The 144,179-nt window shown below is 46.1% G+C and overlaps 1 protein-coding gene across 1 annotated transcript; it reads left to right on the forward strand.

Moving 5' to 3' along the window:
• Positions 1–62,688: 62,688 nt before the first annotated feature.
• On the forward strand, positions 62,689–100,903 carry LOC138649193 (thyrotropin-releasing hormone receptor-like). Its single transcript, XM_069739383.1, has 4 exons — positions 62,689–62,973; positions 78,415–78,938; positions 79,215–79,638; positions 98,001–100,903. The coding sequence occupies exons 2-4, from the start codon at positions 78,562–78,564 to the stop codon at positions 98,403–98,405; spliced, it is 1,206 nt and encodes a 401-aa protein (XP_069595484.1). The 5' UTR covers positions 62,689–62,973; positions 78,415–78,561; the 3' UTR covers positions 98,406–100,903.
• Positions 100,904–144,179: the final 43,276 nt, after the last annotated feature.

Below are 144,179 nucleotides of genomic sequence, written 5' to 3' on the forward strand. Positions count from 1 at the left end.
TCCACTCTGCACTCTACACTCTACACTCTCCGCTCTACACTCTACAGTCTACACTCTCCACTCTACACTCTACACTCTTCACTCTCCACTCTCCACTCTACACTCTACACTCTACACTCTACTCTCTCCACTCTCCACTCTACACTCTACATTCTACACTCTTCACTCTACTCTCCACTCTACACTCTACACTCTACTCTCTCCACTCTACACTCTACACTCTACACTCTACACTCTACACTCTACACTCTCCACTCTTCACTCTACTCTCCACTCTACACTCTTCACTCTACACTCTACACTCTCCACTCTCCACTCTCCACTCTACACTCTGCACTCTACACTCTACACTCTACACTCTACACTCTACACTCTACACTCTACACTCTCCACTCTCCACTCTACACTCTACACTCTATACCCTACACTCTCCACTCTACATTCTACACTCTCCACTCTACACTCTACACTCTATACCCTACACTCTACATTCTACACTCTACACTCTCCACTCTACACTCTATACCCTACACTCTACACTCTCCACTCTACACTCTACACTCTGTACCCTACACTCTACACTCTACATTCTACACTCTACACTCTCCACTCTACACTCTATACCCTACACTCTCCACTCTACACTCTACTCTCTCCACTCTACACTCTGCACTCTGCACTCTGCACTCTACACTCTACCCTCTACACTCTATACCTTACACTCTCCACTCTACACTCTACACTCTCCATTCTACACTCTACACTTTCCACTCTATACTCTCCACTCTACACTCTATACCTTACACTCTCCACTCTACACTCTACACTTTCCACTCTACACTCTACACTCTACACTCTACACTCTACACTCTACACTCTATACCCTACAATCTACACTCTCCACTCTATACCCCACACTCTCCACTCTACACTCTACACTCTACACTCTACACTCCACACTCTACACTCTCTACTCTCTCCACTCTACACTCTCCACTCTACTCTCTCCACTCTACACTTTCCACTCTCCACTCTACAATCTACCCTCTACACTCTATACCTTACACTCTGCACTCTCCACTCTACACTCTCCACTCTCCGCTCTCCTCTCTCCGCTCTACACTCTCTACTCTCCACTCTCCACTCTATACCCTACACTCTACACTCTATACCCCACACTCTCCACTCTACACTCTACACTCTACACTCTCTACTCTCCACTCTCCACTCTACACTCTACACTCTATACCCTACACTCTCCACTCTCCGCTCTACACTCTCTACTCTACACTCTCCACTCTACACTCTATACCCTACACTCTACACTCTCCACTCTATACCCTACACTCTCCACTCTCCGCTCTACACTCTTTACTCTCCTCTCTCCGCTCTACACTCTCTACTCTCCACTCTCCACTCTATACCCTACACTCTACACTCTACACTCTATACCCCACACTCTCCACTCTACACTCTACACTCTACACTCTACACTCTCTACTCTACACTCTCCACTCTCCACTCTACACTCTCCACTCTATACCCTACACTCTCCACTCTCCGCTCTACACTCTCTACTCTACACTCTCCACTCTACACTCTATACCCTACACTCTACACTCTCCACTCTATACCCCACACTCTCCACTCTACACTCTCCACTCTACACTCTAAACTCTCCACTCTCCACTCTACTCTCTCCACTCTACAATCTCCACTCTACAATCTCCACTCTACACTCTCCACTCTCCACTCTCCACTCTCCACTCTCCACTCTACCCTCTACACTCTACCCTCTACACTCTATACCTTACACTCTACACTCTCCACTCTACACTCTCCACTCTACACTCTGCACTCTACACTCTACTCTCTCCACTCTACACTCTGCACTCTACACTCTACTCTCTCCACTCTACACTCTCCACTCTACACTCCACACTGTACACTCTCCACTCTACTCTCTCCACTCTACAATCTCCACTCTCCACTCTACACTCTCCACTCTACTCTCTCCACTCTACTCTCTCCACTCTCCACTCTGCACTCTCCACTCTCCACTCTACACTCTACTTTCTCCACTCTACACTCTACACTCTGCACTCTACACTCTGCACTCTACACTCTACACTCTGCACTCTTCACTCTGCACTCTGCACTCTCCACTCTACACTCTACACTTTCCACTCTACACTCTCCACTCTACACTCTACACTTTCCACTCTCCACTCTCCACTCTACACTCTACCCTCTACACTCTATACCCTACACAGTCCACTCTACACTCTACACTCTATACCCTACACTCTACACTCTATACCCTCCACTCTCCACTCTACTCTCTCCACTCTCCACTCTCCACTCTACTCTCTCCACTCTCCACTCTAGACTCTATACCCTATACTCTCCACTCTCCACTCTCCACTCTACTCTCTCCACTCTACCCTCTACACTCTACCCTCTACACTCTATACCTTACACTCTACACTCTCCACTCTACACTCTCCACTCTACACTCTGCACTCTACACTCTTCTCTCTCCACTCTACACTCTGCACTCTACTCTCTACACTCTCCACTCTACACTCCACACTGTACACTCTCCACTCTACTCTCTCCACTCTACAATCTCCACTCTACACTCTACACTCTCCACTCTACTCTCTCCACTCTACTCTCTCCACTCTGCACTCTCCACTCTACACTCTACACTCTACTCTCTCCACTCTACACTCTACACTCTGCACTCTACACTCTGCACTCTACACTCTACACTCTGCACTCTGCACTCTTCACTCTGCACTCTCCACTCTACACTCTACACTTTCCACTCTACACTCTACACTCTACACTTTCCACTCTACACTCTCCACTCTACACTCTACACTCTATACCCTACACAGTCCACTCTCCACTCTACACTCTACACTCTATACCCTACACTCTACACTCTATACCCTCCACTCTCCACTCTACTCTCTCCACTCTCCACTCTACTCTCTCCACTCTAGACTCTATACCCTATACTCTCCACTCTCCACTCTACTCTCTCCACTCTCCACTCTACTCTCTCCACTCTCCACTCTTCACTCTACTCTCTCCACTCTACACTCTACACTCTACACTCTCCACTCTACTCTCTCCACTCTCCACTCTACTCTTTCCACTCTCCACTCTTCACTCTACTCTCTCCACTCTCCACTCTCCACTCTACACTCTATACCCTACACTCTACACTCTACACTCTCCACTCTATACCCCACACTCTCCACTCTACACTCTACACTCTACACTTTCCACTCTGCACTCTACACTCTTCACTCTACACTCTACCCTCTACACTCTATACCTTACACTCTCCACTCTACACTCTCCACTTTCCACTCTCCACTCTCCACTCTACACTCTCCACTCTACACTCTACACTTTACACTCTCCACTCTACACTCTACACTCTACACTTTACACTCTCCACTCTCCACTCTACACTCTACACTCTATACCCTACACTCTCCACTCTCCACTCTCTACTCTCCACTCTCCACTCTACACTTTCTACTCTACACTCTCCACTCTCCACTTTACACTCTCCACTCTACACCCTACACTCTACACTCTCCACTCTCCACTCTACACTCTCCACTCTCCACTATACACTCTCCACTCTACACTCTACACTTTCTACTCTACACTCTACACTCTCCACTCTACTCTCTCCACTCTACAATCTCCACTCTACACTCTCCACTCTACACTCTGCACTCTACACTCTCCGCTCTACACTCTACGCTCTCCATTCTACACTCTCCACTCTACACTCTCCACTCTATACCCTACACTCTCCACTCTACACTCTCCACTCTACACTCTCCACTCTACACTCTCCACTTTACACTCTCCACTCTCCACTTTACACTCTACACTCTCCACTTTACACTCTACACTCTACACTTTATACCCTACACTCTCCACTCTACAATCTACACTCTCTACTCTCCTCTCTACACTCTCCACTCTCCACTCTACTCTCTCCACCCTACAATCTCCACTCTCCACTCTACTCTCTCCACTCTCCACTCTACTCTCTCCACTCTCCACTCTCCACTCTACACTCTACACTTTCCACTCTACACTCTACCCTCTACACTCTATACCTTACACTCTACACTCTCCACTCTACTCTCTCCACTCTCCACTCTGCACTCTCCACCCTACACTCTCCACTCTACACTCTACACTCTACTCTCTCCACTCTACACTCTCCACTCTACACTCTACACTCTACACTCTCCACTCTATACCCTACACTCTCCACTCTACACCCTACACTCTCCACTCTACACTCTCCACTCTACTCTCTCCACTCTACAATCTCCACTCTACACTCTCCACTCTACTCTCTCCACTCTCCACTCTCCACTCTATACTCTACACTCTCCACTCTCCACTTTACACTCTCCACTCTCCACTTTACACTCTCCACTCTACACTTTACACTCTACACTTTACACTCTACTCTTTATACCCTACACTCTCCACTCTACACTCTACACTCTCTACTCTCCTCTCTCCACTCTCCACTCTCCACTCTCCTCTCTCCACTCTACAATCTCCACTCTACACTCTATACTGTACACTCTACACTCTTCACTCTACATTCTACACTTTCCACTCTACACTCTACCCTCTACACACTACCCTCTACACTCTCCACTCTACACTCTCCACTCTCCACTCTGCACTTTCCACTCCCCACTCTACACTCTCCACTCTACACTCTACACTCTCCACTCTCCACTGTACACTCTACACTCTATACTCTCCACTCTGCACTCTGCACTCTACACTCTCCAATCTACACTCTACACTCTCCACACTACACTCTCCAGTCTCCACTCTACTCTCTCCACTCTACAATCTCCACTCTACTCTCTCCACTCTCCACTCTACTCTCTCCACTCTACTCTCTCCACTCTACACTCTACACTCTACACTCTCCACCCTACACTCTTCACTCTCCACTCTACTCTCTCCACTCTACAATCTCCACTCTACACTCTCCACTCTACTCTCTCCACTCTCCACTCAACTCTCTCCACTCTACACTCTACACTCTCCACTCTAAACTTTCCACTCCACACTCTCCACTCTCCACTCTACCCTCTACACTCTATACCTTACACTCTACACTCTGCACTTTCTACCCTACACTCTACACTCTACACTCTACATTCTACACTCTCCACTCTACACTTTCCACTCTGCACTCTCCACCCTACACTCTACACTCTCCACTCTACACTCTCCACTTTCCACTCTACACTCTCCAGTCTACTCTCTCCACTCTACACTCTCCACTCTTCACTCTACACTCTACTCTCTCCACTCTCCACTGTACACTCTCCACTCTGCACTCTCCACACTGCACTCTCCACTCTCCACTGTCCACTCTATACCCTACACTCTCCACTCTATACTCTCCACTCTACTCTCTCCACTCTACAATCTCCACTCTACTCTCTCCACTCTCCACTCTACTCTCTCCACTCTACACTCTACACTCTCCACTCTACACTCTAAACTTTCCACTCTACACTCTATACCTTACACTCTCCACTCTCCACTCTACTCTCTCCACTTTCCACTCTACACCCTACACTCTACACTCTACACTCACCACTCTACACTCTCCACTTTACTCTCTCCACTCTCCACTCTACACTCTACACTCTCCATTCTACTCTCCACTCTCCACTGTACACTCTCCACTCTGCACTCTGCACTCTCAACTCTACACTCTACTCTCTCCACTCTACACTCTACTCTCTCCACTCTACACTCTACACCCTATACCCTACACTCTCCACTCTCCACTCTATACCCCCCACTCTCCACTCTACCCTCTACACTCTATACCTTACACTCTCCACTCTACTCTCTCCACTCCCCACTCTACTCTCTCCACTCTACACTCTACACTCTACATTCTACACTGTCCACTCTCCACTCTACACTCTCTACTCTACACTCTCCACTCTACACTCTCCACTCTACACTCTCCACTCTCCACTCTGCACTCTCCACTCTACACTCTCCACTCTACACTCTGCACTCTACACTCTCCACTCTACACTCTACACTCTATACCCCACACTCTCCACTCTACACTCTACTCTCTACACTCTCCACTCTATACCCCACACTCTCCACTCTACACTCTCTACTCTCCACTCTACACTCTCCACTCTACTCTCTCCACTCTACTCTCTCCACTCTACACTCTACACTTTCCACTCTATACTCTCCACTCTACACTCTACACTCTATACCTTACACTCTCCACTCTCCACTCTCCACTCTACACTCTACACTCTACACTCTCCACTCTACACTCTACCCTACACTCTACACTCTCCACTCTATACCCCACACTCTCCACTCTCCACTCTACACTCTCCGCACTACACTCTCCAGTCTCCACTCTACTCTCTCCACTCTACAATCTCCACTCTACTCTCTCCACTCTCCACTCTACTCTCTCCACTCTACACTCTCCACCCTACACTCTCCACTCTTCACTCTCCACTCTACTCTCTCCACTCTACAATCTCCACTCTACACTCTCCACTCTACTCTCTCCACTCTCCACTCAACTCTCTCCACTCTCCACTCTCCACTCTAAACTTTCCACTCCACACTCTCCACTCTACACTCTACCCTCTACACTCTATACCTTACACTCTACACTCTGCACTTTCTACCCTACACTCTACACTCTCCACTCTACACTCTCCACTCTACACTCTACACTCTACATTCTACACTCTACACTCTCCACTTTCCACTCTCCACTCTGCACTCTCCACCCTACACTCTACACTCTACACTCTCCACTTTCCACTCTACACTCTCCAGTCTACTCTCTCCACTCTACACTCTTCACTCTCCACTCTACACTCTACTCTCTCCACTCTCCACTGTACACTCTCCACTCTGCACTCTCCACACTGCACTCTCCACTCTGCACTCTCCACTCTCCACTGTCCACTCTATACCCTACACTCTCCACTCTATACTCTCCACTCTACACTCTCCACTGTCCACTCTATACCCTACACTCTCCACTCTACTCTCTCCACTCTACTCTTTCCACTCTACAATCTCCACTCTACTCTCTCCACTCTCCACTCTACTCTCTCCACTCTACACTCTACACTCTAAACTTTCCACTCTACACTCTACACTCTATACCTTACACTCTCCACTCTCCACTCTCCACTCTACTCTCTCCACTTTCCACTCTCCACTCTACACCCTACACTCTCCACTCACCACTCTCCACTCTACACTCTCCACTCTACACTCTCCACTTTACTCTCTCCACTCTACACTCTACACTCTCCATTCTACTCTCCACTCTCCACTGTACACTCTCCACTCTGCACTCTCCACTCTACACTCTACTCTCTCCACTCTACACTCTACTCTCTCCACTCTCCACTCTACACTCTACACCCTATACCCTACACTCTACACTCTCCACTCTATACCCCACACTCTCCACTCTACCCTCTACACTCTATACCTTACACTCTCCACTCTACTCTCTCCACTCCCCACTCTACTCTCTCCACTCTACACTCTACATTCTACACTGTCCATTCTCCACTCTCCACTCTCTACTCTACACTCTCCACTCTACACTCTCCACTCTACACTCTCCACTCTCCACTCTCCACTCTCCACTCTCCACTCTACACTCTGCACTCTACACTCTACACTCTACACTCTCCACTCTACACTCTATACCCCACACTCTCCACTCTACACTCTACACTCTACTCTCTACACTCTCCACTCTATACCCCACACTCTACACTCTACACTCTACTCTCTCCACTCTACAATCTCCACTCTACTCTCTCCACTCTCCACTCTACTCTCTCCACTCTCCACTCTCCACTCTACTCTCTCCACTCTACTCTCTCCACTCTCCATTCTACACTCTACACTTTCCACTCTATACTCTACACTCTACACTCTACACTCTATACCTTACACTCTCCACTCTACACTCTACACTTTCCACTCTACACTCTACACTCTCCACTCTCCACTCTCCACTCTACACTCTCCACTCTACACTCTCCACTCTACACTCTATACCCTACAATCCACACTCTCCACTCTATACCCCACACTATCCACTCTACACTCTACACTCTCTCCACTCTACACTCTACACTCTACACTCCACACTCTACACTCTATTCTCTCTCCACTCTACACTCTCCACTCTACTCTCTCCACTCTCCACTCTCCACTTTCCACTCTCCACTCTACAATCTACCCTCTACACTCTATACCTTACACTCTGCACTCTCCACTCTACACTCTCCACTCTCCGCTCTCCTCTCTCCGCTCTACACTCTCTACTCTCCACTCTCCACTCTATACCCTACACTCTACACTCTACACTCTATACCCCACACTCTCCACTCTACACTCTACACACTACACTCTCTACTCTACACTCTACTCTCTACACTCTACACTCTACACTCTCCACTCTATACCCTACACTCTCCACTCTCCGCTCTACACTCTCTACTCTACACTCTCCACTCTACACTCTATACCCTACACTCTACACTCTACACTCTATACCCCACACTCTCCACTCTACACTCTCCACTCTACACTCTCCACTCTACACTCTCCACTCTCCACTCTAAACTCTACACTCTCCACTCTACTCTCTCCACTCTACAATCTCCACTCTACAATCTCCACTCTACACTCTCCACTCTACACTCTACTCTCTCCACTCTACACTGTACACTCTCCACTCTCCACTCTACCCTCTACACTCTACCCTCTACACTCTATACCTTACACTCTACACTCTCCACTCTACACTCTGCACTCTACACTCTACTCTCTCCACTCTACACTCTGCACTCTACACTCTACTCTCTACACTCTACACTCTACACTCCACACTGTACACTCTCCACTCTACTCTCTCCACTCTCCACTCTCCACTCTCCACTCTCCACTCTGCACTCTCCACTCTACACTCTACACTCTGCTCTCTCCAGTCTACACTCTCCACTCTCCAGTCTCCACTCTCCACTCTACACTCTCCACTTTACACTCTCCACTCTGCACTCTACACTCTACACTCTACATTCTACACTCTACACTCCACACTCTCCACTCTCTACTCTCCACTCTACACTCTACACTCTACACTTTACACTCTCCACTCTCCACTCTTCACTCTACACTCTACACTCTATACCCTACACTCTCCACTCTCCACTCTCTACTCTACACTCTACACTCTACACTTTCTACTCTCCACTTTACACTCTCCACTCTACACTCTACACCCTACACTCTACACTCTCCACTCTCCACTCTACACTCTCCACTCTCCACTCTACACTCTCCACTTTACACTCTACACTCTACACTCTACACTCTCCACTCCACACTCTCCAATCTCTACTCTCCACTCTCCACTCTCTACTCTACACTCTACACTCTACACTTTACACTCTCAACTCTACACTCTACACTTTACACTCTCCACTCTCCACTCTACACTCTACACTCTACACTTTACACTCTCCACTCTTCACTCTACACTCTACACTCTATACCCTACACTCTCCACTCTCTACTCTCCACTCTCCACTCTACACTCTACACTTTCTACTCTACACTCTACACTCTCCACTTTACACTCTCCACTCTACACTCTACACTCTAGACTCTACACTCTACACTCTACTCTCTCCACTCTACACTCTACACTCTCCACTCTGCACTCTACACTCTACACTCTACACTCTACACTCTCCATTCTACACTCTCTACTCTCCACTCTACTCTCTCCACTCTACACTCTACACTCTACCCTCTACACTCTATACCTTACACTTTCCACTCTACACTCTCCACTCTACACTCTCCACTCTACACTCTACACTCTACTCTCTCCACTCTCCACTCTCCACTCTGCACTCTACACTCTGCACTCTACACTCTCCACTCTACACTCTACACTCTACTCTCTCCACTCTACACTCTACCCTCTACACTCTATACCTTACACTCTCCACTCTCCACTCTCCACTCTCCACTCTCCTCTCTCCACTCTACACTCTACACTCTACTCTCTCCACTCTACACTCTACACTCTGCACTCTACACTCTGCACTCTCCACTCTCCGCTCTACACTCTCTACTCTACACTCTCCACTCTACACTCTACACTCTCCACTCTACCCTCTGCACTCTACACTCTACGCTCTGCACTCTACACTCTGCACTCTCCGCTCTACACTCTCTACTCTACACTCTCCACTCTACACTCTACACTCTACCCTCTACACTCTATACCTTACACTCTCCACTCTACACTCTCCACTCTACACTCTACACTCTACTATCTCCACTCTACACTCTACACTCTGCACTCTACACTCTGCACTCTACGCTCTACACTCTACACTCTCCGCTCTACGCTCTACACTCTCCACTCTCCACTCTACACTCTACACTCTCCACTCTACACTCTACACTCTACTCTCTCCACTCTACACTCTCCACTCTACACTCTACACTCTACACTCTCCACTCTACTCTACACTCTACACTCTACACTCTTCACTCTACACTCTCCACTCTACACTCTCCACTCTGCACTCTTCACTCTACACTCTACACTCTCCACTCTACACTCTACACTCTACACTCTATACCCTACACTCTCCACTCTACATTCTACACTCTACACTCTACACTCTATACCCTACACTCTCCACTCTACACTCTATACCCTACACTCTACACTCTACATTCTACACTCTACACTCTCCACTCTACACTCTATACCCTACACTCTCCACTCTACACTCTACACTCTACACTCTACACTCTATTCTCTCCACTCTCCACTCTCCACTCTGCACTCTACACTCTGCACTCTACACTCTACACTCTACCCTCTACACTCTATACCTTACACTCTCCACTCTCCACTCTACACTCTCCACTCTCCACTCTCCACTCTCCTCTCTCCACTCTACACTCTACACTCTACTCTCTCCACTCTACACTCTGCACTCTACACTCTGCACTCTCCACTCTCCGCTCTACACTCTCTACTCTACACTCTCCACTCTACACTCTACACTCTACACTCTACACTCTCCACTCTCCACTCTACTCTATCCACTCTACACTCTCCACTCTACCCTCTACACTCTATACCTTACACTCTCCACTCTACACCACACACTCTACACTCTCCACTCTACACTCTACTATCTCCACTCTACACTCTACACTCTGCACTCTACACTCTGCACTCTACACTCTACACTCTACACTCTACACTCTACACTCCACACTCTACACTCTCTACTCTCTCCACTCTCCACTCTACTCTCTCCACTCTCTACTCTACACTCTACACTTTCCACTCTCCACTCTACAATCTACCCTCTACACTCTATACCTTACACTCTGCACTCTCCACTCTCCACTCTCCGCTCTCCTCTCTCCTCTCTCCGCTCTACACTCTCTACTCTCCACTCTATACCCTACACTCTACACTCTATACCCCACACTCTCCACTCTCCACTCTACACTCTACACTCTACACTCTCTACTCTACACTCTACACTCTACACTCTCCACTCTATACCCTACACTCTCCACTCTCCGCTCTACACTCTCTACTCTACACTCTCCACTCTACACTCTATACCCTACACTCTAAACTCTCCACTCTATACCCCACACTCTACACTCTACACTCTACACTCTACTCTCTCCACTCTCCACTCTACCCTCTACCCTCTACACTCTATACCTTACACTCTACACTCTCCACTCTACACTCTCCACTCTACACTCTGCACTCTACACTCTACTCTCTCCACTCTACACTCTGCACTCTACACTCTACTCTCTCCACTCTACACTCTCCACTCTACACTCCACACTGTACACTCTCCACTCTACTCTCTCCACTCTACAATCTCCACTCTCCACTCTCCACTCTGCACTCTACACTCTCCACTCTACTCTCTCCACTCTACTCTCTCCACTCTACTCTCTCCACTCTCCACTCTGCACTCTCCACTCTCCACTCTACTCTCTACACTCTACACTCTGCACTCTACACTCTGCACTCTACACTCTACACTCTGCACTCTTCACTCTGCACTCTGCACTCTACACTCTACACTCTACACTCTACACTTTCCACTCCACACTCTCCACTCTACACTCTACACTTTCCACTCTACACTCTCCACTCTACACTCTACCCTCTACACTCTATACCCTACACAGTCCACTCTCCACTCTACACTCTCCACTCTATACCCTACACTCTACACTCTATACCCTCCACTCTCCACTCTACTCTCTCCACTCTACTCTCTCCACTCTCCACTCTAGACTCTATACCCTATACTCTCCACTCTCCACTCTACTCTCTCCACTCTACCCTCTACACTCTACCCTCTACACTCTATACCTTACACTCTACACTCTACACTCTACACTCTCCACTCTACACTCTGCACTCTGCACTCTACTCTCTCCACTCTACACTCTGCACTCTACACTCTACTCTCTCCACTCTACACTCTCCACTCTACACTCCACACTGTACACTCTCCACTCTACTCTCTCCACTCTACAATCTCCACTCTGCACTCTACACTCTCCACTCTACTCTCTCCACTCTACTCTCTCCACTCTACTCTCTCCACTCTGCACTCTACACTCTGCACTCTACACTCTGCACTCTTCACTCTGCACTCTCCACTCTACACTTTCCACTCTCCACTCTACACTTTCCACTCTACACTCTCCACTCTACACTCTACCCTCTACACTCTATACCCTACACAGTCCACTCTACACTCTATACTCTATACCCTCCACTCTATACCCTCCACTCTCCTCTCTCCACTCTCCACTCTACTCTCTCCACTCTCCACTCTAGACTCTATACCCTATACTCTCCACTCTACACTCTCCACTCTCCACTCTACTCTCTCCACTCTCCACTCTACTCTCTCCACTCTTCACGCTACTCTCTCCACTCTACACTCTACACTCTCCACTCTACACTCTCCACTCTACTCTCTCCACTCTCCACTCTACTCTTTCCACTCTCCACTCTTCACTCTACTCTCTCCACTCTCCACTCTACACTCTATACCCTACACTCTACACTCTCCACTCTATACCCCACACTCTCCACTCTACACTCTACACTCTACACTTTCCACTCTGCACTCTACACTCTCCACTCTACCCTCTACACTCTATACCTTACACTCTCCACTCTACACTCTACACTCTCCACTTTCCACTCTACACTCTCCACTCTACACTCTACACTTTACACTCTCCACTCTACACTCTACACTTTACACTCTCCACTCTTCACTCTACACTCTACACTCTATACCCTACACTCTCCACTCTCCACTCTCTACTCTCCACTCTCCACTCTACACTTTCTACTCTACACTCTCCACTCTCCACTTTACACTCTCCACTCTACACCCTACACTCTACACTCTCCACTCTACACTCTACACTCTCCACTATACACTTTCCACTCTACACTCTACACTCTACACTTTCTACTCTACACTCTACACTCTACACTCTCCACTCTACTCTCTCCACTCTACAATCTCCACTCTACACTCTCCACTCTACACTCTGCACTCTACACTCTCCGCTCTACACTCTACGCTCTCCATTCTACACTCTACACTCTACACTCTCCACTCTATACCCTACACTCTCCACTCTACACTCTCCACTCTACACTCTCCACTCTCCACTCTCCACTTTACACTCTCCACTCTCCACTTTACACTCTACACTCTCCACTTTACACTCTACACTCTACACTTTATACCCTACACTCTCCACTCTACAATCTACACTCTCTACTCTCCTCTCTACACTCTACACTCTCCACTCTCCACTCTACTCTCTCCACTCTACAATCTCCACTCTCCACTCTCCACTCTACTCTCTCCACTCTCCACTCTACTCTCTCCACTCTACTCTCTCCACTCTCCACTCTACACTTTCCACTCTACACTCTACCCTCTACACTCTATACCTTACACTCTCCACTCTACACTCTCCACTCTACTCTCTCCACTCTCCACTCTGCACTCTCCACCCTACACTCTCCACTCTACACTCTACACTCTACACTCTACTCTCTCCACTCTACACTCTACACTCTCCACTCTCCACTCTCCACTCTATACCCTACACTCTCCACTCTACACCCTACACTCTACACTCTCCACTCTCCACTCTACTCTCTCCACTCTACAATCTCCACTCTACACTCTCCACTCTACTCTCTCCACTCTCCACTCTATACCCTACACTCTCCACTCTACACTCTCCACTCTCCACTTTACACTCTCCACTCTCCACTTTACACTCTCCACTCTACACTTTACACTCTACACTTTACACTCTACTCTTTATACCCTACACTCTCCACTCTACACTCTCTACTCTCCTCTCTCCACTCTCCACTCTACAATCTCCACTCTACACTCTCCACTCTACTCTCTCCACTCTCCACTCAACTCTCTCCACTCTACACTCTATACTCTACACTCTACATTCTTCACTCTACATTCTACACTTTCCACTCTACACTCTACACTCTACCCTCTACACTCTCCACTCTACACTCTACACTCTCCACTCTACACTCTGCACTCTACACTCTCCAATCTACACTCTACACTCTACACTCTCCACACTACACTCTCCACTCTCCAGTCTCCACTCTACTCTCTCCACTCTACTCTCTCCACTCTACTCTCTCCACTCTCCACTCTACTCTCTCCACTCTACACTCTACACTCTCCACCCTACACTCTCCACTCTACACTCTTCACTCTCCACTCTACTCTCTCCACTCTACAATCTCCACTCTACACTCTCCACTCTACTCTCTCCACTCTCCACTCAACTCTCTCCACTCTACAATCTACACTCTCCACTCTCCACTCTAAACTTTCCACTCCACACTCTCCACTCTACACTCTATACCTTACACTCTACACTCTGCACTTTCTACCCTACACTCTCCACTCTACACTCTACACTCTACATTCTACACTCTCCACTCTACACTCTCCACTTTCCACTCTCCACTCTGCACTCTCCACCCTACACTCTACACTCTCCACTCTCCACTTTCCACTCTGCACTCTCCAGTCTACTCTCTCCACTCTACACTCTCCACTCTACACTCTACACTCTACTCTCTCCACTGTACACTCTCCACTCTGCACTCTCCACACTGCACTCTCCACTCTGCACTCTCCACTCTCCACTGTCCACTCTATACCCTACACTCTCCACTCTATACTCTCCACTCTACACTCTCCACTCTCCACTGTCCACTCTATACCCTACACTCTCCACTCTATACTCTCCACTCTACTCTCTCCACTCTACAATCTCCACTCTACTCTCTCCACTCTCCACTCTACTCTCTCCACTCTACACTCTCCACTCTACACTCAAAACTTTCCACTCTACACTCTACACTCTATACCTTACACTCTCCACTCTACTCTCTCCACTTTCCACTCTCCACTCTCCACTCTCCACTCTACACCCTACACTCTACACTCACCACTCTACACTTTACTCTCTCCACTCTACACTCTACACTCTCCATTCTACTCTCCACTCTCCACTGTACACTCTGCACTCTCCACTCTACACTCTAGTCTCTCCACTCTACACTCTACTCTCTCCACTCTACACTCTACACCCTATACCCTACACTCTACACTCTCCACTCTATACCCCCCACTCTCCACTCTACCCTCTACACTCTATACCTTACACTCTCCACTCTACTCTCTCCACTCCCCACTCTACTCTCTCCACTCTACACTCTACACTCTACATTCTACACTGTCCACTCTCCACTCTACACTCTCTACTCTACACTCTCCACTCTACACTCTCCACTCTACACTCTCCACTTTCCACTCTACACTCTCCACTCTACACTCTCCACTCTCCACTCTACACTCTGCACTCTACACTCTACACTCTACACTCTACACTCTATACCCCACACTCTCCACTCTCCACTCTACACTCTCCACTCTACACTCTCCACTCTCCACTCTACACTCTGCACTCTACACTCTACACTCTACACTCTACACTCTATACCCCACACTCTACACTCTACACTCTCTACTCTCCACTCTACACTCTCCACTCTACTCTCTCCACTCTCCACTCTACTCTCTCCACTCTCCACTCTCCACTCTACACTTTCCACTCTATACTCTCCACTCTACACTCTACACTCTATACCTTACACTCTACACTCTACACTCTACACTTTCAACTCTACACTCTACACTCTCCACTCTACACTCTCCACTCTCCACTCTACACTCTCCACTCTATACCCTACACTCTACACTCTCCACTCTATACCCCACACTCTCCACTCTCCACTCTACACTCTCCACACTACACTCTCCACTCTCCAGTCTCCACTCTACTCTCTCCACTCTACAATCTCCACTCTACTCTCTCCACTCTCCACTCTACTCTCTACACTCTACACTCTCCACCCTACACTCTCCACTCTCCACTCTTCACTCTCCACTCTACTCTCTCCACTCTACAATCTCCACTCTACACTCTCCACTCTACTCTCTCCACTCTCCACTCAACTCTCTACACTCTCCACTCTCCACTCTAAACTTTCCACTCCACACTCTCCACTCTACACTCTACCCTCTACACTCTATACCTTACACTCTACACTCTGCACTTTATACCCTACACTCTACACTCTCCACTCTACACTCTACATTCTACACTCTCCACTCTCCACTCTCCACTTTCCACTCTCCACTCTGCACTCTCCACCCTACACTCTACACTCTCCACTCTCCACTCTCCACTTTCCACTCTACACTCTCCAGTCTACTCTCTCCACTCTCCACTCTACACTCTACTCTCTCCACTCTCCACTGTACACTCTCCACTCTGCACTCTCCACACTGCACTCTCCACTCTGCACTCTCCACTCTCCACTGTCCACTCTATACCCTACACTCTCCACTCTACTCTCTACACTCTACTCTCTCCACTCTACAATCTCCACTCTACTCTCTCCACTCTCCACTCTACTCTCTCCACTCTCCACTCTACACTCTCCACTCTACACTCTAAACTTTCCACTGTACACTCTACACTCTATACCTTACACTCTCCACTCTCCACTCTCCACTCTACTCTCTCCACTTTCCACTCTCCACTCTCCACTCTACACCCTACACTCTCCACTCACCACTCTCCACTCTCCACTCTCCACTCTACACTCTCCACTCTACACTCTCCACTTTACTCTCTCCACTCTACACTCTACACTCTCCATTCTACTCTCCACTGTACACTCTCCACTCTGCACTCTCCACTCTACACTCTACACTCTACACTCTACTCTCTCCACTCAACACTCTACACCCTACACTCTACACTCTCCACTCTATACCCCACACTCTCCACTCTCCACTCTACCCTCTACACTCTATACCTTACACTCTCCACTCTACTCTCTCCACTCCCCACTCTACTCTCTACACTCTACACTCTACACTCTACATTCTACACTGTCCATTCTCCACTCTCCACTCTCTACTCTACACTCTCCACTCTACACTCTACACTCTCCACTCTACACTCTGCACTCTACACTCTCCACTCTCCACTCTACACTCTATACCCCACACTCTCCACTCTACACTCTACTCTCTACACTCTCCACTCTATACCCCACACTCTCCACTCTACACTCTACACTCTACTCTATCCACTCTACAATCTCCACTCTACTCTCTCCACTCTCCACTCTACTCTCTCCACTCTCCACTCTACTCTCTCCACTCTCCACTCTACTCTCTCCACTGTCCATTCTACACTCTACACTTTCCACTCTATACTCTCCACTCTACACTCTACACTCTATACCTTACACTCTCCACTCTCCACTCTACACTCTACACTTTCCACTCGCCACTCTACACTCTCCAGTCTACACTCTCCACTCTACACTCTATACCCTACAATCTACACTCTCCACTCTATACCCCACACTCTCCACTCTACACTCTCTCCACTCTACACTCTACACTCTACACTCCACACTCTACACTCTCTACTCTCTCCACTCTACACTCTCCACTCTACTCTCTCCACTCTCCACTCTACACTCTACACTTTCCACTCTCCACTCTACAATCTACCCTCTACACTCTATACCTTACACTCTGCACTCTCCACTCTCCACTCTCCGCTCTCCTCTCTCCGCTCTACACTCTCTACTCTCCACTCTCCACTCTATACCCTACACTCCACACTCTACACTCTATACCCCACACTCTCCACTCTACACTCTACACTCTCTACTCTACACTCTACTCTCTACACTCTACACTCTCCACTCTACAATCTCCACTCTACACTCTCCACTCTACACTCTACTCTCTCTACTCTCCACTCTACACTCTATACCCTACACTCTACACTCTCCACTCTATACCCCACACTCTCCACTCTACACTCTCCACTCTACACTCTCCACTCTACACTCTAAACTCTACACTCTCCACTCTACTCTCTCCACTCTACTCTCTCCACTCTACAATCTCCACTCTACAATCTCCACTCTACACTCTCCACTCTACACTCTACTCTCTCCACTCTACACTGTACACTCTCCACTCTCCACTCTACCCTCTACACTCTACCCTCTACACTCTATACCTTACACTCTACACTCTCCACTCTCCACTCTACACTGTGCACTCTACACTCTACTCTCTACACTCTACACTCTACTCTCTCCACTCTACACTCTCCACTCTACACTCCACACTGTACACTCTCCACTCTACTCTCTCCACTCTACAATCTCCACTCTCCACTCTGCACTCTACACTCTCCACTCTACTCTCTCCACTCTACTCTCTCCACTCTACTCTCTCCACTCTCCACTCTGCACTCTCCACTCTCCACTCTACACTCTACTCTCTCCACTCTACACTCTACACTCTGCGCTCTACACTCTACACTCTGCACTCTGCACTCTTCACTCTGCACTCTCCACTCTCCACTCTACACTTTCCACTCTACACTCTCCACTCTACACTTTCCACTCTACACTCTACACTCTACCCTCTACACTCTATACCCTACACAGTCCACTCTCCACTCTACACTCTATACCCTACACTCTACACTCTACACTCTATACCCTCCACTCTCCACTCTACTCTCTCCACTCTCCACTCTACTCTCTCCACTCTCCACTCTAGACTCTATACCCTATACTCTCCACTCTACACTCTACACTCTCCACTCTCCACTCTACTCTCTCCACTCTCCACTCTACTCTCTCCACTCTCCTCTCTTCACTCTACTCTCTCCACTCTACACTCTACACTCTACACTCTACTCTCTCCACTCTCCACTCTACTCTCTCCACTCTCCACTCTACTCTCTCCACTCTCCACTCTACACTCTATACCCTACACTCTACACTCTACACTCTCCACTCTATACCCCACACTCTCCACTCTACACTCTACACTCTCTACTCTACACTCTACACTCTCCACTCTACTCTCTACACTCTCCACTCTACTCTCTCCACTCTCTACTCTACACTCTACACTTTCCACTCTGCACTCTACACTCTCCACTCTACACTCTACCCTCTACACTCTATACCTTACACTCTACACTCTCCACTCTCCACTCTACACTCTCCACTCTCCACTCTACACTCTCCACTTTCCACTCTCCACTCTCCACTCTTCACTCTACACTCTACACTCTACACTCTACTCTCTCCACTCTACACTCTACACTCTCCACTCTGCACTCTACACTCTACACTCTCCACTCTACACTCTACACTCTCCATTCTACACTCTCTACTCTCCACTCTACTCTCTACACTCTACACTCTACACTCTACACTCTACCCTCTACACTCTATACCTTACACTCTACACTCTACACTCTACACTCTACACTCTACTCTCTCCACTCTACACTCTACACTCTGCACTCTGCACTCTACACTCTACACTCTCCGCTCTACACTCTCTACTCTACACTCTCCACTCTCCACTCTCCACTCTACACTCTACTCTCTCCACTCTACTCTCTCCACTCTACACTCTACACTCTCCACTCTACTCTCTCCACTCTACACTCTCCACTCTACACTCTACACTCTACCCTCTACACTCTATACCTTACACTCTCCACTCTCCACTCTACACTCTCCACTCTACACTCTCCACTCTACACTCTACTCTCTCCACTCTACACTCTACACTCTACTCTCTCCACTCTACACTCTGCACTCTACACTCTGCACTCTCCACTCTCCGCTCTACACTCTCTACTCTACACTCTCCACTCTACACTCTACCCTCTACACTCTATACCTTACACTCTACACTCTACACTCTACACTCTACTCTCTCCACTCTACACTCTACACTCTACACTCTACTCTCTCCGCTCTACACTCTACACTCTCCACTCTACACTCTCCACTCTACACTCTCCACTCTACTCTCTACAATCTACACTCTACACTCTACACTCTCCACTCTACACTCTACTCTCTCCACTCTACACTCTACACTCTCCACTCTACACTCTCCACTCTGCACTCTTCACTCTACACTCTCCACTCTACACTCTCCACTCTACACTCTACACTCTACTCTCTCCACTCTACACTCTACACTCTCCACTCTACACTCTCCACTCTCCACTCTGCACTCTTCACTCTTCACTCTACACTCTACACTCTACACTCTTCACTCTACACTCTTCACTCTCCACTCTACACTCTACACTCTCCATTCTACACTCTCTACTCTCCACTCTACTCTCTCCACTCTACACTCTACACTCTACCCTCTACACTCTATACCTTACACTCTACACTCTCCACTCTCCACTCTACTCTCTCCACTCTACACTCTGCACTCTACACTCTGCACTCTCCACTCTCCACTCTCCACTCTACACTCTTCACTCTACACTCTCCACTCTACACTCTACACTCTACACTCTACACTCTCCATTCTACACTCTCTACTCTCCACTCTACTCTCTCCACTCTACACTCTACACTCTACACTCTCTCCACTCTACACTCTACACTCCACACTCTACACTCTCTACTCTCTCCACTCTACACTCTCCACTCTACTCTCTCCACTCTCCACTCTACACTCTACACTTTCCACTCTCCACTCTACAATCTACCCTCTACACTCTATACCTTACACTCTGCACTCTCCACTCTCCACTCTCCGCTCTCCTCTCTCCGCTCTACACTCTCTACTCTCCACTCTCCACTCTATACCCTACACTCTACACTCTATACCCCACACTCTCCACTCTACACTCTACACTCTACACTCTCTACTCTACACTCTACACTCTACTCTCTACACTCTACACTCTCCACTCTACAATCTCCACTCTACACTCTCCACTCTACACTCTACTCTCTCTACTCTACACTCTACACTCTACACTCTATACCCTACACTCTACACTCTCCACTCTATACCCCACACTCTCCACTCTACACTCTCCACTCTACACTCTCCACTCTACACTCTAAACTCTACACTCTCCACTCTACTCTCTCCACTCTACAATCTCCACTCTACAATCTACACTCTCCACTCTACACTCTACTCTCTCCACTCTACACTGTACACTCTCCACTCTCCACTCTACCCTCTACACTCTACCCTCTACACTCTATACCTTACACTCTACACTCTACACTCTACACTCTCCACTCTACACTCTGCACTCTACACTCTACTCTCTACACTCTGCACTCTACACTCTACTCTCTCCACTCTCCACTCTACACTCTACACTCCACACTGTACACTCTCCACTCTACTCTCTCCACTCTACAATCTCCACTCTCCACTCTGCACTCTACACTCTCCACTCTACTCTCTCCACTCTACTCTCTCCACTCTACTCTCTCCACTCTGCACTCTCCACTCTCCACTCTACACTCTACTCTCTCCACTCTACACTCTACACTCTGCGCTCTACACTCTACACTCTGCACTCTGCACTCTCCACTCTCCACTCTACACTTTCCACTCTACACTCTCCACTCTACACTCTACACTTTCCACTCTACACTCTCCACTCTACACTCTACCCTCTACACTCTATACCCTACACAGTCCACTCTCCACTCTCCACTCTACACTCTACCCTCTACACTCTATACCTTACACTCTACACTCTCCACTCTACACTCTGCACTCTACACTCTACTCTCTACACTCTGCACTCTACACTCTACTCTCTCCACTCTACACTCTCCACTCTACACTCTACTCTCTACTCTCTCCACTCTACACTCTCCACTCTACTCTCTCCACTCTCCACTCTACACTCTACACTTTCCACTCTCCACTCTACAATCTACCCTCTACACTCTATACCTTACACTCTGCACTCTCCACTCTCCGCTCTCCTCTCTCCGCTCTACACTCTCTACTCTCTACTCTCCACTCTCCACTCTATACCCTGCACTCTACACTCTATACCCCACACTCTCCACTCTACACTCTACACTCTACACTCTCTACTCTACACTCTACTCTCTACACTCTACACTCTCCACTCTACAATCTCCACTCTACACTCTCCACTCTACACTCTACTCTCTCTACTCTACACTCTACACTCTACTCTCTACACTCTACACTCTCCACTCTACACTCTCCACTCTACACTCTCCACTCTACACTCTCCACTCTACACTCTACTCTCTCCACTCTACACTCTACACTCTACTCTCTCCACTCTACACTCTACACTCTGCACTCTACACTCTGCACTCTCCACTCTCCGCTCTACACTCTCTACTCTACACTCTCCACTCTACACTCTACCCTCTACACTCTATACCTTACACTCTCCACTCTACACTCTACACTCTCCACTCTCCACTCTACACTCTACTCTCTCCACTCTACACTCTACACTCTACTCTCTCCGCTCTACACTCTACACTCTCCACTCTACACTCTCCACTCTACACTCTCCACTCTACTCTCTACAATCTACACTCTACACTCTACACTCTACACTCTCCACTCTCCACTCTACACTCTACACTCTACTCTCTCCACTCTACACTCTACACTCTACACTCTCCACTCTGCACTGTTCACTCTACACTCTCCACTCTACACTCTCCACTCTACACTCTACACTCTACTCTCTCCACTCTACACTCTACACTCTCCACTCTCCACTCTCCACTCTGCACTCTTCACTCTACACTCTACACTCTACACTCTTCACTCTACACTCTTCACTCTCCACTCTACACTCTACACTCTACACTCTCCATTCTACACTCTCTACTCTCCACTCTACTCTCTACACTCTACACTCTACACTCTACCCTCTACACTCTATACCTTACACTCTCCACTCTACACTCTCCACTCTCCACTCTCCACTCTACTCTCTCCACTCTACACTCTACACTCTGCACTCTCCACTCTGCACTCTACACTCTCCACTCTCCACTCTACACTCTACACTCTCCACTCTCCACTCTACACTCTACACTCTACTCTCTCCACTCTACACTCTACACTCTACACTCTCCACTCTGCACTGTTCACTCTACACTCTCCACTCTACACTCTCCACTCTACACTCTACACTCTACTCTCTCCACTCTACACTCTACACTCTCCACTCTCCACTCTCCACTCTGCACTCTTCACTCTACACTCTACACTCTACACTCTTCACTCTACACTCTTCACTCTCCACTCTACACTCTACACTCTACACTCTCCATTCTACACTCTCTACTCTCCACTCTACTCTCTACACTCTACACTCTACACTCTACCCTCTACACTCTATACCTTACACTCTCCACTCTACACTCTCCACTCTCCACTCTCCACTCTACTCTCTCCACTCTACACTCTGCACTCTCCACTCTGCACTCTACACTCTCCACTCTCCACTCTACACTCTACACTCTTCACTCTACACTCTCCACTCTACACTCTTCACTCTACACTCTACACTCTACACTCTCCATTCTACACTATCTACTCTCCACTCTACTCTCTCCACTCTCCACTCTACACTCTACACTCTCTCCACTCTACACTCTACACTCCACACTCTACACTCTCTACTCTCTCCACTCTACACTCTCCACTCTACTCTCTCCACTCTCCACTCTACACTCTACACTTTCCACTCTCCACTCTACAATCTACCCTCTACACTCTATACCTTACACTCTGCACTCTCCGCTCTCCTCTCTCCGCTCTACACTCTCTACTCTCTACTCTCCACTCTCCACTCTATACCCTACACTCTACACTCTATACCCCACACTCTCCACTCTACACTCTACACTCTCTACTCTACACTCTACACTCTACTCTCTACACTCTACACTCTCCACTCTACAATCTCCACTCTACACTCTCCACTCTACACTCTACTCTCTCTACTCTACACTCTCCACTCTACACTCTATACCCTACACTCTACACTCTCCACTCTATACCCCACACTCTCCACTCTACACTCTCCACTCTCCACTCTCCACTCTACACTCTAAACTCTACACTCTCCACTCTACTCTCTCCACTCTACAATCTCCACTCTACAATCTCCACTCTACACTCTCCACTCTACACTCTACTCTCTCCACTCTACACTCTCCACTCTACACTCTCCACTCTACTCTCTACAATCTACACTCTACACTCTACACTCTCCACTCTACACTCTACTCTCTCCACTCTACACTCTACACTCTCCACTCTACACTCTCCACTCTGCACTCTTCACTCTACACTCTCCACTCTACACTCTCCACTCTACACTCTACACTCTACTCTCTCCACTCTACACTCTACACTCTCCACTCTACACTCTCCACTCTCCACTCTGCACTCTTCACTCTTCACTCTACACTCTACACTCTTCACTCTACACTCTTCACTCTCCACTCTACACTCTACACTCTCCATTCTACACTCTCTACTCTCCACTCTACTCTCTCCACTCTACACTCTACACTCTACCCTCTACACTCTATACCTTACACTCTACACTCTCCACTCTCCACTCTACTCTCTCCACTCTACACTCTGCACTCTACACTCTGCACTCTCCACTCTCCACTCTCCACTCTACACTCTTCACTCTACACTCTCCACTCTACACTCTACACTCTACACTCTCCATTCTACACTCTCTACTCTCCACTCTACTCTCTCCACTCTACACTCTACACTCTACACTCTCTCCACTCTACACTCTACACTCCACACTCTACACTCTCTACTCTCTCCACTCTACACTCTCCACTCTACTCTCTCCACTCTCCACTCTACACTCTACACTTTCCACTCTCCACTCTACAATCTACCCTCTACACTCTATACCTTACACTCTGCACTCTCCACTCTCCACTCTCCGCTCTCCTCTCTCCGCTCTACACTCTCTACTCTCCACTCTCCACTCTATACCCTACACTCTACACTCTATACCCCACACTCTCCACTCTACACTCTACACTCTACACTCTCTACTCTACACTCTACACTCTACTCTCTACACTCTACACTCTCCACTCTACAATCTCCACTCTACACTCTCCACTCTACACTCTACTCTCTCTACTCTACACTCTACACTCTACACTCTATACCCTACACTCTACACTCTCCACTCTATACCCCACACTCTCCACTCTACACTCTCCACTCTACACTCTCCACTCTACACTCTAAACTCTACACTCTCCACTCTACTCTCTCCACTCTACAATCTCCACTCTACAATCTACACTCTCCACTCTACACTCTACTCTCTCCACTCTACACTGTACACTCTCCACTCTCCACTCTACCCTCTACACTCTACCCTCTACACTCTATACCTTACACTCTACACTCTACACTCTACACTCTCCACTCTACACTCTGCACTCTACACTCTACTCTCTACACTCTGCACTCTACACTCTACTCTCTCCACTCTCCACTCTACACTCTACACTCCACACTGTACACTCTCCACTCTACTCTCTCCACTCTACAATCTCCACTCTCCACTCTGCACTCTACACTCTCCACTCTACTCTCTCCACTCTACTCTCTCCACTCTACTCTCTCCACTCTGCACTCTCCACTCTCCACTCTACACTCTACTCTCTCCACTCTACACTCTACACTCTGCGCTCTACACTCTACACTCTGCACTCTGCACTCTCCACTCTCCACTCTACACTTTCCACTCTACACTCTCCACTCTACACTCTACACTTTCCACTCTACACTCTCCACTCTACACTCTACCCTCTACACTCTATACCCTACACAGTCCACTCTCCACTCTCCACTCTACACTCTACCCTCTACACTCTATACCTTACACTCTACACTCTCCACTCTACACTCTGCACTCTACACTCTACTCTCTACACTCTGCACTCTACACTCTACTCTCTCCACTCTACACTCTCCACTCTACACTCCACACTGTACACTCTCCACTCTACTCTCTCCACTCTACAATCTCCACTCTCCACTCTCCACTCTGCACTCTACACTCTCCACTCTACTCTCTCCACTCTACTCTCTCCACTCTCCACTCTGCACTCTCCACTCTACACTCTACTCTCTCCACTCTACACTCTACACTCTGCGCTCTACACTCTACACTCTGCACTCTTCACTCTGCACTCTCCACTCTCCACTCTACACTTTCCACTCTCCACTCTACACTCTACACTTTCCACTCTACACTCTCCACTCTACACTCTACCCTCTACACTCTATACCCTACACAGTCCACTCTCCACTCTACACTCTATACCCTACACTCTACACTCTACACTCTATACCCTCCACTCTCCACTCTACTCTCTCCACTCTCCACTCTACTCTCTCCACTCTAGACTCTATACCCTATACTCTCCACTCTACACTCTACACTCTCCACTCTCCACTCTACTCTCTCCACTCTCCACTCTACTCTCTCCACTCTCCTCTCTTCACTCTACTCTCTCCACTCTACACTCTACACTCTCCACTCTACACTCTCCACTCTACTCTCTCCACTCTCCACTCTACTCTCTCCACTCTCCACTCTACTCTCTCCACTCTCCACTCTACACTCTATACCCTACACTCTACACTCTACACTCTCCACTCTATACCCCACACTCTCCACTCTACACTCTACACTCTCTACTCTACACTCTACACTCTCCACTCTACTCTCTACACTCTCCACTCTACTCTCTCCACTCTCTACTCTACACTCTACACATTCCACTCTGCACTCTACACTCTCCACTCTACACTCTACCCTCTACACTCTATACCTTACACTCTACACTCTACACTCTCCACTCTCCACTCTACACTCTCCACTTTCCACTCTCCACTCTCCACTCTCCACTCTTCACTCTACACTCTACACTCTACTCTCTCCACTCTACACTCTCCACTCTGCACTCTACACTCTACACTCTACACTCTCCACTCTACACTCTACACTCTACACTCTCCATTCTACACTCTCTACTCTCCACTCTACTCTCTACACTCTACACTCTACACTCTACCCTCTACACTCTATACCTTACACTCTACACTCTACACTCTACTCTCTCCACTCTACACTCTGCACTCTACACTCTACACTCTCCGCTCTACACTCTCTACTCTACACTCTCCACTCTCCACTCTACACTCTCCACTCTACACTCTACTCTCTCCACTCTACTCTCTCCACTCTACACTCTACACTCTCCACTCTACACTCTACTCTCTCCACTCTACACTCTCCACTCTACACTCTACCCTCTACACTCTATACCTTACACTCTCCACTCTACACTCTCCACTCTACACTCTCCACTCTACACTCTACTCTCTCCACTCTACACTCTACACTCTACTCTCTCCACTCTACACTCTACACTCTGCACTCTACACTCTGCACTCTCCACTCTCCGCTCTACACTCTCTACTCTACACTCTCCACTCTACACTCTACCCTCTACACTCTATACCTTACACTCTCCACTCTACACTCTACACTCTCCACTCTCCACTCTACACTCTACTCTCTCCACTCTACACTCTACACTCTACTCTCTCCGCTCTACACTCTACACTCTCCACTCTACACTCTCCACTCTACACTCTACACTCTACTCTCTACACTCTACACTCTACACTCTACACTCTACACTCTACACTCTACTCTCTCCACTCTACACTCTACACTCTCCACTCTACACTCTCCACTCTGCACTGTTCACTCTACACTCTCCACTCTACACTCTCCACTCTACACTCTACACTCTACTCTCTCCACTCTACACTCTACACTCTCCACTCTACACTCTCCACTCTCCACTCTGCACTCTTCACTCTACACTCTACACTCTACACTCTTCACTCTACACTCTTCACTCTCCACTCTACACTCTACACTCTACACTCTCCATTCTACACTCTCTACTCTCCACTCTACTCTCTACACTCTACACTCTACCCTCTACACTCTATACCTTACACTCTCCACTCTACACTCTCCACTCTCCACTCTCCACTCTACTCTCTCCACTCTACACTCTACACTCTGCACTCTACACTCTGCACTCTACACTCTCCACTCTCCACTCTACACTCTACACTCTTCACTCTACACTCTACACTCTCCACTCTACACTCTACACTCTACACTCTACACTCTCCATTCTACACTCTCTACTCTCCACTCTACTCTCTCCACTCTACACTCTACACTCTCTCCACTCTACACTCTACACTCCACACTCTACACTCTCTACTCTCTCCACTCTACACTCTCCACTCTACTCTCTCCACTCTCCACTCTACACTCTACACTTTCCACTCTCCACTCTACAATCTACCCTCTACACTCTATACCTTACACTCTGCACTCTCCACTCTCCGCTCTCCTCTCTCCGCTCTACACTCTCTACTCTCTACTCTCCACTCTCCACTCTATACCCTGCACTCTACACTCTATACCCCACACTCTCCACTCTACACTCTACACTCTACACTCTCTACTCTACACTCTACTCTCTACACTCTACACTCTCCACTCTACAATCTCCACTCTACACTCTCCACTCTACACTCTACTCTCTCTACTCTACACTCTACACTCTACTCTCTACACTCTACACTCTCCACTCTACACTCTCCACTCTACACTCTCCACTCTACACTCTCCACTCTACACTCTACTCTCTCCACTCTACACTCTACACTCTACTCTCTCCACTCTACACTCTACACTCTGCACTCTACACTCTGCACTCTCCACTCTCCGCTCTACACTCTCTACTCTACACTCTCCACTCTACACTCTACCCTCTACACTCTATACCTTACACTCTCCACTCTACACTCTACACTCTCCACTCTCCACTCTACACTCTACTCTCTCCACTCTACACTCTACACTCTACTCTCTCCGCTCTACACTCTACACTCTCCACTCTACACTCTCCACTCTACACTCTCCACTCTACTCTCTACAATCTACACTCTACACTCTACACTCTACACTCTCCACTCTCCACTCTACACTCTACACTCTACTCTCTCCACTCTACACTCTACACTCTACACTCTCCACTCTGCACTGTTCACTCTACACTCTCCACTCTACACTCTCCACTCTACACTCTACACTCTACTCTCTCCACTCTACACTCTACACTCTCCACTCTCCACTCTCCACTCTGCACTCTTCACTCTACACTCTACACTCTACACTCTTCACTCTACACTCTTCACTCTCCACTCTACACTCTACACTCTACACTCTCCATTCTACACTCTCTACTCTCCACTCTACTCTCTACACTCTACACTCTACACTCTACCCTCTACACTCTATACCTTACACTCTCCACTCTACACTCTCCACTCTCCACTCTCCACTCTACTCTCTCCACTCTACACTCTACACTCTGCACTCTCCACTCTGCACTCTACACTCTCCACTCTCCACTCTACACTCTACACTCTCCACTCTCCACTCTACACTCTACACTCTACTCTCTCCACTCTACACTCTACACTCTACACTCTCCACTCTGCACTGTTCACTCTACACTCTCCACTCTACACTCTCCACTCTACACTCTACACTCTACTCTCTCCACTCTACACTCTACACTCTCCACTCTCCACTCTCCACTCTGCACTCTTCACTCTACACTCTACACTCTACACTCTTCACTCTACACTCTTCACTCTCCACTCTACACTCTACACTCTACACTCTCCATTCTACACTCTCTACTCTCCACTCTACTCTCTACACTCTACACTCTACACTCTACCCTCTACACTCTATACCTTACACTCTCCACTCTACACTCTCCACTCTCCACTCTCCACTCTACTCTCTCCACTCTACACTCTGCACTCTCCACTCTGCACTCTACACTCTCCACTCTCCACTCTACACTCTACACTCTTCACTCTACACTCTCCACTCTACACTCTTCACTCTACACTCTACACTCTACACTCTCCATTCTACACTATCTACTCTCCACTCTACTCTCTCCACTCTCCACTCTACACTCTACACTCTCTCCACTCTACACTCTACACTCCACACTCTACACTCTCTACTCTCTCCACTCTACACTCTCCACTCTACTCTCTCCACTCTCCACTCTACACTCTACACTTTCCACTCTCCACTCTACAATCTACCCTCTACACTCTATACCTTACACTCTGCACTCTCCGCTCTCCTCTCTCCGCTCTACACTCTCTACTCTCTACTCTCCACTCTCCACTCTATACCCTACACTCTACACTCTATACCCCACACTCTCCACTCTACACTCTACACTCTCTACTCTACACTCTACACTCTACTCTCTACACTCTACACTCTCCACTCTACAATCTCCACTCTACACTCTCCACTCTACACTCTACTCTCTCTACTCTACACTCTCCACTCTACACTCTATACCCTACACTCTACACTCTCCACTCTATACCCCACACTCTCCACTCTACACTCTCCACTCTCCACTCTCCACTCTACACTCTAAACTCTACACTCTCCACTCTACTCTCTCCACTCTACAATCTCCACTCTACAATCTCCACTCTACACTCTCCACTCTACACTCTACTCTCTCCACTCTACACTGTACACTCTCCACTCTCCACTCTCCACTCTACCCTCTACACTCTACCCTCTACACTCTATACCTTACACTCTACACTCTACACTCTCCACTCTCCACTCTGCACTCTACACTCTACTCTCTACACTCTGCACTCTACACTCTACTCTCTCCACTCTACACTCTCCACTCTACACTCCACACTGTACACTCTCCACTCTACTCTCTCCACTCTACAATCTCCACTCTCCACTCTGCACTCTACACTCTCCACTCTACTCTCTCCACTCTACTCTCTCCACTCTACTCTCTCCACTCTCCACTCTGCACTCTCCACTCTCCACTCTACACTCTACTCTCTCCACTCTACACTCTGAGCTCTACACTCTACACTCTGCACTCTGCACTCTCCACTCTACACTTTCCACTCTACACTCTCCACTCTACACTCTACACTTTCCACTCTACACTCTCCACTCTACACTCTACCCTCTACACTCTATACCCTACACAGTCCACTCTCCACTCTACACTCTACACTCTATACCCTACACTCTACACTCTATACCCTCCACTCTCCACTCTACTCTCTCCACTCTCCACTCTACTCTCTCCACTCTCCACTCTAGACTCTATACCCTATACTCTCCACTCTACACTCTACACTCTCCACTCTACTCTCTCCACTCTCCACTCTACTCTCTCCACTCTCCACTCTTCACTCTACTCTCTCCACTCTACACTCTACACTCTACACTCTACACTCTCCACTCTACTCTCTCCACTCTCCACTCTACTCTCTCCACTCTTCACTCTACTCTCTCCACTCTACACTCTACACTCTATACCCTACACTCTACACTCTCCACTCTATACCCCACACTCTCCACTCTACACTCTACACTCTACACTCTCCACTCTACTCTCTCCACTCTCCACTCTACTCTCTCCACTCTCTACTCTACACTCTACACTTTCCACTCTGCACTCTACACTCTACACTCTACACTCTACCCTCTACACTCTATACCTTACACTCTACACTCTACACTCTCCACTCTCCACTCTACACTCTCCACTTTCCACTCTCCACTCTCCACTCTTCACTCTACACTCTACACTCTACTCTCTCCACTCTACACTCTACACTCTACACTCTCCACTCTCCACTCTGCACTCTTCACTCTACACTCTCCACTCTACACTCTACACTCTCCACTCTACACTCTACACTCTCCATTCTACACTCTCTACTCTCCACTCTACTCTCTACACTCTACACTCTACACTCTACCCTCTACACTCTATACCTTACACTCTACACTCTACACTCTACACTCTACTCTCTCCACTCTACACTCTACACTCTGCACTCTACACTCTGCACTCTACACTCTACACTCTCCGCTCTACACTCTCTACTCTACACTCTACACTCTACACACTCTACTCTCTCCACTCTACTCTCTCCACTCTACACTCTACACTCTACACTCTACACTCTACACTCTATACCTTACACTCTCCACTCTACACTCTACACTCTACTCTCTCCACTCTACACTCTACACTCTACTCTCTCCACTCTACACTCTGCACTCTACACTCTGCACTCTCCACTCTCCGCTCTACACTCTCTACTCTACACTCTACACTCTACACTCTACCCTCTACACTCTATACCTTACACTCTCCACTCTACACTCTCCACTCTCCACTCTCCACTCTACACTCTACTCTCTACACTCTACACTCTACTCTCTCCGCTCTACACTCTACACTCTCCACTCTCCACTCTACACTCTACACTCTCCACTCTCCACTCTACTCTCTACAATCTACACTCTACACTCTTCACTCTACACTGTACACTCTACACTCTCCACTCTACACTCTACACTCTACACTCTACTCTCTCCACTCTACACTCTACACTCTCCACTCTCCACTCTCCACTCTCCACTCTTCACTCTACACTCTGCACTCTACACTCTACACTCTTCACTCTCCACTCTACACTCTACACTCTACACTCTACACTCTCCATTCTACACTCTACTCTCCACTCTACTCTCTACACTCTACCCTCTACACTCTATACCTTACACTCTCCACTCTACACTCTCCACTCTACACTCTACTCTCTCCACTCTACACTCTACACTCTGCACTCTACACTCTGCACTCTTCACTCTACACTCTCCACTCTCCACTCTATACTCTACACTCTTCACTCTACACTCTCCACTCTACACTCTACACTCTCCATTCTACACTCTCTACTCTCCACTCTACTCTCTCCACTCTACACTCTACACTCTACACTCTACCCTCTACACTCTATACCTTACACTCTCCACTCTCCACTCTGCACTCTACACTCTACACTCTACTCTCTCCACTCTACCCTCTACACTCTATACCTTACACTCTCCACTCTCCACTCTCCACTCTACACTCTCCACTCTCTACTCTCCACTCTGCACTCTACACTCTGCACTCTACACTCTACACTTTCCGCTCTACACTCTCTACTCTACACTCTCCACTCTACACTCTCCACTCTACACTCTACACTCTCCACTCTACACTCTACACTCTCCACTCTCCACTCTGCACTCTGCACTCTCCACTCTCCACTCTGCACTCTGCACTCTACACTCTACACTCTTCACTCTACACTCTACTCTCTCCACTCTACACTCTTCACTCTTCACTCTACACTCTACACTCTACACTCTTTACTCTGCACTCTCCACTCTACACTCTACACTCTACACTCTTCACTCTGCACTCTACACTCTACACTCTACACTCTCCATTCTACACTCTCTACTCTCCACTCTACTCTCTCCACTCTACACTCTACACTCTACCCTCTACACTCTATACCTTACACTCTCCACTCTACACTCTCCACTCTCCACTCTACACTCTACTCTCTCCACTCTCCACTCTGCACTCTTCACTCTCCACTCTACACTCTACACTCTCCATTCTACACTCTCTACTCTCCACTCTACTCTCTCCACTCTACACTCTACCCTCTACACTCTATACCTTACACTCTCCACTCTCCACTTTCCACTTTCCACTCTACACTCTCCACTCTACACTCTCTACTCTACACTCTACACTCTGCACTCTACACTCTGCACTCTACACTCTACACTCTACTCTCTCCACTCTACCCTCTACACTCTATACCTTACACTCTCCACTCTCCACTCTCCACTGTCTACTCTCCACTCTACACTCTACACTCTGCACTCTACACTCTGCACTCTACACTCTACACTCTACACTCTCCGCTCTACACTCTCTACTCTACACTCTCCACTCTACACTCTACACTCTCCACTCTACACTCTACACTCTACCCTCTACACTCTATACCTTACACTCTCCACTCTACACTCTCCACTCTCCACTCTACACTCTACTCTCTCCACTCTACACTCTACTCTCTCCGCTCTACACTCTGCACTCTACACTCTGCACTCTCCACTCTCCGCTCTACACTCTCTACTCTACACTCTCCACTCTCCACTCTACACTCTCCACTCTACACTCTACACTCTACACTCTTCACTCTACGCTCTTCACTCTACACTCTCCACTCTACACTCTACACTCTACACTCTACTCTCTCCACTCTACACTCTCCACTCTCCACTCTTCACTCTACACTCTACACTCTACACTCTACACTCTTCACTCTCCACTCTACACTCTACACTCTCCATTCTACACTCTCTACTCTCCACTCTACTCTCTCCACTCTACACTCTACCCTCTACACTCTATACCTTACACTCTCCACTCTACACTCTCCACTCTACACTCTACACTCTACTCTCTCCACTCTACACTCTCCACTCTGCACTCTACACTCTGCACTCTACACTCTACACTCTCCACTCTACACTCTACACTCTACACTCTCCACTCTACTCTCTCCACTCTACACTCTACACTCTACCCTCTACACTCTATACCTTACACTCTACACTCTCCACTCTCCACTCTACACTCTACACTCTACACTCTACTCTCTCCACTCTACACTCTACACTCTGCACTCTCCACTCTCCGCTCTACACTCTCTACTCTACACTCTCCACTCTACACTCTCCACTCTACCCTCTACACTCTGCACTCTGCACTCTACACTCTGCACTCTCCGCTCTACACTCTCCACTCTACACTCTACACTCTACTATCTCCACTCTACACTCTGCACTCTACACTCTACACTCTACACTCTCCGCTCTCCGCTCTACACTCTACACTCTACACTCTACACTCTACACTCTACTCTCTCCACTCTACACTCTACACTCTACACTCTACACTCTACACTCTTCACTCTCCACTCTTCACTCTACTCTCCACTCTACACTCTTCACTCTACACTCTCCACTCTCCACTCTACACTCTCCACTCTCCACTCTACACTCTGCACTCTTCACTTTCCACTCTACACTTTGCACTCTACACTCTACACTCTACACTCTCCACTCTACACTCTACATTCTATACCCTACACTCTCCACTCTACATTCTACACTCTACACTCTACACTCTATACCCTACACTCTACACTCTACATTCTACACTCTACACTCTACACTCTATACCCTACACTCTCCACTCTACACTCTCCACTCTACACTCTACACTCTACACTCTATACCCTACACTCTACACTCTACATTCTATACTCTACACTCTCCACTCTACACTCTATACCCTACACTCTCCACTCTCCACTCTACACTCTACACTCTACTCTCTCCACTCTCCACTCTGCACTCTACACTCTGCACTCTACACTCTACACTCTACACTCTACACTCTGCACTCTACACTCTGCACTCTACACTCTACACTCTACCCTCTACACTCTATACCTTACACTCTCCACTCTCCACTCTACACTCTACACTCTCCACTCTACACTCTCCACTCTCCACTCTACACTCTCCACTCTCCTCTCTCCACTCTCCACTCTACACTCTACTCTCTCCACTCTACACTCTACACTCTGCACTCTACACTCTGCACTCTACACTCTGCACTCTCCACTCTCCGCTCTACACTCTCTACTCTACACTCTCCACTCTACACTCTACACTCTACACTCTCCACTCTACACTCTACACTCTCCACTCTACTCTCTCCACTCTACACTCTCCACTCTACCCTCTACACTCTATACCTTACACTCTCCACTCTACACCACACACTCTACACTCTCCACTCTACACTCTACACTCTACACTCTACTATCTCCACTCTACACTCTACACTCTGCACTCTACACTCTGCACTCTACACTCTACACTCTACGCTCTCCGCTCTACACTCTACACTCTCCACTCTACACTCTACACTCTTCACTCTACACTCTACACTCTCCACTCTACACTCTACACTCTACTCTCTCCACTCTACACTCTCCACTCTACACTCTACACTCTCCACTCTTCACTCTACTCTCCACTCTACACTCTACACTCTTCACTCTACACTCTACACTCTTCACTCTCCACTCTCCACTCTACACTCTGCACTCTACACTCTACACTCTCCACTCTCCACTCTACACTCTACACTCTACACTCTACACTCTCCACTCTATACCCTACACTCTCCACTCTACATTCTACACTCTCCACTCTCCACTCTACACTCTCCACTCTACACTCTATACCCTACACTCTACATTCTACACTCTACACTCTCCACTCTACACTCTATACCCTACACTCTCCACTCTACACTCTCCACTCTACACTCTACACCCTCCACTCTACACTCTCCACTCTCCACTTTACACTCTACACTCTCCACTCTACATGACGCATAAAGCTGCATAAAGTTGCATAAAGCTCTATTATTTATGCACTTCTGCATTTAGCTATTTTTCGGCCCAGCGCAAGAAGCAGCAAAGCTTAAATATTAAATTTCCTGCTCTGTGAACCTTTGTGCCTGGAAAACAGGAGCTCGGCGCTTCTTTTATTTATAGGTGATTTCTCATAGTTTTACTCTATTTAGGGATCCACCATAAAAATAACCCGAGAGAGGAACCTGAAGAAAAGGGGCTTCCAGAAAAGTACAATCACTTCTTTCTTTGGTCTGAAAGTGACTTTGGCTTTTTTTTTATTGGAATAAGGTTCCCTGGGGGCAGTAATGTGTCACCTAACTGTACCTTCACACTAGACGATATCGTTAACGATATCGCTGCTTTTTGTGACGTAGCAACGATATCGTTAAGGATATCGTTCTGTGTGACAGCGACCAACGATCAGGCCCCTGCTGGGAGATCGTTGGTCGCTGAACAAAGGCCAGAACTTTATTTCGTCGCTGGATCTCCCGTGGACATCACTGGATCGGCGTGTGTGACACCGATCCAGCGATGTCTTCACTGGTAACCAGGGTAAACATCGGGTTACTAAGCGCAGGGCCGCGCTTAGTAACCCGATGTTTACCCTGGTTACCAGCGTAAAAGTGAAAAAAACAAACACTACATACTTACCTATCGCTGTCTGTCCCCGGCGCTGTGCTCTGCACTCCTCCTGCTCTGGCTGTGAGCGTCGGGCAGCCGGAAAGCAGAGCACTCTCTACTCTACACTCTCCACTCTTCACTCTACACTCTACACTCTACACTCTCCACTCTACTCTCTCCACTCTACACTCTACTCTCTCCACTCTCCACTCTCCACTCGACACTCGACACTCTACACTCTGCACTCTTCACTCTGCACTCTTCACTCTGCACTCTTCACTCTACACTCTACACTCTACACTCTACACTCTACACTCTATACCTTACACTCTACGCTCTCCACTCTCCACTCTACACTCTCCACTCTACACTCTCCACTCTCCACTCTACACTCTACTCTCTCCACTCTGCACTCTACACTCTGCACTCTACACTCTACACTCTACACTTTACACTCTCCATTCTACACTCTCCACTCTACACTCTACACTCTCCACTCTACACTCTCCACTCTCCACTCTACACTCTACACTCTACACTCTCCACTCTACACTCTCCACTCTACACTCTACCCTCTACACTCTATACCTTACACTCTCCACTCTACACTCTCCACTCTACACTCTACTCTCTCCACTCTACACTCTACACTCTACTCTCTCCACTCTACACTCTACACTCTGCACTCTACACTCTCCACTCTCCGCTCTACACTCTCTACTCTCCACTCTACACTCTCCACTCTCCACTCTACACTCTACACTCTCCACTCTACACTCTACCCTCTACACTCTATACCTTACACTCTCCACTCTCCACTCTACACTCTCCACTCTCCACTCTACACTCTACTCTCTCCACTCTACACTCTACACTCTGCACTCTACACTCTGCACTCTACACTCTACACTCTCCACTCTCCACTCTCCGCTCTACACTCTCTACTCTACACTCTCCACTCTATACCCTACACTCTACACTCTCCACTCTCCACTCTACACTCTCCACTCTCCACTCTACACTCTACACTCTCCACTCTACACTCTGCACTCTACACTCTGCACTCTACACTCTCCACTCTCCACTCTCCGCTCTGCAATCTCTACTCTACACTCTCCACTCTATACCCTACGCTCTACACTCTGTACCCTACACTCTCCACTCTCCAATCTACACTCTCCACTCTACACTCTCCACTCTACTCTCTCCTCTCTACACTCTACTGTCTACACTCTCCACTCTACACTCTACACTCTACACTCTTCACTCTATACTCTACACTCTACACTCTACACTCTATACTCTCCACTCTCCACTGTACACTCTCCACTCTACACTCTACACTCTCCACTCTCCACTCTATACCCTACACTGTACACTTTCCACTCTACACTCTCCACTCTCCACTCTACACTCTACACTCTATACCCTACACTCTACACTCTACACTCTCCACTCTATACCCTACACTCTACACTCTACACTCTCCACTCTACACTCTCCAATCTACACTCTCCACTCTCCACTCTACATTCTTCACTCTCCACTCTCCACTCTATACCCTACACTCTATACCCTACACTCTCCACTCTACATTCTACACTCTCCACTCTACACTTTCCACTCTGCACTCTACATTCTACACTCTCCACTCTACATTCTCCACTCTACACTCTATACCCTACACTCTCCACTCTACACTCTACACTCTCCACTCTACATTCTACACTCTACACTCTACACTCTACACTCTACACTCTACATTCTACACTCTCCACTCTACACTCTCCACTCTACACTCTCCACTCTACACTCTATACCCTACACTCTCCACTCTACACTCTACACTCTACACTCTATACCCTACACTCTCCACTCTACATTCTACACTCTCCACTCTACACTTTCCACTCTACACTTTCCACTCTCCACTCTCCACTCTCCACTCTCCACTCTCCACTCTACACTCTATACCCTACACTCTCCACTCTACATTCTACACTCTCCACTCTCCACTCTACACTCTATACCCTACACTCTACACTCTACATTCTACACTCTACACTCTCCACTCTACACTCTATACCCTACACTCTCCACTCTACACCCTCCACTCTACACTCTACACTCTCCACTTTACACTCTACACTCTCCACTCTACATGACGCATAAAGCTGCATAAAGTTGCATAAAGCTCTATTATTTATGCACTTCTGCATTTAGCTATTTCTCGGCCCAGCGCAAGAAGCAGCAAAGCTTAAATATTAAATTTCCTGCTCTGTGAACCTTTGTGCCTGGAAAACAGGAGCTCGGCGCTTCTTTTATTTATAGGTGATTTCTCATAGTTTTACTCTATTTAGGGATCCACCATAAAAATAACCCGAGAGAGGAACCTGAAGAAAAGGGGCTTCCAGAAAAGTACAATCACTTCTTACTTTGGTCTGAAAGTGACTTTGGCTTTTTTTTTATTGGAATAAGGTTCCCTGGGGGCAGTAATGTGTCACCTAACTGTACCTTCACACTAGACGATATCGTTAACGATATCGCTGCTTTTTGTGACGTAGCAACGATATCGTTAAGGATATCGTTCTGTGTGACAGCGACCAACGATAAGGCCCCTGCTGGGAGATCGTTGGTCGCTGAACAAAGGCCAGAACTTTATTTCGTCGCTGGATCTCCCGTGGACATCACTGGATCGGCGTGTGTGACACCGATCCAGCGATGTCTTCACTGGTAACCAGGGTAAACATCGGGTTACTAAGCGCAGGGCCGCGCTTAGTAACCCGATGTTTACCCTGGTTACCAGCGTAAAAGTGAAAAAAACAAACACTACATACTTACCTATCGCTGTCTGTCCCCGGCGCTGTGCTCTGCACTCCTCCTGCTCTGGCTGTGAGCGTCGGGCAGCCGGAAAGCAGAGCGGTGACGTCACCGCTCTGCTTTCCGGCCGCTGTGCTCACAGCCAGTACAGGAGGAGTGCAGAGCACAGCGCTGGGGACAGACAGCGGTAGGTAAGTATGTACTGTTTGTTTTTTTCACTTTTACGCTGGTAACCAGGGTAAACATCGGGTTACTAAGCGCGGCCCTGCACTTAGTAACCCAATGTTTACCCTGGTTACCCGGGGACCTCGGGATCGTTGGTCGCTGGAGAGCTGTCTGTGTGACAGCTCTCCAGCGACCAAACAGCGACGCTGCAGCGATCCGGATCATTGTCGGTATCGCTGCAGCGTCGCTTAATGTGAAGGGGCCTTAAGTGTGACCACTGGGGGCAATAGTCCACTGTATTACATAGTGATGACCACTGGGGGCAGTATTCAAATGTGTAACATGATGATGGCCACCACTGGGGCAGTGTTCCAATGTATAGCATGATGATGACCACTGGGGGCAGTGTTCCAATGTATAGCATGATGATGACCACTGGGGGCAGTGTTCCAATATATAGCATGATGATGACCACTGGGGGCAGTATTCCAATGTATAGCATAATGATGACCACTGGGGGCAGTGTTCCAATGTATAGCATAATGATGACCACTGGGGGCAGTATTGCAATGTACTACATAACAATGACCACTGGAGGCAGAATTCCACTGTATTACATAATGATGACCACTGGGGGCAGTATGCATAATGATGACCACTGGGGGCAGTATTCCAATGATTATGGTGAGGGGTGCGCGGTGGTCGTACCCCTCTAGTCTTCATTTCCGATGTACGAACAGCTCAGCGTTACATTGATTTGTTGGTGGAACCAGTGGTTTGTTCATTTCTGCAAAGTGTCCCGGGAGCCGTCCCAGCACAATAACCCCAGGCCGCATGTTCCTCACACTACTGCGAGCCTCCTGTGTGGCCTAAACCTGCTTCCGATGCTGCAGCGTCTCCTGAGTTGTCTCCATCCATCCAGGGACGATAACACAGGAGCTGCCAGCAGTGGATCATCAGCAGAACCTTCCATCGATGACCTTTGATAACCTCTATGACAGCAGCCAAGGCCGGAGGGGCCGAGATTTCTGCACGAGGCTCAGACTCTGAACTGGAGAATCCAAAGGTTGTGATAATGTTGTTTCCATTTTTCAATCATTTACAGATCAGTGTCGTCTCCGTCCGTTGATTTCCAGAATTCCAGAACTCAAACGATCTATGATGAGACCTAACTTAGGAATAAGTTCAGGCTTTGTCTTCCATCCAGTTGGTATTTAGTTCTGTATTTCTGGTAAAGCACAAAGCGTTGCAGCAATTATGGGAAGATGTCAGAAGCCGCAGAGCATCGCAGATTGCTGATTATGGAGCTGAGAGCTCCCTGTCCACCATTGGCTACAGTGGACCATGGAGCGATGGAAGATGGTGGCCTCGTCTGGTGCAGCACATCCTTCATTCTGCAGATGGCCGGGTGCACGTGTAAAGGGCAGAGACTGCAGCAAGATACATTAATGGAAGACAGATGGGTGAGGCAGTGTGATGGGGCAATGTCCTGCTGGCATCACCTGGGTATGACATGTCACCTACCTATACAGTCGCCCTTCATGGCAGTGGGATTGTTGTATGCCAGCGCCTCCGTCTGCAGGATAATGGTCTGAGAAAGAAGACAAAGAAATCCAGGTGTCTCCAAAATCTGATCCATGGAGGCAGCAATGAGCAACGCTCAGGACAGTAGGATGACAGATAGCACTGGGCACCTTCAGAGGTCAAGAGAAGTCATGGCATTCAGGAGCCTGGGAGAGCTGAATGGCAGACACTCTGGGAGCTGTAATGGTGGACATATGGGTTGTCACTTGCCCAGAAACTCATTGTCACTTAGTTATTGAAGACTTGTCCATGTATTTTCCTGTTCTCGTGAATCCAGTTAAAAAAAAAATCCCAGAGAGCAGAGCAGGAATTAGACTGGTATTTTTTGGCAATGAATGGGTTAACTCAGCTGCACCTTTAACACTGTGGTCATCTAGGGAATGATGCAATGCTCTGCAGAGGGTTTAGCACCATGGACAGCGGTCCGGAGGAAGGATCAGCACCATGGACAGCGCAGGAGCTCAGCCAGAACTGCAGGTCATCAAACGTAGAATGATGAGGTTATATACCAGGTAGGGCTCTCAGGGCGGAGGACGGGGTTACTGGGGCACTTCAGCTCCTTCACAAGGTGATCTGACAGTCATCCACCCCCTAGAGCAGCGTATAGAGGTTATATTCCAGGTGGGCTCTCAGGGCGGAGGACGGGGTTACTGGGGTACCTCAGCTCCTCCACAAGGTGATCTGACAGTCATCCACCCCCTAGAGCAGGGTACAGAGGTTATATTCCAGGTGGGTTTCTCAGGCAGGAGGACGGGGTTACTGGGGCACCTCAGCTCCTCCACAAGGTGATCTGACAGTCATCCACCCCTTAGAGCAGGGTATAGAGGTTATATTCCAGGTGGGCTCTCAGGGCGGAGGACGGGGTTACTGGGGTACCTCAGTGTTGTGAATTCCGCTCTTGGGCTCCCTCCGGTGGTTGTAAGTGGCACTTTTGTGAGTTCTGCTCTTGGGCTCTCTCTTGTGGTTTCAAGTGGTATGGCTGCTCCTTGGAGTTAGCTGTCTTCAGCTGCCTCCACTTATCGTCTCTTCTGCTCGACTATTTAGGCCTAACTCTTTCCTTCAGCCAGTGCCACTTGTAAATGGTTCCTGGTTGGATTCACATCTCTTTGGATTTCCCTGTTATCCTGACCAGTTCAGCAAAGCTAGGTTTTTGCTTGTGTGTTTCTGTTCACAGATTGTGGACTTATCCGTTCTGTGCTTTCTATGTTTGTCCAGCGTTATCAGTATGAATTCATTCTGTTTTGCTGGAAGCTCTGGGAAGCAGATTTACCCTCCACACCTTTAGTCAGGTGTGGAGATTTTTTGTAAACTCTGCGTGGATTTTTGTAGTGTTTTATACTGACCGCACAGTATTCCATCCTGTCCTATCTATCAAGATAGACTGGCCTCCTGTGCTCATCCTGGTTTCATTCTGTGTATGTCTTTTCCCTCTCCACTCACAGTCATTATTTGTGGGGGGCTAATCTATCCTTTGGGGATTTTCTCTGAGGCAAGATAGTTTTCCTGCTTCTGTCTTTAGGGGTAGTTAGCGCTTAGGCTGTGACGAGATGCCTAGGGAGAGTAAGGAGCATTCCACGGCTACTTCTAGTGTTGTGTTGAGTTAGGGACTGCGGTCAGTACAGTTACCACTTCCTTCAGAGCTCGTTCCATGTTGCTCCTAGACCACCGCATCATAACAGTACAAGTGGGCAAAAATGAATTAGATGCATCTCAAAAGAAGGAAAAGAAAGTTCTGAACCATTTTTTTTTTCTGTGCTCTGGTTTGTCTTTTTTTCCTCTTGATATCTGGGTGGTTCAGGATATATGCTTTGGCATGGATGTTCAGGGTTTGTTTTCTCGTGTGGATCAACTTGCTGCAAGAGTACAGAGCATCCAGGACTATGTTGTCCAGACTCCGGCTTTAGAGCCTAGAATTCCTACTCCTGATTTGTTTTTTGGGGACAGATCCAAGTTTTTGAACTTTAAAAATAACTGCAAATTGTTTTTTGCTTTGAAACCCCGTTCTTCTGGTGATCCCATTTAGCAGGTGAAAATCATCATATCCTTGCTGCGTGGTGACCCTCAAGACTAGGCTTTTTCTGTTGAAACAGGGGATCCCACATTATTGAATGTAGATGCATTTTTTCAAGCGCTCGGATTATTGTATGACGAACCTAATTCTGTGGATCATGCAGAAAAAACCCTGTTGGCCTTGTGTCAAGGTCAGGAAGCGGCAGAGTTGTACTGCCAGAAATGTAGAAAATGGTCTGTGCTCACTAAATGGAATGAAGATGCTCTGGCTGCTATTTTCAGAAAAGGTCTTTCTGAAGCCCTTAAAGATGTTATGGTAGGCTTTCCTACGCCTGCCGGTTTGAGCGAATCTATGTCTCTAGCCATTCAGATTGATCGGCGTCTGCGCGAGCGCAAAGCTGTGCACCATATGGCAGTATCCTCTGAGCAGAGTCCTGAACCTATGCAATGTGATAGGATTTTGACTAGAACAGAACGGCAGGAATTCAGACGTCAGAATAGGCTGTGTTTTTACTGTGGTGATTCTGCTCATGTTATCTCTGATTGCCCTAAGCGTACTAAGAGAGTCGCTAGGTCTGTTACCATTAGTACTATACAGCCTAAATTTCTCTTATCTGTGACCCTGATTTGCTCATTGTCGTCCTTTTCTGTCATGGCATTTGTGGATTCAGGCGCTGCCCTGAACTTAATGGACTTAGAATTCGCCAGGCGCTGTGGTTTTTCCTTGCAGCCTTTGCAGAGCCCTATTCCTTTGAGGGGTATTGATGCTACACCCTTGGCCAAGGATAAACCTCAGTACTGGACACAGATGACTATGTACATGGCTCCAGCACATCAGGAAGATTGCCGTTTTCTGGTGTTGCATAACTTGCATGATGTTGTTGTACTGGGTTTTCCATGGTTACAGGAACATAATCCGGTGCTGGATTGGAAAACTATGTCGGTGACTAGTTGGGGTTGTCAAGGGGTACATAGTGACGTTCCTTTGATGTCAATTTCCTCTTCCCCCTCTTCTGAGGTCCCTGAGTTTTTGTTGGATTTCCAGGATGTATTTGATGAACCCAAGTCCAGTTCCCTTCCTCCGCACAGAGACTGTGATTGTGCTATTAACTTGATTCCTGGTTGCAAGTTCCCTAAGGGCCGACTTTTCAATCTGTCTGTGCCAGAGCATGCCGCCATGCGGAGTTATGTTAAGGAGTCTTTGGAGAAGGGGCATATTCGGCCCTCTTCGTCACCATTAGGAGCGGGTTTCTTTTTTGTTGCTAAGAAGGATGGCTCCTTGAGACCCTGTATTGATTATCGTCTTTTTAATAAGATCACGGTCAAATTCGAATACCCCTTGCCTTTGCTTACTGATTTGTTTGCTCAGATTAAGGGGGCTAGATGGTTTACTAAGATTGACCTCCGAGGGGCATATAATCTTGTTCGTATTAAACAGGGTGATGAATGGACCGAAGGCCATTTTGAATACCTTGTGATGCCATTTGGGCTCTCTAATGCTCCATCTGTGTTCCAGTCTTTCATGCATGATATTTTCCGCAATTATCTTGATAAATTCATGGTCGGATATTTGGATGATATTTAGATTTTTTCCGATGATTGGGAGTCTCATGTGAAGCAGGTCAGGATGGTGTTCCAGATCCTTCGTGATAATGCTTTGTTTGTGAAGGTGTCTAAGTGCCTATTCGGAGTTCAGAAGGTCTCTTTTTTGGGTTTTATTTTTTCTCCCTCGTCTATAGAAATGGATCCTGTTAAGGTCCAAGCTATTCATAGTTACATAGTTACTGTTGAGTCCTCTTCCGTCCCTGGCTTCCTGGATTGAGGAATCCAAGTAAATGACACGCAGCACAAAGGTTGTGTGTTCATAAACAGGGGTAGCCCCGGAGCACGCCTGCCTCACTGGGCGCTGCCCCTTCTTTATATAGTAAGAAGTTAGGCATTTACAGACATGCGCACAAGCGCTCATATTTCATAATCACTTACAAAGCAAATCTATACTAGTGAAAAGTTACAATATCTGGTATGTGGGTGAAAGGCTACAATATCAAGGAGAAATGCGCGCGTGATTACTTCTATAAAAGGAAATGTCAAGTTTGCTGTGCAGAAGCAGATTTCATCTGGGAGACAAAATGGATCCTTTGGTTCAGTCTGGTCTCCACAATTCCCCCCTTTGACATATTCTTTTATAATTTGTCATAAATTTTTGCATGAAGCTTGTGCATTTTCTTCTTTATGCGGCAGTATACTAAAATATAAAAGAAAATTAGTACGGCAATAATAAACTTTATACTCTTGCATCTATTACACAAAATTTATTTGTGCATACTGAGATACCCTTGAGTACAATCTTGAATAACACATATGATTACAATAATCATAACTATATGTATTATGCTCTGCATAATCCCGGCAACCCACCCACCGATCCCTCTGAACCAGTTGGCTGGGTTAAGAAAAGAAAAGGTATCTGACCACCAGCTATCCTTATTTTGGTCATTGTCTTTGTCATACTGATCTCTGAGTCGTTGTACGTCCTTTAATTTAAATCTCATACTCATAGTACTATTCGGGTCTATATAATGACAGCAGGTGGGTCCAATGATTTGACACATACCCCCTTGTGAGGCAGTTAGGTAATCCAATACCAGGGTATGTTGGTTGACGACTATTATAAGCTGATTCTGTACAGCTACACTAGTGTTTAGTATATCTAATATATCCCAGATCTGATCATCTAGATAATCCGTGGCTCTAACTAATTTATCCCACATTTGTGTTAACATAGGATAAATAAAAATGGTACTAGCAATTTTGTTGGGAATTCCCATTTGTACTATATGTGGCCTCCCCGAGGGACGTGGTGAGTTATCTGCAGCTCTTTTATATAGTGTGTGCTTGGGTACGGCTTGCATATTCACTTGTTTATTTGAAATTATGAAAGTAGCTGGGGTTAGGCGTCCTAATGTACAAGTACCCTTTATACCTACGGGAAGCCATTTATATGCTCCTTCTCCGCATATCCAAAATGTACCCTCAGGCAGATCCCATAGACCTGAGTGCTGCAATACCAATCTGTGAGCCAAATCCACAAAACTAGATACATTTTGAAGCATACACCAAGAGGGTTTTTGTCCCAAGGGGCTACAGTACCCGGCTGCGGGATTCCCACACACATGCATTCCGTTGACATACTCATCAGATTCATTACAAACCAGGTTCCCCGGCTTACTTGTACAACTGTTATCATCACCTTGGGGGAACAACTCAGAATGTTCCCATTTTCTATTATGTATGTATCTTTCCAATACTACAGGTTTGAAAGCATCAGAGGGATATGAAGTCACATCAAAACTAATTTGCAAACCATATGTTGGAACTTGCCCTAAATCAGTTAGTCCAGTCTTATTCCTAGGGACCCAGGCTCCACCCTTATAGGCCAAATATTGTAGATGTGTACTACTCCCTGAGAGATTACCCTGCCACCAAGGAAATTCTACCCATCCCACAATTGGTATGGCGATTGTAGTATTCCATAGCCTAGTATTACCAGTTTGGTTGTTGGCCAGGTTGTCTGAACAATTAGGCCAAGCGAATATTTCTTCTGCTGATACGGGAACTGCTAGAAAAGGTATACTTGTGGCTGATACCGGCGAATGGGTACAGATCCAACAATCTGTCAGGGTTTGTGTATTGTTTAACAAGTCGTGCACTAATTTTCTATGATGTTGTACGAATCTATTGTTCAAAGGGGCTAAAGAATTTAGTCTTTCCCATGCCTTCGTTGTGGTTAACATTATTAACATCAATATCATGAGTTTTATACTGCTTTTTTGCAATGGCTTGCATGTATCCATGATGCCTTTCCTTCAAGCTTGACTGATGTAGGTGTTGTCAACAGGACTTGGAAGGGTCCGTCAAATCTTGGTTCAAGAGCCTTTCTGGTGTGTCTTTTTACATAGACTTGATCACCTGGTTCCAACTTGTGACTTCCTTCAGTGTTGTCAGGATCTGGAAGGGAAGCAAAAACTTGTGCATGCACCTTAGTTAATTGTTTCTGAAGATTTTGCACATAGGAAGTCAGTGATTCAATATTTAACACAAGTTGCTGTGGAAAATAACATCCTAAATTGGCAGTCCTGCCAAACAAAATTTCATATGGAGACAGTTTAGTCTTACCCCTTGGGGTATTGCGTATTGAGTAAAGGGCCAGTGGAAGGCATTCTGTCCAAGGCTTTCCTGTTTCAGCCATGGCTTTCTGTATTTTTAATTTTAAAGTTCCATTCATGCGTTCTACCTTACCAGAACTTTGAGGATGATACGGAGTGTGTAACTGACTTTCAACACCCAACATTTTTAGTACATTTTGAAATATTTCTCCAGTGAAATGAGTACCCCTATCTGACTCGATCACTTCAGGGAGACCATAACGGGGCACCAGTTCGGTAACTAGCTTTACAGCAGTGTTTTTAGCTGAAGCCTTCCGAACTGGATAGGCCTCTGGCCACCCCGAGAACATGTCCACACACACCAACACATACTCATACCCATTACTCTTTGGCAGCTGGATAAAGTCTATCTGCAACCGTTGAAACGGGTAGAGAGGTCGGACGTGGTGCTTCATAGGGGTCTTTGCTGTCTGTCCGGGATTATGTGTCAGGCATATAGCGCATGCAGCACAATAATCTCTTGCGTAGTTGCCAAAACCTGGAGCCAACCAGACTTGCTTTGCCAGTAGTGTCATTGCATTTGCAGACACATGCATAGGGTGGTGCAATCCACCAACTACAATCGGGTACCAGGCTCTAGGTAGACATATTAGTCCATCTTTCTTCCAAATTCCCTCTTGTTCTTCTGCCCCTTCCTTTTTCCACCTGTCCCTCTCCTCTTCTCCTGCATCTTCCTGTGCTTGTCTCAGTTTATCTTCAGTATTTTCTGTGAGGTTTACAGTATGGACCTGTTGTAAGGGTTTGACTGCTGCTACTTTGGCTGCTTTATCAGCCCTATCATTTCCCCTAGATTCCCTAGTGTCGAGTCTCACATGTGCAGCTACCTTGATTACTGCTACTTCTTTTGTTTCTTGTGCAGCCTCTAAGATCTGTTTGATCAGAGAAGCATGTTTTACAGGTTGTCCTGACGCTGTCATGTAACCTCTAGCTCTCCAGATTACTCCAAAATCAAACACAATACCATGTGCATACCTAGAATCAGTGTATATATTAGCTGTCTGATTCTCAGCTATTTTTAGAGCTTCAATCAATGCTGTTAGTTCTGCTTCTTGTGCAGATTGTTTCGGTGGAAGCGGTTCTGCTTTGAGAGTTTCAGATCCTGACACAACTGCATACCCTGTATGGAAGTTACCTGTGTCATCTGCAAACCTACTACCATCTATAAACAGCTCTAAATCTGGATTTTGAAGTGGTGTTTCGGATACATTGGGTAAGCCTACCGTTTCTTGTAAAATGAGCTCTGTACAATCATGTGTATCTGTAGGGAAAAAATTTGCGTGTGGATCAGTGTCCTTATTCCCCCCTTTAGACTCGAGAGGTAGCAGTGTAGCTAAATTGAGAGTCTGAAGCCTTGCAAATGTGATAGTAGAGGGTAGCAGCAAAGAACACTGTAGCCGCAAATGTCTGGCCATGGAAATGTGTTTTGGTTGGACCTGGTTTAATATCCCATAAACATCATGTGTAGTTTGAACTGTGAGTGGATGCTCTAGGACAATTTCTGATGCTTTGTCCAACAATAGTGAGACAGCAACAACTACACGTACACAGGTTGGCGCTGCTCTAGCTACGGGATCTAACCTTGCTGAAAGATATGCAATCGGTCTTTGTTTCCCTGCATGCTTCTGGGTAAGAACTCCTGTAGCATGGGAATCAACTTCTGCAGCCATAAGCTGAAATGGTTTGGTGTAGTCTGGTAGCCCTAACGCTGGAGCTGAAACAAGGGCATCTTTTAATTGTTGGAACGAAATCTGACCTTCTTTTGTCAACAAATAAGGTTCACTTTTTACACAGTCATACAGTGGTTGCATTAGTTGACTGGCATGTATAATCCATTGTCTACAATGAGACACTATTCCTAAAAATGCTCGTAGCTGTTTATGATTTCTAGGCTCATTCATCTGTCTTATTGCTTCAGTTCTTTGAGGTGTAAGATGCTTTTTACCTTGAGAAATGCAATGACCTAGAAAGACCACTTTGGTCTGACAAACTTGTAGCTTTTGTCTATTCACTTTACACCCTTCTTTTTCTAGAAAACATAGTAAACTCACAGTGGACCTTTCTGCAGTTTCTAGATCTGGGCAGCAAAGTAGTAGGTCATCCACATACTGCAAAATTACTATCTGTGGTTCGGGTTCAAACCTCTGAAGGACTGTTTGTAGGGCATTTGAATAAAGAGTAGGGGAGTGTATCATTCCCTGTGGAAGGCGTGTCCACGCCAACTGTTTGCCCTTAAATGTAAATGCAAACAAATGCCAACTGTCTTGGTGTAAAGGAACCGAGAAAAATGCATTTGAAAGATCTATTACAGTAAACACTTGAGAACTGGCTGGTATCTGTGATAGTAACGTATGAGGATTGGGTACAACTGGGGTGATTGGATCTAGAACTTTGTTTATTTCTCTTAGATCATGTACCATACGATATTTGGGCATAGAACCCTTATCAAGAGTTCTCTTCTTGACTGGATACAGAGGAGTGTTAGCAGGTGATTGTATCTCTACCAAAACCCCTTTCTCTCTATATCCCTCTATCTGTTTTGTAATCGCTAGTTCCTGCAGGGCACTCACAGGGTATTGTCTGAGCTGTGGGAGAACAGTTCCTGGTTGCACAGATAGTTTTACAGGAGAGATATGCAATAATCCCACATCAGTGTCACCCTGTGCCCACAGTGTTTCTGGGACCGTTGAGAGGTCTAGATCTGTGGTGTACTCTTTTTCTTCAGTATAATCCTCAAAAGCCTGAATTCTGACATATTGTTCTAATGTTTCCGCATCATCAGGGATAGTCAGCATGACTGTGCCATCTTCCCTAAAATTGATGTTAGCTTCTAATTTCTTCAAGACATCAGTTCCCAACAAACATGTTGGGGCACCTCTGGCATACAAAAATCTGGATGCAAAACATTTAGGTCCTAATGAGACCTCTAGGGGCACAGTATATGGTAGTGTTCGAATTACCCCATCATAACCCTCAGCAAAAGTTGTTTGTTGTGAAATATCTTCCGGGTTTGGAAGAAAATCTTGATTCAAAATTGAGGAAGTTGCACCTGTATCTATCAAGAATGGAATATCTCTCCCCCCTACATTCACCTGTATTATAGGTCTTCTAGCTGGTAGGGAAGTTTGTAACACATTGAGTCAATCTGAGTCTGGTATGGGACCATCCACTATGGATGTCTGTTGGATGTCTGAGGGCTTATTCTTTGGTACAAATTTTCCTGATTTTATGTCTGCCTGCTTCTTTCTACATTCTCTCTGGAAATGTCCTGGTTTCTTGCAGTGATGACAGGGAAAATTATGTCTTGCCCTTCCACCTGTTGTGTTTGCTTGCGCTATTCTGACAGGCTTATGATTTTCTCTTAAATCCAACTCTATCCCTACGGCTTTTTGCCTGGCCAAGTGTGGGTCTTCCAAGGTTCTCCAATCAGGAGTTGCAGCCTTAAGTTTTTCCTTTACTTTTGGAGACAATCCATCTATAAAGGTTTTTGTAATTAACCTCATCATTCCTGGAGCGGTTAGATCTATTCCTTCATCTCTAAAATTATTCTCTACCCCTAGATAATATTCATCTACCGATTGTCCAGGTCTCTGAGCCACCACTCCCGTTGTTCCTCTCTGCCTCTGTTTCTGCCTCATGAAAACTATTAAATGGTCTACAAATTGTGTTCCTGATTCTATCGTTTGTAAGGCACCTTGTCCCGCTTGTCCCTCTTGTAGCTCCTGTCCCACCTGTGGCCTGTGTCCCTGTAGATGTGTTAGCAGTTCCTGGAAGAGACCAGGAGTCATTTTCATTCTACATAATTCCTCTCCATCTGCCCAGACTCCTGCATGAGTCTGCATAATTTGCTGTATATACTGTGCGAATCTAACTGGGTACTGGGTAGGATCTGGTGCATTATGTAGAAGAGACATTCCTTCAGCGGGGGACCAAGGGAAGTATTGTCGGGTTTGGTGATATCTAGTTGCCATTGCTCCATCTACACCAGTTTCTCTGAAGGGTTTTGATACTATCCTAACAGGAGCTAACAATTGATGACCTCTGGGGGCCCCACAGGCAGAACATTCAGTTCTCCAGTCTGGATTCTGCTGGCCACAATTTTTGCACACCCATCCTTCCACCCCATTTAACCCAGGATATAAATTTGGTTTGGTTTGTCCTCCTTCAGAAGGTACAAATGGTTGAACATTCGGATCTAGGTAAGGAGGAGGAACTGAATGAGTCGTGGCACAACATTTTCCCGTACCCATACTCCATTTGGAAGTGTCTGGATCATACTTCCAATTCTCCTCTTTAGCTGTTTTTGAGACCTTTATCATACAGTGTATGATTTCTTCCCACCCATTGTCTTTGATAATTCCACCTCGTTCTTTACTCAGTCTTTCCCATTCAGTGCTAAACATAAGTGCTTCTGAAATTCCCAATTTTTCTCTTACCCTTCTGATCTGCCTTCTGACTGTCTTTCCACATCTTTCCTGTATGATATCTTTTGCTTCTACTTGTCCTAAGACGGATTTTGTCTGTTTATTTCACATTTTTCTTTTCAATAATAGCTACACTTATCCTAGGTGACGTTTGGACAATCACCTCACTAGAGTGATGTCTCGTTGTCTTCTTTCCTAGGGAGCTAAGATATTGAAGGGCTGATTTGCTCCGTTCTTTCTAATGTGCAGAATAAACTTGATTCCTATAATGCACGCAAACAGGATCAGCAACACCAAACAGATCACCAAACTCTCCGTCTCTGTTATCATACTTGTCCCAGGCTCATGGACTCGTGTCCTGGGCTCATTCTATCAAACTCTTATCCAAAAATGAAGGAACAAGTTTCTCAAAGAGAGTCAAGCATGGGCGGAGGTCTCCCCGAAAGGACGCAACCACATGACCCAGTTAGGCTGACTTCACTAATAAGACTTGTCCTAACAATTTCGGCTTATTGTTCTACGTACTTTTATCCTTCTTTCATAACATGCCACAACCTTCACACTTGTTCACACACTGCCAGGGACAGGACTCATAAATCTATACAATATGGTAACCCGAGTTTTATAGGTATCTACTCACTACTAGACTAACCCAGCGTGACACGGCTCGTAGAGATCTTTCGGATAATACAGGGCAGATAAAAGAGAACTAATAATGTCTCTTACCTGGCCAGGTTTTTCAATTCATTTGCCGTCCATTATCCCAGATCTCCGTTGTCCGTATCCGTAGGTGAATCTCGAGTAGACACTCTCGCCTCGGGTCCCTGTTTCGGGCGCCAAGAAATGTTGAGTCCTCTTCCGTCCCTGGCTTCCTGGATTGAGGAATCCAAGTAAATGACATGCAGCACAAAGGTTGTGTGTTCATAAACAGGGGTAGCCCCGGAGCACGCCTGCCTCACTGGGCGCTGCCCCTTCTTTATATAGTAAGAAGTCAGGCATTTACAGACATGCGCACAAGCGCTCATATTTCATAATCACTTACAAAGCAAATCTATACTAGTGAAAAGTTACAATATCTGGTATGTGGGTGAAAGGCTACAATATCAAGGAGAAATGCGCGCGTGATTACTTCTATAAAAGGAAATGTCAAGTTTGCTGTGCAGAAGCAGATTTCATCTGGGAGACAAAATGGATCCTTTGGTTCAGTCTGGTCTCCACAGTTACATAGTTATTAAGGTTGAAGGAAGACTATATGTCCATCTAGTTCAACCCATAGCCTAACCTAACATGCCCTAACATGTTGATCCAGAGGAAGGTAAAAAAAAACCATGTGGCAAAGAGTAAGCTCCACATTGGGGAAAAAAATTCCTTCCCGACTCCACATACGGCAATCAGACTAGTTCCCTGGATCAACGCCCTATCAAGGAATCTAGTGTATATACCCTGTAACATTATACTTTTCCAGAAAGGTATCCAGTCCCCTCTTAAATTTAAGTAATGAATCACTCATTACAACATCATACGGCAGAGAGTTCCATAGTCTCACTGCTCTTACAGTAAAGAATCCGCGTCTGTTATTATGCTTAAACCTTTTTTCCTCCAACCACAGAGGATGCCCCCTTGTCCCTGTTTCAGGTCTATGATTAAAAAGATCATCAGAAAGGTCTTTGTACTGTCCCCTCATATATTTATACATTAAAATAAGATCACCCCTTAGTCTTCGTTTTTCCAAACTAAATAGCCCCAAGTGTAATAACCTATCTTGGTATTGCAGACCCCCCAGTCCTCTAATAACCTTGGTCGCTCTTCTCTGCACCCGCTCCAGTTCAGCTATGTCTTTCTTATACACCGGAGACCAGAACTGTGCACAGTATTCTAAGTGTGGTCGAACTAGTGACTTGTATAGAGGTAAAATTATATTCTCCTCATGAGCATCTATGCCTCTTTTAATGCATCCCATTATTTTATTTGCCTTTGTAGCAGCTGCCTGACACTGGCCACTGAATATAAGTTTGTCATCCACCCATACACCCAGGTCTTTTTCATTGACGGTTTTGCCCAGAGTTTTAGAATTAAGCACATAATTATACATCTTATTACTTCTACCCAAGTGCATGACCTTACATTTATCCCAATTAAAGCTCATTTGCCATTTATCAGCCCAAGCTTCTAGTTTACATAAATCATCCTGTAATATAAAATTGTCCTCCTCTGTATTGATTACCCTGCAGAGTTTAGTGTCATCTGCAAATATTGAAATTCTACTCTGAATGCCTCCTACAAGGTCATTAATAAATATGTTAAAAAGAAGAGGGCCCAATACTGACCCCTGTGGTACCCCACTGCTAACCGCTACCCAGTCCGAGTGTGCTCCATTAATAACAACCCTTTGTTTCCTATCCCTGAGCCAGCTCTCAACCCACTTGCACATATTTTCCCCTATCCCCATTATTCTCATTTTATGTATCAACCTTTTGTGTGGCACCGTATCAAAAGCTTTTGAAAAGTCCATATACACTACATCCACTGGGTTCCCTTGGTCCAATCCGGAACTTACCTCTTCATAGAAACTGATCAAATTAGTCTGACATGAACGGTCCCTAGTAAACCCGTGCTGATACTGGGTCATGAGGTTATTCCTCTTCAGATACTCCAGTATAGCATCCCTTAGAATGCCCTCCAGGATTTTACCCACAGTAGAGGTTAAGCTTACTGGCCTATAATTTCCGAGTTCAGTTTTTGTTCCCTTTTTGAATATTGGCACCACATTTGCTATACGCCAGTCCTGTGGCACAGACCCTGTTATTATGGAGTCTTTAAAGATTAAAAATAATGGTCTATCAATGACTGTACTTAATTCCTGCAGTACTCGAGGGTGTATCCCATCCGGGCCCGGAGATTTGTAAATTTTAGTGATTTTTAGATGCCGCCGCACTTCCTGCTGGGTTAAGCAGGTGACATTTAATTGGGAATTTTTATCACTAGACATTTTGTCTGCCATGGGATTTTCTTGTGTAAATACTGATGAAAAAAAGTCATTTAGCATATTGGCTTTTTCCTCATCCTCATCCACCATCTCACCCAGACTATTTTTAAGGGGGCCAACACTATCATTTTTTAGTTTCTTACTATTTATGTAGTTAAAGAATATTTTAGGATTATTTTTACTCTCTCTGGCAATGAATCTCTCTGTCTCAATCTTTGCTGCCTTGATTTGCTTTTTACAGAATTTATTTAATTTTCTGTATTTATTTAATGCCTCCTCACTACCTACTTCCTTTAATTCTCTAAATGCTTTCTTTTTGTCACTTATTGCGCCCCTTACAGCTCTGTTTAGCCATATTGGTTTCCTCCTATTTCTAGTATGTTTATTCCCATATCGTATATACTGTGCACAGGTCCTATCCAGGATGCTAATAAACGTCTCCCATTTTCTTTGTGTATTTTTGTGTCTCAGGATATCGTCCCAGTTAATTGCACCAAGATCCTCTCTCATCCGTTGGAAATTTGCCCTCCTGAAGTTTAGTGTCCTTGTAACCCCTCTACTACACATCTTTTTAAAGGATACATGAAAACTTATTATTTTGTGATCGCTATTTCCCAAATGACCCCCAACCCTTATATGACTGGATCCAACCCACATCAGTGAAGGGCCTTCAAAAATTTTGGGGCTTTGCTAATTTCTATCGCCGTTTCATTGCAAACTTTTCCAGTGTGGTTAAGCCCCTTACTGATTTGACGAAGAAAGGCGCTGATGTGACGAATTGGTCCTCTGAGGCTGTTGAGGCCTTTCAGGAGCTTAAACGCCGATTTACTTCTGCCCCTGTGTTGCGTCAGCCGGATGTTTCTCTTCCTTTTCAGGTTGAGGTCGACGCTTCTGAGATTGGGGCAGGGGCCGTTTTGTCTCAGAGGGAGTCTGATGGTTCTTTGATGAAACCGTGTGCTTTTTTTTCCAGAAAGTTTTCGCCTCCGGAACGCAATTATGATGTCGGCAATCGGGAGTTGTTGGCTATGAAGTGGGTGTTTGAGGAGTGGCGACATTGGCTTGAGGGAGCTAAACACCGCGTTGTGGTCCTAACCGATCATAATAATCTGATTTACCTCGAGTCGGCCAAGCGGCTGAATCCTAGACAGGCTCGATGGTCCCTGTTTTTCTCCCGTTTTGATTTTGTGGTCTCGTATCTTCCGGGATCTAAGAATGTTAAGGCTGATGCCCTCTCTAGGAGTTTTTCGCCTGATTCTCCTGGAGTCCTTGAGCCGGTTGGCATTCTTAAGGAGGGGGTGATTCTTTCTGCTATCTCCCCTGATTTGCAGAGGGTGCTTCAGGAATTTCAGGCTGATAGGCCTGACCGCTGTCCAGTGGGGAAGCTGTTTGTTCCTGATAGATGGACAAGTAAGGTAATTTCTGAGGTTCATTGTTCAGTGTTGGCTGGTCATCCTGGGATTTTTGGTACCAGAGATTTGGTTGCTAGGTCCTTTTGGTGGCCTTCCTTGTCGCGCGATGTGCGTGCTTTTGTGCCGTCCTGTGGGACTTGCGCCCGTGCCAAGCCTTGCTGTTCCCGCGCTAGTGGATTGCTTTTGCCTTTGCCGGTCCCTGAGAGGCCCTGGACGCATATTTCCATGGATTTTATTTCGGATCTTACTGTTTCTCAGAAGATGTCTGTTATCTGGGTTGTTTGTGACCGGTTCTCTAAAATGGTCCATCTGGTACCTTTGCCTAAGTTGCCTTCCTCCTCAGATCTGGTTCCATTATTTTTTCAGCATGTGGTTCGTTTGCATGGCATTCTGGAGAATATTGTGTCTGACAGAGGTTCTCAGTTTGTCTCTAGATTTTGGCGGGCCTTCTGTGCTAGGATGGGCATTGATTTGTCTTTTTCTTCGGCGTTTCATCCTCAGACTAATGGCCAAACTGAGCATACTAATCAGACCTTCGAGACCTATTTGAGATGCTTTGTGTCTGCTGATCAGGATGATTGGGTGTCTTTCTTGCCGTTGGCCGACTTTGCCCTTAATAATCGGGCTAGTTTGGCTACTTTGGTTTCACCTTTCTTTTGTAATTTTGGTTTTCATCCTCGTTTTTCTTTGGGGCAGGTTGAGCCTTCTGATTGTCCTGGTGTTGATTCTGTGGTGGACAGGCTGCGTCAAATTTGGACTCATGTGGTGGACAATTTGACGTTGTCTCAGGAAAGGGCTCAACGTTTTGCTAACCGCCGTCGGTGTGTTGGTCCCCGGCTTCGTGTGGGGGATTTGGTTTGGTTGTCTTCTCGTCATGTTCCTATGAAGGTTTCTTCCCCTAAGTTTAAGCCTCGGTTTATTGGTCCTTATAAAATTTCTGAAATGATTAATCCGGTGTCTTTTCGTTTGGCTCTTCCAGCCTTTTTTGCCATTCACAATGTTTTCCATAGATCTTTGTTGCGGAGATATGTGGTGCCCGTTGTTCCCTCGGTTGACCCTCCTGCCCCGGTGTTGGTTGAGGGAGAGTTGGAATATGAGGTTGAAAAGATTTTAGATTCTCGTTTTTCGAGGCGGAGGCTTCAGTATCTTGTCAAGTGGAAGGGTTATGGCCAGGAAGATAATCCTTGGGTTGTTGCCTCTGATGTCCATGCCACCGATTTGGTTCAAGCTTTTCATTTGGCTCGTCCTGATCGGCCTGGGGGCTCTGGTGAGGATTCGGTGACCCCTCCTCAAGGGGTACTGTTTTAAATTCCGCTCTTGGGCTCCCTCCGGTGGTTGTAAGTGGCACTTTTGTGAGTTCTGCTCTTGGGCTCCCTCTTGTGGTTTCAAGTGGTATGGCTGCTCCTTGGAGTTAGCTGTCTTCAGCTGCCTCCACTTATCATTTCTTCTGCTCGGCTATTTAGGCCTGGCTCTTTCCTTCAGCCAGTGCCACTTGTAAATGGTTCCTGGTTGGATTCACATCTCTTTGGATTTCCCTGTTATCCTGACCAGTTCAGCAAATCTAAGTTTTTGCTTGCGTGTTTCTGTTCACAGATTGTGGACTTATCCGTTCTGTGCTTTCTATGTTTGTCCAGCGTTATCAGTATGAATTCATTCTGTTTTGCTGGAAGCCCTGGGAAGCAGATTTACCCTCCACACCTTTAGTCAGGTGTGGAGATTTTTTGTAAACTCTGCGTGGATTTTTGTAGTGTTTTATACTGACCGCACAGTATTCCATCCTGTCCTATCTATCAAGATAGACTGGCCTCCTGTGCTCATCCTGGTTTCATTCTGTGTATGTCTTTTCCCTCTCCACTCACAGTCATTATTTGTGGGGGGCTAATCTATCCTTTGGGGATTTTCTCTGAGGCAAGATAGTTTTCCTGCTTCTGTTTTTAGGGGTAGTTAGCGTTTAGGCTGTGACAAGATGCCTAGGGAGAGTTAGGAGCATTCCACGGCTACTTCTAGTGTTGTGTTGAGCTTAGGGACTGCGGCCAGTACAGTTACCACTTCCTTCAGAGCTCGTTCCATGTTGCTCCTAGACCACCGTATCATTACACCTCAGCTCCTCCACAAGGTGATCTGACAGTCATCCACCCCCTAGAGCAGGGTACAGAGGTTATATTCCAGGTGGGTTTCTCAGGGAGGAGGACGGGGTTACTGGGGCACCTCAGCTCCTCCACAAGGTGATCTGACAGTCATCCACCCCCTAGAGCAGGGTATAAAGGTTATATTCCAGGTGGGTTTCTCAGGGAGGAGGACGGGGTTACTGGGGTACCTCAGCTCCTCCACAAGGTGATCTGACAGTCATCCACCCCCTAGAGCAGGGTATAGAGGTTATATTCTAAGTGGGCTCTCAGGGCGGAGGACGGGGTTACTGGGGCACCTCAGCTCCTTCACAAGGTGATCTGACAGTCATCCACCCCCTAGAGCAGGGTATAGAGGTTATATTCCATGTGGGCTCTCAGAGCGGAGGACGGGGTTACTGGGGCACCTCAGCTCCTCCACAAGGTGATCTGACAGTCATCCATCCCTAGAGCAGGGTATAGAGGTTATATTCCAGGTGGGCTTCTCAGGAAGGAGGACGGGGTTACTGGGGCACCTCAGCTCCTTCACAAGGTGATCTGACAGTCATCCACCCCCTAGAGCAGGGTATAGAGGTTATATTCCAAGTGGGCTCTCAGGGCGGAGGACGGGGTTACTGGGGCACCTCAGCTCCTTCACAAGGTGATCTGACAGTCATCCACCCCCTAGAGCAGGGTATAGAGGTTATATTCCAGGTGGGTTTCTCAGGGCGGAGGACGGGGTTACTGGGGCACCTCAGTTCCTCCACAAGGTGATCTGACAGTCATCCACCCAGTAGAGCAGGGTATAAGGGTTATATCCCAGGTGGGGATCTCGGGTAAGAGGAAAGAGATATTTGGGGTCTATCAGCTACTTTGGGCAGATCTGCCAATTATTCATTCACTATAGATTAGTATAGTGATTTCTTTTTTTTTGCCAGGTGTTACTCGGGTAGGAGGAAGGAGATGGCTCTAAAGAGAGTAGACCTGTCAATCATTTACCCATTGGAGCAGGGCACGGAGTTGGGACCATGATATAAGTACTGGATCACAGGGTTTTTCAGCTGTTTCAGAACCTCTTGAGTGTATAGGTGTTATATAGCAGGCGGAGCTTTCGGATAAGAGGAAGGAGATGATTGGGGTCTATCAGCTGCTTCTGAGCAGATCTCTTGATCAAGTCAGCCACTACAGCAGAGGCTGTGTGATCACCAAGCCCTAACTGAGAGTTACAGTGGCTTGTGAAAGTATTCATCCCCTTGGCACAACTTGGAATTTCCCTGTTTTTTTCTTGCATTAGTTCATGTAATGAACATGCCGACAACTGTGAACATTTGGTTTTGTTTTTATTTTGAAGCAAACAACAAATAGGACAAAATAACTAAAAACTTCAATGTGCATAACTATTCACCCCCCTAAAGCCAGTTTTTGTAGATCCTCCTTTTGCGGCAATTACAGCTGCAAGTCGCTTTGCATAAGTCTCTCTGAGCTTTCCACATCTTGCTACTGGGATTTTTGCCCATTCCTCAAGGCACAACTGCTCCATCTCCTTCGGGTTCGATGTTTCCTCTGGTGAACTGCAATCATCAAGTCTGACCACAGATTTTCAATTGGATTAAGGTCTGGGCTTTGATTAGCCCACTCCAAAACATTTACACTTTTCCCTTTAAACCAATCGAGTGTTGCTTTAGTCCCTGACTTGTTTGAAGATCTCCTTGGTCTTCATGGTGTTGTTTGGAGATCTCCTTGGTCTTTGTGGTGTTATTTGGAAATCTCCTTGGTCTTTGTGGTTTTGTTTGGAGATCTCCTTGGTCTTTGTGGTGCTGTTTGGAGATCTCCTTTGTCTTTGTGGTGTTGTTTGGAGATCTCCTTGGTCTTTGTGGTGTTGTTTGGAGATCTCCTTGGTCTTTGGTTTTGTTTGGAGATCTCCTTGGTCTTTGTGGTGTTGTTTGGAGATCTCCTTGGTCTTTGGTTTTGTTTGGAGATCTCCTTGGTCTTTGTGGTGTTGTTTGGAGATCTCCTTGGTCTTTGGTTTTGTTTGGAGATCTCCTTGGTCTTTGTGGTGTTGTTTGGAGATCTCCTTGGTCTTTGTGGTGTTGTTTGGAGATCTCCTTGGTCTTTGTGGTGTTATTTGGAGATCTACTTGGTCTTTGTGGTTTTGTTTGGTGATCTCCTTGGTCTTTGTGGTGTTGTTTGGAGATCTCCTTGGTCTTTGTGGTGTTATTTGGAGATCTACTTGGTCTTCGTGGTTTTGTTTGGAGATCTCCTTGGTCTTTGTGGTGGTGTTTGGAGATCTCCTTGGTCTTTGTGGTGTTGTTTGGAGATCTCCTTGGTCTTCTTGGTGTTGTTTGGAGATCTCCTTGGTCTTCGTGGTGTTGTTTGGAGATCTCCTTGGACTTTGTGGTGTTGTTTGGAGATCTCCTTGGTCTTTATGGTGGTGTTTAGAGATCTCCTTGGTCTTTGTGGTGTTATTTGGAGATCTACTTGGTATTCGTGGTGTTGTTTGGAGATTTCCTTGGTCTTCTTGGTGTTGTTTGGAGATCTCCTTGGTCTTTGTGGTGTTGTTTGGAGATCTCCTTGGTCTTCATGGTGTTTGCTTAGTGGTGCCTCTTGTGAATAGTGTTTCGGCCTCTGTGGCCTTTCAGAAAAGGTAAAGTGTATATACTGACAGACATGTGACATTAGATTGCACACAAGCGGACGTCCTGTCACTAAGCATGTGACTTATGAGGGGAATCGCTTGCACCAGAAATTTTTAGGGGCTTAATAGCAAAAGGAATGAATACATACGCACATACTAATTTTCACTTATTTGATCCCATAGATTCAATTTCTGCCTATATTTTTTATCACTTCGCCAATTTGGACTACTTAGTGCTGATGCATCACACGCAAATCGGATTACAAAAATATTTAAACACAGGTTGTAATGTAATAAAATAGGTAAAAAGCAAAGGAGGTGAATAATTTTTGCAAGCCACTGTATGTCACAAGTGTGCAGGCAGCATGACGATCTGCTGGAATCCTGCTTGTGATCCAGTGCGCTCTTGTATTCCCCATACTCAGTGCTCAGTAGCATACCCACACACATAATGTGCTCTTTCAGTCGTACAGATTAGCCCCCTGCAGTCTCGGTAGTGACCCCCTGATTGAGCATGCTAGTGGGAGGGGGTGAGGAGTCTGCGCTCCTATAGGTTGTTGTGCAGAGGAGAACCATCAGCTGGTGTGAAGCCCCCTTATAACTGTCAGCGCAGAGCATGAGGACGGAGAGAGGGAGCGCTGGAGGCAGCAGGCAACAGCTCCGACCCTGCCCAGCGAGAGGAGCCACTGACAGGTAAGCCCGGCGAGAGGAGCCACTGACAGGTAAGGCACATTGACTTTCTTTCAGTCCCAGCGCCTCTCCCCGTCCTGCAGGATTCATCACCTCCATCATCCACTTCCTCTCTCCGCATCAGTTGTTCGGTGCTTGGGTGTTGTGGAGTTTTGCACAACGTTTAGTTTTGCACTTTTTAATTGAATCCATTTTTTATGATCCTTCTCCCCGTTTACATTTGGAATAGAAAACCTCTCGACCTGGTAATGATTTTTGCCGTCTCCCCCTCCCCGACATCACGCTGCTTTATGGAAATTGTTTTATGCCCTCGCTGTGATAAAATGCAATGCTTCTGCGTATTCTCCAACATTGCGGGGGGAAAGGGAAAATCGGGGTCCGTGTGCCGGAATGGGATTCATCCCTCCATGCCCTGCAGACAAGCAACAGGCTCCGTCCTGCCCGGAAAGAGGGGACTCGGCTTTTACTGGGACGGGGTAGACGTGTGATGGGACCATTTTACCCAACTTCTTCCATTAATACGGAGACAGACCCAATCATTATAGGACTGGGAAGAAAAATAATACAAACAATACACAAAGGCAATGGACCTTTCTCTGACTCTGTGATCCTGTAGTCGGAATGTTGTCAACTAAGAACCTCCATTACTTGTGGGTGAAGTGATCTAAGTCCCCTAATGCCCCCGAACATTCAATGCCCGTATAAGAATATTCACAGAATGCGTCCATTCATTGGAGACACTTCAGACACATCCGAGGGAATGCCTGTTCTTCTCTGTGTAGTTCACTGAGTGACGGAGTCGGAGAAAATACAGAGGATTCCAGTCTTCTTTCCTTCCCTCCATCTCCCATTTCACAAGAGGCGGCTGATATTCTCTTATTGAGCAGCTTTATTAATGCAGACCTCATCAAAGATGTTCTGCAGCTGCCAGATGACTAACAATTGCGTAGTGTCAGTACTTACATGAGTCATCCCTGGATTCCCCAAGTAGCATGCATTTCAATAAGGGGACAAATGGAAGCCAGAGGATCCAGGCACTGCTTATCTCCATGGATGACATCCAGCCTTTTGGATCCTTATTTCCTCACAAATCAAGAGGTGGCGCAATACAGGTGGTCTTTGTACCTGGACGCTACAGGGGGAGTCCCTCTGCCACATATGAGACCAGCACTAGAAATGTGATTGTCATCAGAAACATCACAGAAAAGTCCGTCCTTGCTCGGTGCTTTGGTTTCTGTAGCATTTTTTAATCCACCAAGTGTATTTGCAATTGTCTGCTTCATCCTTGATTTGTATCACTGCATGCAGCTCCGTGGAGAATGGTGGCACTAGCCAAATACTAGACTTAAAAGGGTTTTCCTAGTTTCAAAAAATCCCTGTCCTCTGGCTTCAATAAAAAAGAAATACTCACCCTCCCCAGGTCCAATGCTGAGTTTTTGCTGCTGCACTCTGTGCATGTGTACTGTCTGCAGCGCTGACGTCCCGTCGACAGCTAATCAATGTGTAAGTGACCCTGAGCAACTAATACCGTCAACTCCAGCAGAGCTGCTGAGCTCCCTGATTGTCTGCAGTGCGGACGACAATAATAGGCACCAATAGGCAATTAATCAATTGCAATTATTTACTAAACTTTTTGCTCAAATATATTCCAGTCCTACTTTTTTAGCAAATGTATGCAACATTTTAGCGAAATATGCAACTTTTTGCTCTAGAAAGTTGCAAAAAAAATTAAAAGAAACTGACAAAAATAAAGATTTTTCCTGTTGTGCAAAAATCATGAACCGGGTGCTCCATTTTGAAGAATTTGGTGCAACAAATGACGAATATCACAAAGAAAAAATCACAAATGGTGAATCAGTCCCCACATGTTAGATTGTCTGATGCCAATACTCCATACCGCAGTGCCCTGTGGCCCTCATCCTCGATCTTAGTAGAACCAGCTCTGTTAATCCTGAGCCTCCTGGTTCATAAATTGACTTTGCTGACACATATGCATGTGAAAATCACGAGAGGACCATGTCTATAATAAGACTTTTGAGAGACCCAATCAAGTTGAGCAGTCTATGAAAACAGAACATTTTTTCAATAAAAAAGTCTATCCCAATGTGTATCGTTTCTCCTTAAGGAGAGTGACATACCATCTCTGGCTTGTCAAGGTAATGCAATGCTCCTCTGGGAAATATAGAGGAGCATTGCATGGCGAATAAGCCTCCTTACCTTGACAAGCCAGAGATGGTATGTCACTCTCCATAAGGAGAAACGATACCCCTTAGACCCCAGTCCAGAGCCTCTCACCTAGCCAACTTAGTTCTCATGCTTCGCACTGACGAGGGCCAACAGCCCGAAACACCGTGTCTGCGAATTGAGATACTAATTTGGCTTTTATCCTAAGTCATATTGCATGACTCGTTAAAGAGTTGATTGTGACTTGTAGGATTGCTACTTCCAACAGGTGGCGCTATAGAGTTTAAGTCCTCTTTTTTCAGAAGAGGCAATTTGCATATCCCAATGTGCTAATCCCGCATTATAAAGAAGCGAGACCTTCCTGCCTACCAAATTTGTGAGCCATTGCAAACAATAGCCTATGCACTTGCTTTTTATCTTGCAAGAATCCCTAAGCTTCCCTGATTCTGACTCTCTTTTCCGTTTTGTGCTGCGTCGCTCAATTGCAGAGATACTCACATTTGAATCTTTTGGAGCGCAGTATAGGAAATCTCTAGAACGTTTTGTGCTGCGTCGCTCAATTGCAGAGATACTCACATTTGAATCTTTTGGAGCGCAGTATAGGAAATCTCTAGAACAAAATAGAAGAGAAAATCCAGCTTCCAAAAATATCCAATTTATTAAAGTTAAAATCCAAGGTCCAAAAACATGGTTCACAGGAGAAGAGATAGCAGCATGGTACGCGTTTCGAACACTAGGTTCTTTTTCAAAACTGTGCTTTGAAAAAGAACCTAGTGTTCGAAACGCGTACCATGCTGCTATCTCTTCTCCTGTGAACCATGTTTTTGGACCTTGGATTTTAACTTTAATAAATTGGATATTTTTGGAAGCTGGATTTTCTCTTCTATTTTGTTCTATTGTTTCACGTGAAGACTGCACGGCATCCGGGCTTCCCCCACAACAAATGCCTAGTAGGTGAGCTGGTTTCTCTCCATTTTTTCTTTTTTTTTCTTTTGTGTATAGGAAATCTCTGCTTGTAGTGCTTTTCTTCAGCGTCTTCTCCGATGGTGAATTGTTTTATCCATTTCTCCCAGATGCTGCCAATTACAGCTCCGAAGTGTTTTAGACTGCTAGATCAGCTGTCAATCTACAATTCTCAGCCTCTTGGAGGGAGAAGTAAAAGTGGACACCTCCAGAGATGACTGAAGAAATGCCCAGTTGCACTACAAGCTGAGATTTCCCATACTGTGATCCAAAAGATATAAATGTGAATATCTCTGCAATGGAGCAACGCAGAGCAAAACGGAAAAGAGCAGCAGAATCAGTGTAGCTCAGGGATTTTTGCAAGATATTTAACTCAGTTGTTTTGAGCAACTGACGATAACACGCGTCTTGACCATGAGTGGAGAAGCCGAGATGAGAAGACTTGTCTCAAAACAGTTTTCCTAACCTAAACCACAGAGAGACGAGGATGAGTTGGAAGATGGCTAATTTACAAGCACATGGTCCTGACATTTAGCATGTCTTCGTTGCCTTCAACATTGGGGCTGTCAGGAGCGGAGTCAGGTGAGGTGCTGCTCTGAAGCGGTGCTTAATTAACTGGAGCCGAGTTAAGTGATGCAGTCACCGCGCGCAGGTAGGAAACTTGTCACGAGGCCGCCAGTCAAAGCCTGTTAAAGTATTTATGAAGCGATATGTCATCAGAGAGTCTGGAGAATGAGCCCGGATGGACGGCCGTGCCGGTGAAAATCAATAGCGTTTGTGTTAAAGAGCAATAATTGAAACCTTGGAATCGATGCTGCTTTGAGATTTCCACTCATGTCAAGTATCACACACCACATACACCCATGACCCGTAGATATAAGACCCTCGGCCGTCCTCGTGAATCTAAGAGGAATCTTCAATTTTAAAAGGTTTTCCGGATCCTTGTATAATAAAAAGGAGCTAATATACTTTCAATTGATTGTCATTTTAAAGATCTCCGCTTGCTGTAACTGAATGGAAACAACAAAAAGAAAGTACTTTGCATTATATTACATGTGCAATAGTTTTACCAGCTCAGGTTGGGATAATCCTCTTTGATGTAAGCTGCCCGGATCCTAGACGTCTTATCTGCACCGATACATTGTAACAAAGTAATTACCAGGAGAAAGAAATGTTCTGCTGATGTAATTCTTTAGCTCACCAGGAGGCTCAGGATGAGCGGGGTCATAAATCTGAGTCGGAGTAATTCGTCATTATGAGCGATGCTGCATCCATGGAGCTTCTGCTATCGGCCTTTATACTGTCTGTTTTCTACCAACTTGGCCAACGGTCGGCAACTCTGTCCCTGGCACATGTTTGCCCAGTTGCGGTAAGGTGTTGGGTCCAGCTGGTGTAGGGGTCTTGAAGGTATTGCAGGTGTTATCATAACGCACAGTGGGGTATTTCTGCATCACAAGCCATGCGTTATCACCCCAGAAAAGAAATGTCATTGTTGCAGCCTGAGAGTTAACTGGAAAGCAGCAACTTTTGAACAAATGTCAATGGAAATTATATCTGCCGTCTCTCTAGTGCCCCCTACAGGTATTGAGCAGTGGTCGGCGGGTGACATACCATTGGCGCGGCTTTTGGAAGGCTGGTATCTTCTAGTGGCATCGCAGCCTCTATATTATTGGACCCATTTTGGCTTCCTTGCTTTAACCCCTTGTAGTCCACAATGCAGACAGCTCATGAAGGGCTAGATAAGATCTAATGTGTGGATCACCGTGTCCTCTCGCCGCAGACGGACGTATTGGGATCACATCCCCGATTGATGTGGAAGATTCTGTGTGTGAAATACGGATTATGTTACCATCGAAGAAAAAAGAAAAAAGCAAGATAAAATGGGAGAGAAGCTTCCCCCTGACATATAATTCCATATTTCATGTTCGCCGACCGGTGTGTGACAAAACTGCGCCAACCCTTAAACAAAAGGGGATTATCTGCTGACGAGCCACGGTCCTGCAGTGGATGTGGACTGAGTGCGTGTCTGCAGCCGACATGTTATGAAGAGTGAAGCTCTTAGTACGAACACTTGGACCCACCATATTCTGCCTTTTCAGATTACATCTCATTGTACAGGTTCTTACTAAGAGGCTTTTCCTGTGTCCAGAAATCATGGGGCCCCATAGCAGAAGTTTTATTTGGGGCCCCCGCAAAAATAACAAAGCCTTAATAGTCGGCAGGGTCACAGAAGAGCACATTTCACAACTTTCCAGCCCTTACAAAATATTTTCCTCCTATATAGTCCTCCATACAGTATTATGGGCACCACATAGTCCTCCATACAGTATTATAGACACCCTATAGTCCTCCATACAGTATTATGGGCACCACATAGTCCTCCATACAGTATTATAGACACCCTATAGTCCTCCATACAATATTATGGGCACCACATAGTCCTCCATACAGTATTATAGACACCCTATAGTCCTCCATACAATATTATGGGCACCACATAGGCCTCCATACAATATTATGGGCACCGTATAGTCTTCCTTACAGTATTATGGACACCACATAGTCCTCCATACAGTATAACGGACCCCATATAGTCCTCCATGCAGCATTATGGGACCCATATAGTCCTCCATACAGTATTATAGACACCCTATAGTCCTCCATACACTATTATGGGCACCACGTAGTCCTCCATACAGTATTATGGGCACCGCATAGTCCTCCATACAGTATGAGCCATATATAGTCCTCCATACAGTATTATGGGCACCGCATAGTCCTCCATACAGTATAATGAGCCCTAATAGTCCTCCATACAGTATAATGGTCCCCATATAGTCCTCCATACAGTATAGGGAGCACCGCATAGTCCTCCATACAGTAGAATGAGCCCCATATAGTCCTCCATACAGTATAATGGGCCGCATATAGTCCTCCATACAGCATACAGTATAGGGAGCACCGCATAGTCCTCCATACAGTATAGGGAGCACCGCATACTCCTCCATACAGTATAATGGGCCCCATATAGTCCTCCATACAGTATAATGGGCCGCACATAGTACATTCTCTGGTCTTCTGACCCTCTGCACTGCTCATCACAGAGGGCGCTCTATAGTAACGTCATTGCATCGTCTGAGCTGAGACGTCACAGAGCTCAGACACAGAGGGGGAATGATGGGAGAGGGAGTGTCAGCGTACGGCTCCCTCTCCCATAATAATAATCGTTATTTTTATATATATAGCGCTAACATATTCCGCAGCGCTTTACAGTTTTGCACACATTATCATCACTGTCCCCGATGGGGCTCACAATCTAGAATCCCTATCAGTATGTCTTTGGAATGTGGGAGGAAACCGGAGTGCCCGGAGGAAACCCACGCAAACACGGAGAGAACATACAAACTCTTTGCAGATGTTGTCCTGGGTGGGATTAGAACCCAGGACCCCAGCGCTGCAAGGCTGCAATGCTATCCACTGTGCCACCGTGCTGCCCATCATTGCTTTCAACTGTATTGGAATCCAGGATGCCAAAACAGTTGAATGTGCGATGTGGGGAGGATTGTGGGGGCGACTCACGTGCCCCATAGCTGCCACGTGGTCTGTCACCATTGGCAGAACACCACTGCCTGAGTCCTATATAGTATAATCTGTGTGACTGATATCAGAGGTCAGTGTTACCCAAGTTCGGTCCTCAAGAGCCACCAACGGGTCATGTTTTCAGGATTTCCTTAGTAGTGCCCAAGTGAGAATTCCATCATCTAGACAGGCAACAATTCCATCACCTGACCCATACTAAGGAAATCCTGAAAACACGACCTGTTGGTGGCTCTTGAGGACCGGAACTGGGGAACACTGTCATAGGTCATGGCGTAGTTTCGTGATCCTGTGGCTCTACATACTTTGAGGTCGTTTTTAAACCTTCAAGGACTTGAAAGGAGCTACCAGCTCCCCCATGACGCCGTCTCCTCTTTGCTGCCCTGTGGGGGCATGGTGGCCATCCACAACGGTCCACTTTTACGTTTTCGTGAAACATCTAATGTTTTCCTACCTTGTCCGAGACATTATGTGACACTTTTCGGCAGAAGAGATCCTTATTCTTTCACATATTGCTTGAATCCTGCGACTCGTTAATAATGTGTATCGTTCTTCTTAAGGAGCTTTCTTTTCATTGGGCACGTGGGAAACAAATTATCACAGGTGTCCGAGATTGATGTCAGTGGTCCAAAGACCCCGAGACACAAACCGTCACGGAGATTATGGGGAAAACAAAAAAATGACATCTTTATGACACATAAATACAATCTGTATAATAATTTGGAATGTGGTGTAGTTGGGGCCCTTTGGTGGTTTTACATTGGGGCCCATAAGCTTCATGTTAGAAGGAAACGTCTTTGATCCAGAACTTTAACGAGCTGCAGCCGCATCTGTCAGGCATAATCCTGCACATTGCAATAATTGATCTAATGGGAGATACTATGTAAAGTACCCTGAATACTCACTCTTGGAATCGGTATTGCCATAGGGTGAAGTGTAGATGTAGGGATGGGATTGACGTATAATGGAGACATATGACTTCAAAGGAAGAGAATGGCTTAATTCGGAAAAAAAAAGATCCGTATGAGAGCGATCTTCGGATTCAATAAGAATAAACCCATCAACCGGGGAGAAGCTCAGGACAAGATGGACAATGATGGCTCGATATAGGAGCAAAGAGGCACCATATGCATCCTGTCCGTCCTATAGGGTAATGTTTGTTCTATGGTGGTGACTATTGTCCAGGGTCACTGAGTCTAATATGTAACTACGACGAAAACCTGCACAATGCAGTGTAAGGGTTAACTGTAGGTGTAGAAAAGAAATCTATAAATGGTGAAGTGTCCGGATTCTAAGAGACTCATCGATACTATTAATTCACTCAAGTGTGATCCTCAACCTACTGAACAGCCGTACAGCCAGCTCTTCCCTCTCCTAGTGTATCCTCACCCACCCCCTGCAGACTGTGAGCCCTCGCGGGCAGGGTCCTCCCTCCTTATGTACTCGTGTGCCTTGTTATCTGCTCATGTTTAATGTATTTGTCTATATTTGCCCCGTATTCACATGTAAAGCGCCATGGAATAAATGGCGCTATAAAAATGTATAATAATAATAATAATAATAAGTGACGAGCGTCCTCACTGACCCAGAATAATATCAGGTCTTCTCCCCAGTCCGTGCGCAGCGTGAAGCCTGACAAAGCCGCAAATATCCCAGATGTGGAGGAAAACAATTGTATCTTCAATAGCACAAGTGATGAATGTTATGTCACACTCAGAACTGTTCTCAGAACTGCTGGTTGCCCTTGGAAACAGACTACAATGTATGTGTAGTCAGACATGTGACCCAATGGCTGAGAGCTATGGAGGATCTAAGCTGCCATCAGGCATTGAAGCAAGTAGAAGAACAACGTAAATGTGGCTTTGGATGTCACTGGAGCTTAGGACACGCTGCAGGTTTGGATGTCACTGGAGCTTAGGACACGCTGCAGGTTTGGATGTCACTGGAGCTTAGGACACACTGCAGGTTTGGATGTCACTGGAGCTTAGGACACGCTGCAGGTTTGGATGTCACTGGAGCTTAGGACACACTGCAGGTTTGGATGTCACTGGAGCTTAGGACACGCTGAGGCTTTGGATGTCACTGGAGCTTAGGACACACTGCAGGTTTGGATGTCACTGGAGCTTAGGACACACTGCAGGTTTGGATGTCACTGGAGCTTAGGACACGCTGCGGCTTTGGATGTCACTGGAGCTTAGGACACGCTGCAGGTTTGGATGTCACTGGAGCTTAGGACACGCTGCGGCTTTGGATGTCACTGGAGCTTAGGACACGCTGCAGATTTGGATGTCACTGGAGCTTAGGACACGCTGCAGGTTTGGATGTCACTGGAGCTTAGGACACGCTGCGGCTTTGGATGTCACTGGAGCTTAGGACACGCTGAGGCTTTGGATGTCACTGGAGCTTAGGACACGCTGCGGCTTTGGATGTCACTGGGGCTTAGGACACGCTGCAGGTTTGGATGTCACTGGAGCCTAGGACACGCGGCAGGTTTGGATGTCACTGGAGCTTAGGACACACTGCGGCTTTGAATGTGTCTGGAGCTTAGGACACACTGCGGCTTTGGATGTGTCTGGGGCTTAGGACACGCTGCAGCTTTGGATGTCACTGGAGCTTAGGACACACTGCAGGTTTGGATGTCACTGGAGATTAGGACACGCTGCAGGTTTGGATGTCACTGGAGCTTAGGACACGCTGCGGCTTTGGATGTCACTGGAGCTTAGGACACGCTGCAGATTTGGATGTCACTGGAGCTTAGGACACGCTGCAGGTTTGGATGTCACTGGAGCTTAGGACACGCTGCAGGTTTGGATGTCACTGGAGCTTAGGACACGCTGCGGCTTTGGATGTCACTGGAGCTTAGGACACGCTGCAGATTTGGATTTCACTGGAGCTTAGGACACGCTGCGGCTTTGGATGTCACTGAAGCTTAGGACACACTGCAGGTTTGGATGTCACTGGAGATTAGGACACGCTGCAGGTTTGGATGTCACTGGAGCTTAGGACACGCTGCGGCTTTGGATGTCACTGGAGCTTAGGACACGCTGCAGATTTGGATGTCACTGGAGCTTAGGACACGCTGCAGGTTTGGATGTCACTGGAGCTTAGGACACGCTGCAGGTTTGGATGTCACTGGAGCTTAGGACACGCTGCGGCTTTGGATGTCACTGGAGCTTAGGACACGCTGCAGATTTGGATTTCACTGGAGCTTAGGACACGCTGCGGCTTTGGATGTCACTGGAGCTTAGGACACGCTGAGGCTTTGGATGTCACTGGAGATTAGGACACGCTGCAGGTTTGGATGTCACTGGAGCTTAGGACACGCTGCAGGTTTGGATGTCACTGGAGCTTAGGACACGCTGAGGCTTTGGATGTCACTGGAGATTAGGACACGCTGCAGGTTTGGATGTCACTGGAGCATAGGACACGCTGAGGCTTTGGATGTCACTGGAGCTTAGGACACGCTGCGGCTTTGGATGTCACTGGAGCTTAGAACACGCTGCAGATTTGGATTTCACTGGAGCTTAGGACACGCTGCGGCTTTGGATGTCACTGGAGCTTAGGACACGCTGAGGCTTTGGATGTCACTGGAGATTAGGACACGCTGCAGGTTTGGATGTCACTGGAGCTTAGGACACGCTGCAGGTTTGGATGTCACTGGAGCTTAGGACACGCTGAGGCTTTGGATGTCACTGGAACTTAGGACATGCTGCAGGTTTGGATGTCACTGGAGCTTAGGACACGCTGCAGGTTTGGATGTCACTGGAGCTTAGGACATGCTGCAGGTTTGGATGTCACTGGAGCTTAGGACACGCTGCAGGTTTGGATGTCACTGGAGCTTAGGACATGCTGCAGGTTTGGATGTCACTGGAGCTTAGGACACGCTGCAGGTTTGGATGTCACTGGAGCTTAGGACACGCTGCAGGTTTGGATGTCACTGGAGCTTAGGACACGCTGCAGGTTTGGATGTCACTGGAACTTAGGACATGCTGCAGGTTTGGATGTCACTGGAGCTTAGGACACGCTGCAGGTTTGGATGTCACTGGAGCTTAGGACATGCTGCAGGTTTGGATGTCACTGGAGCTTAGGACACGCTGCAGGTTTGGATGTCACTGGAGCTTAGGACACGCTGAGGCTTTGGATGTCACTGGAGCTTAGGACACACTGCAGGTTTGGATGTCACTGGAGATTAGGACACGCTGCAGGTTTGGATGTCACTGGAGCTTAGGACACGCTGCGGCTTTGGATGTCACTGGAGCTTAGGACACGCTGCAGATTTGGATGTCACTGGAGCTTAGGACACGCTGCAGGTTTGGATGTCACTGGAGCTTAGGACACGCTGCGGCTTTGGATGTCACTGGAGCTTAGGACACGCTGAGGCTTTGGATGTCACTGGAGCTTAGGACACGCTGCGGCTTTGGATGTCACTGGGGCTTAGGACACGCTGCAGGTTTGGATGTCACTGGAGCCTAGGACACGCGGCAGGTTTGGATGTCACTGGAGCTTAGGACACACTGCGGCTTTGAATGTGTCTGGAGCTTAGGACACACTGCGGCTTTGGATGTGTCTGGGGCTTAGGACACGCTGCAGCTTTGGATGTCACTGGAGCTTAGGACACACTGCAGGTTTGGATGTCACTGGAGATTAGGACACGCTGCAGGTTTGGATGTCACTGGAGCTTAGGACACGCTGCGGCTTTGGATGTCACTGGAGCTTAGGACACGCTGCAGATTTGGATGTCACTGGAGCTTAGGACACGCTGCAGGTTTGGATGTCACTGGAGCTTAGGACACGCTGCAGGTTTGGATGTCACTGGAGCTTAGGACACGCTGCGGCTTTGGATGTCACTGGAGCTTAGGACACGCTGCAGATTTGGATTTCACTGGAGCTTAGGACACGCTGCGGCTTTGGATGTCACTGGAGCTTAGGACACGCTGAGGCTTTGGATGTCACTGGAGATTAGGACACGCTGCAGGTTTGGATGTCACTGGAGCTTAGGACACGCTGCAGGTTTGGATGTCACTGGAGCTTAGGACACGCTGAGGCTTTGGATGTCACTGGAGATTAGGACACGCTGCAGGTTTGGATGTCACTGGAGCATAGGACACGCTGAGGCTTTGGATGTCACTGGAGCTTAGGACACGCTGCGGCTTTGGATGTCACTGGAGCTTAGAACACGCTGCAGATTTGGATTTCACTGGAGCTTAGGACACGCTGCGGCTTTGGATGTCACTGGAGCTTAGGACACGCTGCAGATTTGGATGTCACTGGAGATTAGGACACGCTGCAGGTTTGGATGTCACTGGAGCTTAGGACACGCTGCGGCTTTGGATGTCACTGGAGCTTAGGACACGCTGAGGCTTTGGATGTCACTGGAGCTTAGGACACGCTGCGGCTTTGGATGTCACTGGGGCTTAGGACACGCTGCAGGTTTGGATGTTACTGGAGCCTAGGACACGCGGCAGGTTTGGATGTCACTGGAGCTTAGGACACACTGCGGCTTTGAATGTGTCTGGAGCTTAGGACACACTGCGGCTTTGGATGTGTCTGGGGCTTAGGACACGCTGCAGCTTTGGATGTCACTGGAGCTTAGGACACACTGCAGGTTTGGATGTCACTGGAGATTAGGACACGCTGCAGGTTTGGATGTCACTGGAGCTTAGGACACGCTGCGGCTTTGAATGTCACTGGAGCTTAGGACACGCTGCAGATTTGGATGTCACTGGAGCTTAGGACACGCTGCAGGTTTGGATGTCACTGGAGCTTAGGACACGCTGCAGGTTTGGATGTCACTGGAGCTTAGGACACGCTGCGGCTTTGGATGTCACTGGAGCTTAGGACACGCTGCAGATTTGGATTTCACTGGAGCTTAGGACACGCTGCGGCTTTGGATGTCACTGGAGCTTAGGACACGCTGAGGCTTTGGATGTCACTGGAGATTAGGACACGCTGCAGGTTTGGATGTCACTGGAGCTTAGGACATGCTGCAGGTTTGGATGTCACTGGAGCTTAGGACACGCTGAGGCTTTGGATGTCACTGGAAATTAGGACACGCTGCAGGTTTGGATGTCACTGGAGCATAGGACACGCTGAGGCTTTGGATGTCACTGGAGCTTAGGACACGCTGCGGCTTTGGATGTCACTGGAGCTTAGAACACGCTGCAGATTTGGATTTCACTGGAGCTTAGGACACGCTGCGGCTTTGGATGTCACTGGAGCTTAGGACACGCTGAGGCTTTGGATGTCACTGGAGATTAGGACACGCTGCAGGTTTGGATGTCACTGGAGCTTGGGACACGCTGCAGGTTTGGATGTCACTGGAGCTTAGGACACGCTGAGGCTTTGGATGTCACTGGAGCTTAGGACATGCTGCAGGTTTGGATGTCACTGGAGCTTAGGACACGCTGCAGGTTTGGATGTCACTGGAGCTTAGGACATGCTGCAGGTTTGGATGTCACTGGAGCTTAGGACACGCTGCAGGTTTGGATGTCACTGGAACTTAGGACACGCTGCAGGTTTGGATGTCACTGGAACTTAGGACATGCTGCAGGTTTGGATGTCACTGGAGCTTAGGACACGCGGCAGGTTTGGATGTCACTGGAGCTTAGGACACGCTGAGGCTTTGGATGTCACTGGAGATTAGGACACGCTGCAGGTTTGGATGTCACTGGAGCTTAGGACACGCTGAGGCTTTGGATGTCACTGGAGCTTAGGGCACGCTGCAGCTTTGGATGTCACTGGAGCTTAGGACACGCTGCAGATTTGGATGTCACTGGAGCTTAGGACACGCTGCGGCTTTGGATGTCACTGGAGCTTAGGACACACTGCAGATTTGGATGTCACTGGAGCTTAGGACACGCTGCGGCTTTGGATGTGTCTGGAGCTTAGGACACACTGCGGCTTTGGATGTGTCTGGGGCTTAGGACACGCTGCGGCTTTGGATGTCACTGGAGCTTAGGACACGCTGCAGGTTTGGATGTCACGAGCTTAGGACACGCTGCATGTTTGGATGTCACTGGAGCTTAGGACACGCTGCAGATTTGGATGTCACTGGAGCTTAGGACACGCTGCAGATTTGGATGTCACTGGAGCTTAGGACACGCTGCAGGTTTGGATGTCACTGGAGCTTAGGACACGCTGCAGGTTTGGATGTCACTGGAGCTTAGGACACGATGCGGCTTTGGATGTGTCTGGGGCTTAGGACACGCTGCAGCTTTAGATGTCTCTGGAGCTTAGGACACGCTGTGGCTTTGGATGTCACTGGAGCTTAGGACACGCTGCAGGTTTGGATGTCACTGGAGCTTAGGACACGCTGCAGGTTTGGATGTCACTGGAGCTTAGGACACGATGCGGCTTTGGATGTGTCTGGAGCTTAGGACACGCTGCAGGTTTGGATGTCACTGGAGATTAGGACACGCGGCAGGTTTGGATGTCACTGGAGCTTAGGACACGCTGCAGGTTTGGATGTCACTGGAGCTTAGGACACGCTGCAGGTTTGGATGTCACTGGAGCTTAGGACACGCTGCAGGTTTGGATGTCACTGGAGCTTAGGACACGCTGCAGGTTTGGATGTCACTGGAGATTAGGACACGCGGCAGGTTTGGATGTCACTGGAGCTTAGGACACACTGCGGCTTTGGATGTCTCTGGAGCTTAGGACACGCTGCGGCTTTGGATGTGTCTGGGGCTTAGGACACGCTGCGGCTTTGGATGTCTCTGGAGCTTAGGACACGCTGCGGCTTTGGATGTGTCTGGGGCTTAGGATACGCGGCAGGTTTGGATGTCACTGGAGCTTAGGACACACTGCGGCTTTGGATAACAATACTTTATATGTGGAATTTTGCTGTAAAATATTGCACTTTAAAAATTAATTTGTTCCTATTTTTATATCGTAACCGTACAACCTGCAGTTATGCAATATTAATGTTATCAGATCTGCAAATCCTTAAAGGTATACTCCAGGAACCGTTTAGCACAGGGCTTAAAGGGGCAGAACATGATCCTATTAATGAATGAATGGAGCGGACACCCCACATGGACATCTCTGCACCGTTCAATAAGTGGCTGCAGATCTCTTCTCTTGGATTCCGAAGCAGCAATCTAAGGATCGCTGGGGGTCCCAGTGGTGGTCAGACCTCTGGCTATCAACAAGTAATCCCTACCTGTTAATACTTGTATTTCCTTTGACTTAACAATTCTGGAGGATCTTTTCTTAAAACATTGGATTGTGCCGTCCCTCTGTTATTCCTTCTGGAAATGTATGAATAACTGGGCGCCACTATTGGGTTTGTCAGTAGGATTTGTCCCTGCACACCTTGTCGCTATCAGTACTGATCGTGTGTGAAGGGACAGATCCTCCTGTCAAAGAGATCAGGCATTTCCAGGAGGAACAACAGAGGGACAGCGCAGAGGTCTAAGAAAAAAGTTCTCCAGAATTGTTATTTCATAAGAAGTACAATTTGTTAAAATAGACCAGAGAGGAGAATAGATAGTAACTTTTTTACACTTTGAGACACTGTTCCTTACTCCCCCCCCCCACACAGAGAAAATGATAAAATTGAGATTTATTTGATTTATTTGGTGCTTCATCAGTTTTTTCTTGTGTTATTACACGTTATATAACTTTGGGTTAAATCTGTCTCTATATCTTCAATTCATTCCAGATTTGGGCCAATAAATATTTAGATTTTCCTCATTCCAGGTGTTGACTTTGCGGATCGCTATGTCCGTCCTATCCATCTGCCAGGACTCGCCATGACAAGGCCGTTCTCCCGTTCTGACCCCGAGCCCGCCATGGAGGTAGCGTCGTAGATCAGTCTTGAGAATCAAGTGTCCATCAGTTTACAACATGGAGAACGGCAGCAAATTTGACAGTCCAACCAACATCTCCTTGACCAACAAGGACTTGGTTTCCAGCATGATCGAGTACAAAGCCATCTCCGTTTTTCTTGTCCTGCTGATTTGTGGCGTTGGTATAATAGGAAACATTATGGTGGTCCTGGTCGTATTCATAACCCGGGACATGAGAACCCCGACCAATTGTTATTTGGTCAGCCTGGCAGTGGCTGACTTGATGGTCCTGGTGGCGGCTGGACTGCCCAACGTGTCGGACAGCCTGGCAGGAACGTGGATCTACGGGCACGCGGGATGCCTGGGGATCACCTACTTCCAGTATTTGGGGATCAACGCTTCGTCCTGCTCCATCACAGCCTTCACCGTAGAGAGGTGAGTCCATACCTGACGTGTGAGACAAGTGGGTGGATGCCAATTGTCTCATACTATGTTCTTCCAGGTCCGTGATCTCCAACTCCCATCAAGCGCTACCAGGGGTCAGCAACCTGCATCCCTCCTATCATGCCTTGGCTACTCAACATGCTGACCCCTGTGGACAATCCCCAGTTCTGATTTAGATTTAAAGGGGTTTTCCCAGAAACTTACACTTAATGACTTCATTAAAAGCCAGAGATGAGTGATATCCTATGTTTTATCGTCCCTCTATAGGTACATAGCCATCTGCCACCCGATAAAAGCGCAGACAGTGTGCACGGTGTCCCGCGCCAAGCGCATCATTGCCATCGTCTGGTTCTTCACCTGCATTTACTGCATGCTGTGGTTCTTCCTTGTGGATATTCAGGTGAACAAGGACCAACAAGTGGAATGTGGCTACAAGGTCTCCCGCAACCTCTACCTGCCCATATACTTCACGGACTTTGCCATCTTTTACGTCATCCCGCTGTTCGTGGCCACCATCTTGTATGGGCTTATCGGTCGGATCTTGTTTCTCAGTCCGATCCCCAATCACCCGGAGAGCACCATGGAAAGATGGCGGGAGAAAAGCAGCAAGGAGAAGAACGGGACCGAATCAGACAGCGGCAAGACGAACAATCGTAATCGACCTAAAGGGGCGCTGTCCTCGAGGAAACAGGTACGTCCTAAACTTATAGGCAGAAATGGTCGCTCATTCTACAGAACGTCACGGTGTAGGATACGATCATGGTGCATTCTACGTGATGGCCGGAGGTCTGTATTATATGTCTGCTCATTGGGAGGACTATGCAATAGTCTTAGGCAGGCGTGGAAACAATCGTGCAGAATAGAAGTGTCCTTTTCATAACTTTTCTTTTGCAAATATCAAAGTTCCTAAATTGTTTGATTTCCCGTCCGCCGTCGATCCTTTGTCCGCTTGTTGCTTTCCTAATTTCCCCCGGTATGTGGACGCCTCCCATGAGGACCTCGCAGGAATATTCATCAGGTTTTTGTTCTTTCTTTCGCCTCGTTATTGCCGTGTGACAATCGCAGATCGGGACGATGGCCTTTTCCTGCATACAATTACCATTTGTGAGTCACAATCAGTCATTGGAGGCCATGAATATGGATGAGGTGCAATATTGGATATTATTCCGCCATTGTTATGGGCGCCTGATCCGTCTTTAATGTCAGACCCCGGCTGGGATGGAAACTTTTTATAATGTCAAGACAATTTCTACGCTGGGAATGCAGAGCGTTAGAGCCACAAGTGATTAACTCTTAAAGTGGCAAATTACCAGCAATAATGGGGTGGATGCGTCACTTCTGGGGATAATTGTACAATTAAGGAGAACTTCCTGCACTAAACTCCCTAATTACCCTTTCACATATTTTACCAATGTCCATTTACCCCCAATCGACCTCCAATATATCATTCCAAATTGTGAGCAAGAGTCTGAAGAGACACAGGTGTAAGGCCCAGAAGAGGATGAGACTGTGCGCAGCTGCTGCAGCACCTCGCTGGCGCTCAGCAATCTTCAGCCCCCTGAAATAAAGTGCTCACTAAAGCACTACTCTCCCCAGATCCATAGATCCCATGTTTAGAGGAGGTCAGCACCAGGACGGACATCAATGTGGTAGTTATTGGGGTGAAAGAATCGTCCTTTAAGACAGCCATGTGCTGTAATAGAGCGTCCTGACTTCTCCATTAATCGTCCGGCGCGCGTCCACCATGCTCATCAATGAGATGTCAGCCTCCCATCGTGTGGGGGCGTTTGCATCGTGGAGCGCGTGTCGCGCTCACATCCTTTCCTCATCTCTAATTAACACGGTCCATTAAAGTGGAGTTGGCTGCCATTGATTTCTGCTCCTATGCCGAATTTTGTATTGGAGCCCAGCAAGGTCATCCCCATTATTTCCACCAGGGTAAACCATTGACTTTTCGGAAATAATAAACTGGAATGATACAATGGAAGTTCCAGCTACTGAAAGTATAGGGCTGCCAGCAGCGAGACCCTGGCCCCTCCAAATGACCAGTAATGTGGATTAAATGGGTCACATGAGGTTCACAAAGATCCACACATCTTCTCCTGGGGTCGGTCCCACTGTGTGACATGGCCGGGGCGTAACACACGTAAATGGCGGAAATAGCAGAGCCGTCACTGCTGAGCGTGGCCTGGGGTGCGGGCGGCACGATGCGGCCCAGAGCTTCCCTGATAACCCCCCGCATTGCTTCATTGCTTCTGCAGTTATTATATCCCCCAAACACATCCAGAGCTGCCTGAAAAAAATGCTTGGGAAAGGACAGTTAGGTAGCTTAAAGGGGAATGTGTCGGCAGAAAATGGGCATGTTCTGGAATGTGCAGAGAGAAGGAGAAGGAGAGCTGTGACATCACCTATTGTGAATGGTGGATCCTGTGTTATCTACTGTATATAGAGGTGTTATCAGTCATTGTACAGGAGGAGGAGGTGAGCTGTGACATCACCTATTGTGAATGGTGGATCCTGTGTTATCTACTGTATATAGAGGTGTTATCAGTCATTGTACAGGAGGAGGAGGTGAGCTGTGACATCACCTATTGTGAATGGTGGATCCTGTGTTATCTACTGTATATAGAGGTGTTATCAGTCATTGTACAGGAGGAGGAGGTGAGCTGTGACATCACCTATTGTGAATGGTGGATCCTGTGTTATCTACTGTATATAAAGGTGTTATCAGTCATTGTACAGGAGGAGGAGGTGAGCTGTGACATCACCTATTGTGAATGGTGGATCCTGTGTTATCTACTGTATATAGAGGTGTTATCAGTCATTGTACAGGAGGAGGAGGTGAGCTGTGACATCACCTATTGTGAATAGTGAATCCTGTGTTATCTACTGTATATAGAGGTGTTATCAGTCATTGTACAGGAGGAGGAGGTGAGCTGTGACATCACCTATTGTGAATAGTGAATCCTGTGTTATCTACTGTATATAGAGGTGTTATCAGTCATTGTACAGGAGGGGGAGGTGAGCTGTGACATCACCTATTGTGAATGGTGGATTATGTGTTATCTACTGTATATAGAGGTGTTATCAGTCATTGTACAGGAGGAGGAGGTGAGCTGTGACATCACATATTGTGAATGATGGATCCTGTGTTATCTACACTATGTAGAGGTATTATCAGTCATTGTACAGGAGGAGGAGGTGAGCTGCGACATCCCCTATTGTGATTGGTGGATCCTGTGTTATCTTCTGTATATAGAGGTGTTATCAGTCATTGTACAGGAGGAGGAGGTGAGCTGTGACATCCCCTATTGTGATTGGTGGATCCTGTGTTACCCACTGTATATAGAGGTGTTATCAGTCATTGTACAGAAGGAGGAAGCGAGCTGTGACATCCCCTATTGTGATTGGTGGATCCTGTGTTATCTACTCTATATAGAGTTGTTATCAGTCATTGTACAGGAGGAGGTGAGCTGTGACATCACCTATTGTGAATGGTGGATCCTGTGTTATCAACTGTATATAGAGGTGTTATCAGTCATTGTACAGGAGGAGGTGAGATGTGACATCACCTATTGTGAATGGTGGATCCTGTGTTATCTACTGTATATAGAGGTGTTAACAGTCATTTTACAGGAGGAGGAGGAAGTGAGCTGTGACATCACCTATTGTGAATGGTGGATCCTGTGTTATCTACTGTATATAGAGGTGTTATCAGTCATTGTACAGGAGGAGGAGGTGAGCTGTGACATCACCTATTGTGTATGGTGGATCCTGTGTTAACTGCTGTATACAGAGGTGTTATCAGTCATTGTACAGGAGGAGGAGGTGAGCTGTGATATTCCCTATTATGATTGGTGGATCCTGTGTTACCGACTGTATATAGAGGTGTTATCAGTCATTGTACAGGAGGAGGAAGTGAGCTGTGACATCACTTATTGTGAATGGTGGATCCTGGGTTATCTGCTGTATATAGAGGTGTTATCAGTCATTGTACAGAAGGAGGTGGTGAGCTGTGACATCCCCTATTGTGATTGGTGGATCCTGTGTTACCCACTGTATATAGAGGTGTTATCAGTCATTTTACAGGAGGAGGAGGAAGTGAGCTGTGACATCACCTATTGTGAATGGTGGATCCTGTGTTATCTACTGTATATAGAGGTGTTATCAGTCATTGTACAGGAGGAGGTGAGCTGTGACATCACCTATTGTGAATGGTGGATCCTGTGTTATCTACTGTATATAGAGGTGTTATCAGTCATTTTACAGGAGGAGGAGGTGAGCTGTGACATCACCTATTGTCAATGGTGGATCCTGTGTTATCTGCTGTATATTTACTGCGTTAGTTACTTTCTAGTACATGTTATAGAAGGAGCCCATCAGCAAGGAGGCAAAGCAGATGCGTCCACTACACCTATCCTATCCGTATGATCATAGTAACATAGTAACATAGTTAGTAAGGCCGAAAAAAGACATTTGTCCATCCAGTTCAGCCTATATTCCATCATAATAAATCCCCAGATCTACGTCCTTCTACAGAACCTAATTGTATGATACAATATTGTTCTGCTCCAGGAAGACATCCAGGCCTCTCTTGAACCCCTCGACTGAGTTCGCCATCACCACCTCCTCAGGCAAGCAATTCCAGATTCTCACTGCCCTAACAGTAAAGAATCCTCTTCTATGTTGGTGGAAAAACCTTCTCTCCTCCAGACGCAAAGAATGCCCCCTTGTGCCCGTCACCTTCCTTGGTATAAACAGATCCTCAGCGAGATATTTGTATTGTCCCCTTATATACTTATACATGGTTATTAGATCGCCCCTCAGTCGTCTTTTTTCTAGACTAAATAATCCTAATTTCGCTAATCTATCTGGGTATTGTAGTTCTCCCATCCCCTTTATTAATTTTGTTGCCCTCCTTTGTACTCTCTCTAGTTCCATTATATCCTTCCTGAGCACCGGTGCCCAAAACTGGACACAGTACTCCATGTGCGGTCTAACTAGGGATTTGTACAGAGGCAGTATAATGCTCTCATCATGTGTATCCAGACCTCTTTTAATGCACCCCATGATCCTGTTTGCCTTGGCAGCTGCTGCCTGGCACTGGCTGCTCCAGGTAAGTTTATCATTAACTAGCAAGCAAATGCAGCAGCTTAAAGGTTAAACATTCACCCGGCATATAGGGCATATTCAAGGCAATGCCCTGACCGGGAAGCCCTGGTAATATATCATATAGGGCAAGATTTCCTCTATGGGCACCATTGAAACAAGCGCATAATGTTCCGCTGCCGGACAGGGCTTACGTTTCTCCCTAGCCTTCTTACCTCTCCATCGGATTTTTTTACCCCGTTTCTTACCTTTACCCCCTTCGGTCTGCCCTGATTTTCCTGCTTTACACTTTTTTTGTGCATTTTTTTTTTACTGACTATCTCATTTCCTACACATGCAGTATTTGTTTTTTGTCCTCCTTCCCATCCTCCTCTCCGTCCTCCTCTCCGTCCTCCTCTCCATCCTCCTTTCCGTTCTCCTTTCCGTCCTCCTTTCCGTCCTCCTCTCCATCCTCCTCTCATTCCCCCTTTCCGTCCTCCTCTCCGTCCTCCTCTCTGTCCTCCTCTCAGTCCTCCTTCCCATCCTCCTTCCCGTCCTCCTTCTGTCCCCCTTCGCGTCCTACTCTCTGTCCTCCTCTCCATCCCCCTTTCCGTCCTCCTCTCCATCCTCCTCTCATTCCCTTTTTCCGTCCTCCTTTCCATCCTCCTTCCCGTCCTCCTTACTATCCTCCTCTCCATCCTCCTCTTTATCCTCCTCTCCGTCCTCCTCTCCGTCCCCCTCTCCGTCCTCCTTCCCGTCCTCCTCTCCGTCCTCCTTCCCGTCCTCCTTTAGGGGCTTTCTTCTCTATCTATTGAAGCTCTTTCTAGCCTTTTTACAGCATTTTGTCATTGTACCCCCTTTTCCTTGCTTTTTGCACCTTGAGGAGGCGGCGAAACGCGTTGATTACAAATAAAACCCTTGTTTTTCTATGCCAAGGCTCCTTCACTGCAGCACAGCCCATCTAATGGAACAAGTCCTACATCTGTCAGCTCTATAGGGGTCTGGTGTAGACAATGTGGGGTGAACACAGGCTACGTGAGCAGCAATGCTGCCATATAAGTAGGGGTGAGGAATGTGCAGACCAGCCGGGACCGGAGGGATGGTGGGGTGTCCCACTCTATTTCATGCCTAGAGGCCCCCACTAGTGTCTGGACGCCACTGATCATGATGCTACCATAATACTCCTATACTGTGCACACGTAGACTGGATGATTCCCTCTGCTGGCACACAAGGCGATTCCACATCCTCCACATATAGTCCCAGCTGGCCGCAGCGAGGGGCTGCGCGGAGGACATGGAGCAGTGGGATTGTTTCTGCAGCGTTCAGTGGACGACTTCCAAGTCTGAGAGATAAATATCAGCTCAGTTTTAATGCAATGTGCGATCAGCGCCTTATAGTGGAGCAGTGACGAAGCGCAGGGTCGTAGCTGGTCCAGCAGATTAGTGCTATGGCTATAGTCCCTGGGGGCGCACACGCCTTCCAGGAGTTCAGTGCTGGTGCATATTTTGAGGGGTCCCTGCCTATTTTTCCTCATTGACCACCATGGGAAATATTTGGGAACTGCCTGGCTTTTTGTGGCGCAGCAGCGGAGTCGCAGTGTGTTTGCTCCTGCGGACAGCCAGGTGCGTTACTGTATATAGAGTAGAGTTGAACAACAGGATGCGGGTCCAGCAGTTATTCCATAAGTTCATGGCCGCTGGACCGGAGCCGGGCCAACCTACTCTTGCCACTGGCATCCCGCGTGCATTACGCCAAACGAGGTGTCGGAAATACTGACGTCTGCAGGACTCTGGTCTGGTGGCCACAGACCACCCACCTGGCTGCTGGACCGGGAGGCCTGCAGATCTTTATGCTGAACCCTCCCATGGAGCAGCTCCCTGATTGTCTCATAAAGCTACAAGGAAAAACGAAGGCGGAAAATCTGTTTTTCTCTTGATTTTTTTCTCCCTCTCGGCGCGACATGTGATACATTACTAGTAACCTTATCACCATCAGAATGGAGTGCGGATGTAAAGACCACACTGCCCAAACTACAGACACTGAACAAGCAGGAAATGCTGGGAGATTTCAGCTCTAAAGTCTGCAGAATAGTGAGTGCAGCTCTGGGGAATAATACAGGATGTAACTCAGGATCAGTAATGTATGTACACAGTGACTGCACCAGCAAAATAGTGAGTGCAGCTCTGGGGTATAATACAGGATGTAACTCAGGATCAGTAATGTAATGTATGCACACAGTGACTGCACCAGCAGAATAGTGAGTGCAGCTCTGGGGTATAATACAGGATGTAACTCAGGATCAGTAATGTAATGTATGTACACAGTGACTGCTCCAGCAGAATAGTGAGTGCAGCTCTGGGGTATAATACAGGATGTAACTCAGGATCAGTAATGTAATGTATGCACACAGTGACTGCACCAGCAGAATAGTGAGTGCAGCTCTGGGGTATAATACAGGATGTAACTCAGGATCAGTAATGTAATGTATGTACACAGTGACTGCTCCAGCAGAATAGTGAGTGCAGCTCTGGAGTATAATACAGGATGTAACTCAGGATCAGTAATGTAATGTATGTACACAGTGACTGCACCAGCAGAATAGTGAGCGCAGCTCTAGAGTATAATACAGGATGTAACTCAGGATCAGTAATGTAATGTATGTACACAGTGACTGCACCAGCAGAATAGTGAGTGCAGCTCTGGGTATAATACAGGAGGTAACTCAGGATCAGTAATGTAATGTATGTACACAGTGACTGCACCAGCAGAATAGTGAGTGCAGCTCTGGGGTATAATACAGGATGTAACTCAGGTTCAGTAATGTAATGTATGTACACAGTGACTGCACCAGCAGAATAGTGAGTGCAGCTCTGGAGTATAATACAGGATGTAACTCAGGATCAGTAATGTAATGTATGTACACAGTGACTGCACCAGCAGAATAGTGAGTGCAGCTCTGGGGTATAATACAGGATGTAACTCAGGTTCAGTAATGTAATGTATGTACACAGTGACTGCACCAGCAGAATAGTGAGTGCAGCTCTGGGTATAATACAGGAGGTAACTCAGGATCAGTAATGTAATGTATGTACACAGAGACTGCACCAGCAGAATAGTGAGTGCAGCTCTGGAGTATAATACAGGATGTAACTCAGGATCAGTACTGTAATGTATGTACACAGAGACTGCACCAGCAGAATAGTGAGTGCAGCTCTGGAGTATAATACAGGATGTAACTCAGGATCAGTAATGTCATGTATGTACACAGTGACTGCACCAGCAGAATAGTGAGTGCAGCTCTGGGGTATAATACAGGATGTAACTCAGGATCAGTAATGTAATGTATGTACACAGAGACTGCACCAGCAGAATAGTGAGTGCAGCTCTGGAGTATAATACAGGATGTAACTCAGGATCAGTAATGTCATGTATGTACACAGTGACTGCACCAGCAGAATAGTGAGTGCAGCTCTGGGGTATAATACAGGATGTAACTCAGGATCAGTAATGTAATGTATGTACACAGTGACTGCAGCAGCAGAATAGTGAGTGCAGCTCTGGGGTATAATACAGGATGTAACTCAGGATCAGTAATGTAATGTATGTACACAGTGACTGCAGCAGCAGAATAGTGAGTGCAGCTCTGGGGTATAATACAGGATGTAACTCAGGATCAGTAATGTAATGTATGTACACAGTGACTGCACCAGCAGAATAGTGAGTGCAGCTCTGGGGTATAATACAGGATGTAACTCAGGATCAGTAATGTAATGTATGTACACAGTGACTGCTCCAGCAGAATAGTGAGTGCAGCTCTGGGGTATAATACAGGATGTAACTCAGGATCAGTAATGTAATGTATGTACACAGTGACTGCACCAGCAGAATAGTGAGCGCAGCTCTAGAGTATAATACAGGATGTAACTCAGGATCAGTAATGTAATGTATGTACACAGTGACTGCACCAGCAGAATAGTGAGTGCAGCTCTGGGTATAATACAGGAGGTAACTCAGGATCAGTAATGTAATGTATGTACACAGTGACTGCACCAGCAGAATAGTGAGTGCAGCTCTGGGGTATAATACAGGATGTAACTCAGGTTCAGTAATGTAATGTATGTACACAGTGACTGCACCAGCAGAATAGTGAGTGCAGCTCTGGAGTATAATACAGGATGTAACTCAGGATCAGTAATGTAATGTATGTACACAGTGACTGCACCAGCAGAATAGTGAGTGCAGCTCTGGGGTATAATACAGGATGTAACTCAGGTTCAGTAATGTAATGTATGTACACAGTGACTGCACCAGCAGAATAGTGAGTGCAGCTCTGGGTATAATACAGGAGGTAACTCAGGATCAGTAATGTAATGTATGTACACAGAGACTGCACCAGCAGAATAGTGAGTGCAGCTCTGGAGTATAATACAGGATGTAACTCAGGATCAGTACTGTAATGTATGTACACAGAGACTGCACCAGCAGAATAGTGAGTGCAGCTCTGGAGTATAATACAGGATGTAACTCAGGATCAGTAATGTCATGTATGTACACAGTGACTGCACCAGCAGAATAGTGAGTGCAGCTCTGGGGTATAATACAGGATGTAACTCAGGATCAGTAATGTAATGTATGTACACAGAGACTGCACCAGCAGAATAGTGAGTGCAGCTCTGGAGTATAATACAGGATGTAACTCAGGATCAGTAATGTCATGTATGTACACAGTGACTGCACCAGCAGAATAGTGAGTGCAGCTCTGGGGTATAATACAGGATGTAACTCAGGATCAGTAATGTAATGTATGTACACAGTGACTGCACCAGCAGAATAGTGAGTGCAGCTCTGGAGTATAATACAGGATGTAACACAAGATCAGTAATGTAATGTATGTACACAGTGACTTGTAAGACTCATGCTGGTGTGGTAGTTGGAGGCAGATATATATCGCCCAGGTGTTTGTCCTATGTGAATTAGGCCACTCAGTATCTTCAGGGTGCTAATGGGTTAATGATTGCAGGAATAAAAGATGACCAGCTGGGTGTTTCCAGTGTCAGCCTGGGGCACACAGATTGCCTGTCTGTGTGAGACAAACGTGAGTGAAGAGCTGTGCTCAAAGATCTGTGTGATGTTAGCTGGGTGGGAGAAGCCCCCCCAGTTGTACAACGTATTTGTTTAATTAGTGCCGGACAGGCTAGGATTTATTTTTATGTTTTGTTTTTTGTGTTGCTTTCACGTTAATAAATCTGACCTGAGGTCAGCCTGCTCACAAACCTGCTGTACGCCTCAGATTCAATGCACAAACCACGTGTCCTTTGACCCCAGCAAAGGCGATCCCAGAGTGTTTTGTCACAGACTGCACCAGCAGAATAGTGATTGCAGCTCTGGAGTATAATACAGGAGGTAACTCAGGATCAGTACTGTAATGTATGTACACAGTGACTGCACCAGCAGAATAGTGAGTGCAGCTCTGGGGTATAATACAGGATGTAACTCAGGATCAGTACTGTAATGTATGTACACAGTGACTGTACTAGCAGAATAGTGAGTGCAGCTCTGGAGTATAATACAGGAGGTAACTCAGGATCAGTACTGTAATGTATGTACACAGTGACTGCACCAGCAGAATAGTGAGTGCAGCTCTGAGGTTTAATACAGGATGTAACTCAGGATCAGTAATGTAATGTATGTACACAATGACTGCACCAGCAGAATAGTGAGTGCAGCTCTGGTGTATAATACAGGATGTAACTCAGGATCAGTACTGTAATGTATGTACACAGTGACTGTACCAGCAGAATAGTGAGTGCAGCTCTGGAGTATAATACAGGATGTAACTCAGGATCAGTACTGTAATGTATGTACACAGTGACTGCACCAGCAGAATAGTGAGTGCAGCTGTGGGGTTTAATACAGGATGTAACTCAGGATCAGTAATGTAATGTACAGTATGTACACAGTGACTGCACCAGCAGAATAGTGAGTGCAGCTCTGGGGTATAATAAAGGATGTAACTCAGGATCAGTAATGTAATGTATGTACACAATGACTGCACCAGCAGAATAGTGAGTGCAGCTCTGGGGTATAGTACAGGATGTAACACAGGATCAGTAATGTAATGTACGTACACAGTGACTGCACCAGCAGAATAGTGAGTGCAGCTCTGGAGTATAATACAGATTGTAACTCAGGATCAGTAATGTAATGTATGTACACAGTGACTGCACCAGCAGAATAGTGAGTGCAGCTCCGGAGTATAATACAGGATGTAACTCAGGATCAGTAATGTATGTACACAGTGACTGCACCAGCAGAATAGTGAGTGCAGCTCTGGAGTATAATACAGGATGTAAATATTTTCATCTTTTAAATATTAAAAATTACAAAAATGAAAATGGACCGATGCAAAAGTTGTGCACCCTTCTAGATTTGTGTGCTCAGATTACTTTGACCTAGATTTCTGACCTTAATTAGCCTGTTAGGGTTATGGCTTGTTCACGATCATTGTTAGGAAAGGCCGGGTGATGCAATGCAAATTTCCCAGCTTTATAACAACCCAGTCACCTATAACATTGTGCCAAAATACAGCAGCCATGGGTTATTCTAAGCAGCCGGCATGAATCACACCATCCTCTAAAGAGGACCTGCGATTCGTTACCCTACATGACCTTCTAACTCCAGGTCTCCAAGGGGGACGTGACACCTTCGTGACAGATACATTTGGAAACAAGTCCTGGGACTGATGAAGGTTAACATAGACCTCTTTGTCCACAGTGATCAAAGGTATTATGTGTGGAGAAAATAGGACACAGAATTTCAGCAAAAGAACATCTCGCCAACCGTTATAGATAATGATCCTAAACACATGTCAAAATTCACAACAGACAACCTCCAAAGGCGCTAGCTGAAGGTTTTACAATGGCCCTCACAGTCCCTTGATCTGAACATCATTGAAAATCTGTGTCTAAACGTCAAAATAGCAGAGGATGCAAGACAGCCCAGGAAACTCACAGACCAGGCGGAATTCTCCAAGGAAGAATGGAGGAAAATCCCTCTGACCTGAATTGACTCTTGTCTGGCTACAAAAAGCATTTACAAGCTGTGATACTTTCAAAAGGGGGTGCTACTATATACTAACCATGCAGGGTGTCCAAACTTTTGCATTGGCCCATTTTTCTTTTTGTAATATTTCAAATGTAAAAGATGAAAAAATATATATTTTTTTGCTTACAATACAAAGGAAATGTGTCATCTGTAACTTTAGGCCTTTTAGAGATCATTTAATCTTCAACTTGCTTAACTGTTCACAATAAGAGTAATTTTGATCAGGGGTGCTGAAACTTTTACATGTCACTGCATCCTATGGTCCGTCGCCATATAAGTCCGAATCTTGTTTTGCGAAAGGGAAGGGGGGGATTCAGACACAAGCCCTAACAGGACCCACTATGCGCAATGTGAAGGCACCCTGACAACCTCGTTCTCATATTTGGGGGCTGTAGAGGCACATTTGGTGGAATATTCCCGCTATCCTTCATTACTGACCGATGCTGGAGGATGGGCCCCTGTGGGGTCGATCCTGCTAAATGCTTGGCTTAATGTAGGGACAAGATGTATGACAATAGAAACAAGGAGTTTTCCGGCGCCTGTAGGTCACATGCAGAACACAAAGCTTTTCCGACAGTCGCCTGATCCCCAGAAATTAGCTCATGAGAGGTCAGCCAGAATAGAGCGCTCAATATCATGTCCCCGGGGACGGAGCAAATGAATGTGGCGAAGATCCAAGAACTGAGTCTATCGATAACCCCGGAGCTCTCCTCATTCCCCGCACTGACCTGATTGTACGTGCACAGAATAGCAGATCTGTGCCTGGTGCTTCTGGTTGAAGCTTCTCTTGGTGGCTTCTCATGGGTGGCACTTATCGTCTTCGGATCCTGGATTCGGATCAGAACAAGAACAACAGCTGCTTGGATCCTGCATGTTCTCCCGGTGTTTGCATGGATTTCCTCCAAGGTTTTCCGGTTTCCTCTCACACCCCAAAACAGACTGATACGTAATTTGGTAACTTAGATTGTGAGAACTGGAGCTGATGTGATTGACGCCCATCTCTGTACAGCACTGTAATATACGTGGTCGCCATATAGATCAGCAATATAAGCGAGATGAACCTGCCATAGCATAGTATATAGACCGGGATGTTACCCCTATAAGTAGACATTTTAATACACTTTGCATAAATTTATAATACAGGTCCTTCTCAAAAAATTAGCATATAGTGTTAAATTTCATTATTTACCATAATGTAATGATTACAATTAAACTTTCATATATTATAGATTCATTATCCACCAACTGAAATTTGTCAGGTCTTTTATTGTTTTAATACTGATGATTTTGGCATACAACTCCTGATAACCCAAAAAACCTGTCTCAATAAATTAGCATATTTCACCCATCCAATCAAATAAAAGTGTTTTTTAATAACAAACAAAAAAAACCATCAAATAATAATGTTCAGTTATGCACTCAATACTTGGTCGGGAATCCTTTGGCAGAAATGACTGCTTCAATGCGGCGTGGCATGGAGGCAATCAGCCTGTGACACTGCTGAGATGTTATGGAGGCCCAGGATGCTTCAATAGCGGCCTTAAGCTCATCCAGAGTGTTGGGTCTTGCGTCTCTCAACTTTCTCTTCACAATATCCCACAGATTCTCTATGGGGTTCAGGTCAGGAGAGTTGGCAGGCCAATTGAGCACAGTAATACCATGGTCAGTAAACCATTTACCAGTGGTTTTGGCACTGTGAGCAGGTGCCAGGTCGTGCTGAAAAATGAAATCTTCATCTCCATAAAGCATTTCAGCCGATGGAAGCATGAAGTGCTCCAAAATCTCCTGATAGCTAGCTGCATTGACCCTGCCCTTGATGAAACACAGTGGACCAACACCAGCAGCTGACATGGCACCCCACACCATCACTGACTGTGGGTACTTGACACTGGACTTCAGGCATTTTGGCATTTCCTTCTCCCCAGTCTTCCTCCAGACTCTGGCACCTTGATTTCCGAATGACATGCAAAATTTGCTTTCATCAGAAAAAAGTACTTGGGACCACTTAGCAACAGTCCAGTGCTGCTTCTCTGTAGCCCAGGTCAGGCGACTCTGCCGCTGTTTATGGTTCAAAAGTGGCTTTACCTGGGGAATGCGGCACCTGTAGCCCATTTCCTGCACACGCCTGTGCACGGTGGCTCTGGATGTTTCCACACCAGACTCAGTCCACTGCTTCCTCAGGTTCCCCAAGGTCTGGAATCGGTCCTTCTCCACAATCTTCCTCAGGGTCCGGTCTCCTCTTCTCGTTGTACAGCGTTTTCTGCCACATTGTTTCCTTCCAACAGACTTACCATTGAGGTGCCTTGATACAGCACTCTGGGAACAGCCTATTTGTTGAGAAATTTCTTTCTGGGTCTTACCCTCTTGCTTGAGGGTGTCAATGATGGCCTTCTTGACATCTGTCAGGTCGCTAGTCTTACCCATGATGGGGGTTTTGAGTAATGAACCAGGCAGGGAGTTTATAAAAGCCTCAGGTATCTTTTGCATGTGTTTAGAGTTAATTAGTTGATTCAGAAGATTAGGGTAACAGGTCGTTTAGAGAACCTTTTCTTGATATGCTAATTTATTGAGACAGGTTTTTTGGGTTATCAGGAGTTGTATGCCAAAATCATCAGTATTAAAACAATAAAAGACCTGACAAATTTCAGTTGGTGGATAATGAATCTATAATATATGAAAGTTTAATTGTAATCATTACATTATGGTAAATAATGAAATTTAACACTATATGCTAATTTTTTGAGAAGGACCTGTATTTCTTTACACCCAAATCTGCTTCTTTCTTCACTTTTGAGCCACTTCTTTTGCGTCCCACCTCCTGGAGTATTTTTTCGTTCTGAAATACTGCTAAAATCCAATCTGCACAAGACAAAACACACTGTCCGCTAAATGAGGGGTCAGATTACAGCTCCCCGCTGAGATGACAGGAAGGGGAATGAATGAAAAAAAGAAGAGTTGCTGCTGTTTTTTTTTTTTCTTTTCAATGTGGCTTACCCCAGAGTTGGATTCATGGTTACACCTCTCTGTACTGCTGCATAATGTCCTCAATGTTGATTCTTCGTAGTAAGTGTTTATTTCAACTTAGAGCTGGATTCACAGTTACACTGCTCAGTACTGCTGTATAGTGTCCTCCATGGTGATGCTTTCTAGTAAGTGTTTATTTCACCTTAGATATGGATTCACATTTAAACTTGAAAGTATTGCTGTATAATGTACTCCATGTTGATGCTTTCTATTAAGTTTATATCTCACCTTAGAGCTGGATTCACAGTTTCACTTCTTAGTGCTGCTGTATATTGTTCTCCATGCTGATGCCTTCTAGTAAGTGTTTATCTCACCCCAGAGCTGGATGTACAGTTACACTGCTCAGTAATGCTGGGTAATAACCTAAATGGAGTAGCTTTCTAGTGTGTTTTCCATTCCTCCAGTGCTGAAATCACAGCTGCAAAGCTTAGTTGAGAGAGGAAAGTAGGAGTCTTTCATGCTTGTGTGTGCTGTGTATGGGAGATATCATAGTAGGTAGTCTCTTCCCACTAGCACAGAGAAAGCTAAAAATGATAGCGAGTCCGCAGAGGGAACCATTGGAAAAGCAATATGGTATCATATAACAGCCAAAAATACTCAAACCCTAATGTACACATGAAGCAGATAATTCTGAAAAGTCACGTGAATCTACACCTTAAGGGGGCAGTCACATGTCTCCCAACAATCAACGACCAATCAGTCAGAAGTATCTAGAAAACCTTCCTGCGCCTCCACCAGAGATAAAGTCTTTCATTGAAACCAGATCTTCACTTCTGCAGCTGCAGGATCTCCAGAAACCCTGTGGGTTCTACAACGGCAGCCATGAACAGTTTCCTGTGTCCGAGGCTTGACCGGTTCCTGGTATCGCAGGACAATATTGGTGAGATTATGGTGAGATTCAGGCGCTGCTGGAGATGCGAGAATGTTATGGACATTCCCATCTCCAGACTGCTCTGAGGCTCTGCTACTCTCCATCAAGAAACAAGTTAAAAGGAAACTGAGATTCCGCCATTCATTTCAAGCCTCACATATAAGACGTAGATTTATCAGCAGGCCATCTATCACAATCCATTTTTGGATTCGTGGCAGCTCTGGTTTAACTCTGTTTTAAATGTTGCTTTTTCCTTTCAGGACCATCGGGGGTTTAATGTCAGTTTTTCCCTCCGCTGGCAATGTGGTGTAACTGCAGTTTTGTTTCGTCAGCTGATGTGGTGGTGACCACTCCCACCATCCTTTAAATGGTCACCTGATGCATCAGCTGGCTGGTGGTGATAGAGCTTCTCTATGGAGACCAGCCTTGCAGTGGCAGCGTTCTGGTGTCTGCTGTTTCTGGAGTTTGGAGTCTGACTTCTGTGTCATCTGCGGTGTGGAGCTTGGCAGGGAAGTTTGGAAGCTAAGTGTGGTGTTTTCTCCTCATCCCTTTCGTGTTTGTCACTATCCCCTGTGTGATACTATCTGCAATGGTGAGGCTAGCGCTCCTTGCCAGCCAGTGCACTAGCCAGGGCAGTGTGAGGTGACAGAGAAGGACTAGGTTCCTGACGCAGTGGGGGGAAGGACCCACTTAGCGCATTAGGGGAGTGCAGGGACAGGCTCAGGTTTGAGCTCAGGGGTGTCCCTTCCTTCATTTCCCTATCGATAGGGCCTTCCTCACCCGTTTTCCATCCTGTTGTATGTTTGTTGTGCCGTCCGCTACTGACCCCCCCCCCCCCCCGCTGGGTCGCTATATATATCGTGACATTATCACCAACCGACACTTTTTTCCGGTGAACCCATGGCTCAAGCACAGGCTTTTGCTCAGCTGATCCAGATCCTCACTGATGAAGTTAAGGACCTGCAGTGTCAGGTGGTGCAGCAGCTTCAGCAGTTGTCAGGGTTCTGGGTCTCAGCTCATGTGCAGGCTCAACCGGAACCCAAGATATCTCTAAATTTAGTGGATTCTTGCTTTGTCCAGACCCATGGTCTGATGTGGTTAGGACACTGACAAGACCCCTAAGCGTTCAGGCAATTGACTCTGTCCCACTTAGCCAGGGGAGGGTGACCCAAGTCATAGATAATATAAACCAGTGTATAGGGACTCGTCATGAAGAGTCCCTGTCGTGCTACGTCTTGGAGGGTATGCCAACTCCCATCAGATTAGGCCTCCCTTGGTTGAAGAATCACAACCTGGTCATTGATTGGCGGTCCAGGAAAGTAGTCAGCTGGGACCAGTCGTGTAAGGACTGCTGCCTGGGAGCTACGATCTCTGCCATCCTTCTCCAACCTTCCCCTTTTTCTCTAGTGGGGGCAGCAGAGGTGCTGCCAGCGAGTAGGGGCAGGACTCAACCCTCACCACCACTAAACATTGAGTCTCGGGGTCATCTTAGGAGGAGGGGTCAGGGGAGGGTGGTGGTTCCCTCTGTATGTAGTGAGGGTAAGAGTTTGGTGGCACAGGGGGACACCTCTGTTGTTGGTTCATCAAAGAGTTCACCATCCATTTGCAAATGCATGCGTGGAAATAAACATTCAGGACCAGACTTTTGTGTGAATGAGTACGTGTGGGTGTCCACCAAAAACATCGGGTGATCGTGCCATATTGAGTGTATGCCATTCTCAGTCCGGGGACTTTCCAGCTGGTGCTACCCCCCGTAATGCACATAAACAACGCATTCCACATGTCGGTGCTCTGGAGATTTGTGGCGTCTCCGGAGCCTACGTCATTGCCATCTTCATTGGGCTGCGTTTGCCATAAGTCTTAGGATCAGGTGACTGGAGAGGTGAACTCTTGAGGATTTGGGCATCCCCACCATATTTCGTTTCCAGTGAGGTCCGGTGTTGAGGGTCCAGGGCTTCTCATTGAAAGCGTGGTACTGTCACGATTCATTTTTGGATACATGGCCGATCTGGTTCTACTCTGTTTTAAATGTTGCTTTTTCCTTTCAGGACCATCGGGGTTAATGTCAGTTCCCCCTACCCCCCCCATAGCAGTCTGGTGTAGCTGCAGTGCTGTTGGGTCAGCTGATGTGGTGGTGACCACTCCCACCATCTTTTAAATGGTCACCTGATGCATCAGCTGACTGTTGGTAATAAAGTTTCTCCATGGAGACCAGCCTTGCAGTGGCATCGCTCTGGTGTCTTCTGTTTCTGGAGTTTGGAGTCTGGCTTCTGTGTCATCTGCGGTGTGGAGCTTGGCAGGGGAGTTTGCAAGCTAAGTGTGGCGTTTTCTCCTTGTCCCTTTCATATTTGTCACTGTCCCCTGTGTGACACTATCTGCAATGGTGAGGCTAGCGCCTCTTGCCTGACAGTGCACTAGCCAGGGCAGTGTGAGGTGACAGTGAAGGACTAGGTTCCTGATGGCGGTGGGGGGAAGGACCCTCTTAGGGTGTTAGGGAAGTGCAGGGACAGGCTCAGGTTTGAGCTCAGGGGTGTCCCTTCCTTCATTTCTCTATTCATAGGGCATTCCTCACCCCTTTTCCATCCAGTTGCATGTTTGTTGTGCCATCCGCTACTGACCCTCTGCGATGTCGCTATGTGTATCATGACACCATCAAAGAAAATACCGAGGAGGATGGGACCCCGCAGGATGGAGCTGATAAATTCTGTGCTCCATATAAATACAGAGGCAGCATGTATGACTGTACAGAGATGGAAGAAAGTCCAGAATTCACCCCACGTCCATCCATCGGTCTCATATCTGTCAAAGCCATATCTAAAAGTCCACTTACATATAATGTGACATCACTGGTTCTGATGACATCATGCAAGATTCCATTGGATAGGCTTGTTATGGCCTCTCCAGCATTCCTCTCGAGTTCCTTATTTCTCCACCATTGATGTGTCTTTCTCTGCTTCCTTCGTAGGTCACTAAGATGCTGGCGGTTGTGGTTGTGCTCTTTGCGCTTCTTTGGATGCCCTACCGGACTTTAGTTCTAGTAAACTCCTTTGTGGAGAATCCATTCTTGGACCCCTGGTTCCTTCTGTTCTGTCGCATCTGTGTTTATGCCAACAGTGCTATCAACCCTGTCATCTACAACCTCATGTCTCAGAAATTCCGCACAGCTTTTCAGAGGTTGTGTAAATGTGGCCAAGTGGAGACCCAGAGGAGAAACGCATACATGACCACCACCAACTACAGCATGGTGAGGGATCCCAGTAAAGCCAGGTCCGAGATGAAGGAGAAGCCACCACTAGAGAACCCAACCATTGTCCCCAAACAGTCAAACAGCCCAAAGGTGGAAGGGGAATTGTATTATAGTATTGTCTAAGGTCACTGTGCGCTCCTTGCTCCATTCCACCAGAAAAGGTGACAATATATTATAGGTCTAACAAGACGTTTGTGACTAAAGAACCACAGGGTCCGGGACTCTCCGCAAAACCCAGTAAAACCGAGCCACAGTTCTGACACCAATGAGAATCCTGACCATGTGTGCAACAATTGTTATAGCCACACATTATAGCTACACACCGCTTCAGAATATCCTGATGTTAACCCATAGAGTCAAAAAGGTGGCCTCAGGTCAGGTGGGTAGCCTCAGGTAATGGCATTGCCCATGGGGTCAGGTGGGTGCAGTCAAGTCAAGGTGTTGCACATGGAATCAGGTGGGTGGCCTCAGGTCATGGGGTTGCCCATGGGGTCGGGTGGGTGAAGTCAAGTCATAGGTTTGGGCATGGAGTCAGGTGTGTTGCCTCAGGTTATGGGGTTGCCCATGGAGTCAGGTGGGTGGCATCAAGTCATGGCGTTGCCCATGGTGTCAGGTGGGTAGCCTCAGGTCATGGAGTTGCCCATGGAGTCAGGTGGGTGGCTTCGGGTCATGGAGTTGCCCATGGAGTCAGGTGGGTGACCTCAGGTCCCCCCTCTATTAACACATCAACAGCTCTATGGTCACTGGGGATTGAGAACATTAGAGGGCTGCAGTGTTGTTGTGACCCATCATGGATACCATTTGGGCCCCGCCTCGATACCAGCAGGATTTGGGGTCCTGACTGATTTTGCTTCAGTGTATGTTCTTAGTGACCAATATTTTGTCTCCTCTAACTATTTCCTATTGGGAATGTTTCGTGTGCATTAAAGTCTTTATCTACCAGTGCTCAGGTTTATTACGGTACAAATTTGCCGAGACCTTACATCAAGTGAGAGGGTGGGGAGATATGGCCATGAACTACATCTGATTTTCATATGGTCATTAACCTATCATTCTTTATCCAATGTCCCCCATGTATGAAACGTATGTGTGTATGGGGGAAAGCAGCAATGCCCTGGTGCCTGAGATGACCCTTAAGCCCTCCACCCCATGCGAAGACACCATTGTTATGCCTTGTATATAATAGGTGTGGGTCTTTTACTGACGTTGAAGAGTTCTTCAGGTTACACCTCTGTTCAAATCAATGTATTCCAGAGGTGCATCTCTGAACTGAAAACTAATGTAAAAATGCAAATTTAGGAGTGCTAATATTATTGATTTGTTCCCACAAAGTGCCAGTCAGGGATTCACCCACCAACCTTCTAAGTGTCCTGAGATCGTACCCTGCCCTGCTGAAGGACTGAAGAGTTGCAATGAGTCATCAGCTATTCACCAAAAATTTCACGGAAGGGATTTTAGGAGATTTTCTCCTTCATTTCACATTTATTAGGGTCTGTAAAGAAATTAACGCCTGTGATGGAACTTGTGCAGGTGACAGATTTCTTTAAGATTGGTCACATTGGCTGAATTATCTGATTCTCATGTCATTCCTGGAACGTTATTTCCACTTGAGATACCCGACCCCTGAACTTGTAGCTGGACGATATCTCAGAGAGTTGGAAGTGGCCTCCATGTATAATCCAGGACACTGCAGTCATGGATTTTCCATTTTTAGCAGTCACTGATTAGGACCACCCACTGTACTTCCAAGCTTAGCATAGGCACAGAAAATACAAGCTGTGCCCCACATATACATACATTAGATAGCTGTCGGCCGTACGATGGTTTGGGGATTCTCCAGACCTGTGTGGTTTCGGCATTTGGTTTGTGATACTTTAATTCAATGAAAGAATTGACCGAAGAAACAAAATCTAATGAAGATCTCCCATCTCAGCCGCAGACAGGTAACACAATACAAAAGCCTCAAAGTGTTCTCATGTGTCCAAGTGCAAGAGGGTGTAACTGTAATGTTAATCAGGTATTCATGGACGGCTACCAGAGATGATTATTCATTCATTGGCTTAGACACATCTCTGATAAATTGTTACTTTTACGTGGAGTAGGGAAATAAATCTATAAATCTCCTTTTCCTACCCTGAAACTATCCTCAAGCTGCTGTTGAAGGATTCATAGTCATCTTTAAGTATCTCCTTTTGCTACATGAGTATATAGTAAAGACTCTTTTTGTAGCCGAGATGCGTTAAAGCAGTTCAGGCTGTTAGGATTTTACCAAGTCTTGGATGCACAGTAATGTGTTTTTTCACCTTTGTGCACTCAAAGTACTAAGGAGAGATACAAGTTTTGGATCCCTTTACAGCAGCTTGTTGGTGGATCTGGTATTTCTTGTTATGTATAGTAAGATCAAATAATGAATGTGTCGGTGCGGAGACTTTTGTGTAATCATTTTTTTTCAACGCTACGTAGAATTCAACCGTGACGGGGATAAAGCTTGGGGTCCATGTATAGTAAAGACTGTATGTAGCTGCTGCCTTTATTTTTAGGTATTAATACGATGTCATGCAGTTTCCGTACATATTATATGAGAAGCGGTGTTTTTAAGAATAAAAAGTTTTCCCTCTGTTAATATCTGCATTCATTTCACATAAAGAAACTCCACAGATATCACAATATGTCCCACTCATTCCATCCCCTCCAGCAAATGAGACTAATGATGACGGGGGTGTAAAGTGGAAATGTATAAATCCCTCAGTGCCCCCATAACAGCCACATCCAGTGCCTCCATAATAACAGTGATATCCAGTGCCCTCATGATAAGGCCAGGGTCACACTAGCGTATTGCATCCAATGCGAGAGCATCGGATGGATATGCTAATGACACTCGGCTCCTGCTCGCAGCAGAGCAGGAGCCGACTGTCATGCGTCTGTGCTCCGATTCTCTCGCACAGGGAGGATCGGAGCACAACTGCGGAGGAGGCGGAGAAATGAATTTCTCCATCTCCTCCATTGCTGGGGTCCGCTTTTTGCGCACATCACTCGGATGATATCCGAGTGGTGTGCGCTGTCTCACTCGCACCCATAGGCTTATATGGGTGCGAGTAGCCTATGGGTGCGAGTGAGCCGAGAGTTTTCCTCGGTCCGAGACAATCGCAGCATGCTGCGATTGTCTCGGACCGAGGAAAACGGCCGACAAAAAGTCGGCTGGTGGGAGCGGCCCCATATGGTAACATTGGTCCGAGTGCAATGTGATTTTTTTTATCGCTTTGCACTCGGCCGTATTACGGTCTAGTGTGACCCCGGCCTAACAGTGATATCCACAGTGCCCCAATAATAACAATGATTGATATCGACAGTGTCTCCACAATAACAGTGATATTCACACTGCCCCTATATTAAATGATATCCACAGTGCTCCCCATAATAACAGTGATATTCACAGTGTCCCCATAATAACAGTGATATCCACAGTGCTCCTCATAATTATCAATATTATTATAGTGCCATTTATTCCATGACTCTTTACATGTGAGGAGGGTTATACATAATAAAAACAATTACAATAATCTTAAACAATACAAGTCACGACTGGTACAGGAGGAGAGAGGACCCTGCCCGCGAGGGCTCACAATCTACAAGGGATGGGTGAGGATACAGGAGGAGAGAGGACCCTGCCCGCGAGGGCTCACAATCTACAAGGGATGGGTGAGGATACAGGAGGAGAGAGGACCCTGCCCGCGAGGGCTCACAATCTACAAGGGATGGGTGAGGATACAGGAGGAGAGAGGACCCTGCCCGCGAGGGCTCACAATCTACAAGGGATGGGTGAGGATACAGGAGGAGAGAGGACCCTGCCCGCGAGGGCTCACAATCTACAAGGGATGGGTGAGGATACAGGAGGAGAGAGGACCCTGCCCGCGAGGGCTCACAATCTACAAGGGATGGGTGAGGATACAGGAGGAGAGAGGACCCTGCCCGCGAGGGCTCACAATCTACAAGGGATGGGTGAGGATACAGGAGGAGAGAGGACCCTGCCCGCGAGGGCTCACAATCTACAAGGGATGGGTGAGGATACAGGAGGAGAGAGGACCCTGCCCGCGAGGGCTCACAATCTACAAGGGATGGGTGAGGATACAGGAGGAGAGAGGACCCTGCCCGCGAGGGCTCACAATCTACAAGGGATGGGTGAGGATACAGGAGGAGAGAGGACCCTGCCCGCGAGGGCTCACAATCTACAAGGGATGGGTGAGGATACAGGAGGAGAGAGGACCCTGCCCGCGAGGGCTCACAATCTACAAGGGATGGGTGAGGATACAGGAGGAGAGAGGACCCTGCCCGCGAGGGCTCACAATCTACAAGGGATGGGTGAGGATACAGGAGGAGAGAGGACCCTGCCCGCGAGGGCTCACAATCTACAAGGGATGGGTGAGGATACAGGAGGAGAGAGGACCCTGCCCGCGAGGGCTCACAATCTACAAGGGATGGGTGAGGATACAGGAGGAGAGAGGACCCTGCCCGCGAAGGCTCACAATCTACAAGGGATGGGTGAGGATACAGGAGGAGAGAGGACCCTGCCCGCGAAGGCTCACAATCTACAAGGGATGGGTGAGGATACAGTAGGAGAGAGGACCCTGCCCGCGAGGTCTCACAATCTTCAAGGGATGGGTGAGGATACAGGAGGAGAGAGGACCCTGCCCGCGAGGGCTCACAATCTACAAGGGATGGGTGAGGATACAGGAGGAGAGAGGACCCTGCCCGCGAGGGCTCACAATCTACAAGGGATGGGTGAGGATACAGGAGGAGAGAGGACCCTGCCCGCGAGGGCTCACAATCTACAAGGGATGGGTGAGGATACAGGAGGAGAGAGGACCCTGCCCGCGAGGACTCACAATCTACAAGGGATGGGTGAGGATACAGGAGGAGAGAAGACCCTGCCCGCGAGGGCTCACAATCTACAAGGGATGGGTGAGGATACAGGAGAAGAGAGGACCCTGCCCGCGAGGGCTCACAATCTACAAGGGATGGGCGAGGATACAGGAGGAGAGAGGACCCTGCCCGCGAGGGCTCACAATCTACAAGGGATGGGTGAGGATACAGGAGGAGAGATGACCCTGCCCGCGAGGGCTCACAATCTACAAGGGATGGGTGAGGATACAGGAGGAGAGAGGACCCTGCCTACGAGGGCTCACAGTCTACAAGGGATGGGTGAGGATACAGGAGGAGAGAGGACCCTGCCCGCGAGGGCTCACAATCTACAAGGGATGGGTGAGGATACAGTAGGTGAGGATAGAGCTGGTCGTGCAGTGGTTTGGTCGATCGGTGATTCCAGGTTGTAGGCTTGTCAGAAGAGGAAAGTCTTCAGGTTCTTTTTGAAGGTTTCGATGGTAGGCGAGAGTCTGATATGTTGTGGTAGAGGGTTCCAGAGTAGGGGTGATGCGCGAGAGAAATCTTGTATGCGATTGTGGGAAGAGGAGATAAGAGGGGAGTAGAGAAGGAGATCTTGTGAGGATCGGAGGTTACGTGTAGGTAAGTACCGGGAGACGAGGTCACAGATGTATGGAGGAGACAGGTTGTGGATGGCTTTGTACGTCACGGTTAGGGTTTTGTACTGTAATAACAGTGACATCCCCAGTGTCCCCAGGTCAGTAATAGCGATGAGCTGCCTTACACACGACTTTGTTCTTCTCCATTGATCACTATCATTATTGATGACTGCCATATTGCCCCCCTGGTGGCTGAGGGGGTAAAACCTCAATCAAAACAATTTTGTGAAATCATAAAAATAATGAAACAATTCAGACGATCGACATGAAAGGGCCGGAAATGTTTATTAATGACAGATCCCAGCGTTAATTATCTCCGCACGCTCGTCATTAATTCGTTTAATCACATTAGTCACACGAGTGAAGGGAATCCAGGCAGCAGGCGAGCGAGAGAGTGTTCACTGCAGTGCTCAGTGAGCGCGGGGACTCTGAGCTCCGTCCTGTCCCTGGCAGGAAATTCACATAACGAAAGGTTGTTGAGGGCCAGTATCACAGATGAGAGGCTTAGATACAGCTCAGCAGTCAGTATCACACAGGAGAGGATTAGATACACGGCTCAGCAAACGGTATCACACAGGAGAGGATTAGATACACAGCTCAGCAGACAGTATCACACAGGATGGGATTAGATACACAGCTCAGCAGACAGTATCACACAGTATGAGATTAGATACACTGTCAGCACTCAGTATCACACAGGACAGGATTAGATGCATGGCTCAGCAGTCCTTATCACACAGGAGAGGATTAGATACACGGCTCAGCAGTCCTTATCACACAGGATGGGATTAGATACACAGCTCAGCAGACAGTATCACACGGGAGAGGATTAGATACACAGCTCAGCAAACGGTGTCACACAGGAGAAGATTAGATACACGGCTCAGCAGACAGTATCACACAGGATAGGAACAGGATTAGATACAGCTCAGCAGACAGTATCACACAGGATAGGAACAGGATTAGATACAGCTCAGCAGACAGTATCACACTAGACAGGATTAGATACATGGCTCAGCAAACGGTATTACACAGGAGAGGATTAGATACACGGCTCAGCAGACAGTATCACACAGCATAGGATTAGATACACTGCTCAGCAGACAGTATCACACAGGACAGGATTAGATACACGGCTCATCAGACAGTATCACACAGGATAGGATTAGATACAGCTCAGCAGACAGTATCACACAGGATGGGATTAGATACATGGCTCAGCAGGCAGTATCACACAAGATAGGATTAGATACACAGCTCAGCAGACAGTATCACACAGGAGAGGATTAGATACACGACTCAGCAGTCAGTATCACACAGGATACGATTAGATACACGGCTCAGCAGACAGTATCACACAGCATAGGATTAGATACACGGCTCATCAGACAGTATCACACAGGAGAGGATTAGATACACAGCTCAGCAGACAGTATCACACAGGATGGGATTAGATACACGGCTCAGCAGTCAGTATCACACAGGATAGGATTAGATACACGGCTCAGCAGTCAGTATCACACAGGATGCGATTAGATACACGGCTCAGCAGACAGTATCACACAGCATAGGATTAGATACACGGCTCATCAGACAGTATCACACAGGATGGGATTAGATACAGCTCAGCAGACAGTATCACACAGGATAGGATTAGATACACAGTTCAGCAGACAGTATCACACAGGAGAGGATTAGGTACAGCTCAGCAGACAGTATCACACAGGATGGGATTAGATACACGGCTCAGCAGACAGTATCACACAGGATAGGATTAGATACACAGCTCAGCAGACAGTATCACACAGGATGGGATTAGATACACGGCTCAGCAGACAGTATCACACAGGATAGGATTAGATACAGCTCAGCAGTCCATATCACACAGGATGGGATTAGATACAGCTCAGCAGTATCACACATGATGGGATTAGATACAGCTCAGCAGTCAGTATCACACAGGATAGGATTAGATACAGCTCAGCAGTCAGTATCACACAGGATAGGATTAGATACAGCTCAGCAGTCAGTATCACACAGGAGAGGATTAGATACACGGCTCAGCAGACAGTATCACACAGGATAGGATTAGATACACAGCTCAGCAGACAGTATCACACAGGATGCGATTAGATACACGGCTCAGCAGACAGTATCACACAGCATAGGATTAGATACACGGCTCATCAGACAGTATCACACAGGATGGGATTAGATACAGCTCAGCAGACAGTATCACACAGGATAGGATTAGATACACAGTTCAGCAGACAGTATCACACAGGAGAGGATTAGGTACAGCTCAGCAGACAGTATCACACAGGATGGGATTAGATACACGGCTCAGCAGACAGTATCACACAGGATAGGATTAGATACAGCTCAGCAGTCCATATCACACAGGATGGGATTAGATACAGCTCAGCAGTATCACACATGATGGGATTAGATACAGCTCAGCAGTCAGTATCACACAGGATAGGATTAGATACACAGCTCAGCAGTCAGTATCACACAGGATAGGATTAGATACAGCTCAGCAGTCAGTATCACACAGGATAGGATTAGATACAGCTCAGCAGACAGTATCACACAGGATAGGATTAGATACAGCTCAGCAGTCAGTATCACACAGGAGAGGATTAGATACAGCTCAGCAGACAGTATCACACAGGATAGGATTAGATACACGGCTCAGCAGTCAGTATCACACAGGATAGGATTAGATACAGCTCAGCAGTCAGTATCACACAGGATAGGATTAGATACAGCTCAGCAGACAGTATCACACAGGATAGGATTAGATACAGCTCAGCAGTCAGTATCACACAGGATAGGATTAGATACAGCTCAGCAGTCAGTATCACACAGGATAGGATTAGATACAGCTCAGCAGTCAGTATCACACAGGATTAGATACACAGCTCAGCAGACAGTATTGCACAGGATAGGATTAGATACCGCTCAGCAGACAGTATCACACAGGATAGGATTAGATACCGCTCAGCAGACAGTATCACACAGGATAGGATTAGATACACGGCTCAGCAGTCAGTATCACACAGGATAGGATTAGATACACGGCTCAGCAGTCAGTATCACACAGGATAGGATTAGATACACGGCTCAGCAGTCAGTATCACACAGGATAGGATTAGATACACAGCTCAGCAGTCAGTATCACACAGGATAGGATTAGATACACGGCTCAGCAGTCAGTATCACACAGGATAGGATTAGATACACGGCTCAGCAGTCAGTATCACACAGGATAGGATTAGATACACAGCTCAGCAGTCAGTATCACACAGGATAGGATTAGATACAGCTCAGCAGTCAGTATCACACAGGATAGGATTAGATACAGCTCAGCAGATAGTATCACACAGGATAGGATTAGATACCGCTCAGCAGACAGTATCACACAGGATAGGATTAGATACAGCTCAGCAGATAGTATCACACAGGATAGGATTAGATACCGCTCAGCAGACAGTATCACACAGACAGGATCAGGTCGGGGTCATCCTCAGGGCACGTGTATGGGGCGGGGTCAGAACTGTTATTTACAAGAGCCGCGTGTGGCGGGAGCAGGGGGAGGAGCCTCACTGTGACAGACAGCTAGGAGAGGCAGCGAGTGCTGAGCAACAGGAGGGCGGGACTTTACACCATCCAATCCCTGCTCAGCGCGGTGAGGTGAGCGTTCTCCTCCGTTACACACAGTCGGCGAGGATGAGTCACGGAGCAGCAGAGCCGCCGGGTGAGTGTCTGATCCTGTGTGAACGATGTCCTGACAAACTCCAATGCACACATGCAGCACGGCGAGCACACGCATCCTTTAGTGAGCCGGTGTGCTCAGTGACGGGGTGAGGCATACTATCGCCACCGCTCACCGAGGACCCGTCTGTATCAGCTATACATCCTGATAATGACCCGTCACCTCCTGCAGAGAAGCAATATGGCCCCCTGACAGGAGCACCGCGGCCCCCTCTGAAGAGTCTCACAGGAGGCGTTTTCTCCAAAGTACCCTGATACACCTCAGTGTTCAGCATGGCGCCTGTGTCCTGTCAGGTGCGGGGGACCAGGACGCGGCTCCGCAGGATTCAGAGCTGAGGACCAGGCTCAACTCCCAGAGGAGGTGTAATAACCACACTACATACAGCGTCACCTCAGTCCGCTAGTTCCCCCCTCACAGCCTCTTCATCTTTACCTCACAGCCTCTTCATCTTTACCTCACAGCCTCTTCATCTTTACCTCACAGCCTCTTCATCTTTACCTCACAGCCTCTTCATCTTTACCTCACAGCCTCTACATTTTCACCTCACAGCCTCTTCATCTTTACCTCACAGCCTCTTCATCTTTACCTCACAGCCTCTTCATTTTCACCTCACAGCCTCTTCATCTTTACCTCACAGCCTCTTCATCTTTACCTCACAGCCTCTACATTTTTACCTCACAGCCTTTTCATTTTTACCTCACAGCCTCTACATTTTTACCTCACAGCCTCTACATTTTTACCTCACAGCCTCTTCATTTTTACCTCACAGCCTCTTCATTTTCACCTCACAGCCTCTTCATTTTCACCTCACAGCCTCTACATCTTTACCTCACAGCCTCTTCATCTTTACCTCACAGACTCTTCATTTTTACCTCACAGCCTCTTCATTTTTACCTCACAGCCTCTACATTTTTACCTCACAGCCTCTTCATTTTTACCTCACAGCCTCTTCATTTTTACCTCACAGCCTCTTCATTTTTACCTCACAGCCTCTACATTTTCACCTCACAGCCTCTTCATTTTTACCTCACAGCCTCTACATTTTCACCTCACAGCCTCTTCATTTTTACCTCACAGCCTCTTAATTTTTACCTCACAGCCTCTTCATCTTTACCTCACAGCCTCTTCATTTTCACCTCACAGCCTCTTCATCTTTACCTCACAGCCTCTACATTTTTACCTCACAGCCTCTTCATCTTTACCTCACAGCCTCTTCATTTTTACCTCACAGCCTCTTCATTTTTACCTCACAGCCTCTTCATTTTTACCTCACAGCCTCTTCATCTTTACCTCACAGCCTCTTCATTTTTACCTCACAGCCTCTGCATTTTTACCTCACAGCCTCTGCATTTTTACCTCACAGCCTCTTCATCTTTACCTCACAGCCTCTTCATTTTTACCTCACAGCCTCTGCATTTTCACCTCACAGCCTCTTCATTTTTACCTCACAGCCTCTTCATTTTTACCTCACAGCCTCTGCATTTTCACCTCACAGCCTCTTCATTTTCACCTCACAGCCTCTTCATCTTTACCTCACAGCCTCTTCATTTTTACCTCACAGCCTCTTCATTTTTACCTCACAGCCTCTTCATTTTCACCTCACAGCCTCTTCATTTTTACCTCACAGCCTCTTCATTTTTACCTCACAGCCTCTTCATTTTTACCTCACAGCCTCTTCATTTTTACCTCACAGCCTCTTCATTTTTACCTCACAGCCTCTTCATCTTTACCTCACAGCCTCTTCATCTTTACCTCACAGCCTCTTCATCTTTACCTCACAGCCTCTTCATCTTTACCTCACAGCCTCTTCATCTTTACCTCACAGCCTCTTCATCTTTACCTCACAGCCTCTTCATCTTTACCTCACAGCCTCTTCATCTTTACCTCACAGCCTCTTCATTTTTACCTCACAGCCTCTTCATTTTTACCTCACAGCCTCTTCATTTTTACCTCACAGCCTCTACATTTTTACCTCACAGCCTCTACATTTTCACCTCACAGCCTCTTCATTTTTACCTCACAGCCTCTTCATTTTTACCTCACAGCCTCTACATTTTTACCTCACAGCCTCTACATTTTTACCTCACAGCCTCTTCATTTTTACCTCACAGCCTCTTCATTTTTACCTCACAGCCTTTTCATTTTTACCTCACAGCCTCTTAATTTTTACCTCACAGCCTTTTAATTTTTACCTCACAGCCTTTTAATTTTTACCTCACAGCCTCTTAATTTTTACCTCACAGCCTCTTAATTTTTACCTCACAGCCTCTTAATTTTTACCTCACAGCCTCTACATTTTTACCTCACAGCCTTTTCATTTTTACCTCACAGCCTCTTCATTTTTACCTCACAGCCTCTACATTTTTACCTCACAGCCTCTTCATTTTTACCTCACAGCCTCTACATTTTTACCTCACAGCCTTTTCATTTTCACCTCACAGCCTCTTCATTTTTACCTCACAGCCTCTTCATTTTCACCTCACAGCCTCTTCATTTTTACCTCACAGCCTCTTCATTTTTACCTCACAGCCTCTACATTTTTACCTCACAGCCTCTACATTTTTACCTCACAGCCTCTACATTTTTACCTCACAGCCTCTACATTTTTACCTCACAGCCTCTACATTTTTACCTCACAGCCTCTTCATTTTTACCTCACAGCGTCTTCATTTTTACCTCACAGCCTCTACATTTTTACCTCAGCCTCTACATTTTTACCTCACAGCCTCTACATTTTTACCTCACACCTACATTTTTTAGGTCACACTTCAATTTTTACCTCACTCTTCATTTTTACCCCACAACCTCTTCATTTTCACGTCACTTTTTTCCCCCCACACCTCATTTTCACCTCACCCCTCATTTTCCCCTCACAGGTGCACAGCCGTGTAATCCATGAGGCTTTCCCTTGACGTCGTACTTCACAGGAGAAACTCCATTCTTGACACAATGGAGCTAGATGTGGCCTCCGGAAGAAGCTATACAGCGAAACGGCGTTCGTCGGGTGAGGGGAACATTCCCGGACGTCGCAGCATCATCCCGGACATCCGTTCAATATAAGGTAAATTTAATGCCAACATGCATCACAAATGCATATACCATGTACATTTCCTCTTGGATGGGTCTCTGAGCATTTACTGACTCCTTCTGTTCTACAAACATTGGTTAATAACCGAATAGGTTAACATGCACATTCTTCTTTTCTTTTGAGCACCATTTAATATTGCGTTCTGCAAAACTTGGGGGCAGAAATAACCACATTCATGGTCTCCACCAAGTGGCCTACCATTCCTCTTGGCAGGCTCTTTTATTCCTTGTAAGACTAACCTGAATTTATGTGCATATATGCAAATACAATGTGTCTGCTGTAGGATTACTCCCCTCCTATTTTGGAGACTTAACTACCCTGTCTTTTTTTTACAATTTTTATATGTTAATGTTACCAATAAAGATATCAATTTATTTTACCTTTTTGATCTCCTTTTACTTCATTTTTTCTTTTTTTACATTTGATTTACCATTGCGAAACATGTTGAACTAAGTACCCAAGTGACTATTAACATACATATATATACAAAACTTCCACAGTATTGCAGAATTAAAAAGTATCTGAGGCCGGACTCCAGCATGAGAGGCTAATGGGAGAAGATCTGCAGGGGGATAAAGGTTCTTAGTTTTTGCTCACACAAGTATATTACACAACCGGGTGCTGCAGTGTGATACTATGAAGCAGCACAGATATGTGATTGTTTTTTTTTTTTTTTTTTCTACAGACCGTATTGGTCTGCGGAAAAGTAATCTGCAGCATGCTGCGAGTGGCTCTGGAATTCAGATCACACGCACCCATTGAAATCTATTGGAGAGTGTGAAACATCTGGCTGCACTCAGCTGTCATCCACGGCCTCAGACAATAGAGAAATTTAAGTTCCCTGTCTTCTCATGCAAGAGAATCAGGTGACACTAGAATGAGAGAGCCGAGTGTCGGTAGCATAATTGAGCTGATTTCTCCCACATGAGAGAATCGTAACTCATATGACCCCGGCCTTACACATTTTTTTCTGCTGGAAAAAACATATCCCTTAATTAGTCCTAATATTACTGAAGACTTTGTAATATAAGTATCCCTCTTCCCAAACCCACTGACCTAAGCAGGGCCGCCATCAAGGCATTACTGCCCTAACTGGATGGGACGCGATGAGCAGAGGGGACCCGCAGCGGGCTCCCACTCCTCTGCTCAGCGGGCCCCAAATGCAGGATTCTGCCGGCTCAGTAACTGCCTGTGCGTCCTCAGACATTTAGGCTATGTTCACACTTTGCGGATTCCACTACGGATTTTTCCGCAGCAGAATTCCAAAATCTGCAGTGAAAACCCGTTGCGGTTTTTACTGCGGTTTCTTCTGCGGGTTTTCATCTGCAGTTTCCTATTGAAGCAGGTGAAAATCCGCAGAAAAGAACTGACATGCTGCGGAATGTAATCCGCTGCGTTTCCGCGCGGTTTTTTCCGCAGCATGTGCACAGCGTTTTGTTTCCCATAGGTTTACATTGTACTGTAAACTCATGGGAAGCTGCTGCGGATCCGCAGCGGTCAAATCCGCTGCGGATCCGCAGCAAAATCCGCAAAGTGTGAACATAGCCTTAAAATTTGTTCCCATGTGGGAGATTGCTCCCACAGGCCAACAGTTAACAGTCGGCAGCTGATGTCAGCAGGCACGTCGCCGGCTTATGACATCACTCATACGCCGGAATGAAGGTCCGTGCCTTAGATGCATCGAGTTGAGAACATCGTTGGATCTTGGCCAGGTAAGAAGAAACTTAAAATGTTAATTTTTTTGGTAAAGCCGTAGTATAGGGCTGCATTATACTATTATGGATGACTATGAGGGCAATATGGAGAGACATTTGAGGCAGTATGGAGAGACATAAGTCAGAATGGGTGGACACATGGGGTCCAGAATGTGGGATTTTATTACTGTAGGGGTTAATTAAAGGGAACCCCCAAAATCGCCGGTGAGCTAAGCCCACCAGCATCAGGGGCTTATCTACAGCATTCTGTAATGCTGTAGATAAGCCCCGATCTATCCTGAAACATAAAAAAAAGAGGTTAGATTTTACTCACCCAGGGGCGGTCTTGGTCACAGTCTGGTGCCTCCCATCTTCATCAGATGACGTCCTCTTGTCTTCACGCTGCGGCTCCGGAGCAGGCGTACTTTGTTTGCCCTGTTGAGGGCAGAGCAAAGTACTGCAGTGCGCAGGTGCTGGGCATCTGACCTTTCCCGGCGCCTGTGCACTGCAGTACTTTCCTCTGTCCTCAACAGGGCAAACAAAGTACGGAGCCGCAGCAAGAAGACAACATCCTATGGAGATGGGAGGCCCCGGACCGCCTGCCCAGGTGACTATAATCTAACCTCTTTTTCTCATCTTTCAGGATACATCTGGGGCTTATCTACAGCATTACAGAATGCTGTAGATAAGCCCCTGATGCTGTTGGGCTTAGCTCACTGTCGATTTTGGGGGTGACAGGTTCCCTTTAAAGGATATTATTTTTGAGGATACTGACTGCAGTGTGGGAGGAGAGGTCCTGTTACTGTGCAGGGCGACACAGTGGCTTTCTTCTGGCGTAGTATAGACGGGGAACAATAGGGGAATGTGCACTAGATAGCTGTTGTTTTATGTAGAGATGAGTCCTGGCTCGAAGAAGTGAAGGCTGTCTGAACTGGATGAAGAAAAGCGAAGATGAAGGATTGCAACTAGAGACGTTAACCGTGAGTCATTGTGTTACCTGTACACTTACACTATATACTGTATACTATTTTCAGAGCTCCTGTGTATGTCACTGGTGATTACTGTATTACCTGTTCACTGACACTATATACAGACCTCCTGTGTATAATGTCACCAGTGATCACACCTTTACCGGTACATGGACATTGTATACAAAGTACAGAGCTCCTGTGTATAATGGCATTAGTAATGTTTTTTTTTTTTTTTATAAATTAGGCTAGGCTCACACTGCGTTAGTGCAGTCCATTCAACACATTCGTTAGACGGACCGTTAACGCAAATAGCTGACATTGGCACAGCGCTAGGGCAGATGGAACACCTGCTAGCTCCATTTGCTCTAGCAGTGACGGACCCGGAAACGCTGCAGCCCGCGTCTCGGGTCCGTAACTCAATGATGGCACATCGCTAGCGGACGCCCATTTTAGGCGTGCGCTAGCGATGCGTCCGCCATAGGAAGTAATGGCGGCGATAACGGACTACGTTACACTGCGTTATAACAGTCTGTTTAACGGATCACACTAACGCAGTGTGAACCCAGCCTTATAATTCTGAATATTGGGGCTGATTCTGCACATTCATTCCCGTAGGGGTCCGAAATCCACAGGTAAAACAAGGGGCCGGGAATTGCTTCTTTCACAACTTGTTTTCTTTTTGTTATTGTGGAAATCTAACAGAAAAGTTAATGAATAAAAGGTGAAAATCAGCGTGGACATTTAGCAGCTGACACGCTGCAGATTGTGGTTTACAAAAACGTACCAATAACGCGCGACATGAGAACATGAAACTGCAGTGCTGCACCTGTCCTACCCTAATGGGGGGGTGGTATATTGGGGGGCTAGTGACAGAACCTGAAGGTAGCTGCACCCACCTGGGGGGACGGAGCTTATGTCTTCGTCATCTGTAGATCATATCTGTTAGTCAATGAAAGTTACTGCATTTCCTTAAAGTCACAGTGTACTCCAAACCCAGTAGAGTTCTAAACCATTACTTGACTGGGGATTTTATTTTTTAATCTTTCCATTTATCACAACAAGAAACTGAATGGCGAAGGTAAAATCCATGTTAGTAGCAGAACCACGTCCTATAAATGGCCAATAAATGATGTATCCTATATTGAAGAACCCCATTGATCTCTATGGATCGGCTGTCAATTACCGCACTTACCAGACTAGTGGAGATTTCATCATTGAGGGTGATAGATTTCTTTCCATGAGAAAGTTTCATCTGGATGAAGATGATCTAGAGATTTAATTTAACTTTTTTTCTGGCTCTACAAAATTAAAAATAAAAGTAGTGATGCAATGTATCAGATGTGAAGAGAAATTCATATACCGTAAAACCTTGCAATGTGCTGATAAGGGCGAAACTGTGACCGCGGCCATACAGATCACAGCCAACATTGATAAGAAATTCAATGCAAACCAAAACAGGTGATAAAAATGCAAGAAAATCCGATTTATGGAGAAGTCCTATATGTGATGCAGATTATCTGCCACTCATCACAACCAGGAGCAGAAAAAACACATTGTTCTGTCACATTCACATCTCTGCTTCAATTAGTTTTCAAATAACCTGTCAGCTTAGTCCTATCTCTCATTTCCTTCTAAAAACACAAAGTATACACTTGATTTGACCCCCCCCAAAAATCATCATTACAAAAATATAACTGCTATAATACTGCTCCTATGTACAAGAATATAACAACTATAACACTGCCCCTATGTACAAGAATATAACAACTATAACACTGCCCCTATGTACAAGAATATAACTACTATAATACTGCCCCTATGTACAAGAATATAACTACTATAATGCTGCCCCTATGTACAAGAATATAACTACTATAATACTGCCCCTATGTACAAGAATATAACTACTATAATGCTGCCCCTATGTACAAGAATATAACTACTATAATACTGCCTCTATGTACAAGAATATAACTACTATAACACTGCCCCTATGTACAAGAATATAACTACTATAACACTGCCCCTATGTACAAGAATATAACTACTATAATACTGCCCCTATGTACAAGAATATAACTACTATAATGCTGCCCCTATGTACAAGAATATAACTACTATAATACTGCCTCTATGTACAAGAATATAACTACTATAATACTGCTCCTATGTACAAGAATATAACTACTATAATACAGCTCCTATGTACAAGAATATAACTACTATAATACTGCCCCTTATGTACAAGAATATAACTACTATAATACTGCTCCTATGTACAAGAATATAACTACTATAATACTGCCCCTTATGTACAAGAATATAACTACTATAATACTGCCCCTTATGTACAAGAATATAACTACTATAATACTGCTCCTATGTACAAGAATATAACTACTATAATGCTGCCCCTATGTACAAGAATATAACTACTATAATATTGCTCCTATGTACAATAATATAACAACTATAATACTGCCCCTATGTACAAGAATATAACTACTATAATACTGCCCCTTATGTACAAGAATATAACTACTATAATACTGCTCCTATGTACAAGAATATAACTACTATAATACTGCCCTCTATGTACAAGAATATAACTACTATAATACTGCTCCTATGAATAAGAATATAACTACTATAATACAGCTCCTATGAATAAGAATATAACTACTGTAAAGGTACCTTCACACTAAACAACTTCACAACGATATCGCTAGCGATCCGTGACGTTGCAGCGACCTGGCTAGCGATATCGTTGTGTTTGATCAGGATCCTGCTGGGAGATCGTTGGTCGGCGCAGAAAGTACAGAACTTTATTTCGTCGCTGGACCTCCCTGCAGACATCGCTGAATCGGCGTGTGTGACGCCGATTCAGCGATGTCTTCGCTGGTAACCAGGGTAAACATCGGGTTACTAAGCGCACGGCCGCGCTTAGTAACCCGATGTTTACCCTGGTTACCAGCGTAAAAGTAAAAAAAAAAAAACAAACTACATACTTAACCTTCCGCTGTCTGTCCCTCGCTGTGCTTCTCTGCACTCCTCCTGTATCCTGTGTCAGCATCGGCCAGCCGGAAAGCAGAGCGGTGACGTCACCGCTGTGCTTTCCGGCCGCTGTGCTCACAGTCAGTGCAGGAAAGCAGAGCGCCAGGGACAGACAGCTGAAGGTAAGTATGTAGTGTTTAATTTTTTTTACTTTTACGATGGTAACCATGGTAAACATCGGGTTACTAAGTGCGGCCCTGCGCTTAGTAACCTGATGTTTACCCTGGTTAGCGGCATCGTTGGTCGCTGGAGAGCTGTCTGTGTGACAGCTCTCCAGCGACCAAACCGACGCTGCAGCGATCGACATCGTTGTCGGTATCGCTGCAGCGTCGCTTAATGTGAAGGTACCTTAAGTATGTTTCCATGGTCAGGAATGGCTCAGTATTTGCTCAGGATTTAACACAGGTAAAATCTGCACCAAATCTGCATCTGAGGTCACTAGCAGGTCACCTGCGTTTTTGATGCGTTTTTCATGCAGGATTGTGTGTGTTTTTGTATTCTAAATAAAGATATACAAAAAAAATTGTGATGTAATTTCCTTGTCCAACCTGTTCTTTTACATACTCCACTGAAGAATGTTTACACAGATAGTAGATCGATATAGCTATGGATTGATAGATAATAGATAGATCTATCTATATCTATAGATATATCACTATTTATATATCGATAGATAATAGGTAGATATAGCTATAGATAATATCAAGCCTGATGTTTAGTAATAAACATAAAATGCTACATAAAGAGGTCGGGATCACACATGCGAGAAACTCGGACTAGTCTTGCATCTTAATACCCAGCACTCGGAAGCAGAGCTTGTGGCTGCATGTATTTCTATGCAGCTGCACGCTCCGCTCCCGAGTGATGGCAGCAGTGCCGGGTATTAAGATGCGAGACTTGTCAGAATTTCTCGCATGTGTGATCCTGGCCTTAAAGACACATACACGAAATCTGCGTTATGCGGGAGTCACACTTGTGAGTAACTCGCACGAGTCTCGCACCTCAATACCCGACACTGCTGCTGCCACTTGGGGCTGGAGTGTACGGCTCCATGTATTTCTATGCAGCCGCACGCTCCGCTCCCGAGTGACGGCGGCAGTGTCGGGTATTGAGGTGCGAGTTTCTCACAAGTGTCACCCTGGCCTTAAACGAAATATCTGTTTAATTAAATAAAAATGTTGTGGGCTCCCGCACAATTTTCTGAGCCAGAGAGGGAAAGCCAGCAACTAGGGGGCCGATGTTTGTAGCCTGGGAAAGGGGTAATACCCACTGAGCTCCCCATGCTGTGAATGTCAGTCCGCAGCTGTATATTTAGCCTTTACTGGCTATTAAAATAGGGGGACCCCCAAATAAATGATGTGGGTTCCACCTATAATTTATAGCCAGAAAGGCTACGCAGACAGCTGCGGGTTGATATTCATAGCCTAAAGAGGGGCCATAAATATTGCCCTTCCCTCCCCCCCCCCCCCCCCCCCCCGTACAAATACCATCTGCCCCAGAAATGGCGCATCTGTGGCTTATCCTCTTCCCACTGCCCTGTAGCGGTGGCATATGGGGTAACATTACGAATCCTATAGTTGATAAAGGGTTAATAAAACACACATGCAGAATAAAGAATTTTAATGAAATAAAACACAGTTTTGCCATCTTTATTACACTGGTAATCCAAGCACAGACATTGATCTTCTGAAAAAAATAAACATAAACCAACAATATACTCCCTGTGTCCCACAACGAGTCCAGCTCTGCTACATCTGGGTGCCTGATACAGCAGAGCTTGTAGATGACCACCAGAGAGACCTACACTCTAGCTCTCATGGTCAGCTGACCGTGAGAACTAGCCTAGGGTGACCTGAGAACCCCCAGTCACTTGCACAGCAGTTGTCATGGTAAGGGCGCCTAGTCACTTGTGAGAAATACTTGCGAGTCCGCATGTTAAAACCAAACTCTGGCGCCGGCACTTCAGAGCAGAGCGTGCGGATGCATAGCAATACATGGATATATATATATAAGCAGGGTGCGTGATCCAATAAGTAACTCGAAGTAAGTAATAGCAATTGGATACTTTAAAACTTGACTTTTAATAAATCATGTTAAAAATTCAAAAGAAATGCGACATGTAACACCAAAAACAATGCACATGGGGAAGGGAACCCTAGTGAGGAAAGTGCCCTATACCCTACACAGAAGGAAAGACGAACATAAATACATATAATAAAATGACAGTACTGATTGTTCCCTATACTGGTATTCTACCAGCCAAAGGGATGAGGCAAAGTTTCGCTTAATATGCAGTAGGAAAAAAGCGTATTTCTCTTATGCCCCTTGGAAAAAATAAAATACAAGTTTCAATCAAAAGACATTGTATCTCAAAACAATCTTCCACACAGGACATTAGGTAACATGGACTGATATCTTCCTGTGATCATTAATGTCAACTGGTATCGAACCTTTCAATGCACTTGTGCACGATTATCAGAACCAATCATGGAGAAATTATTAGTTAATGTCAAATTCCAGCCCACAGTGTTATATCAGGAGGCTTTTCAAGGGAATCTGAGGACCTGCATTTGCCACTATGCCGGTCTATCTCCTGTGGTGTTATATCAGGAGGCTTTTTCCACTATTCATATGCTCATATGCATCCCTTTTTACCATAAATCACAGTGACTGTCAGTTTGTAGCAGCATAGCAGTGAGGCTTCAAAACTTACACCAACGTCCCCCAAAAAACTGCAAACCAACACTTTTGTAAATATGGAACCATGTAGCCCTTGAAAATATTACTAGGCGTTCCCTTACAATAGATTTACAGATGCTGGACTTGGTTTATATATATATATATATAGCTTGTTTTAGCTGAACAAGCATCTAACCAACATGTATACAAAAAATCCCCAACTTGTGGGTAGATCTCACTGGAGATTTGGAGAGATTCCTCTCTATCTGGAGTCCCCCAGTAGTGGTGAGAGAAATAGAAGCCCCAGCTATGGGGCTGTCCATAGCTGGGACTTCTATTTCTCTCACCACTACTGGGGGACTCCAGATAGAGAGGAATCTCTCCAAATCTCCGGTGAGATCTACCCATAAGTTGGGGATTTTTTGTATACATGTTGGTTAGATGCTTGTTCAGCTAAAACAAGCTATATATATATATATATATATATATAAACCAAGTCCAGCATCTGTAAATCTATTGTAAGGGAACGCCTAGTAATATTTTCAAGGGCTACATGGTTCCATATTTACAAAAGTGTTGGTTTGCAGTTTTTTGGGGGACGTTGGTGTAAGTTTTGAAGCCTCACTGCTATGCTGCTACAAACTGACAGTCACTGTGATTTATGGTAAAAAGGGATGCATATGAGCATATGAATAGTGGAAAAAGCCTCCTGATATAACACCACAGGAGATAGACCGGCATAGTGGCAAATGCAGGTCCTCAGATTCCCTTGAAAAGCCTCCTGATATAACACTGTGGGCTGGAATTTGACATTAACTAATAATTTCTCCATGATTGGTTCTGATAATCGTGCACAAGTGCATTGAAAGGTTCGATACCAGTTGACATTAATGATCACAGGAAGATATCAGTCCATGTTACCTAATGTCCTGTGTGGAAGATTGTTTTGAGATACAATGTCTTTTGATTGAAACTTGTATTTTATTTTTTCCAAGGGGCATAAGAGAAATACGCTTTTTTCCTACTGCATATTAAGCGAAACTTTGCCTCATCCCTTTGGCTGGTAGAATACCAGTATAGGGAACAATCAGTACTGTCATTTTATTATATGTATTTATGTTAGTCTTTCCTTCTGTGTAGGGTATAGGGCACTTTCCTCACTAGGGTTCCCTTCCCCATGTGCATTGTTTTTGGTGTTACATGTCGCATTTCTTTTGAATTTTTAACATGATTTATTAAAAGTCAAGTTTTAAAGTATCCAATTGCTATTACTTTCATAGTAATACATGGAGCCACACGCTCTACTCCTGAGTGCCGGCGCCAGAGCTTGGTTTTAACATGCGGACTCGCACATATTTATCGCAAGTGAGAAGGCGCCCTAAGCTAAGTTATCGTGAGAACTGCAGTGGATGCGGACTACCGGCGGTGTGACAGGTAAGACTTTATTTAAATTAGTAGACATGCGTAGTAAACTGCGTTTACTCAGTTACTACACATGAGAGTAATCATTAGATGCAGTTTTACCACATCTAATGATTGTCTGGGAAATTGACGGCACGGCGACGGAGCGTCGCATTGTAAACAGACATGCTGCGTTCTGGAAAGATGCCCGCATGTCCGTTTACGTGGGTCTGCCGCCTGCGTCTTTTAATGCATACTGGAGACGGTATTTCATGAAATCCCCTCCACTATGCTGTAACATCTGGACGCTGCGACTGTACGCAGCATCACACGCAGTGTTTCCTGACCGTGGAAAATACCCTTATACTACCCATATGTACAAGAAAATAATTACTAGATTACTGCCCCCTATGTACAAGGATATAACTACTATAACACTGCTCCTATGTACAAGAATATAACTACTATAACACTGCTCCTATGTACAAGAATAAAACTACTATAATACTGCACCCTATGTACAAGAATATAACTACTATAATACTGCTCCTATGTACAAGAATATAACTACTATAATACTGCCCCCTATGTACAAGAATATAACTATAATACTGCTCCTATGTACAAGAATATAACTACTATAATACTGCCCCCTATGTACAAGAATATAACTATAATACTGCTCCTATGTACAAGAATATAACTACTATAATACTGCACCCTATGTACAAGAATATAACTACTATAATACTGCCCCTATGTACAAGAATATAACTACTATAATACTGCACCCTATGTACAAGAATATAACTACTATAATACTGCTCCTATGTACAAGAATATAACTGCTATAATGCTGCTCCTATGTACAAGAATATAACTACTATAATACTGCTCCTATGTACAAGAATATAACTACTATAATACTGCACCCTATGTACAAGAATATAACTACTATAATACTGCCCCTATGTACAAGAATATAACTACTATAATACTGCACCCTATGTACAAGAATATAACTACTATAATACTGCTCCTATGTACAAGAATATAACTGCTATAATGCTGCTCCTATGTACAAGAATATAACTACTATAATACTGCCCCCTATGTACAAGAATATAACTGCTATAATGCTGCTCCTATGTACAAGAATATAACTGCTATAATGCTGCTCCTATGTACAAGAATATAACTACTATATTACTGCCCCTTATGTACAAGAATATAACTACTATAATGCTGCCCCTATGTACAAGAATATAACTACTATAATACTGCTCCTATGTACAAGAATATAACTGCTATAATACTGCCCCTATGTACAAGAATATAACTGCTATAATACTGCCCCTATGTACAAGAATATAACTACTATAATACTGCTCCTATGTACAAGAATATAACTACTATAGTACTGCTCCTATGTACAAGAATATAACTACTATAGTACTGCTCCTATGTACAAGAATATAACTGCTATAATGCTGCTCCTATGTACAAGAATATAACTACTATAATACTGCCCCCTATGTACAAGAATATAACTACTATATTACTGCCCCCTATGTACAAGAATATAACTACTATAATACTGCTCCTATGTACAAGAATATAACTACTATAATACTGCTCCTATGTACAAGACTATAACTACTATAATACTGCTCCCTATGTACAAGAATATAACTACTATAATACTGCTCCCTATGTACAAGACTATAACTACTATAATACTGCTCCCTATGTACAAGACTATAACTACTATAATACTGCTCCCTATGTACAAGAATATAACTGCTATAATGCTGCTCTATGTACAAGAATATAACTGCTATAATACTGCCCCCTATGTACAAGAATATAACTGCTATAATACTGCCCCTATGTTGATATTTTAATTTTAACATTGATGTTATAATAGTCAATTAACGTATTAATCAGCGAAGGTCCGTTTGTAAGTTATTGCAGTATTATACATTGGCTGAGATGATGAGAGATGTTAGACGAATGTAAAGGTACGTTGTTTTCAGTGATATTTGGGTATTTTCGGGTTTGTGTTTTTACCTTTATTCCCAGACCCAGCATTCTGTGTTTTTCTGCCATTTTTCCATGGTAGCCGGGTTCCTGGGCGCCTTTATCGCTAATGTTGGTATTTGCACATTTGACTGGACAGCTAAGAGTTAATCTCTTCACCTCTTGGCGGTAATCAAGCAATCATGTTTCATAATGGAGACTTGACTTTCACGGTTGCACTTAAGTAAAGTGTACAACCACGTCTCCATGACAACCGGCGCCCGTTTCTATTGGCGATCAGTAACGTCCCCTTTTCATTGACACATTCCTACCATAACAATAAAGACGTTGCGTTGAATCTTCCCTCCTGACTGAAGTGTCGGCACGAGGCACATGATGGCGTTGTAATCCTCCCGCTCGCTATTTATGATCCATTACTTTTTAATACTTTTGCTGCTTCTTCCAAGTGCATGGACACGCCCCCGATGCACTTTTGCCCTAGTTTGCATATGACTTCTGATCTGGACTTGCCGTGAGTAGCACATCGGTCCATAGTCCGTGGGATAACTCCCCAGAATTGGCGCCGCTCCTCTCTCCATGGTCCCTGTACGTAAATTGTGCCGCTACGTGTGTGTGGGGGGAGGGGGGGGCACCACCGCGCTCGCGCTCGCGCTCTGATGGATGGCAAACAAACTCTTTTATGAAGCCGCTCTGCCAGCTTATTAATTAGGCGCTTGGTAATTTGCATGTTGCGCATAATTAAATGACTGTGACATTCTACGGGTTTTGATTGAAATTACCATGCAGATTAATTTCAGTTATTCATTTGGGGCAATTATCAGGAGGTCTCGCTGCCCCTGAGGCCGGCACCGCAGAGACCCTCTTATTCTTAAGCGGTTTTTATTATCCCGTTGTTTTGTTTTATTCTGTGGGTTTGAAAATTGCTTAAAGAAGATGGAGAAAAATCCAAAAAATTACAACATTTTTATCTGCAGCTTTTCAATGTCAAAATCCCTTATTCATTTTTGTTCTTTACCTTTACCATAGTCTCTGCTTACTGTCAGTGAATGACAACCTACTTGTGTAATCCTTTACTTCGCACAGATGAGGGTTTGTTACAATTGCATCCAGGTCTTAAAATCCTCTGTGAGATAAATTTATTGACTCCAAACTATTAAAATTATTATTTATTGTTATAGCACCATTTATTCCATGGCGCTTTACATGTGAGGAGCGGTATACATAATAAAAACAAGTACAATAATCTTAAATAATACAAGTCATAACTGGTACAGGAGGAGAGAGGACCCTGCCCGCGAGGGCTCACAATCTACAAGGGATGGGTGAGGATACAGGAGGAGAGAGGACCCTGCCCACGAGGGCTCACAATCTACAAGGGATGGGTGAGGATACAGGAGGAGAGAGGACCCTGCCCGCGAGGGCTCACAATCTACAAGGGATGGGTGAGGATACAGGAGGAGAGAGGACCCTGCCCGCGAGGGCTCACAATCTACAAGGGATGGGTGAGGATACAGGAGGAGAGAGGACCCTGCCCGCGAGGGCTCACAATCTACAAGGGATGGTGAGGATACAGGAGGAGAGAGGACCCTGCCCACGAGGGCTCACAATCTACAAGGGATGGGTGAGGATACAGGAGGAGAGAGGACCCTGCCCACGAGGGCTCACAATCTACAAGGGATGGGTGAGGATACAGGAGGAGAGAGGACCCTGCCCACGAGGGCTCACAATCTACAAGGGATGGGTGAGGATACAGGAGGAGAGAGGACCCTGCCCGCGAGGGCTCACAATCTACAAGGGATGGGTGAGGATACAGGAGGAGAGAGGACCCTGCCCACGAGGGCTCACAATCTACAAGGGATGGGTGAGGATACAGGAGGAGAGAGGACCCTGCCCGCGAGGGCTCACAATCTACAAGGGATGGGTGAGGATACAGGAGGAGTGAGGACCCTGCCCACGAGGGCTCACAATCTACAAGGGATGGGTGAGAATACAGTAGGTGAGGGTAGAGCTGGTCGTGCAGCGGTTTGGTCGATCAGTGGTTACTGCAGGTTGTTGGCTTGTTGGAAGAGGTGGGTCTTCAGGTTCTGTTTGAAGGTTTCAAAAAGAAATACATAGAAATACACGCAGCCGCAGTCTCCGGTCCCGAGTGCAGGCGGAAATGACGGGTATTGATGCATGAGTTTCTCGCATTGAACTTGCAAGTGTTACCTCGGCCTGACTGTAACAAACAGGCAATGCCGGCGTTAGGGACAGGCAGCCTAGGCAAATGCCTAGGGCCCCCATCCAGCGGCGTACTGCCAGGCACTTTAATTGAAGTCCCGATCAAAGTGCTCTTCTCCATGTTTCCCTCCAGGGTCCATACCTGCATACATCCCTGTCTGCTTAGCTCCACCACCATTGCAGATGGAGGTCAGCGCACACCTGAGTTCCTCCATCTGTCTGGCTCCGCCAGCTTCTCACTGACTCCACACTCCCAAGAGCAGGTGATCCCTCCCGACAGAAATTGCTTTATTTCTCAGAGCAGCAACAACAGCTCAGAGAGCAGTGTTTTACTCCCTGTGATCCCTGCGCAGATCGCTGCAGGATCAGGATTCCTAGCCACATACAGCAGGGATCAGCATCCTAAATCGCTGCTTATAATCGCTGACGGAGCGGCCTTCTGTCACTACTGTCTGGATGGCACAAGACGGGGATATCGCCTGCTGAGCCAGTGTATTCATTGTATAGAAGTAAGTAAATTCCCATGTGAAATAATAAGGGTGAACCATACACATATATAGTGCAGGTGTGTATTATCAGTCTATACCTTTTATAGTAAAAACACTGCTTTCAAAACTGCCATTTTTTTTTTCTTTTTAGAGATTTTGCTGTCTTTTTTTTTCACAACATTTTTTGGGTGCCAATTACATGTTCAACTTTGTCTTACAGTAAGGGCCCCTTTCCACTTGCGAGGAAAACGGACGAGTGCAATCCGATAAAAAATCGGATTGCACTCGGATCAATGTTGTTCAATAGGTGACATTCCATTTGCGATTTTTTTTTTTCTCAGCCGAAATCGGACTGAGAAAATAATTGCAGCATGCTGCGTATTGCTGCGATTCTCGGACGAGACTCGCCAATGCAAGTCAATGGGTGCGAGAAAAAAATCGCACAGCACTCGCACAATGCGAGTGCTGTCCGATTTTTACGCACGGGTGTCCTTTGAAAAGCCGGCAATTCAGCACAGAGTACAGTAAAATCAAACTGACAGGTTAGAGTAGAGTCGATATATACACATAGAATAGGTATATATACATATATATATATGTCAGGGAGACATATATATTTATATTTAATTCAGCGCTAGATAGCTTCAAAGCCGGTAATTCAATTACCGGCTTTTGCGATCTTCACAAACCTGACATGATATCAGACATGGTTTACATACAGTAAACCATCTCATATCCGTAGTGTGTACATGCAAAATTTGGGCGCTGTAGCTATTATATTTAAGGGTTAAATCGCGAAAAAAATTGGCGTGGGCTCCTGCGCAATTTTCTCCGCCAGAGTGGTAAAGCCAGTGACTGAGGGCAGATATTAATAGCCTGGAGAGGGTCCATCGTTATTGCCCCCCCCCCCCCAGCTAAAAACATCTGCCCCCAGCCACCCCAGAAAAGGCACCCTTTTAACCCCTTAATCCCATATGACGTACTATCCCGTCCAGGTGACATGGGACTTAATTCCCAGGGACGGGATAGTACGTCATATGCGATCGGCCGCGCTCACGGGGGGAGCGCGGCCGATCGCGGCCGGGTGTCAGCTGCCTATCGCAACTGACATCCGGCACTATGTGCCAGGAGCGGTCACGGACCGCTCCCGGCACATTAACCCCCGGCACACCGCGATCAAAGATGATCGCGGTGTGCCGGCGGTGCAGGGAAGCATCGCGCAGGGAGGGGGCTCCCTGCGGGCTTCCCTGAGACGATTGGTGCACGGTGATGTGCTCACCGTGTACCGAGCGTCTTCTCCCTGCTGTCCCCGGATCCAAAATGGCCGCCGGGCTGCATCCGGGTCCTGCAGGGAGCACTTCCGGGTCAGGATCAGGCTGCAGCTGCAGCTCTTATCCTGCCCGGCTGTATGTCAGATCACCGATCTAACAGAGTGCTGTGCACACTGTCAGATCGGTGATCTGTATTGTCCCCCCCTGGGACAAAGTGAAAAAGTAAAAAAAAAAATTTCCACACTTGTAAAAAAAAATAAAAAAAAAAATTCCTAAATAAAGCAGAAAAAAAAAAATATTATTCCCATAAATACATTTCTTTACATAAAAAAAAACAAAAAAACAATAAAAGTACACATTTAGTATCGCCGCGTCCGTAACGACCCGACCTATAAAACTGACCCACTAGTTAACCCCTTCAGTGAACACCGTAAGAAAAAAAAAAAAAAAACGAGCCAAAAAACAACGCTTTATTATCATAACGCTGAACAAAAAGTGGAATAACACGCGATCAAAAAGACGGATATAAATAACCATGGTACCTCTGAAAACGTCATCTTGTCCCGCAAAAAACGAGCCGCCATATAGCATCATAACCAAAAAAATAAAAGTTATAGTCCGCAGAATAAAGCGATGCCACAATAATTATTTTTTCTATAAAATAGCTTTTATCGTATAAAAGCGCCAAAACATAAAAAAAATGATATAAATGAGGTATCGCTGTAATCGTACTGACCCGAAGAATAAAACTGCTTCATCAATTTTACTAAACGCGGAACGGTATAAACGCCTCCCCCAAAAGAAATTCATGAATAGCTGGTTTTTGGTCATTCTGCCTCACAAAAAATCGGAATAAAAAGCGATCAAAAACTGTCACATGTCCGAAAATGTAACCGATAAAAACGTCAACTCGTCCCGCAAAAAACAAGACCTCACATGTGGACCAAAATATGGAAAAATTATAGGTCTCAAAATGTGGAGACGCAAAAACTTTTTTGCTATAAAAAGCGTCTTTTAGTGTGTGACGGCTGCCAATCATAAAAATCCGATATAAAAAACGCTATAAAAGTAAATCAAACCCCCCTTCATCACCCCCTTAGTTAGGCTAGGTTCACATTGCGTTAATGGGTTAACGCTAACGGACAGCGTTGCACGGCGAAAATGTCACAATTAACGCCGTTCAACGGGTCCGTTAGCACAACCATTGACAGCAATGTGATTTTCTGGTGTAGCGCATCGCTAGAGCGTGCTATTTTCGGCTCGCGCTAGCAAGGTGCCGTTCTTTTGTGGCGCGCCTCAGACACTGCTTGCAGCGTCCGCGGCGCGCCCGAGGTCCGATCCCCGATCTTCCAGACCGGGGACGTTAACGCGACCACTAAACACGACACCTAAAAAGACATTGCGTTAGCGCAATCCGCTAGTGCTAAACGGATTTCCCTAACGCAATGTGAACCTAGCCTTAGGGAAAAATAATAAAATTAAAAAAAACTTATTTATTTCCGTTTTCCCTTTAGGGTTAGGGCTAGGGTTAGATTTTGGATTACATTTACGGTTGGGATTAGGGTTGGGATTAGAATTAGGGGTGTGTCAGGGTTAGGTGTGTGGTTAGGGTTACAGTTGGGATTAGGGTTTCATTTATAATTGGGGGGGTTTCCACTGTTTAGACACATCAGGGGCTCTCCAAACGCGACATGGCGTCCGATCTCAATTCCAGCCAATTCTGCATTGAAAAAGTAAAACAGTGCTTCTTCCCTTCCGAGCTCTCCCGTGTGCCCAAACAGGGGTTTACATATGGGGTATCATCGTACTCGAGACAAATTGGACAACAACTTTTTGGGTCCAAGTTCTCTTGTTATCCTTGGGAAAATAAAAATTTGGGGGGCTAAAAATCATTTTTGTGGGAAAAAAAGGATTTTTTATTTTCACAGCTCTGCGTTGTAAACTGTAGTGAAACACTTTGGGGTTCAACGTTTTCACAACACATCTAGATAAGTTCCGTGGGAGGTCTAGTTTCCAATATGAGGTCACTTGTGGGTGGTTTCTACTGTTTGGGTACATCAGGGGCTCTGCAAATGCAACGTGACGCCTGCAGACCAATCCATCTAAGTCTGCATTCCAAATGGCGCTCCTTCCCTTCCGAGCTCTGCCATGCGCCCAAACAGTGGTTCCCCCCCACATATGGGGTATCAGCGTACTCAGGACAAATTGAACAACAACTTTTGGGGTCCAATTTATTCTGTTACCCTTGTAAAAATACAAAGCTGGGGGCTAAAAAAATCATTTTTGTGAAAAAAAAAGGAATTTTTATTTTCACGGCTCTGCGTTATAAACTGTAGTGAAACACTTAGGGGTTCAAAGTTCTCACAACACATCTAGATAAGTTCCTTGGGAGGTCTAGTTTCTAATATGGGGTCACTTGTGGGGGGTTTGTACTGTTTGGGTACATCAGGGGCTCTGAAAATGCAACGTGACTCCTGCAGACCAATCCATCTAAGTCTGCATTCCAAATGGCGCTCCTTCCCTTCCGAGCTCTGCCATGCGCCCAAACAGTGGTTCCCCCCCACATATGGGGTATCAGCGTACTCAGGACAAATTGGACAACAACTTTTGGGGTCCAATTTATTATGTTACCCTTGTGAAAATACAAAACTGGGGGCTAAAAAATAATTTTTGCGAAAAAAAAAAAAAAATTATTTTAACGGCTCTGCGTTATAAACTGTAGTGAAACACTTGGGGGTTCAAAGCTCTCAAAACACATCTAGATAAGTTCCTTAGGGGGTCTAGTTTCCAAAATGGTGTCACTTGTGGGGGGTTTTAATGTTTAGGCACATCAGGGGCTCTCCAAACCAACATGGCGTCCCATCTTAATTCCAGTCAATTTTGCATTGAAAAGTCAAATGGCGCTCCTTTCCTTCTGAGCTCTGCCATGCGCCCAAACAGTGGTTTACCCCCACATATGGGGTATCGTCGCACTCAGGACAAATTGCACAACAACTTTTGTGGTCTAATTTCTTCTCTTACCCTTGGGAAAATAAAAAATTGGTGGCGAAAAGATTATTTTTGTGAAAAAATATGATTTTTTATTTTTACGGCTCTGCATTATAAACTTCTGTGAAGCACTTGTTGGGTCAAAGTGCTCACCACACCTCTAGATAAGTTCCTTAAGGGGTCTACTTTCCAAAATGGTGTCACTTGTGGGGATTTCAATGTTTAGGCACATCAGGGGCTCTGCAAACGCAACATGGCGTCCCATCTCAATTCCAGTCAATTTTGCATTGAAAAGTAAAATGGCGCTCCTTCCCTTCCGAGCTCTGCCATACGCCCAAACAGTGGTTTACCCCCACATATGGGGTATCAGCGTACTCAGGACAAATTGAACAACAACTTTTGGGGTCCAATTTATTCTGTTACCCTTGTAAAAATACAAAGCTGGGGGCTAAAAAAATCATTTTTGTGAAAAAAAAAGGAATTTTTATTTTCACGGCTCTGCGTTATAAACTGTAGTGAAACACTTAGGGGTTCAAAGTTCTCACAACACATCTAGATAAGTTCCTTGGGAGGTCTAGTTTCTAATATGGGGTCACTTGTGGGGGGTTTGTACTGTTTGGGTACATCAGGGGCTCTGAAAATGCAACGTGACTCCTGCAGACCAATCCATCTAAGTCTGCATTCCAAATGGCGCTCCTTCCCTTCCGAGCTCTGCCATGCGCCCAAACAGTGGTTCCCCCCCACATATGGGGTATCAGCGTACTCAGGACAAATTGGACAACAACTTTTGGGGTCCAATTTATTATGTTACCCTTGTGAAAATACAAAACTGGGGGCTAAAAAATAATTTTTGCGAAAAAAAAAAAAAAATTATTTTAACGGCTCTGCGTTATAAACTGTAGTGAAACACTTGGGGGTTCAAAGCTCTCAAAACACATCTAGATAAGTTCCTTAGGGGGTCTAGTTTCCAAAATGGTGTCACTTGTGGGGGGTTTTAATGTTTAGGCACATCAGGGGCTCTCCAAACCAACATGGCGTCCCATCTTAATTCCAGTCAATTTTGCATTGAAAAGTCAAATGGCGCTCCTTTCCTTCTGAGCTCTGCCATGCGCCCAAACAGTGGTTTACCCCCACATATGGGGTATCGTCGCACTCAGGACAAATTGCACAACAACTTTTGTGGTCTAATTTCTTCTCTTACCCTTGGGAAAATAAAAAATTGGTGGCGAAAAGATTATTTTTGTGAAAAAATATGATTTTTTATTTTTACGGCTCTGCATTATAAACTTCTGTGAAGCACTTGTTGGGTCAAAGTGCTCACCACACCTCTAGATAAGTTCCTTAAGGGGTCTACTTTCCAAAATGGTGTCACTTGTGGGGATTTCAATGTTTAGGCACATCAGGGGCTCTGCAAACGCAACATGGCGTCCCATCTCAATTCCAGTCAATTTTGCATTGAAAAGTAAAATGGCGCTCCTTCCCTTCCGAGCTCTGCCATACGCCCAAACAATGGTTTACACCCATATATGGGGTATCAGCGTACTCAGGACAAATTGGCCAACAATTTTTGAGGTCCAATTTCTTCTCATACTCTTGGGAAAATAAAAAATTGGGGGCGAAAAGATCATTTTTGTGAAAAAATATGATTTTTTATTTTTACGGCTCTGCATTATAAACTTCTGTGAAGCAATTGGTGGGTCAAAGTGGTCACCACACATCTAGATAAGTTCCTTAGGGTGTCTACTTTCCAAAATGGTGTCACTTGTGGGGGGTTTCACTGTTTAGGCACATGAGGGGCTCTCCAAACGCAACATGGCGTCCCATCTCAATTCCTGTCAATTTTGCATTGAAAAGTCAAATGGCGCTCCTTTCCTTCCGAGCTCTGCCATGCGCCCAAACAGTGGTTTACCCCCACATATGGGGTATCAGCGTACTCAGTAGAGATTGTACAACAATGTTTGGCATCCATTTTATCCTGTTACCCTTGGTAAAATAAAACAAATTGGAGCTGAAATAAATTTTGTGTGAAAAAAGTTAAATATTCATTTTTATTTAAACATTCCAAAAATTCCTGTGAAACCCCTGAAGGGTTAATAAACTTCTTGAATGTGGTTTTGAGCACCTTGAGGGGTGCAGTTTTTAGAATGGTGTCACACTTGGGTATTTTCTATCATATAGACCCCTCAAAATGACATCAAATGAGATGTGGTCCCTAAAAAAAATGGTGTTGTAAAAATGAGAAATTGCTGGTCAACTTTTAACCCTTATAACTCCCTAACAAAAAAAAATTTTGGTTCCAAAATTGTGCTGATGTAAAGTAGACATGTGGGAAATGTTACTTATTAAGTATTTTGCGTGAGATATCTCTGTGATTTAAGGGCATAAAAATTTAAAGTTGGAAAATTGCGAAATTTTCTAAATTTTCGCCAAATTTCCGTTTTTTTCACAAATAAACGCAAGTTATATCGAATAAATGTTACTACTAAAATGAAGTACAATATGTCACGAGAAAACAATGTCAGAATCGCCAAGATCCGTTGAAGCGTTCCAGAGTTATAACCTCATAAAGGGACAGTGGTCAGAATTGTAAAAATTGGCCCGGTCATTAACGTGCAAACCACCCTCGGGGCTTAAGGGGTTAAAGGGTTCTTTCCAAAATAGTGAGTTATCCACACTTCATTGCACAGTGGACTACTTACTGATTGCTGGGATCTTCAGTGATCCCAAAAACAGGGCCTTACGTCCTAGAGACTCCGTCCTGCAGATCTGTCTTGTATGGAGCGGTGGTGGGTATCCTCGACCTCTGCTCATTCATGTACTATGGGACTGTTCTCATGTATCCGGCTGTTCCATAAGCAATGAAAAATGCACAAACCAGAGACTTGACATCTAATGTGCCCCAAGTTACCGTGCCCCCTGAATAGTGTTCCCAAATACAGTTCCTTCACCAACGTTTCCCCATTATACAGTGCCACAGTCAGCAGCCCTGTCAGTAGTGTTCTAGTTATCGGATTCTATCAGGTATGGGGGAATCCAGAGGACCCCAGCAGACAGTCTGCAGGAGCAGCGAGACAGCAGGAGACACCCTCTATGTAGGAGACAGCAGTTCCTCATCAAGCAAAACAATGGCACTGTGGCACTGCCACCGCACATGGTGTCCATTGTTACATAGGACTGCAGGTTACTTCTTTATTATCTGTACTCAGAGAGATATCAGTGTGTTATATGTGATGTTGCACACGACTGCAAGGTTACATCTACATTATCTGTGCTCAGAGAGTTAGGGTGTTATATGTGGTGTTACATAGGGCTGCAGGTTACATCTGCATTATCTGTACTTGTAGAGTAATCTGTTATCTGTGTTACATAGGACTGCAGGTGACATCTACTACATTGTCTGTATTCATAGAGGTATTGTATCATCTGTGGTGTTAAGTAGGACTGCATGTGACATCTACATTATCTGTACTCGGAGAAATAGCACTGTGTTATCTGTGGTGTTACATAGGACTGCATGTGACATCTCCTAAATTATCTGTACGTAGTTATCACTGTGTTGTCTGGCGTTACATAGGTCTACTGGTGACATCTATATTATCTGTCCTCGGAGAGATATCACTGTTAGCTGTGGTGTTACATAGGACTGCAGGTGACATCTACATTATCTGTGCTCAGAGAGTTATCACTTATCTTGGAGTTACATAGGACTGTAGGTGACATTTCTACATTATCTACTCAGTTGTCACTGTTATCTGTGGTGTTACATAGGACTGCAGGTGACATCTACTGCATTATCTATACACTTTAGAGAGTATCACTGTGTTGTCTGTGGCGTTACATAGGACTGCAGGTGACATCTACATTATCTGTATTCAGAATTATTACTGTTAGCTGTGGTGTTACATAGGACTGCTGGTAACATCTACATTATCTGTATTCAGAATTATCACTGTGTTATCTGTGGTGTTACATAGGACTGCAGGTGACATATACTACATTATCTGTACTCTGAGAATTACCACTGTTGTCACATGCAGTCCTATGTAACACCACAGCTAAAAGTCATAATTCTGAATACAGATAATGTAGTAGATGTCACCTGCAGTCCTATGTAACACCACAGATCACAGTTGTAACTGACTACAATGTAGTAGATGTAATCTGCAGTCCTATGTAACACCACAGATAACACAGTTATAATTCTGAATACAGATAATGTAGTACATTATCTATACTCAGAGTTATCACTGTGTTATCTGTGGTGTTACATAGGACTGCAGGTGACATCTACATTATCTGTATTCAGAGTTATCACTGTGTTATCTGTGGTGTTACATAGGACTGCAGGTGACATCTACATTATCTGTACTCAGAGTTATCACTGTGTTATCTGTGGTGTTACATAGGACTGCAGGTGACATCTACTACATTATCTGTACTTGGTTATCACTGTTATCTGGTGTTACATAGGACTGCAGGTGACATCTACATTATCTGTACTCAGAGAATTATCACTGTGTTATCTGTGGTGTTACATAGGACTGCAGGTGACATCTACATTATCTGTATTCAGAGTTATCACTGTGCTATCTGTGGTGTTACGTAGGACTGCAAGTGACATCTACATTATCTGTATTCAGAGAGATATCACTGTTATCTGTGGTGTTACATAGGACTGCAGGTGACATCTACTACATTATCTGTACTCAGAGTTATCACTGTGTTATCTGGTGTTACATAGGACTGCGGGTGACATCTACATTATCTGCTCAGAGAGTTATCACTGTGTTATCTGGTGTTACATAGGACTGCAGGTGACATCTACATTATCTGTACTCAGAGGTATCACTGTTATCTGTGGCGTTACATAGGACTGCAGGTGACATCTACATTATCTGTACTCAGAGAGTTATCACTGTGTTATCTGTGGTGTTACATAGGACTGCAGGTGACATCTACTACATTATCTGTACTTGGTTATCACTGTTATCTGTGGTGTTACATAGGACTGCAGGTGACATCTACATTATCTGTTCTCACAGAGTTATCCCTGTGTTATCTGTGGTGTTACATAGGACTGCAGATGACATATACATTATTTGTACTCAGAGTTATCACTGTTATCTGTGGTGTTGCATAGGACTGCAGATGACATACATTATCTGTACTCAGTTATCACTGTTATCTGTGGTGTTACATAGGACTGCAGGTGACATCTACTACATTATCTGTACTCAGAGAATTATCACTGTTATCTGTGGTGTTACATAGGACTGCAGGTGACATCTACATTATCTGTACTCAGTTATCACTGGGTTATCTGGTGTTACATAGGACTGCTGGTGACAGCTACGTTATCTGTATTCAGATAGTCATCACTGTGGTGTATGTGGTGTTACATAGGACTGCTGGTGACATCTACGTTATCTGTATTCAGATAGTCATCACTGTGTTATCTGTGGTGTTACATAGGACTGCAGGTGACATCTACTACATTATCTGTATTCAGAATTATCACTGTGTTATCTGTGGTGTTACATAGGACTGCGGGAGACATCTACATTATCTGTACTCAGAGAGGTATCACTGTTATCTGTGGTGTTACATGGGACTGCAGGTGACATCTACTACATTATCTGTACTCAGAGAATTATCACTGTTGTCTGTGGTGTTACATAGGACTGCAGGTGACATGTAGTACATTATGTGTACTCAGAGAATTATCACTGTGTTATCTGGTGTTACATAGGACTGCAGGTGACATCTACATTATCTGTACTCGGTTATCACTGTGTTACCTGTGGTGTTACATAGGACTGCAGGTGACATATACTACATTATCTGTACTCAGAGAATTATCACTGTTATCTGGTGTTACATAGGACTGCAGGTGACATCTACATTATCTGTACTCGGTTATCACTGTGTTACCTGTGGTATTACATAGGACTGCAGGTGACATCTACTACATTATCTGTACTCAGAGAGGTATCACTGTGTTATCTGGTGTTACATAGGACTGCAGGTGGCATCTACATTATCTGTACTCGGTTATCACTGTGTTACCTGTGGTGTTACATAGGACTGCAGGTGACAAATACTACATTATCTGTACTCAGAGAATTATCACTGTTATCTGGTGTTACATAGGACTGCAGGTGACATCTACATTATCTGTACTCGGTTATCACTGTGTTACCTGTGGTGTTACATAGGACTGCAGGTGACATATACTACATTATCTGTACTCAGAGAATTATCACTGTTATCTGGTGTTACATAGGACTGCAGGTGACATCTACATTATCTGTACTCGGTTATCACTGTGTTACCTGTGGTATTACATAGGACTGCAGGTGACATCTACTACATTATCTGTACTCAGAGAGGTATCACTGTGTTATCTGGTGTTACATAGGACTGCAGGTGGCATCTACATTATCTGTACTCGGTTATCACTGTGTTACCTGTGGTGTTACATAGGACTGCAGGTGACAAATACTACATTATCTGTACTCAGAGAATTATCACTGTTATCTGGTGTTACATAGGACTGCAGGTGACATCTACATTATCTGTACTCGGTTATCACTGTGTTACCTGTGGTGTTACATAGGACTGCAGGTGACATATACTACATTATCTGTACTCAGAGAATTATCACTGTTATCTGGTGTTACATAGGACTGCAGGTGACATCTACATTATCTGTACTCGGTTATCACTGTGTTACCTGTGGTGTTACATAGGACTGCAGGTGACATCTACTACATTATCTGTACTCAGAGAGGTATCACTGTGTTATCTGGTGTTACATAGGACTGCAGGTGGCATCTACATTATCTGTACTCGGTTATCACTGTGTTACCTGTGGTATTACATAGGACTGCAGGTGACATCTACTACATTATCTGTACTCAGAGAATTATCACTGTTATCTGGTGTTACATAGGACTGCAGGTGGCATCTACATTATCTGTACTTGGTTATCACTGTGTTACCTGTGGTAATACATAGGACTGCAGGTGACATGTACTATGTTACCTGTCCTCAGTTATCACTGTGTTATTTGCAGTGTTAATTCTTTTTTTGGAGGGAGAACTGCTGAGAGTCGCAGACCACTTGGCCCCTCCACCAACTGTATCCGCCTCCGGCTCCATGTAATGTATCCTATGGTTCTGTGATGGTGCGATATGTGAAGCATGTGGGGCCCCACTTTAAGCTTTTGCCCAGGGCCCCACTTTGTCTAATACCGGCCCAGAATACAGGAAGGACAGAGGAGGGAATTGTGCTGATGGTGGCCGTGTCATCTTCAGCCGATGCCGTGCGGTACAACATGATGTTGCTGCCATGACTCTGTCACCGGCTGTGGAAGGTTACATGAGGAGGGATCACATTTAGGATCTGTAAATCAGGACGGAGGGGTCTCTGCTGGAAAACTCCTTGCAGCACCTAACACCATGTACAGAACATCTGTTTGTAAAAGCTTGTGTAGAACTATAAGTCCCAGCATGACCAGAGCTTTGCTACAGGGAAGAAAAAAAAGTAAAATATTTGTGATTATGAGCAAAGGATCTAAAGTAAAACTCTAATCATCTGAATTCCAATCATGGATTTTCTGGATAACTGGACTTGGAAGGGTTTTTCCAATTTTGGAAACCCGTGTCCCTTGGCTGCAGTTTTATAAAAGGTCCTTTTCTTACCCTCCCCAGGTCCAGTAGTTTTGGGCGCCTTGTGCCATCTGTTCAGGCAGGGCTTGTTAGCTCACTGGTTGGTTGCAGCGCTGTTAACCGACATCAGGAGCTGTGGAGGCGGCTCAGTGCTGGACCGGGGGAGGGGGAATAAAGAGTGTTTTTTTTTTTTAAACAAACTGCAGCAGGGCGACAGAAAATCCAGCCCCAAGCCACCAGCACTCCCATCATCCACCTTCCAGAGAGAGTGATCCCCAGCAATCAAGAGGTTGGAGCAAACTGGAGAGAAGAATCCTCATGCCCATGAGCTGCGTATACCAGTATATTCTCCATTAAAGTGATCCCTCACACTAAAGGGATCACATAGGCAGCACCTCGTGAACATGTGTTGAATTAAGGCATATTTAGATTGTTGAACCCTCAGAATAGACCGTAAATAAATGTTTCCACTACCTGCTGCGGTAACAGGAGTCTCTGTGCCCAATCTTCACTTTATATTGCAGCTCTGTGCTGGACTATCACATGCCGGATTGCAGGATTACCCTGGATTCCTCTGCGTTGCCTTTGGTCAGACTCTTAGGTCTTGTTCATCAGATGACACCATTGCAGGGTCTGACACTGGTTATAGAGGGGGTGTCACAGTGTTGAGCCCCACCTGGGAGTCTGCATGGAGATTCAAATCCCAGGATCTCTCTCCAAATAGGGTTCCCGGCCTCAGTTGCTTCATTACTGCAGCCCCCAGAAAGCATGAAGTCGAAGCCCAGGAGCCCAAGGGGTTTATTCTTCCCACCGACGGAGAAGAGCAGAGGCTCCTCGTACACAGGGGAGTTCGAGCTGCCCATCACCTGGCTGACAGCCCTAATCTGCAGTCCAGGGGGGCTTCATGGAGACATCAACTCAGCTCCCAGCTTTGTGCTCAGTCCAGAGAGAATAAATCTGGCAGTCACTAAACTGCAATGTGAATTGTAAGTGACCCGTTCTTCCAGCTTCTGGCCACAACCCATGCAACCGGCTACTGTGATTAACCCTGTAGAGCCCAACATAGTCATGAAATGGTGCCTCATAGTCAACAATCTATGGTGTGTAATGGTCGCTCTCGGGTACCGCAGCTCAGCTCTGTACACCACGTAGTGGACGTTCCTATGTACCGCAGTTAGACTCCTTACACTGTGCAGTAGTTTCTCTTAGGTACCGAGGCTCCGCTCTGTATACCGTGTAGTGGATGTTCCTAGCTGAGCTCTATGCACTGTGTAGTGGCCGCTCTCAGGTACTGGACCTCAGCTCTGTACTCCGCGTAGTGGACGTTTCTAGGGTCACATTGCGTTAGGGCAGTCTGTTTAGCGCATAGCGCTACGGACTGCGCTAAACGCAATGTCCCAAAAGGGATCGTGTTAGCCGATCCCGCTAGCGCAGATCCCTGATCTGCGCTAGCGAGGAACGGACCTTGCAGCGTTCGTGGCCCGTCACTCAAATGACGGCACATCGCTAGCGCACGCCCAATGTGGGCGTGCGCTAGGGATGCGTTCGCCATTACAGGCAATGGCGGCATTAACGGACTACGTTACACCGCGTTTTGCTGCGGTGTAATGTAGTTCGTTTAACGCGGTCACATAACGCAGTGTGACCCTAAGTACCGTGGCTCGGCTTCATACGCCATGTAGTGACCGCTCTCAGGTACTGCAGGTCGGCTCTGTACACCGCGTAGTGGATGCTCCTAGCTGAGGTCCATGCACTGTGTAGTGGCCGCTCTCCGGTAACGCTGGTGGGGTCCATACACCATGTAGTGGCCACTCTCAGCTTGGCTCCGTACACTGTGTAGCGACTGCTCTCAGGTACTTCATCTTGGCTCTGTACACCGCTTAGTGGACGTTCCTAGGTAATGCAGCTTGGCTCTGTACCCAGGTAGTGGCCGTTCTCAGGTACTGGAGCTCAGCTCTGTACTCTGCTAAGTGGACGTTCCTAAGTACCGTGGCTCAGCTTCATACACCATGTAGTGACCACTCTCAGGTACCGCAGCTCGGCTCTGTACACCGCGTAGAGGACGTTCCTAAGTACCACAGTTCGGCTCCTTACACTGTGCAGTAGATTCTCTCAGGTACAGTGGCTCGGCTCTGTACACCGCGTTACGGACGTTCCTAGGTACTGCAGCTTGGCTTCATACACCGTGTAGTGACCGCTCTCAGGTACCGCAGCTCGGCTCTGTACACCGTGTAGTGGACGTTCCTAGGTACTGCAGCTCAGCTCCATGCACTGTGTAGTGGCCGCTCTCAGGTAACGCAGGTGGGGTCCATACTCCATGTAGTGGCCACTCTCAGGTACCACACCTTGGCTCCGTAAACTGTGTTGTGACTGTTCTCAGGTACTGCAGCTCAGCTATGTACACTGTGTAGTGTACGTTCCTAGGTACAGCAGCTTGGCTCTGTACACAGCGTAGTGGCCGTTCTCAGGTACTCGAGCTCAGCTCTGTACACCGTGTAGTGGCGGCTCTCAGGTACTGCAGCTCGGGTCCATAGACTGCATAATGGCCGTTCTCAGGTACTGCAGCTTATGTCCATTCACCATGTAGTGGCCATTCCCAGGTTCCGCTCAAATAAAAATTAAAGGTCAGGTCCTGAACATCTCTGTTTTTTTTTTCATAAACATATAGCTAGAGAACCCCTTTAACCTGTGCTGTTCACCTCTTTTTCTATTCATGTTAGTAGAGAAGAATTAGACGCCATTTGTCCATACTGTCCCCACTGTGTTAAGGAGGCCAAGGGGTTCATCATCGGGAACTCGTGTCTCAGTGGGGGCTGTGGTGTCACGAACAGTACCATGCAGAGGCTTCAATGATTTTGGTTTTAGGGTCTCTTCATAGAAGTTTCTATGGTGATAACGAAAAAAAAAGTCTGATGTTGCCACATCCTCGCAGTGTCACAATCTATCCCAACCTGATTCTGCACCTTTGTGCGTGACACATTCTCTCAAGTCCTGAAAGTGCGAGATAAGGAAATATCTGTATCCGAGCGGCAAGAAAATCCTAAATCCAAACCATCACCGATCCGACTTTATTGACAGTGATGTGACAGCAGTGAGCTTGTTTCTGTGGAAGATATTCGGGTACATCGACGACGTCCCTCACCCTTGTATCTGCCAAATACCAGGTCACCGCCCCTTCCATCCCTACCTCTCTCATTGTTCCGTTTTTAAAATTATTTGGACACCCCCTTTTATTGATGTCATGCCCAAACCTGATGTCATCCATTGTGTTACCGAGTAGACCACACCCATATAGTAATGTCATATCCAAACCTGATGTCATCCATTGTGTTACCCAGTAGACCACGCCCATATAATGGTGTCATACCCAATTCTGTTGTCACCATTTCTGGTCCCACTTGGCCACAACCTCCTTTTCCATTTTACGCCTCATATTTTTCTGGGATTTAAGGCCGGCGTCACACTCAGCGTATGAAAATGCGGTCCATTTTTAACGGCCGTAATACGCAGAAATGTTCCCAAAATAGTGATCCGTATGTCATCCGTAGGCAGGGTGTGTCAGCGTATTTTGCACATGTCATCCTCCGTATGTAATTGGTATGGCATCCGTACTGCGAGACTTTCTCGCAGGTTTGCAAAACGGACATACAATGGATCCATGGTCTCAAATATGCGTTAAAACATATATACTGTCTACATACCGGAATTGCCGGCTTTTCTGCTATGTAGCGCTGTATGAAATCTATATATATAATTGTCTAAGGGTTTTTCCGTCTGTCTGTCTGTCTGTCGCCTCGACCAATCAGAGACGCGGGATGTCTACGTCCTTTATGACATCATCGTCGCTGTGCCGGTCTCTGATTGGTCGAGGCCTGGCGGCCTCGACCAATCAGAGAGCCGGGATTTCCAGGACAGACAGACAGACGGAAAAACCCTTAGACAATTATATATATAGATATATATATATATACTAGATTGTGGCCCGATTCTAACGCATCGGGTATTCTAGAATATGCATGTCCCTGTAATATATGGACAATGATGATTCCAGAATTCGCGGCAGACTGTGCCCGTCGCTGATTGGTCGAGGCAACCTTTATGACATCATCGTCGCTGTGCCCGTCGCTGATATATATATAACAGCACACAAAAAATAGAAAAAGTGGGCTTTTAATGCCTGGACGGCGTGGCAACGTTTCGGATATAGATCCTTTTTCAAGCCTACATATACCCCTATACTATGTGTAGACATTTATTTTGGCTATGCTATTCTACCCTGTCAGTGTCATTTTACTGTGCACTGAATTGCCGGCTTTTCTATAGAACACCGCTGCGTATTTTTCGCAAGTCACACTGCTGGTCCGTGTGTAATCCGTAATTTTCTCGCCCTCATAGACTTTCATTGGCAATTTTTTTTTTTTTTGCGCAATACGCTGACAAACACAGCATGCTGAGATTTTCTACGGCCGTAGAAGACCGTATAATACGGATCAGTAAAATACGGCTGATAGGAGCAGGGGCATAGAGAATCATTGTACCGTGTGCAATCCGTATTTTCTGCACCTCTTACACCTCTATGGGAATTATGCGACGGCTATCTCCAGCTGTATGACTGAAGTGGATTTGGGAATGGCAAGAATATCCCACAATGTGGTGGCAAACGGTGTGTCTATACTTTCTTCATGTACTAGGAAATTTTGACGGCAGCCAAAGAAACACTTGTCGGCCATACTGATTGCAACCCAGCGTTGCCAGAGACGGATAGAACTGAGCATGTAGGACGTCTGACGGACAGATAATTATGAGGATTTGCTCATCATAGTTGTTGGCCCCCAGACAACGTGAATATCTCTGGATTACAGACGTTGTCCTTCATCTTCTCTTCCTCTGGACGTTCAAAGAAATAATTAAAAATTATTAAAATATTGGAGATGATCCCCCAGCGACCGTGAGCCGCCATTGTGTTCAGATAAATCTTTGTTGGATGTGAGAATAAGTCCTGGGGGTCCTGTCTCCTACGCACAGAGAGTGGGGGGGCGTGGAGGAAGCTGAGCGCAGACCCCCTTCTTGGCCCTATAGACCGCCATGATGTAAGAGACGCAGGGAATTCTCTCTGAAGTGCAAATGGAGCTGTCTCCTGGAGAGGGACACGAGAGCGCAGGGCTCCGGCTGTCTCGCTGCTCTTATAGAAACCAATAGATGGAAAAGCTTTTAATGTTTCACTCCGAGCAGATTTCAAAGCCTGTGCCATCCTGCAGCCCCCGCATGTTGCACTGATGACACAGACCCCCATCAGCCCAGCGTCCGGCCATTACCTGAGCTTTCTCCATAGATGCACTAGGACTGGAAAGTGTTTCCATTAGTTGGAAGTCGTCGCTTATATTGCCTTCCATTTTTACTAGCGTTGTCCTGGCAGTGCAGCTGGTTCTGTATCTGTGTAATTAAAAGTTCCGCAACTTTCTAATGTACCTTGTTAGATAAAGTTCAGCAACTGTTCAGTTGACGGTAACTCACATGAAAGGATTAGATGGAGCAGCTGAGCAGACTGTATTGTATGGGATAGACTTAGATACAGCAGTATTGCAGAAGTCGCCGGCTATGTGCACACGTAGGAAATGTGCAGAATTTTCTGCAGTTTTTGTGCATTTTTGTTCTGGATTTTGTGCAGTTTTTGTGCAGATTTTACCACTGTGGATTTTTATCATGGAGGGATGCAGAAACACTGTAGAACAGCACAAGAGAAGTGACATGCACTTCTTTTATCTGCAGCGTTTCTGCGTTGATTTTTCTGCACCATGTGCACCGTTTTTTTTTTCACATTGATTTGCATTGTACTGTAAATCACAGTGTAGTTCTACAGTGTTTCTGCGTGGAAAAAAACGCTGCAGATCTGCACTAAATCTGCATGGTGTGCACACAGCCTTATTATACTGAGGTGCTATGTTAGCTGTTATAGCTCTGATTCCTCTGCTGTCCCTTATCTACTGTGTGCAGAGTCAGGGTATATGCACACGTCAGGATTTCTTGCAGAAATTTTCCTGACAAAAACCGGACATCTCTGCCAGATATCCGCATAAGTTTTTTTTCCGCGTTTTTTCATGCGTTTTTGACGCGATTTTAGTGCGTTTTTTCCCATATGCATAGAATAGGGGGAAAAACGCAGAAAATCCGCAAAATTAATAAACATGCTGCTTTTTTTTTTTTTTTTTACCGCGATGCGTTTTTTCCGCGGAAAAAAACGAATCAAGTGCACAAAACATGCAGAATCTATTCTAAATGATAGGATGCATAATGTATGCGTTTTCAATGAGTTTTTATAGCGTTTTTACTGTGAAAAAACGTAAAAAACGCGAAAAAACTGAACGTGTGCACATAGCCTTAGGGGCGAGTAGTCACACAATAGAGCTGGATTCACAGACATACAACACATGCTGAGAGCCCCCATCCAAAGGGGAGAGATACAGATCAGCACAGAGAGTAAAGGTACCGTCACACTAAGCGACGCTGCAGCGATACCGACAACGATCCGGATCGCTGCAGCGTCGCTGTTTGGTCGCTGGAGAGCTGTCACACAGACCGCTCTCCAGCGACCAACGATCCCGAGGTCCCCGGTAACCAGGGTCACACTTAGGCAGGGCCGCGCTTAGTAACCCGATGTTTACCCTGGTTACCATCGTAAAAGTTAAAAAAACAAACACTACATACTTACCTACCGCTGTCTGTCCTCGGCGCTGTGCTTCTCTGCTCTGGCTGTGAGCACCGGTCAGCCGGAAAGCAGAGCGGTGACGTCACCGCTCTGCTTTCCGGCCGCTGTGCTCACAGCCAGAGCAGAGAAGCACATATGTGTATGTGTGTATACTATGTTACACATGTAGCCGGTATAACCTGGCCATCCTTTCTGTCTATCTGTATATATTATGTTATACACGTAGCTGTTAACCTGAGTATCTTATGTATATGATTGTTTATGTATGGCTAGAACTATATTTTAAAATTTATGTTGCCTTAGGCACTTTTA

This window comes from Ranitomeya imitator, chromosome 9 (assembly GCF_032444005.1).
Source record: "Ranitomeya imitator isolate aRanImi1 chromosome 9, aRanImi1.pri, whole genome shotgun sequence".
Classification (NCBI taxonomy): domain Eukaryota; kingdom Metazoa; phylum Chordata; class Amphibia; order Anura; family Dendrobatidae; genus Ranitomeya; species Ranitomeya imitator.

Bases quoted from the DNA above. Each gene is read 5' to 3' on its own strand.
- LOC138649193 (XM_069739383.1), top strand. From the start codon at position 78,562: ATGGAGAACGGCAGCAAATTTGACAGTCCAACCAACATCTCCTTGACC. The intron at 78,939-79,214 runs GTGAGTCCATAC...GTCCCTCTATAG, and splicing joins ACAGCCTTCACCGTAGAGAG to GTACATAGCCATCTGCCACC. The intron at 79,639-98,000 runs GTACGTCCTAAA...CTTCCTTCGTAG, and splicing joins CGCTGTCCTCGAGGAAACAG to GTCACTAAGATGCTGGCGGT.